Here is a 144,179-nt window from a genome sequence, read left to right as displayed (position 1 = left end):
AAATAGTGGATGGAGACAGAACTCGCTTAAATCTTCAAATACGTATGTCCAATTTTGATGAAATGTGAATCATATGTATAAGACACTAATTCCGAATTTTATAACATTTTAGCTTCTCCTGACTTTGTTAGGGTGTAAAACAGGAAGAGGCAGTAAAACTAAGGTAGTAAGGTGTTATGAGCATAGTGAAAAGTACATAGTACTGATCCTTTTTTTTTTTTTCTTTTTTACATAGGCGTCACCACTTATCAAGGCCGATAGGCCACTCAAGGATAAGGGTTAAAGAGTGTACAGTAGTCAAAAGGACAATATAGTAATCGATAGTAATGGAAGTTCGGTAAATTTGTTAACTTATATAGAACGGCTGATCAGAAACTTGTTTACGTTGGACTTGAAGACAACCATATTATAGACAGCTGGAAAGCAGGAAAACGGAAGACAATTACACAGGCGTGCAGTTCTAAGAAAGAAGCTTTGATCATGGAATCTATGTTTAGGTTTAGGCACAGATAAAGAGTGGGGAAAATTATTGATAATGTTTTCAGCTAGTCGAGTGTTTCTTGTGAAAGTTTGGCGAGGGGGGACCATAGATTGAAGCTCAGTCGAACACTTCCCATGAAAATAACGATCAAGCAAACTCGCAACATCTCTTCTGTGAGATAGAGGTTGCAGCGAAGAGAAAAGGACATCTCCCACCAGGCCACGAAGTCTATTTTGAACCCTATCAAGGCAGGACAAGTCTTTTCTAGCAGCTCCTGCCCATATGTGACAACAGTATTCCATCCTTGGACGTATCTGGCTCTTATATAGATAGAGAATTGCATCAGCAGTGAGATATCTACTGGATCGATAGAAGGATCCGACCATTTTTCCAGCGGCCTTCGCAACAGATTTGATGTACGTATTCCATTTAAGATCAGGAGTAAAGGTCAAGCCCAGAAGCTTGTCAAAACTTGAGGCCTCCCCAAGACGAGAGCCATTCATTTTGATTGATGCCAGATGGGGATCAGAACGTTGATGATGTAAAGATAGAAGCTTGGTTTTAGATGCATTAAAAGTAACCAGCCACTCCTTTCCCCATTGTACAACGTGATCAAGATCAGAGGAGAGAGAATCTGAGAGAACTTGGTCGTTTACTGTCTTAGATGTGCTACCATAGATGGTAGTGTCGTCAGCAAAAATGTCTACGAATGATGTAAGGATGTGATTTGGAAAATCATTACTGTAGATCAGGAAAAGAGTTGGGCCCAGGATGGACCCCTGAGGGACTCCAGCATTTATACTGTGAGCTTCTGATTTTTGCCCATCAATTACTACACTTATGAACCTATCAGAGAGAAATGATTTAATAATTGAGAAGACATTTCCAGCTATACCATAGCTGGAGATCTTGTGAAGTAAATGGGGGTCCTGGATATGCCCTTAAACTATATCCAGTGGTGAGGCCCCAGCTTGTGGGCTTTGGGGAGTGTGGAGCCACCCTTTAATTACCATTGCTCCCAGGTCCACTCTGACCTGGATTGGTAGTACCTGTTAGGGTCCCAACTATGGGTTAAATAGAAACCGACGTGAAAACAACAAATATACTCTATTAAAAAAAATTTTCTTCAAAATCTTTGGATTCGGCATTAAATAACCCGAAAAGGGTTGATATGCCGTAAAACAAAAACAACCAAACAACCAATCTACCATATTGTTTTTCATAATTTTTGGATATATTCATTACTGTTATATAACAATTAAGTAGAGACCATTGGTTTGTCTTGAAATTCAATATTTAAAATTGCAAATTTTGCTATTATAATGTAGTTGAACTGTAATTTTTTTACTGTAACTAATTCAAAACTTTTACTTATGCCCTTTATAAAAGCTACATAATAATTCATGAATTAATCCACAAAGATGGAACATTATTTATTAAAAACAATTCTAATTAATAATTTTGATAGACTCTGACTTAATTTGAAATATTCTTTCTTAAACAAGGCGAACCAAATTGAATGCCACCCATATATAGTTGTGTCTGATCTTCATATATGAAGAGCTAATTAGCATATATGGAGACCAACTGAGATAAAAGAAAGGATGGAAAGAAGGAAGTTGATTTGCATAGAAAAAGTGATAGTGCTGGAAATCCATTAGAAAGTTGGATTGCCTTTGTAACTTTTTTGTTTTCCTTCCAGTTAACCGACACAAGGTAAGCATTGACTGAAGTTTATTAGTACATAATATGGTTGGATTGCACAAAAAAATTATGAATTTCATAAGTGGAATTTTTTGATAGTCCCTGTATATATTAAATGTAGTTGCGATTGAATTTCAATTATTTTCCTTTTTTTTTTTCTTTTTTTTTTTTTTTTTAGTCTTTTTGCTGAAAAATTACTGTCGCATCCCTGCATTGTATTGCGTAGACAATGTCAGGTAAGTTTATGATCGATTATAAATAACCAACATATTTTTCATTACGATTTTGAAAACCAGTTCTTTGTGTTGGGTGAAAATATCATACAAACAGTATTAGAAAGCCAAACTGATATTTTTTATTATGTTGTAAAAAAACAATGCTGGTTCAAACTTTCAAGATAGGCAAAATTTCTTTTCAGTCATCACTGTCATCAATCCTTTCATTATCATTTTATTCTACCTCAGTGCAAACGATTGCTTGTATGTCAGAATCACCATGCAAATTAGTCTACTTATACTTGAACCAGTCTTCATCTGAAGTGGGTTCCGCCAGCTTTATCATTCTCACCACTGCATCTCTCGTGAAACTGACTAAGCTTGACAATTTTAGGTCAATAGTTGGATGATCTCTAGCTACTTGCTGTTCAACGAAGCTGAGGCAATTGTTTTGTGGATGAACTCTCCCGGTTGATGCAGCCAGTGCAAACATCTCATGAGGATGACGAGTCTGAAGGAGTTAATTTTGCAGTGCGAACATACTGTGGTTTTTCTTGCTTGACACAGAGCATGCAACGCAAACATTGGTAATCAAAAGTTTCCAATCGCCTTGTGTTTCCATTCTCATTGGTCAGGACTTCCTGTCATAAAGGAGGATCATTAGCACCCTTGAATGGATCTTTACTTTGATGTTGCACCTTATCTCAGATCTTGACCAGAGCCAGGAATTGAGTTTATGCAAAGTTATAACGTGCAAAGTCAATTTATGCTTTTATTTTCAGCTCCGCCTTCATCTGTGATTCTAATGATTGATGACATAAAGATATTTGAAAAACTCAAATTCTTCAAGAACGTCACCATTTAGGATAATGAGTGTTTTATCTGTTGAAATAAAATACTCTCTGCTGGTTAAATTACCCTTCCCACACATCTCATGACATTCAGAGCCTCTGTGCAAAGCACAGATGATCCTATGTCGCTTACAGTGCAGGAGGTAAGATCTATCTATTACATGTGTCCTTCATTCTATATTTGTTGGCCTGTGTCTGAGCTCAAACCAACAGCAATGATAATAAGCTTTTGAAATTAGCTTTAGATATAATTTACTGTGTGTATCCAGATTCATCTGACGTCTGATTGTTTGGTTTAATCGTGCAAGTTAGAAAGATTTAAAGTGAGGGATCAGTTGCTGAAGATAGCTTTGATGAGGACACGCATGTAAAGTCTGGATAGAGAGAGGAACTTGTACCCCTCTATGGAAATGATCTGGCCAGACGCAACTCATAATAAAGGAAGTACAAGTATTTTAATAGTATATGCTCTGACGAACTACAAGCTCTTGTATCCTTTAATGTAAATACCCCCGACAAACCCAAACAAGCAGCAAAATCCCACCCCTAAACAGTAGAGATCCCCCAGATGCCAGAAAGCCTTTTACTCTAATAGTTTCTTCCCTAGAACTGCTAAACTTTGGAATTCCCTACCAGGTTCCTGCTTTCCCGACTGTACTTACATGCAGGAGATAAATAATTTCAATGGAAAAGTGTAGATGATGTTTGCCTTTCTTTCTCATGGGCTAATGTTGCGATGGATATGTTTCTCATAAAGAATAGGATGACAACCATTCTTGTGTGAAATATATTTAATTCAACTTAACTATTTCGATATTTCTTTAGTTATAAATTGATTCTGGCTAGATCATTCCACTACAATGATATAAATGCCTTTATCTAATCAAATACCACATTACACAATTCCACTCTACAAAATCTGTCAGCAACTGAAATCTAACTTTAAATCCTTGATTAAGCAAGCTAATTAGAGATCTACCTGCAAATAAGGTGAAACGCAATAAACTATGGTCAAAATCTATAAATCACACCTATTGAATGATCAATTCATATTTAACTGTAACTTCAAATGTGTGTTACCAATAACTAATATGTGATATGAAATCATTCACTTTACTCACATTCTATTAATGAGTGAAAATGCTTTTGATATCAAACCTTGCTTTGTGAACATCTTGGATCTGGAAGGATTTCATACAGGAAATTAAAGTATGATATGGCTCTGATTTTCTGACTGAATTTGATTCCCAAATTATGCTGACAGCAAGTAAAGTATATCGATTGATTAAACATTAACAGGTATGTGCAGGGTTGTCACTCCTGAGTTTTTAAATCCAGATCTGGGGTTTTATTAAAAAAAATTTTTTTTTTTGTCTTTAAACCTATATTTTTAAATACTTGCTAAAATTAATAAAAAAGAATTACAAAATGTGTAGTATAATAGTTAAAACATGCACTAGAAATAGTTTTAATTCATAAAATGTTCACTGAATATAGTTTTATAAAATAAGGCTTTATATTATTTTATATTAAAAGCCATAACTGATACTCAATAATTTTGCATTTTGACCCATTAAATACCTGAAAAAAATAAGTCTATATGAATATCGAATTAACTAATTTGTGTTTATTTCACAGGCAATTTTTTTTTTTAATTAAAAGTGGCAACACTGGTTTAGTGGAGTTAAGGGACCATAAAAAAAATTTGGGTAAATATGCATCTGGTGCTTTGGAACAAAGTAATCTCTTTAACATGATTTTTTAAATGGGAACATGTGATTCGGTTTTCAAACAGCTATTCAGAACAAATTATGTTCAAAAACCAAAGTTCCACTGTATTTAAAATGAGATAAATAACAAGTTTTGTTTGTGAAAGCCGTCATTTGGATTTTTATTTTCAGGTTCATTATAATGCGAAATCTTATCATTTGACTCCATTCACCATGTTTCAAATTATTATGAATCTTCAACAAAAGCAGGTAAGAAATTTCTTTCTAAAAAGCATAAAATAAATAAAATATCTAGTAGAAATGTTTTTCTGAATGGGAATGCTTCTTTCTTGTATGCCATATTAAATAGTGGTATTATTTTTTTATTTATTTTTTTTAATAATAAAATGATGTGCTTTAATATCATATTGGCATTTGTCATTGAACAGATTAGCCAGTAAGTCCACACTTGTAAAGTTAGTTTTTTTATTGACTTGCCTTCTCCCTCCTTTTTTTTTTTTTTTTTTTTAACTGTATTGGAAATAAATGGACACTAGAAATGTAGACTTTCTTAGATTACATAATGCAAAATGCTTTTGTTCTTGTATCTTTGATTATTTTTTTAACCATGTCCAGGGATTTGCTGCCTTATGGAAAGGAGTTGGTAGTACATTTGTTGTTAAAGGATTGTTGCTAGGCACGGAAACTATCATCGATGAGACAACATGGCTGCCAAAGTAAGTTCTCATTCTTTCACTTTATATTTACCAAAATAAATTTCAACCAAGAGGATTCTGTTGTTGGCACAATCCATCCAGTTTTCTTTCTCTTTATCTTGCTTTACTTGTGAATTCCAATCAAACCTGTTATGTGCACTGTCTTCTGTTTAGCAAACAATACAATTATAGGATTTTCAAGATTTGTTTTGAATCTAAGAATTGCAATGTTTGAAATTGTCAATTGTCCTAAGTCGTATTTTTTGTATATTGTGTCTGTCATGGGAAATAAGTATCATGGGAATTTATATAAGAGAAGAATCTTCAGTTCTATTCAATTTAGATACTTCCGTGTGCCGTAGATTATTAAACAGACACGGGAAAAGAAAAACAAAAAATAATCATTTGTTTCTGGTACAGATGCTGTTTGGAATTTTCCTCTATGTTCTCTTTCCCAAGGCTTCTGTTTGTCAATGATCTCCACAAGAACTATAATGATTGTAAAGGGAGATTTTTATCAAAGTTTAACTCTTCTATATCTGCCATGTCTATGCCCATGCTCACTAACAGGGTTATCTCATGAAAGTTAGAACACTTTGTCATTCACTATAGAGAGGCTAACTACAGCCTGTAGCTGCAGAAGAGTGCTTTAAGATGCATCATATAGTGCTATGTGCATGAGGATCGATCAAAGGTGCCCTAGAAGCTCATCTTTGTCGTCAGCGACAGCCAATTTCTCGTATCCGAGATTTTCAGTTTCCTCTTTCCTCAGTGCTTGGATCGCAGATGGCTTCTCAGACCAATCTTTGTATGGACTCCCTTAACTGCTATGCATGAACAGCCATGATTCAAGATATAGTGCAAGCGAGAAGAAACTGGATCAACTCTGTCTGGGTGAACGCTCTTGCAACAGATACAATATATTTAAAGTTGGTTAGTTTTAAAGTCTTAAAATATAATGATCGGACACTTGTTCATTAGCCATTGTGACTCGCTTTACTGGTCACGGCTATAGTTCTCGGATATCATCAAAGTAACTTGCATTTATACATTGCCCTTGCATATATCTTTTTGTTTACCCTGGCAATGCATGTTCTTTTCTGATTTTTTTTTGAGACATTTAATATAGCTTTTCAAGAGTATTTACATATTTTCACTTCCTTTTACGTATAAAGTTCCTTACATCCTTCTTATATTTGTTTTTGACTAACCATTTCTACAAGAATATATATATATATATATATATACTGTTTCTTAACTTTTTGTTTTGTTTATTTCTAACCTTCACGTGTACACAAGAAAACACAACAAAATGTCAACCGTCTGTTTTGAAAAGAAATCCAAACACACTATAAAAACGTAAAAATAGAATATGAAATATTCCTATTTTCACAATTTTAAACAAAATTCTTTTGCAGAGAGATATCTGCCCACTGTTCACTAAAGAAGTATCTTGAACACCTTCTCTTGAAAAGGTGAGTGTCAATCCAATAAAATTGTATGAAACTTTCTCTTTCAAAATACAAGCAGATATATCTTTTTATTTTTTTAAATTAATTTTCACATGTATTTCATTATATATATATATATATATATATATTATTTTTTGATGAATATACAGAAATACTTTAACTGAAAACACCCTATATATATATATATATATATATATATATATATATATATATAAAAAAGGCAAAAGTGGCGCGCACGTTTTTTGTATGTCCAAGAAAGGCTTGGGGACAGGGGCTCTCGACCACGTTACTATTTTGTAGAATTTTTTATATACTCCCTAGATTATAATATCTACTATTTGCGAACGCACGTTATATCTACATTTATTTACATCGACTTTTAAAAAATTCCCTCTATTCCATCCTTTCGCGTGTTTGTTTGGCTTTTTCATATAAATAAAGTGAACCTAATTGGAGCGAGGTACGGCGCCTGGCCTTTCATGCTGGGACGTCTTGAAAGCAATTAGCTTTGATAAATGTCAGGGAAACCCTTTATATCAGACAATTGCTATTCATTTTGATGCTGTCAGAATTACCCCTTTTCTGGGGGAATGACTTTGTGTGGAAACAAATACCACGATAAAGTGGAAAGCTTGACTGGTCCCAGGCCAGGTTTAAAAGCCACTTTCATTTCTGCGCCAACTCCTATGATTCTCAACTTAATTATCACTGAGTTGACAACTTTTTGATTGACATTGCTAAATTTGAATGCTTTTCAATTCCTGTGGCATTATAGCGTAGTGGTAAGAGTTCAGGTTTTCTTTTACTTTCTTTTCCACCTTCGTGTCACGGGTTTGAGCCTGCCTGTCTACTAACACTTTTTTTTTTTTTCTCAACTCACACCTGCAAACACTCAGGCAATACCGGGCACTCACACTAGTTTATAAATAAAAAGAAAAAATATCACTAGGAATTTTTATAATAAACAACTTTTCTTCTGTTGATATTTTGCATTCAATTAGTCTTGTTCATTATCAATTCAAAGAGGTTCTTTTCTTTTTTTTGTTATAAAACAGTAAAAATAATTTTTTTTTTTTTTTTTAAGCAAAGTTGAATTTTATCAGCCTTTCTAAAATCTCGATTTAGATTTCTCTCCTTTTTTCCTTCAGACTAATTTCAAGATGGTGTTGTAAGATTGTTGCTCATAGTTTAGCCATAAAATTTGATTTTCTTATTTCAAAATAAAACTACTTGATCAATTTACATGATTTTTGGTGCACACTATTTTTTTTACATCCCAAGTATATACCTCATGCAGACATTTTTTTCTCGTTGAAATTTTGTGTAGATTCCTGGGTTAGATAGATTCTAGTATTTGACAAGATGCAACTTAAGAAGGTTGCAGATTACATTGGCTAAAATATTGTGAGAATAACGTTCAAGATAAGAATAGTAATCTAAAGTATCAGTTTGTTTGTATTAAGGAATCCGAATAATATTTATTTTAAGGTTTTCTGCTTTTTGTGTTTTCAGCATTTCTTTTGCAGTCAACACACCTTTCTTGGCTGCAGTTCTTATTGAAACTGTACAGGTAAGTAAAATCTTTTTTCAAAGACCATACTCATAAATGAGTTAAACAACGAGGTGATGAGAACCAGTGCTTTTGTGACACCATCTCTAGCAGGGCTAAGGAGCATTTCACCTGCATTTACATGGGTGTTTATATGTAGTTAACTACTATATTAATTAGGTTTTATGATTATATCGCATACTCACACTGACATGCTCATTTTCTTTAGATCACTGAAGTTAAGCAACATTGAGATTGATCGGTATTAAATGGGTAACCATTTGGGAATACCAGGTGCTGTATGTGCTGACTGATTATTTCAGCATTATCTCCAGTTGTTCTGGACTTCTCTTGCCACTAGGATCAAGCAGTGCCAATTCAGGAGAGGTGCTGTTGAGGATTGTGAAACCCTTGTTTCACCATTACATGTGTAAACCCCACTCTTACAGGGAGTATGCATTTACTCTCAAGACTGAACTATGAAGATTCTGATTTAAGTAGGTTATTTGTAAACTCATGACATGATATATAAATATTATTTTTTACCGTTTTACATTATGTTTTAAAATTTATGTTTATGAAATAGTTTTCATTTTAAAACTTAAAACAAAAATTATAAAAGAAAAAAAGTGTCTATAATTCGTTGAATATAATCGGTATTGACTGAAATATTTTATTAATCTAATTCATTGAAAAAAAAAAATCTTTTGATACCAAAGTTGGCTTCATAAATGTTTTCTAATTTTTTTAAAGTCTCAGGTGTCTTTAAGGTGCAGGATTATTAATTTGTGGTCTTAAAATGCTACCAAAGGCAAGATAAGTTAGTCTTCTATGATTAAACGCCTTTTAAAATTGATAAAACTTGTTTTTGTGTAGCCTATAGGTTATTGTGCAGACAAAAAGAATGAAGAAAAAAAATTACTGCCTTTTTCTCTTTCTATGCTTGCGATATTGTCACCTAATATGACAAATGAGATGCTTCCAGTTTGAAATAAAGACTGATTTTTCAGAGATTAGGTCAATTTTGGATTTGGATATTGGAGTAGTGAGTTTTGACAACAGAAAAACCTTGGAAATTGTTACTTGGAAATGCATCTATCAGGGCAAATGTAGAACAGTTAACACTTGACTGTTTTAACCACATAATTATAACATGTATCAGTGTGATATCTGCACTTGGAATAGACATTTATATATATAGTCTCTATTTAACAAGAGAACTTGTGGTTGTTTGTTGTCAGCATTTGTCATTATCAATTGACTATGAAAAGAAAAAAAAATATGTAGTTTAATCACCTTCATGATTTCACCACAATAAAACAATACGAGTACTTGATGTAAATCAGTTTAGCTCTAGGTGTGTGTGTGTGTGTGTGTGATACCATCGTGTAGCATTGTCTGTTGATAGCTGTTTGGTTGTGTCAGTCCCCAACAAATTTCTTCTCAGCCTAATCTACTTACTCTCATTTGGCTTCAAGTCCAATCTTGCTGATCTCTTTCTGGGGACCTCCTAGCCACCAACTGCCTTCAACTGAGTTTTAACTGTGTCCCACTGGTAACTGCCGTCAGTTTGACTGTTGTTAAACTCCTTGCCAATCCTAAATATATCCCAGATTCTTTTGTTCCTGCCATCTGTTACAATTTAATTACAACTGCACTTAAAAACTGCCTACACACTAACTTTAAAATATATTGACTGATCCTCTGTCCAGTCCTTTATCCTAAAATAATTGACTGATCTTGCTTGCTATTTCAATTGCTTTTTGTGTATATTGATGAACAAATTACTATCTAATGTCTTTCCACAAATCCCAGCTTCCACATCTTTGTGTCCGTGATAAACCTATTTCGTTTTCTTTTGTTATTTTTCTTTTGTTTTTCTCTCACCTCCCAACACCCAGGTTGGGGTTTCAATAATATCACACAATAATTCACTGAAGATGGTAGGTATCAACTTAAGTATTTGATTTATGTTTGATTTATTGAAAAAATCTTTTGGCACCAAAATAGGTTTTATTAACATTTTCAACTCTTCTGTGTTTTTAAAATGTAAACATATGTGGAAATATGATTTTTTTTCAATTATATTTCACCTTTTTTTTTTTTTTTTTTAATACTAATCCTTAATTTATGAAGCTCAATGTAAATACAGAGCATATTACAAACAAATGACAAAAGCCTATATTCCAAATTTCATGATGTTGATAATCTTACAATTTATTCCTTTAATTACATTGGCATTCACAATTCTTGACAACAGATGCAATTACTTAATAGAATATATTTTTTATTAGTGTATATCAAAATTACTACAATTTATTCATACAGGAATCTAAATTTTAGTGACTTTTAAATTCAAAATGGCATAATAAAAGGTAATTGTAACTTCTCTTCCAATTTTTGGATTTTGTAATTATGCCCAAATATATTTTATTTTATTTTGATGGACTTCTGCGGAATAAAGGGTAGAATAGATTCATTGATTGATATAATGATTAAATGAATGATTTTGTGTGACGAAACAGTTGCTGTCAAGAATTGTGAATGTCAACATAATTAAAGGAATAAATTGTAAGATGGTCAACATCATGAAATTTGGAATAAGACTTTTGTTGTTTAATATATATATATGTATTCTATTTAATTTTCTATTTGAATTCATTTTAATATATTCATATAAATAAAATAATTTAACAAAAAAGAAAAAATGATATTGTAAAATTTCCTAGATTGAGAGTCAATCTAGTAATGTGAACAGCCATCTCGCAGCTCAATTCCCTAGATAGTATCCATGTAAATTTGGTAACAAATAGCATCCTCTTATTTAAAAATGGCACTGTACCTTGTTTCGGATGAAATCACAGTTAAAAAAAAGACATCATTGTTCTAATCTTGTCAGCTTTTCCAAAATTAATGTTTGTAATGGATATTATTCAGTGATAATCTATATATAACCATTTTTAGTGTCACAGTGGATTTAATAGATCTATTTTTATAGCCCTCTATCTTCTACTGCCATCACATAGAAATGAAATTGTTTGTCTTCCCTTTGTTTCCTGATAACTACTTTAACAATTATAATACCATTTTTTTTTTTTCAAGAGTGACATTGGTGGTGAGAAACCCGGTTTGTTCGACTGTGTAAAAGAAGGTGTTACAAGAGTGATGGGCATTGGAATGCCCCAGACCACACGTTTACTTCCGATCTACAAACTAATGCTACCGACTGCAACATATTGGTTACTTGATTACATAATAACTTCCATTGCTCAGTATACAGTCATGTCTGCTGTTCATTCAGAACAACAAGACCAAGTAAGTAGAAACAAAAATTATTGCATTTTTTTATTTCAGAAAGTAGAAACATTTACATCTTGTGTATAAAATAATGCAAATGATTTTTAGATGTTAAGTAATCAAAATCGTTCAAGCTTAATATTTAATTCTGCTTTGCCATAATCAACTGTTGCAGATAGGGCCATGTTTTAAGAATTAAAAATATAATTTAAATCAATTTTATCAAAAACATATTTTATCTAGTTCTTCATTTTTTTTTTTTTTTTTTTGGCACTTGTACAGTTTAATCAAGACATAAAAAAATGAAAATATTGAAAAAAGGTTATATTGTACGTATCCGTTTTGAACTGAAGACCCCCCCCAAAAAAAATTTCACCTGATTTTATTGAGTAGTTTTTGTTTTACAGCGGAAAAAACATGTTTTTATGAGAACACGTTGAAGTCAGCCATTGTGGAAATTTTTAACATGCTACGGGGAGATAACTCCATGTAAAGTGCCGACATTCCCTCCCCATCTTTAATACTAGCTTTTCTTCCTAAAAATCAAACCTTTTGCTCGGTATCATAACAAATTTTTTTTTGCTGTAAAAAAAAAAAACTACTTGATGAAATTAAGTGAAATTTTTTTTCGGAGAACTTTGTTCCATAACGGATACGTATAATTAAAAATTTTTTTTCGGTATTTTCATGTTTTAATGTCTTGATTAAACTATACAAGTACTTTTTTTTTTTTAATTAGGAATAGAGGAGTTAATATTTCTTAATACAAATAAGTACCCGTCCTGCTATTCTTTAAAATAATTCATTGTTAAAACACTAAGAAAAAAAAAAACAGTTACTTTTGGATGAAATTAGATAAATCTGAATATTTTTTAGGTGATATATTGATTTTTTTTTCAAATATTTGAAAACAATGTCAAATTTAAAACAAAAACACCTTGTAAACAAAAATATTTTAATATAAAAAGAAAAAAAACATTTAAATAATTTTTAATCTTATTTAATTCTAAACAAAAATAAATTTCGATGTATAAAATTAAAAATGACTTTTAAAAAATATATATATGAAGTATTTTTCATTTTCTAAAATCAGTATAATTTCAAATAAAAAATCTAAAAAAAAAATAGTAAAAAAGAAGAACGAATAAAACACTATTACCTTTAGTTTGAACTATAATAAAAAGATTCCTATGGGAAATATGCATTAAATGTTGTATTCTGTTTGGAATGCTTACCATATTTCTTTTATGGAATCAAAAAGTTAACAAAATATCTGAGTTATAGAGAGGAAAATTATATGAATGGCAAAAAAAAATTTTTTTTTTTTTTTTTCCAAAATATTTTATTCAACTTTTGGGATATAAAATACTTAAAAACAAAATTTAATAAAATAAATATGTTTCAAATTTTGTTTAAATATCAATTAAAGTCTTTAATTTCTTAGCTCCATTTTTTATCATCTATATCATATCTAAATAGTTTTTTTTTTTTTTTTTTTTTCCATTGGATTATCTCTACAATTATATTTAAGAAACTTTGTGTGTGAGTTCGTTCCCTATGGAGTCCAAAATGACTGCCTATTTTTATGAAATTTCACACAAAGGTGCTTTATGTACCTGGCAGTGTTCCTAGATAGGTTTTGTATCGGAATGTCTTCAATAAGTATCAATAATCAAAATGATGCAATGAAAGAAAGAACAAGCGATTTCGATCGAAGCTAAAACCTTAGACAGCTTAGCATCATGAGTGCATTTGAGAAGTTTTATTACCTCACAAGCCGAAAGGCCTGGCATATAAAGTCAACAATAGGTTCTTTGATATGACAGGTGCATTCAAAAAGGGAAAGAACTGATTTACCTTGTCACTGCTTCTGGTAGCACTATGCCTAAAGTTGGGAAGTACATTAGCTGACTATAACTAAATTTTTTTCTTTCTTTGTAGGAAATGTCTGGTGTGAGCATGCAACAAACGTGTTTTCCAGAGCTTTTGGCTCAGTACACTGGAGGCCTCCTTTCAAATGTGTTACTTTTTCCAATGGAGACGGTCCTTCATCGCCTCTATCTTCAAGGCACACGTACAATCATTGACAATACAGATACTGGGCTTGGTGTCATCCCAATCAACACTAAATATGAAGGAGTTATAGATTGCTTCAAAAGTATTTTCATAGAAGAAGGAGTCTTTGGATTTTATAAAGGAATCGGTTCCTTAATCTTACAGTATGCTCTTCATGCCCTCGTCTTAAAAGGGGCATTCTTTTTATTTAATGCTTTCACTCGTGATATGAATTCCGCTCGTAATAAGTCGACGCCAACTACAATGGTAAATATATTTTTATATTACAGGGTGACCCAAATTAAATGCCACCCACCCATGAAATGAGTGACAAAATTTCTAATCCAACCATATTTGGTACAAATAAACTCAGTATATACTAAGTATAATGCTGGGACGAGGAATCAGAAATCAAGAAACTTGGAACATTTTAAGATATCGAAATCAGAGAAAATTGTGCCTACTTTCCGATGCCAGAAATGATTCTTGTAATTCTTTATTATTTGGTTTGCTTTTTATTTAAAACTTACTTTTCCATTTCTGCTACTAAAGATAAAATGGTAAATGTGTATTGGTTTTAATCTACAAACAAAATTAAAATTTATAGATCACCCACACAAGTGTATTTTTACGTTCATGAAAATATATCACATGAGTTTTTACGATAATCTAAAGAGAAACAACTCCGTAAATATATATTTAGTGATTTTAAGGAATTGGTAATTGTATCAGAATTGGAAAAAATTTTGGAATAGTCTCATCATTAATACTAAGGTTAAATGATCAAGTGTTTATTATGCCGCAATTCCAACTAACAATTTCCGTGATTTAAATTCAACATCTTGCTCTCAAGACTTGCTACGCCAAAATTCAACTCCCAGATCAACACAGTTTCTGAAAGATCAAGTTCTTTTATATTTAAACCGTAGTCATCTCATTTGCATATGAGATGACAAGATCGCCAGTATATAAAGAAAAGCAGCAGCCATGTTTTATTTCTTTTCTTTATTCTCTTTTGTTTGCAACAGACACTTTGGATGGGACGTATTACTGATCAGGCTATCACCAAAGTGTCCCTGCATTTTGTATGGCAATAAAACAATGACTGTTAAACATGCCAAGATCAGAGTGTAGTATCTGTTCTTCAGATGCTGCACTTCCATTTCTTGTTCTCTTTCAGTGAAGGAGCAGTCCTTCACGACTGAGACAATTTTTTATTTTTGTACCTTTTCTCCACGTTAAAAACAACCCTGGTGTCTAACTCTGTCCCTTGGGGAGGCATTGTAAATAGGTACAACCACCATCAACAGCCCCCCCCTCCCTCCACTCCTCCTTCTGTGCCTAAACCTAAGTACAAATTCAATGAACAAAGCATCTTTCCTAGAACTGCTTACCTGTAGAACTCTGTTCCGCTGGCCTGCTTTCCTGCTGACTACAATATGGTTATCTTCAAGTCCAATGTAAGTAAGTTCTTGTTTAGCCGTTCCCTTAAATATTCAAATTATACTCAATTTCTACCATTAACGATTACTATGCTGTTATCCTGGCAACCACTGTATACTTATTAACTCTTATTGTTGAGTGGCCTTTGGGCCTTGATAATTGGTGACTCCCTATTAAAAAAAACAAAAAATATCTGAAGTTTATCTGTACCAAAGATGATTTATTGTATAAAGTATTGTGAATTTTATTAATGATTCTGTAGGTGGCAGTTTTTGTGGGTCACTCTATGTTTGATATTTTTACTGTTACTTTTATTTTGTACTTTTTTAGAAATATTTATTGGATTGAATTATGCAATCACTATACACATAGATGCAATTCAAATACTTTTGGAGTTATGGTTCACTTATTTTTTGTGTATGTATTTCTCTTTTCTTTTCTTTTTAAATTACAATATAGGAACTAAATACTTAGAAAATATATTAAAAAACAGCTTACCTGCACGTAGTTGATCTAAGCAGTTCAACATGATGTAGCATTGTATGGAGCATTTTTCAATCCTCACAATTTTCTCATCTTTATCAACAGAAATAGCTGACATGTAAATAGTTGCTCAGTGGAAAGTGATGTCTCTCAGCAGTGGTAACAGTATCTCATCAGCAGAACTGAATTGCTTGCTTTCTCTGATGGATAACAAATTGTAAAAAAATGCCAACTATATTCTTGCTGTATTATTTGGACTATTGTTCTTATCTTGATTAAATGCTGTGAAGGAATGAAACAATTGAGTTAGAATATTATGTCTCTGAATTTTTGAGATGATGCTTGATAATTTGGATTGTTCGAACTACTGTTCTCATTTTGGATGTTATTTTCATGACCTTTCGACTCATGTAACCTCTGCCCTTCTTCAGATCCATCTTGTCAAACTCGGGAATCTATATGGAATTTTGAACAGAACTCTATTTAATTCGTCCTTAACTTTTTGCTTACACTTAGTCTATTCTATTTTTAGTCACAGAAGAAGTCTTTCTAGACTGAGTCAATTTTTTTTTTTTTATTCCAATCGAAATTTTTTTTAAAGAGCTGGATTTTCCACACATTGAAAACCAACCTCGTGTCTAACTTTGGTCTTGTAGGGAGATTGTAACTGAGCTGATAGTGCTGGTAGCAGCAGCAGCAGTTGCATAAGACACATATGCAAATGACCATGCCAGTGCAATGTAATGTTATAGCAGAGGAAGAGAGAAAAAAGAAAGCGATAAAAAATGCACCACATGGTGAGGGCCATGAACGTTTTGTCTGTGGTGGTGAGAGACTTTTAACTACATGGCAGACGACATAAACTGAGAGACTTTTAGGACAATATGCAATGCATTGCTGGAAAAACCATGAATAAATGCATTTTTCAACTGGAAAAGTTGAGTGGAATTTCTTTCCTTTTTGTTTTCCTTTGTTACTGTCTTGGATACAGCATGTGGGTTTGAGTGTTCAAATGTAACAACACTGTTGAAAAAGAATAACTACATTGCATAAGTAAATAGGAACTCTTAATCTAATCCACTAAGGTAGATTGCTTTTGTTCTGTCAACCAGCACTGGGTAGAAATCATAAGTAATTTGTAATTATTGATATCACCCCGCACTGAAGATTGAACCTTCAACCTCCAGAAGATTCTCATTTATAACTGAGTATTACTTGGCATTTGTATTCATTATGTGACAGGGTCGCAATGTTGTGAGAATGGTAGTGTGAATAATACACATAAAAGTTGTATTTTTTATCTATACAGTAGAACCCCGGGATATGGCATTAATCCATTCCAGGGTTGAGATCGTAAGGTGAAATCGCCATATAGCGGGGCCTAAGCAAAATTTTATACAGTACATATTAAAAATTAATAACAAAGTACAGTACATAATACACATGTATATAATCAAATAACATAAATAATACCGTAAGGCAGGGCAAATACCGTAACCAGTGATCAGATAAACATTGTATTCCACATAACCTGAAAAAACTGTATCCCAGGGCCACTGTATCCTGAGATTATACTGTACATCAAATCTTATCTGAGGAAGAGCTGCTCAGAGCACGCTTTCCTTTGACAGGATACAAAACGGGTTTTGAAGCCTCTTGCTCGCAGAAGAGACATTGTGAGTCTGTCACTGCTCTATCATTAGTTCCATGGCAGATGTTCGACTGAGCTTCAATCTATGACCTCCTGTGAAACATTCACAACAAACACTTGTCTAGTTATAACCACTGCCAACAATTTCCCCATCTCTTTATCTGTGCTTAAAACTAAACGAAAATTCCATGAGCAAATTTTTTTCTTCTAGAACTCTTCGTCTGTTGATCACAATACTGTGGGGCTGCTTCCCAGCCGACTGTAACATGTTCACTTTCAAGTGCAATGTAACCAAGTTCTTGTTGAGTTGTCCTCTTAAATAATCAAATTCTCCCAAATTTCCATCACTACCGATTAGTGTTGTCTTGCCTTGTTAAGTTTTGAGACATTATGTTGAACAAAGATGGTGGCGTAGTTCAGATCAGTAATTGGCAGTAACCAAGATGGCGGCTAAGAATCAAATGCGGTTGGCAGTAACAAAGATGGCAGATTGAATCCAAAACTTGACAATTTTTATAATAATTTTGAAAGGGTTTTTGAATAATTTTGAATTGGTTGTTTAGCACAGCCGGTGATTATAAAAATGATTGGCGAATCCATTTGTCACATACCCCCCTTAGGAGTCAAAAACATTTTACACTTGTTAACCTTTATTCTAAAGTTACATTCGACCTTGATAAGCAATGACTCCCTTTGTAAAATCAAAAAATTTTGTCTATTAGGTCTCAACATATAAATGTTAAGTTATTTCCCTTGATAAAGACTATTAAGCAAAACAGATAACCAGAAGTTTAGAAGTGTTCTGTGATTTAAAAATATATTTTAGTCGTTTTATGTATAATAGATATGTTCTACATACTATTAAGTACTTTTATAATTTAATTTCCTTCATGAATTTTTAAAAGATTTCATTTTTCTTTTATTTGCAGCCTTTAGAAGATTTTGATCCATTCCAGCCACGCTATAAGTGATGAATTGCTTTAAATATGCAGATGTACAGAGTTCTTGGGTGAAGTAAAGTGTACAAAGATGCTCACAAGAATATAGACAATTTAGACGGTCTCATGTTGGTTGAATATCCTTTTTTTTTTTTCTCTTAGATTGTCAAACAGAAATAAAGAAAGAAAAGATGCAAAAATATATAGAAACTTGACGCTATTCTGTTCCTGAGTAAATTAGCTTACTCTAGCAGTATTCTAGAAGGAAAACATGATTTCTCTCTCTCTCTCTGTCTTTCTCTCTCTCTATCTCACACACAATCGCATTTTTAGGTTCTTCTTTAGAATTCAATCTCATAAAAAAAAAAAAAATTATGGAAAATAGACAAATCTTTATGGTGTATGTGCCCATTGCGGAATGAAGATGTCATAGTACAAAAATTATATAAATTGATCAAGTAGTTTTATTTTTAACTAAGAATCAAATTTTATGAATATTTGAGAAGTAACTGTTTCGCCTGCCATTATGAAAAAAATATCAAGAAACGAAGGGAGATAACTCAACAATAATTCATGTAACTAGATTTATGTTATAATGGCAACAAATTTTCATTAATCACTTAAAAATGATTTTATTTATAAAAATAAAACTACTTGATCAACTTGTGTGATTTTTGGAATATCACATTTCTGTTCCATGATGGGTACGTGCATCATAAAAATTTTTCGGTATTTTTTTTTTTTTTTTTTTTTAATAAGGTAAAATTCTAAGTAAGAACCCATTTTTATGTTAACTGGCAATTTCATACACATTGCTCGAACATGGTTGTGAAATTTAAAATTACCATGAAATCTATCTACAATTATTCTTTTTTATATTAGACACTCAAATTTGCTTTTATGTGGTAAATAATATCTATTGAATCAAAAAGTGCTCAGTTTTATACAAAGTAGAGCAGTCATAATAATAATAATAATATACTCTTCAGAGCTAAATTTGGGTAAAAAAGAAAACATCATTAGGTCAAAACCTTGTGGATTTAAATCATCTATTGCATTCCTTTATGATTTCTCCTGGAATTATCAAAGATATCACACCGTCCCGGGTTTGTTCTCGTTTACACTTTCTTTCATCATTCTGATTTTTCTGCATTGTTATTAGCCTTCATAAATACCAACATATTCATTTACCAGCAATGCTTTAAAAAACTACCTTTCTTTTCTCTCTCTTTTTCTCTTATATATATATATATGTATATATAATTAAATAAAAGTTACATAGAACTTTATATCATCGGATCAATAAGGAAAGAAAAGAATCAAATGGATTGTCCTCTTCTTTTCTTATTGATCTGATGATATAAAGTTCTATGTAACTTTTATTCCTCATCTTTTATTTAATATATTAATTGCTCCTCTTAACTGTGTTGAGCTCTTTCTATCTTGGTAAGTTTGGTTTGTTAAAGATATATTCTTTATTAGCTTCATTTAATATATAATGATAAAAACGGAGGTGGAAAGACCTAAAAATTCTACAATGTTTTGCCCGTTTAGTGCAGGCTTTTTCAAGAGTAAAATTGTAATATGCTCACTGGCACTGTGCTCACTATATATATATATATATATATATCTCAATTTTTGGAGAAATAAAAACGGTGCCTAATTATGTTTGTAAGCGCATAATATATTTATTACATATAATACTATACAGCAATATTTGGATTAGACATTGATACCCACAGTTTAAGGAAGGATGAGAAATACTGCCTGTTGTGTTAAGGAATACTATAATCTCTCCATTCATCAGTCAGTAGTTTAATGATTAAAAATCATTTTAATCATTAGACGACTGACTGAGGAACAAAGTGCGTTTTTAACACAACACCCAAGATTTCATATCCTTCTCAAAACCATCATATCAATGTCTAATAAAATATTATTACATCTAATAGATATTGCTCTATCCCTATCTAAGCATACTTCCTAAAATTAACATAACTGATTAATAAACAGATGTACACATACACACACATTATGAATATATACATGTGTGTGTGTGTGTGTATATATATATATATATATATATATATATATTGTGTGTGCGCTGTATAGACATTATTTTGCTGTATCACGGTTTTTCAATGTGGTTAGATTAGCACCTTTCCCAAGCCAAGGATTGAACTTTCAACCATCTAGTTAAGTTGACAGCTCTTGCAATGAGGCTACAGGACAAGTGTTCATAAATGATTCAATGTCAATTTACATAAACCTTTGATCACTGCTTCCACCATGGGCTTGGTTTATTTATTTACAAATTACATTATGCTAAGAAGCAGGAGGAGAAATCCACCAATGACTGTACTTGATCATGGAAGAGAAAGGGGCTTATATAGTCAACCTCAGACACTATTTTGCTGTATTACAGCTCTTCAATGTGGCTAAACTAGCACTATTTCCAAGCCAGATATATATATATATATATATATATATATATATATATGTATATATATAATTAAATATTTCTGTTAGTCTGTCTGTTCCACTTTTTCTCTGAAACTACTGGTCCAATCCGACTGAAATTTTGTATAGACATTTGTTATGATAAGGTTCAGTGAACTGGTATCCATTTGATCACAGTTAGAAATTGATAGAGATTAGTCACCATAATACCACATTTACTCTAGAAGTTTTCTTGAAAGCTACTAGGCCAATCTGGCTGATATTTTTTTATGGACTTTTCTTATGAGAAGGTGCAACGATCTAAGTATTATAATATTCATTCAATCCAGAGTTAGGGGTTAATAGGTATTAATAGATCAGTATTTAATGCAAAAATGAGCACAAATTTAACCATATTCAACCATCAATTTGGCTTAAAGCACTCATTCTAAGTCAATTGGCTACAACTTTTGCTTGTTTTTATTGGACTAAAAAAATTTAGTATGTATGCATGTGTGTTTGTGTGATATATATTAGAGAGAGAGAGAGAGATTTTAGGTTACAAGGAATTTATCGAAATATACACACACCAAACACTCAAAAGTATCCAATGGATTCTACAAAAGTGGATCACAGTGAAAACACAAGTATTGTTTCCCCCATGAATAGTTTCATTTGTAAAAACCAATTTCCATAATGAAAACAACCTGTTTTAAAATGTTAATCCTGTACATTTAATCTTCAAAGAATGATTTCTTATAACTGATGATCGACTTAAGCAGAATCAACTACATCCAACATTTACCATAAAGTATATAAAAACTTATGAATTAATATATTTCATATTAGTTTTATATACATAACGGTTTGCATCAATGTGAAAACATATGCATGATGATTGCAGCATGTAATCTATATTGCCATTTTATCATTTTACATTTTTGAACTAATTTAGAAACAAACATGGTCTCTCAGGTGACTTTTGAAGCCTGTAAGAGATTTGCATGGTTTGATGAATATAAAAATACTATTTTGACAGGATATATTGGTTCAAGTTGAAGAATATCGTCTTAATAAAGCTTTGTAGGTCTTTTCAGGCCTGCATGTGATCTGCAAATTTTGATACGCAGCAGCAAATCAGGGTCAACTAAGGGTAATACATTCTTAGCTTTGTTACTGCATGCAATTTCAGTGTCTCTTGATGGAACTACAAAATTTTGTGAGTATTGCCATTTAATTTAATGTACAAAGACACTTATGTACATGTTTTCTGTACATTTTTATTTATACAAACATTTTGACTACATATGTGCAGACATGGTTTGTTTATAGCTTTATTTTAGCTTAGACTTATCAGGCCAAGATGAAAATAAGAAAAAAAAGGAATGTTTTCAATCTAACAATTTCATTTTGTGAGGCTAAGCCTGGAGGTGAAACATGTCTGCATATGTGTAATCAAAATACTTATAGCAATAAAAATTTACACTAACTATATAGCCCTATTTATTGAGCTCTGTTATATAAACATAGTAAAGATTAACTCCTATGCATGAAGCATTACTGGAATTATAAAATACAAATTTAAGACTAAATAATATTTTCCATGAATTATATATATAGATATATAATGCTAGCGGGAGGGGGGTGCTCAGCTTTGTCCGGTAGTAAAATACGCTTAAATATATTTTAATTCATGCAGATTTTGTATTTGTTATTACAGGGTTAATTCTCTATTGAATATTATATTGTACCTAATATATAGTACTGATTTCCAAAGTTTCTAAAAAAAAATAAAAACAATGATTTGGGTACCATCAGCTAAAATTGAAACCAAAACATTTAGTGCTCCAGCCGTGTTCCCTACCGATGCAGCTATTGAGAGATGGATGTAGAGATGGGTAAGAAAAATTTAATATTAAACGACTTGAAGAAATACATTGAATTTGGGCATGTGCAGAAAGATAGAAATATGTTGGCAAGTTGAAATGAACAGTTTGCATTTCAACCTGCCGATATATGTCTGTACCTGTTATTTATCCATCCAAACAAAGATTATACTTGTTATAAACCATCTTTTGTGTATGTTTACAATTTCCTGTTAATTTCAGTGTTATGGGACCAGTAGTTTAAGAGTTTATCAGTTAAATATTTACACACAAACAAACACACACGCATACATCTATTGTTTTAAAATATGAGGAATAAAAGTTACATATAACTTTATTGTATCATTAGGTCAATAAGGAAAGAATAAGAGAAAAAAATCTTTTAGGCCATGGTATTTTGAAGCTAAATGCTTCTCATCAGAAGAGAAGGGTTAGTAATAAACAATATACAATATAGATGAAAGCTGGCTTAAGAACATTAAGATTGGAAATGAAAAAAAATATATATATTAAGACATAGTAAATAGAAAAGTAAAAAACATTGAGATATAACTAGAAAGAAGTAATTACGCATATGTGAATAGGAAAGAAAAAAAAATTGTAACACTAAAATAAAATTAATTATAAATATAAAAAGTAAAAAAATGGAAGGGTTGTATATAAGTAAGTATATAAGTATGTAATAGTAAAAAGAAAATAAGTATCCCTAAGAAATAATGGGAATGATTAAAAAAAGAATAGATGATGAAAGAGGGAAAGTAAAGAAAATAGGAATGGGGAATAGAAAAAGTAAATACGGGATCTGGAAATATATATATTGAGGAAAAATTATACATAACACAAGACGTGAAGGAAGGAAAATTCAAACTTTAAGTAATCCACAGTATTATATAAACATTGTAAGGAGTCTACATGGATGGATCAACGTTTCTACATTTTCATATTTCGTCAGAACTCCAAATGAATTTTGCAGTCAGAAAATAAAATAAACCTTTCCCAGAATTCCATTGAAAACACAGAAAGAACAACCTCTCCCCCTCTTTTCTCCTTTACTCATTTATATACTTTGGTAGGCACTAACCTCCTCTACCGCCGTCGGTCATCTTGATCAACTGCATACATCTAAGGTTCAATTAATTTAGTTGCACCCCTCTCTCACCTTTGAGCAATCAGGGTTTTTTTCAGCTGACCGGCCGAAGAATAATTTAAAACTGCATTATCTAATTCTAGTTATTAAAATGGCAGATAAAAAATAAAAACTACAAAAGTGCTTATTTTTATTTTTTTTCTGGTGGAATTAGTTTGAATATCGTATCCATTCCTGCTCCATTCCTTAATTTAATGAAACTATTTATAAACCTACAAATATACATGCGTGTATATAAATGTATCATCATACACGCGCACATCTATATATATACCGATATGTACATGAGTAAACCGAATCGGATATAAGACTTATATAAATTAAATTTAAAAAAGCAATAAAATAGATTTATAAATCAAATTAAAAGCTGCATAAATGTAAATACCTGCTTGCACATGCTCAGCCATAAGCATGCATATATATATATATATATATATGGGAAAGAAAAAAATTAAAACTGTAAATAAAAATTTACAATTAAATTTATTATTCAACAGAATACTCCAAAAACAGTTTTCAAAAATCCTTATTCTGCAGAGTTTCAAAGAATGCTATTCTTCTCATGTGTACGCATATTCAAGAATGTGCATATGTATATACGTATACGCATATTCAAGAATGTGCATGTGTATATACGTATATGCATATTCAAGAATGTGTATATACGTATACGCATATTCAAGAATGTGTATATACGTATACGCATATTCAAGAATGTGCATGTGTATATACGTATATGCATATTCAAGAATGTGCATGTGTATATACGTATATGCATATTCAAGAATATGCATATGTATATACGTATACGCATATTCAAGAATGTGCATGTGTATATACGTATACGCATATTCAAGAATGTGCATGTGTATATACATATACACATGTTCAAGAATGTGTGTGTGTGTATATGTATACGCATATTTAAGAAAAATGAAATTAGCAAATTATTATAGCAGAGCTAAAATTTGCTGGTTAAGGCATTAAATGAAACGGCAATTTATGATGGTTAATCATAAATTGTTGCTTATGTGTAACCGACTGAAAATCAAATTTGCGATTTTGGGACTTTTTCACCAACTGCAAGAGCAATTTTATATTCATTTAAACCGGAATATATAAATATATATATATATATATATATATATATATATATACATACACACACATTACAGATCAAATATGATTGAAGAAAGCCAGTAATTTATAATTAAAATGTAAGAAAAGCCTGATGTTTTTGACTGGGTCCATATTTTCAGCTTAAAACCTATGGTACCATGTTGATCAAAACTTCTGTAATATTATGAATATTTCACTCTATTTATTTAAAAATTAAGCAATCTCTTGGGTTTCTACTAAATGAAATCAAGAATATTATTATTATTATTATTACACACACACACACACACACACACACACCCACACATATTGAAATAGTGCATAATGTGATCAGGTGGCAATTATCACAAAATCAGTTTGTTCAATTTTTTTTTAAATTTAAAATAATCAATTTATTATGTACTATTATATCAGTTTATTATACATTTTATTTAGGAATTATTTGAAAATAATTTAAATAAAATCAGTATTTAATATAGAGTTTATTTCTTATTTAAAAAATTGTTTATAACAATAAATTTAATTGATGTCTATTTTTATATTATCTGTTATTAACTTCTCATCAATTAAAAAAAAACTGAATGAAAACACACACACACACACACACACACACACACACACACACACACACATATATATATGGCGATTAAGCTACACTGAATATTCGGCGTTTCATCCACTCTAGGATTCGTCAGGCTTATGCGTGAATTCTGTGGTTGTTTCTCGTTTTTATGGTCCTCTTCTGTTGAGGATTTTAGTTAGCCAATCAGCTTTCTAGTATCTAAACTAAAATCCTCAACAGAAGAGGACGATAAAAACGAGAAACAACCACAGAATTTGTGCATAAGCCTGACGAATCCTAGAGTGGATGAAACGCCGAATATTCAGTGTAGCTTAATCGCCATATATATTTTATAAATTACTAACTAGCTCTACCTATGTACTGAGCACTTTTGAAGTAAATACTTAAAGTTTATGCATAAATCTATACTTTCGTATATTAATTTTATGTGAGTAAATGAAGTAGTTATATATATATATCTGTATACAAAAGACCTAATATCTTTATAATAAATAATTTGACTTCCAACATTTTGCTGCAGTTTAATTATATATTCATTAGAAGCGTTTTTTTTTCAGTTTCTTCTACAATATATAATACATTTGAATAAACATTTTCTTTTATATTCAAATGTATCATAGCATACATGAATATCAAAAACACTTTCGATGAATGTATAGTTATGAAAATGCAGTAAAAATATTGATAACTCAAATTATTTATTGTTATATGTACATATTTTTAGACACAAAATTAGCTTCTCATGGTTTTACAAAGGACTGCTGTCTAAACTGATGGTTTAGGTAATAAAATAAAATTTAGGTAATAATAAAATAACAGTTGAACTCCAAATAAAGTATTTGCATTTTGTTAATTTAAATGTTTGACATGATTTTATTGCATAGCTAGATTTTATAATTTCTAATTACATATTTCTATTGCAAAATTCATAATTTATTTGAATTTTTATATTTTAAATAAATTATAATATATATATCGATGTATAATACTAACTACTACACTGATAAAAAAAAAAGTTTGTAAATTTTCAAATGTTAGGGTTGCAGACTCCAACTTTCTAATTTCATATTAGGGTCCATGTAATTATAATTAAAAGAACAAATTATTTAATAATCAGGCCTTTTTATTTTACCTCATGTTCTCCGTAGCCTAAATAGATATTCTTTTTATGAAAAGTTAAATTTGATATTGCTAAATCTACTTCTGTTTTTGTTTCTGTTTTTTATCCAATATATTGAACTTTAGAAATAGCAATTGATTTTCCAAGTTTATTTATTTACTAGTCTACCAAAGATAGGTATAAAAAGTTGTTTTTATTTAATTATTTTACAGGGAAACACAAATGTGTTTCCATTTACATATTAGTCCCCTTTGCCTGTTTACTTTGGTGGTTGCAGAATAAAAAAAAAATGTGTGTGTGCTGAAAAGGTTAATGTGTATCTGCATCTTGAACGTGTATGACTAACTTGCTAATCTGTATACGTAATTCAGTTTCTTTGCCAACTGATTTTCTCAACGGTTTTGTGAATGGTTTCTAAATTTTTGAGATGAGGATTGATTATTCGTATTATTTGGATTATTCAGACTACTGTTCTCATCTGGAGTGTTATTTTCATAACATTTTGGTTGTAACCTCTGACCTTTTCAGGTGTCTGGAATCTTTCTGTCCAACTTGGGAATCTGCATGAAATTTCGAATGGAACCTGACCTTTTATTTAATCCACTAGAGTAGCAGCCATGACCTAGTAGAAGTCCTAAGTAATTCATGATTGTATTTTAAGTGTCACCCACACTGAGGACTGAACCTTCAACTTCCAGAAGAGTGTGACTTTACAACTAAATCTTACCAAGTATTCTATCTATTATGCCATGATTCCTGAGTTTGACAGAAAGATTCCTGAGTTCAATAAGATATACCTAAAGAAGGTTGGAGGTTACATCAACGAAAATGTCGTGAAATAGCGCTCAAGATGAGAACAGTAGTCCGAAGAATCCAAATAATTTGTGAATTGTATCTATCCGTTTTGATCTACATACCTCTGAAGTCGATTTTTTTTTTTTTTTGTTCATTCACATTTGTTTTTTTTTTTTTTAAAAAGAAATATTTTACTTACAAGTTCGAAAGTAATTTTAATTGTGAATGTGAGAATACAAATCATCCGATGTATATTAAAAGGATAGAAAAGTTTATTTGTGAGTTTTTGAGGAATAAATATTTTCTAATGTAAGGGTCGAGAGTGATAAAACTTTCCAAACAATTGTATCGTTTTTCGGTCGGGGAGTTACGATCTGGGGAGATCTTAGATGACATTTTATTGCAAATGAGATCGCTTGTTTATTAAATGGTTTGATCACAATATCATAATAATCTGATTGCCTAAATTAGAATTTAACCTATTTATTTATTTGAATAAATAGATATATAGATATTATTAACAAGCTTGTGGTTTTATACTCAGAGCATTGGTAATTCTCAATGTCCAGGTAGAAGTTGTAAAATGACCAAGTGTTATGGCTTCTGGCTGAATATTGAGAATTATTAATGCTCCAAATATGAAATTGTATTGTTCATAATATCTATTTAAATATGTTGGACGAGTATTCTGATCAAATTTTCCCTTTTAAATATTTAAATGTGATGTCTTAGAAAGATACCAAACGATCGTTTCTGAGACAAAGATTTTTATTGAATCTCTTTTTCATCATAAACTAGATGGAGAAAAAAAAATGTCATTTCACCAATAGTTCAGTCTGACATATTATGATAAATATACATCCACATTATATTACAGATCTGCAATGCAGCCAGACTAAGATCTACCTCAAACCAGGATTGAACCTACAACCATCTAATTGATAGTCAGCAATTCTAACTTGGTCACAAAGCAGATGCTGTTGGCAAGTTATCTCTGCGATATGAGAGAGAGAGAGAGTTTCATATAACTTGGATTTTGTTCAAGTATGCTGTGAATTTTCTTCAGAAACATTTTTGTTCTGAAATTCACATTAAATCACAGTATGATATAAGGCTTTCCTGTATTTTTGCTGTAATTTTCTCATCATTTTGTTATTCACTGGGATAGGGCATCCGGTAGGATACCAGACATTCACCCACAACTTCACTCACTTCAACCGAGAGATCTTTTTAAGATTTTAAGTGTTCCTTTGAGTGCGGTTGTTTGTATTTCTCTTGCACTTGGTTCACCAGGTACATTCAACAGGTATTTTTTGAAATTCTGTTTTATGAGTCCTGTTGCTCCTATAATTACTAGAATGATTGTGTGTGTGTGTGCGTGTGTATATATGTATGTATGTATATGTGTGTGTTAACAAACAAGAAAATTGATTATGAAAAGAGAAGATAAATTTTATTCAGTTTTTATCAAATTTTCTTATTAATTGCTCAATCTAGTATATTGAGCTTTCTATTATCTCAATAGGTTCTAATATAAAGATAATTATTTTTGGAATTTTATTTGTGTGTGTGTTCTACTCCTAATGTAAATCTTTGCTTAATAGCAAATTGTATTAAACTATAAATATATATTAAAAGTACATGTTCGAATGGAGGGTTCAATGCATATAGAATACAGAGCAATTTTTATAACTACAGGATAACAAAATGATAATAAATTTATTTGAACCTAATTTTCTCTCTTCAGATCAGTATTTAATTTATTATCTCGTATGCACTGAGTTTGTTATCCTGTATTTATTTCCGGTGAAATTTTGTTAATAGAAATTGGATAAACAACCTTGTGAATCCTTACTGTGTTTATAGGATAGTTCTCAACAAGTAGAGCAGTATATTTAACAATTTGGCTTGATGAAGTTTGGTCTAATAAATAAGGCTACAGCTGAACGAGAAAATAGAAAGTGACTTCTATTGAAGACAAATATGACTTGTGCTTCTGAACAAATGAAAAGCAAATTTTAATGTGCCCCTGTCGTATCAAAGAGCCATATTTTCATTTAATCATACAGTAATACTGGGTGATCCCACCTTCTGCAAAAAAAAGAAGAAAAAAAAATATATGGAGGGGGAAATTTTTAATAAGCTTCATTTCTTAATTTTCTGCAAGAATTAAACAGAACATTGATAACTGTTTTAAAAAAGATCATATCAAAAATATAAGAATCTCTGAACTACTTTTTTTGCTTTATCCTGGAGCATGTGTTTGAGATGAGCTTTGTGCATTTCTTAAAAGTGCAGCGCAAAATTGGCCACAGCAAATTGACCAGAGAATAACCCTGGCCTTGAATTCCGTCTTTGAACTAACCACAAAGAAAGAAATTGGGAGGGAGGGAAGCTAACATTAGAACTGAATTTTCCACTCAAAAATCACTTTTTAAATTTATCATGTGGCCTCTAAAGTTCTCTTTCAACTGGCTGTGAGGTCAGATTTGAAACTTACATCTTACTAGACCCAGACCTATACAATAAGTAGCAGGTATGAGGTTTACAACCCATCCTTGCACATTTTATTTCAAACTCTGCTAAACTGTAAGCTTCTTGGGGCATGTTGAATGATTCAGACAGTTGTCACTTGTTGCGTTCAGGTTCTTGATTGTCTTATAGTTCTGGAAATGATCTACTCTGTCATGAATGCAGCATTTGGATATATATATATATATATATATATATATATATATTTTTTTTTTTGATACTTGAACTGATCTACAAGTTTGTCATGTAATAACATTTAACGCAGTATATTCTTTAATGGAGCTCCTATTAAAATATTGTTTCTGTCATGTTTTGCAAAATAGCGGTGATTCTTGAATTAATGAAATATATACAGCAAAACATGTGCAAGAAGTATTTTGGGTTAGAGCTCACTCTGTACCAAATATGGTCCTTTCATGAACCTAAATAACAAAATACAAAGTGATTCCATTCTATTTATAATCTATTTAAATACTCTTTTTTACCACATTTTATTACATTTCAGTATACAATTGTTCTACAAAAACATCTACAATCATATCCGTGTTAAGTGTAGGTGTTCTACAGATATTTTACATAACAAATTTCACAAGTATTTTAATTTTGTATTGTTTTAAATCATAATATTGTGATCATGATTTGAATGAATTTTCTTGGTAATCATTACTATTAACAACAAATTTTTTTCAAAGAAAATACTGTTAAAATAATATTCGGATGATTAATTGGAACTTTTGGAGGTATCAGAATTGGTATCTGAATCATAAAAATTTTAATTTAATTTCAGACTCTAATTGTTTAAAACAAAAATTTCCATTGCTGGTACTAATCATAAATATCCATTGATTTAAAAAAAAATTTTTTTATTAACTACTAGTAGAAATAAAATTCATAGATCAACCCCCTATAAATGTAATTTGCATTTGTGTGAAAATACATGCACATATTACATAAGATTTTTTTTTTTTTTTTTTTACAGTAATAAAAAAATCAAAGGCAACTCTATAACTAAATATTTACAAGTTTTAACATAATCAGGAATTTAGAACAGAACCAGCAATTGTATCAGAATCAGAAAAAATATTGGAATCATTCCATCACTAGAAATTAGTTAAAAACAATTTCAAATCAAAGTAAATTAAAATTTATTCAGCAAAAAAAAACAAAAAAAACAAGGCATGCTGAAATGAACATTTTGCATTTCAACTTTTAGACATATTTCTGTATGTGTTACATTTACTCATTATAAGCCATACTTGGTGTATGATTTCTATTTCCTGTTAATTTCAGTGCTACGTGACCGATAGTTTAAGAGTTTATCAGTTAAATAGTCACACATACACACATCTACTGTTTTATTTATATACATTTTGAAGATATTTATAATTTACTTTACCATAAATAGTGACTGTCCATGTTCAGCCATTTTGATTACTGGGTTATTTTATTCACAATCACTATATGTGGAGTAAAATAAAGATCTTTCAATCTCAAATATGCAAAGACCACAAATGAGTGGGTAAAGTAAAATAAATTATTTTTAATTGTATATTTTTTTAAAAAATAATTTATGTTGGTAATAGCAATGATTACCATTTTTCTTTGTAAAAATTTTTTTTTTTTTTGCTCTGCCTTCCTTAGCAAAGCATATTTATGAGTGAGAATGAATTGTCAAACTGTGGGTTAAGTTTTAATTTATAAAAAATATATGTACAGCACTTTTTAACTAATGCAAATCTTCCAATGTGATAGTTTGGAATTGTTTTATTTAAAATGTAAAAAAAAAAAAAAAAAAAAAACACATCAGGATGACCATAAAAATTGTGCTTTCTGAATAATTTGAAATTGTTAATAAATGTTACTTTCTTTGTTTTTACGCTTGTCAGCTTTCGTTTTTTTGTGCAAGGAAGTCATCACTTATCAAGGTCTAAAGGCCACTCGAAGATAAGGGTTAAGAAATGTAAGATGATTGTGTAGTAATCACTAATGATGGAAATTGAGTAAAAGTTGATTATTTAAGGGGACAGCTCAACAAGAGCTTGCTTACATTGGATTTGAAGACTACTATATTGTAGTTAGCTGTAAAGCAGGCCAGCGGAACAGAGTTCCACAGGTGGGCAGTTCTAAGAAAAAAGCTTTGTTCATGGAGTCTGTGTTTAGATTTAGGCACAGATAGATAGTGGGGAAAATTGTTGATAGTGATTGTAGCTAGTTGAATGTTTTTGTAAAAGTTTCACAAGGGGATAGATTGGAGCTCAGATGAACATTTGTCATGAAAATAACAGTAGAAAATGAAAAAAACATTTTCAACAACGTGTCTAACACACATTATCAAATGAAATGTTTTAAAACTAGTATTTAATAGCAAGTCTCAATTTTAATTTTCTATTTACAAATGAGTATCCATTTATCAAGGCTAAAAGCCATTTAAGGATAATTCAGGGCATGATCAATATCAGATTGAAAATGTGAATTAACACTTCTCAAGCCATTACTCTGCTTGAATATTATTCCCCCCCCCCCGATCAGAAAATAAATAAATGGCACCACTTATAAAAAGTACTTTTTATAAAATACTAACCTTCAAATGGCACCTGTTAACATTTTAGCCAACTCTGATTGTTAGTTTACAAAATTAGTTATTTAAGTGAAGTTACAATTGAAAATGTAAGTTTTGGATATTGATAAAACATTGCTTTCTGATGGAGAAAATACTGTTCAAGCAAAGCAATGACAAGTATTATTTGGCCTTTACTCTCTTGGAAACAGTGGTTGTATATTGACTTTAAACACTATCGTATAGATAAATGATCTTGAAGATTCAGAAATTTGGCAATTATCTTGAAAAATATTTTTAAAAGAAAGTCTACGAACTCATTTTTGGCCAATTGTAAATTAAAGTTGCGTGAGGTAGCAGAGGAATTGAAGATATAAGAAGGCAGTGCATTCAGCATTTTGCATGAACATTTGTTAATAAGAAAGTTTCTTTTTTGCTAGTCGATCAAAAGCATCACTGATTCAGCGCATTGTTTGCAACTATTTCAACACAACAAAGGAGGGTTTGTTTGTTTGTTTGTTTGTTTTTTTTTTTTATTAAGAAGAGACAATGGATGAAATATGGACCACCATTTCAGAGTTGAATCTGCAGTCAGCTGAGTGGGCAGCAGTAGATAGAAGCCGTCCACAATGACTAAAGATGCAAACATCAGCAGACAAAGTTTTAGCCTCTGTATTTTAAGAAAGGAAGACCTATCAACAGAATATAGCATAGTTGGTGTCTGTGTACGATGAAATTGGAAAAAAAAAAAATAAAAAAAATGCTCTTTTTCCAATACAATGCTTTGTGTCACAAGACAATCGCAAAACTACATGAATCTTTGAATTACTTCTGCAGCCACTTTATTTTCCAGATATGGAGGAACGAAAAATTGAATGAATTAAACTTCAAATAAAAATAATTAATTTTTTACAGAATAACCAATTATGTATATTTTTACATTAATGAATTTCATTAACCAAATTTGATCACTGAAATGTGGAGCTTTTTCACTCTTTTGCAAAACCAAACAAGAAAAAGAAGATATAATGTAACAAAACCGCTGACACGCATCTAGCAGCAGCATCTCATGAGATGACGTAGCAATGGTGGAAGAAAAAAATAAGCCAGTAAAGAAAAAAAAAAAACGTGGTGGCAACAGCCACTTGGAAGCATGCACCAGTGATAAACTTTTAACCACATAGCAGACAACAGGAATTTTTAAACAAGATGCGAGACGGTCAATCATGAACCAATCAACCAACTACACACCTAAATTCAATGCAAGTAATCAAACCACATGTGACGAAACAATAATAAAAGGTGTTAACTGTGGACTGGAGAAACTTAATGAATACCTGAAAGGAAAAGCAGGGGGTGCCCATATTATCGCTGGCTTGGCCAATTATCTGTCAGTGGTCTGGTCATAAATTACCATTAATAAATGCCTTTTCTTTCAACTGAAAAAAAAGCCCTCAAAAACTTGTGTTGCTGTTGTTTCTTTTATTTCTTTACAAAACTTTGATATATAACGTCGGGTCAGTGTTAAAATGTAATGACCACGTTATAGTAAAACTAAAGCGATTACTGATCATCTTGCCATGGCATGTTACTGGCTCAGGGATGTGCCCATCATAATATTTATGAATATGATACCGTTTTCTTCTATTTAATAACCCTAACTGAACTATTTGTCATCATGGTTAGAGTGTTTATTAATAAGTAAGAAAATCTGAGTTCAATTCTCAGTTGAAACATACCAAATGGACTCCCGATTGAAACAAAATACCATTTTTTTTTTTTCAAAACATTTAGATGAAGATCATAGGTAACTAGAATAATGAAGCACTTGTCATAATTCATTGATGTACAGATGTCTTCTGATCTCAATCTCTCACCTTAAATTTGAAAGTATGTTTACATTTGTAATACAAGCCATGCAGATTTACAGCTGGTTTGAAAAGCCACCTACAAAGTCAGACAATGAAAATATGACAAATAAATGTAATGAGATAGCAATACTTTGTGAAGATGAACTGAATTATTATCACTAATCATGTAAAACTGTTTTTCCCCACCTCGGCAACAAAACCAACAGTGTAAACCATTTTTGAAATAGCTTTTTCCCTATTACTTGTGGTACGATGCTGGTCATGTGCAGTTCTAGGAGATCTACCCACCCAGGCTTTGCCTTATTCCTTTGAGAAGAAGGGGATTACTTGATTGCTAATCAGAGACACCCTTGCTGGGGAATGTTGACGGGGTTGCCCAGGCATTTTTTGCAGACCAGAGTGCTCCCCTCCTAGGGTGCTAGTTCTTCAATTTCACTTTCCAACCCTGTCACATTTTCCTGCCATGGGAGGGAGATAAATAATCTTCACATAAAACTTTTCACACAAATAAGGTCATCGAACACTATTTTGTAGGTTTATAACAATTTTAATCATCATCATCAAATGTAGTTTTCTTCCCTTGAAAAGCAGAGATGCTGGCTGCTTGCTCTTTCCGTTTGCGGCTGGCTTCCCATGATGGATGCAGTTTCTCTTCATTAAGATCTTTAACAAAAAGAAAAGAAAATGAGATTTAAAAAAGCAAAATAAAAATCTAATAGTTTCATTATTTTTGCGGATGTTATTTGCCAAATTAAGATTGAATATATATATATATATATATATATATATTTTTTTTTTTATGACAAATAAAATTGATTTTATCCATTACAAAAAAACAAAAACAACTGATCCATCTGGGCAAGGATCATCATAATATTTATGAATATGACACAGCTTTCTTCTATTTAATAACTATAACTGGACTATTTGGTATAATGGTTAGAGTGTTTGTTATTGAGTAAGAAAATCTGAGTTCAATCCTCAGTTGAAACCTACCAAAGAGAAAATAAAAAATGGTATTTGATGATGTCTTGGGATTTGAACTATGCAACCCTTTCGTTAATACAGTCATTAATAAGGTCTTCTAGATAACAATTGTTAATAAATATTTCTCTGATCTTATCAAGTTTAAAGTCCAGTCTGCTAGAATAAATCATGAGAGCTCTATGTACCAAAGTATAAATTAAGGCGTTCTTTTGTGATTTTCGCACAAAAAAAAGATCCGTGCTTATACAGACCAATAAGTCAGCTTCCTGTAAACGATAGTGAGAAACCCACCTCTTGAATGCTCAACAAGAACATCCACCAAGAGAGGTTATCCTTCTCACTTTCCATAGTGAACTGTAGAGCCCCATGAAGAGAATTCAACCTATTAAAGAATGTTGAGGCTTTATTTTACGATGCAAACATAGCAAGAGTTATTATTACACCTAACATACATAGTGGGTGTAGTTCCACCAGAACTAAAAAGAATGGTATATATATGATCTGATTGGAATTCATTTAGATGAGTTTTATTTATTAATTTTATGAATTCCAAGCAAATCATATATATATATATATATACCATTCGGTATGAACCCGACCATGGAAGATCAGATAATAAATAAACTTGGATTTATAAGACCAAAAAATAACCTCCATCGCTCTATGGGGCCCGTGGATAGAGATGTTGAATCTCTACGGTTCCAGGTGAGAATTGTCTGAAGATAGCGGTTTCAATCCGACCCAAAGCCGGCCAGAGGCTTACTTGGCCAGAACATGGTGAGACGACAACAACTATGGATGGCAGTAATTGCTGAGAATGCAGTTAGGAGATTCGGAGTTCCTATCCTGTCGTGGGTACCATCAGATGAAGGCCTGAGGAATAGTTGGCCGAAATGTTGTGAAACAACAACAACTAAGAAAAGTGAGGATAATAGTCCTCAATAAATAAAATGGAAAAGAATGGATTCTTTATAAGCAACAAAGATATCAGCTAAAGTTGGGATCAATGGACTTCCCATTGAAACCGTGTCAAGCTGACTTTATGTAATATCAGCAAAGCTAAACTTCACAGATTTAGTACACATTAGTTTTATAAATATCTCTTTAACAAAACAAAGAGATCAGATGACCATCAGAAAGTATGTTGGTACAAATATGTATAGTCTCATCTAGTAGTATTGCTAAAGAGACATCAAATGAACACATAAAGGATGCCTCAGAAGACGAATCTAACCAATAAACCGACTTGAATCAGGTATACAATGTGTAGTGTACAACTCTTGCACAGGTTGTAAGATTCCTAAAAGCCACTGAGCCAAAGAATGTTGGGCAAGGCCTATGATAGATAAAATGGGTCTCAGTGGAACATCTTCATTATGTATTTTAGGGAAACCATAAAATCTGAGGCATAGTGACCCAGAGGGTCTAATCCTGTCATAAACCTCTTTGGAAAATTTTTTCTTTTTAAATAATCCAAGTTGATGTTTTTGCATTTGGATTTCATTCTTGGAAGTTAATACTTCCAAGAATGAAATCCAAATGCAAAAACATCTGCCAATGCAACAGGGCCAAGTTTACGGAATTTAGATATTTTGTTGAGAATAGATAACGTTTTCTTAACGTAATTCAATCAATCCATTTGTTAAATTTTATTTTTCGAGTCAAAATCAAATGATTTCTACCGGAAAGGTATTGAAAATCATCTTGTTGAATGTTGGGAAAAAGTTGTGAACACGAATGGAGAATACACTATTGATTAAATAGTTGTTAATTCTTATTTTACTTTAAAAAAATGTAGATTTAAAAAAAGTGCCAAGAACTTAGTTGACAACCTTATATATATACACACAAACACACACACTATATGGTGTGTTCAGTATTGTCCAGAAAATAAGGAGCGCCATATAACCATTTTCATCTATCAAGCAATTACTAAAATTAATTTTAATATTAAGAAAAATATATTATACAACAACTAATTGATTTTGGATTAATATTATTGAACTAATAAGTGAAATTTAACAAAATTATCCCCCCCCCAAAAAAAAAAAAAGTTAAAAAAAAAAAAGAAGAAACTTACTGCTTTTGTCTGAGAGTTTTTGTTTGGCCATGTTATTTGAGGGTGTGTATTTTGATTCTTTAAATGTCTTTGTAGGAGGATATGTTTTCTCTCTTCCTCCCCTATTTGAAAATTTTCCACGGCCAATATTATTCCGATAACCAGAATTCCGGTAACCTTGAGAGTTTGTTCTTTTGAAATCGGAATGCGGGGAATTGAAATCCATTCTTCCTCTTTTCCCCCTAAAAATAATAAAAAAACAAAAAATAAAATAATTAAAGCAATTATTTACAATGATTATATCACCCACCATCCAATAATGAAAAAAGGTTATAGTCAGCCTATGTACTTCCTAACTTTTAGTGTGTCTGCTACCGGAAGCGGTGACAAGACAAATCAGCTCCTCCACTTTTCTCTCTCATGCGTATATCTCCTCTGTATATGTACTCTTTTTTATTATGTTTTTTTTCGAGCATTCTTCTTTTTCTTTTTTTATTTAATAATCATTGAAAAGTTTTTATGGTCTTATTTTAATTAAGAATTATTGAAATTAGTTTTATTTTTTTTAAAAGAATTATTGAAATTAGTTTTATATATATTTTTTTAACTATTGAAAACACTTTAAAATCTTTTAAAATCATTTTAGGAATATTATGTATTGGATATGTTTTTTTATGAAGTTTTAAATTTTGTTATTTTGATTTCAATAATTTTATTTTTATACTTTCATACACATATATTTATTATATAAATTAAATAAAATATCTTTTTTGTTAAAATTATATAAAAAAAACAAACTATCTTTATAATTTCATAAACATATTTCTTATAAAATTTCAAATAAAATAAAAACTTGCTTTGTTATTATTTTGTTAAGGCAAATAAATACTAATTGCATTATTTTTATCTTTTTATAATTTTGTTAATTCTTATTGTATACTTTGCAATAATATTTTCTTGTATTTTATTTCAATAAATCACTTCACAATAGAAATACTGAAGAACAATAAAAGTTAAGAAACTGATCTGCCTTGTCACCGCTTCCAGTAGCAGTCATTCATGAAGTTAAGAAGTACGTTAGCTGACTATAACAAAAAAAAAAAATGATCATCTTTTGGTTTAATGTGTTTCTTTTTACATGTTACAAATATTGGGCGTTTTGATAGACTTTTTCAAGGCATCTTTCAAAGAATCCAGCTGGGATTGTAAATCAAAACCTCACAGAATTATCAATTACATCTTCCAAAATTTTCTGCAGGTACTTTTTCCCTATTCTAAGGGCTTCTTCACAGAGAGACTTATTTTGATGGTGATAAAAGAGGGATCCGAGCATTAGTTGTGATAAGAGAGAAGCTTTGCTTTAGTCGTGTTAAATGTAAAAACTACCCTTTTTTCCGCAGTCCGTTACATGCTCCAGGTTTGAAGATAATCAGCAAGATCTTGATCACCAGTGCCGTTTGAGATGCAGCCATAGTAAAACAATTCCTAGGTTGTTCCTTACTATTCTACCAGGATTCACAATGCTAATACAGTGATCCACCCCACATTGCCTATATATGATGGTGATCAAATTTGTATACAAACTATCATTTAGTAATAACATGCTTTTTTAGTGCACATTTGTCAGGTGCATCAAGTTATTAGGTATGATTGACAGGGTTTCGCCTTGGGATCAGCTTAAGCCAAAAATGAAAGAAATTGATAAATAATCAGTTAGTTTGAGCATGAGATAGATAAGGTGACCCACCAAAAATGTCACAAATGAAATCTATAATATAAATCTCACCTGTCTGTTTAAATGTATGCATGCCTAAAACTTTCGACAGAGGTGACAGATTTTCATGAGATTGATATCGTTTTGAAGCTAGACCCTTCAGACAACAAATATCGAAAAATTGGCTAAAAACATTAATTTATTCACCCTCAACTGGGCAGTTTTCTACAAGGAGGGGTCGCTTTTTCACCAATATTTTCGAAAGTCATCCTCTCTTTTCAATTGACTAACCTTAATTCAAACCTTTGCCACTTCCGGTTTGGCAATGGACACAATGGCAAAGATGTCACATTTTTTTTTTTCACATTCTTTTCCTCCTTCACAGTATGGGTTCGAGCCTGCCTGCCTGCCTACTACTATTTTTTTTTTTTTGCTCAACACACACCTCCAAACACCTGGGCAACGCTGGGCATCCAGGCTAGTCATTAATAAAATTCACAATCGTTTCTGCAATCCAATCATATTTGGTACATACAAAAATAAGTCTATGTCTGACCTGTCCACTACGTTTTAGTCATGAATATTCAATAGTTTTTGTTTTATTCCTCTGGCCTGACTGCACTCACTGCAATTACTGCCTTCCGTAGTTGTTGTCTCACCACATTTTTTCCGCAATAAATAAATTAATAAATAATACTCATCTCAATAATGAATTCCAATTAAATAATATACATACCATTCATTACGGATCTGACCATGGAAGATCAATAAATAAACATGAATTTATAAGACCAAAAAATTCAACCTTGATCGCCCTTCGGGGCCGTGGCGCAGTTGATAGAGACGCTGAATCTCTACGGTTCTAGGTGAGAATTGTCTGAAGATAGCAGTTTCAATCCTACCCAAAGTTGGCCAGAGGCTTACTTGGCCAAAAACGTGGTGAGACAACAACTATGGAAGGCAGTAATTGCAGTGGATGCAGTCAGGAGATTCAGAGTTGCTATCCTGTCACGGTTATCACCTGACGAAGGCCAGAGGACTAGTTGGCCGAAAAAAAATTCAGAAACGTCAAAACTAAAGTCAGATTTTAAAATTTTAATTGACACCAACTCCTTAAAATTGCTAACTCCACTGCACCTCTACAATGAGTACATGTTATCCCCAAGAACTATATAGAAAAAAAAACAAAAAACTTGAGTGTTAGAGGATGCCAGTGTGTAAACCTTTACAACGTAAATGTGGCGAAGACAAACTGGTTAAAGCATAACACCCCTTTCCTCAGCACCTGATATCCCCAAATGGTCACTCATTTTAGTACGGACTTGCTTAACACGGTGTTGCTTAACAAGATTATGTATCTGATACAGTATGTAGAGTGCATTGTGAATTACTCACCTTCCACCTTTAAAAGATTCCGTCTCTTTGCCTGACAGAGACAAAAACATGGAGTGATTGCCAGACACAATGAAATCATCATCATCATCTTTCTTCTGATCGTAATTTTCCGTTTCATTTTCTTCTATTTCCATTACAGACGAGTCTTGACTGGTGAAAAAAAGAGATTCACTTTGATTTTCTCTGTTATTTTCAACTCCAAATAAATTTGCTGTCATCGTATCCTTTGTTTTATCAATTAAAATATCATCACCATCATCAAAATTCATTAGGTTTATTTTTTTTACAACCATTGCGGCATTCTGAGTAGAATGTTGTGTGGGCTCTTTCTTAACAGCCAATTTGGTATTCAAATTCTTTGATTCATTATTTGGAGAATTCTGTAATTTTTTGGTATCCTGGATTTTTTTGTTGGAGTTTTTTTCAGCAGAATCTGACTTTTTTTGATTGGCATCAACTTTTGCATCACTTGAGTCATGATGAAGGTCTTTGTTTATAAGTTTTTGATTTTTATTTGAATCACTGGATTTTACGTTCAGTAAAGGTTTTGCATTTGTTGCATCAGAGGTCATATCGTTGATAGTAGAGTTCATATTATCCACTTTGCCATGAACGAAATTGGAGACCATTATCTGCTTGGCTTTTATGTTAGTTTTTGTCTCATGTTTTTCTGTTTTTTTATTCTTGTTTTTATTTTTTTTCTTGATATGCCGACCTGAACTCTGCGTCTGCACAAAGGCAGCCAAAGATTTCCAATCAGAATGTTCGGCACGGAATTTCTTCACTACATCTTTTAGAAGCGGTTCATCTGCAAAACGGGCAAGAGCACGAGCCTCTGTTGATTGAAAACCCTGAAAATAAAAACAAAAAACAAATGACAATTATATAAAATATAAAAACATACAATAAAGACTATAAATTGATAAATAAATTTGAAAGAATGCAACTTACTTCAGAATCGATTTAAACATAAATAAATAAGAATATAAAAAAGTACAAAAACGTCCTTTTTGAAAATGAAATGGAAAATTCAGATCAGAAGAAAGATGATGATGATGATTTGATTGTATCTGGCAATCACTCTATGTTTTTGTCTCTGGTGAGCAAAGAGGCGGAATCTTTTTTTGACAATTGCTATTCATTTGAGAGTTCCCCTTTTTTTGGGGGGGGGGAGGAACTTGGTTTCCCCAACATTGTGGGGAAACAAATAAATGAAATGGTGGAAAGCTGAACTGGCGTTCGGCCAACGTTCATCTCTGCACCTGCGTGAACTCATTCACTTAGCAAGTCAACTTTTTGATTGACATCGTTAAATTTAAACGCTTTTCACTTACTATGGCTTCATAGCGTAGCGGTAAGGTGTCACACCTTCTTTTCCACCTTCGGGTCACGGGTTCGAGACTGCCTGCCTATTAACACTTTTTTTTATTTTATTCACACACCTCCAAACACCCGGGTAACCCCGCTAGCAATATAGAAATACAGAAACAGTTAAAAAAAACAACATGCACTATTAAGTACTTACCTTGTTATTAAGTTCTTCGAATGTACATGTATTACCCAATACAAATCTTGATACAGTATCAGCTTTTAAAGCCTACAAGAGAATTAAAGATAAATATAGAGTTTATCAATTCTACAAAATTGCATGATTTTTGGAGGATTTTGAATGGAACATAATCTAAGCATAGCTATTATAACGGTCAAAGGGGAAATAACTTAATAAAGAAAGTAAGAATTATTGCCCTCTATAGATCCTACAAAAAAACTGGAGAGTTCTATAAGGAAACCCGAAGACAATATGGCGGTCTCGCTGACACATGAATATTGTTCTGTAAATAATTTAAGGTTTCTGCCGTGAATAAATTGTATTTAAATTATAATGAACTGGTTTACAGATTATTCAAGTATCCAATAATCCTGATATCCCATTTCTCCGAACCCAACACAAACCAAAGAAATAAAATCAATTTTTTGAAAACAGTTATGAGAAATCATATTCATATTCAATGTAATGTCGATTTTACATGCTGGCATGAACTTCAAAACTAACTGATTTCTGGACAAGGTTATATTTTTTTTCTTTCTCTCAAATCCTTTCTTATTGCTTCCTGCCATGTTCTCTTTGACCGTCTCTTACCAACTGACTTGCTATCTGGACTATTTTACATCTACTAATCCAAGAACACTCATCCATTTTTTTAGAAGTCATCTATAATATAAATCTCACCTGTCTGTTTAAATGTATGTATGTATGTATGTATGTATGTATGTATGTCTGCAACTTTTGACAGAGGCGACGGATTTTCACAAGATCGGTATCGTTTTGAAGGTCAACCCTTCGGACGACGAATATTAAAAAAATTGGCTAAAACATTAATTCCTTCACCCTCAACTGAGCACTTTTCTACAAGGAGAGGTCGCTTTTTTCACCAATATTTTCTAAAGCCATCCTCCCTTTTTGATTGACTAGCCTTAATTTAAAACTTTGTCACTTCTGGTTTGGCGATGGACGCAACAGCAAAGAAGTCACGTTTTTTTTTTTTTTGCTTAACACACCTCTAAACACCCGGGCAACGCCGGGCACCCAGGCTAGTCATTTAGAGGATTTAATTTTTAAAACCAAATGAAAGAAAGAAAAAAAAACAACAGTAAAATTAATTTTTCATAAATCTTTTTTCCTCTTATAAACCTTCCAAATGTGGGATGTATTTCTACCGCAGTCTGTATCAGATATATGAAAAACAACCATCTATCAACTATAATTTAAGAAATTCAAATCAATGACAGAATTGGCTCACAAAGTAATAAATAGGCAATTCTAACCTCTACTTCTATTCTGGATGTAACTCCTTAGTCTAAGATCAGAGTGTAGAACCTGTGTAACCTTAATAAGTACATTTTATAAAACAAACACATTCTTATCAAACAGCTAAATTGTAGAGTTGGTGAAATGATCATTCAGGAATTGATAAACCAAGTTCAAATTCTTCACAATCTTTTTAGTTCACTAATCTCTTTGGGAAAGGATTAGATTTCAAATTTCCCCAGTTGAATCAGCGGGTTGATCAGCTTCCTACAAAGGAGCAAGTGGCAAGGAAATATTAAATTCACAGGCGATCCCTAGACGCCTGTAATGTTTGGTGCATTTTTGTTCAGGAAGCCAGTACCTTCAGGCAGCCTGATCTGATAGCAGCAGATGTCCTAACAAGTGTTACCACTTTGGGTCAAAGTGGACCTGAGAGCAATGGTAACTAAAGGGGCAACTCCACACTCCCCCCACAGCACCCAAATGGGACCTCAACACTGGATTCTTTTAAAGTCATACTCAGGACCAATTAGTATTGATTTATGTACAAATTTATTTAGATAACACACTTGTATACAAAAGTCATCTTCTATGATATAAATCTCACCTAAATTAAATGTATGTATGTATGTATGTATGTATGTATGTATGTCTCACAAAAACTTTCGACAGAGGCAACAGATCCTTACAAGATTGGTATCATTTTGAAGCTCGGCGTCTCAGACGACAAATATCGAAAAATTGGCCAAAAACGTTAATTCTTTCACCCTCAACTCGGCCGTTTTATACAAGGAGGGGTTGATTTTTTTTGCCGACATTTTAGCAAGTCGTCGTCACCATTGGATTGACTTTGGTTAATTTCAATGCTTTTGACTTTTGGTCGCGCCATGGAGACATCAGCTAAGACGTCAGATTTTCTTTCACTTCCTTTCCGCCTTCGTGTCACGGGTTCGAGCCTGCCTGCCTACTACCACTCTTTTTTTTTTTTAACAGTTCTTTTCACCCTGGCTGCCTACTGTTGTTTTGATTCCCTCCCCATGCTACTGCCATTTTTTTTTTTAACACTTCTCTCCATATTCATGGGTTCGAGCCTGCACACCTCCAAACACCCGGGCTAGTCTATAATATAAATCTTACCTGTCTGTTTAAATGTATGTATGTATGTTTGTATGTCTGCCAAAAACTTTCAACAGAGGTGACGGACTTTCACGTGATCGGTATCGTTTTGAAGCTAGACCCTTCAGACAACAAATATCGAAAAAATTGGCTAAAAACATTAATTCCTTCACCCTCAACTGGGCACTTTTCTACAAGGAGGGGGTCGCTTTTTTCCCCAATATTTTTGAAAGTCATCCCCTCTATTCGATTGACTAGGCTTCCGGTTTGGTGATAGACACAACGACAAAGATGTCACTTTTTTTTTATGTTCTTTTCCTCCTTTGCAATACGGGTTTGAGCCTGCCTGCCTGCCTACTACCATATTTTTTTTTTTTTTTGCTCAACACACACACCTCGAAACAACACCAGACACCCAGGCTAGTCTATAATATAAATCTCAATCGTTGGTTTGTGTGAATGTATGTATGTATGTATGTCTGCCAAAAACTTTCAACATGAATCCTGACGAGATAGATATCATTTTGAAGCTTGATGTCTCGGGCGACAAATATAAAAAAATTGGCCTGAACATTAATTCCTTCACCCTTAACTCACCAGTTTTCTACAAGGAGTGGTCGGTTTTTGCATCGCCATTTTTGCAAGTCATTGTACTGGTTGGATTGAATACACTGAATTTCAACGTTCGGAACTTCCAGTTGGGCGATGGAGACATCGGCTAAGATGTCATATTTTTTTTAACCTTTTTTTTTCCTTCGCGTTACGGGTTCGAGCCTGCCTGCCTACTACCAATTTTTTTTTTTTTTAAGATCTCTGCCTCCTGTTTTTGATTTCCCTCTGCCCGCTATTACCACTTTTTTACCCCACCCCCCACTTCCCCGGTTCCTTACTACACAACCTAGACACACCCGAGTACCCCACTACTGTGGTTTTGACCCCCCCCCCCTCTCTCACAAATCTTCAACAAAAAAAAAAAAAAAAAAAAAAAAACAGAAAACAAAAACAAAATCTTAACATTTTGTAATATTAGCATCAATAACAAAACAAAAAAAAGAAACTGTGTTTCTATATTATACAAACAAAACAAATATTGAATTCCAAGTGAAACAAATGGTCCCTGTGTAATTGTCAGGTCTCAAATAGTAACATATCAAAAAAAATTACGAAAAACAATAACATAGAAAATTAATTATTCATGAAAAAAGAAATTTGTAAAATAAAGCAAAATCACTATATTATGCTTACTAAAAAAAAAAAGATGTTGACAAGGGAGATAATTAAGTTCTATTGTTTATGTCACGTGACAAACGTAATTTAAAATGTCAGACAAAATTTATTTCCCATCTAAACTTTATCGAGAAAAGATTTTCATTAATTATTTTTCTACCTTATCGTTTTCCATAACTTTTGAATGTGTTACTATTTTCGACATGACAATTACATAGGTACCATTTGTTTCACTTGAAATTCAATTTTTTTTTTTTTTTTTTTTACAAAGGAGTAACCGCTTATCAAGGCCTAGAGGCCACTCAAGGATAAGGGTTCATGAGTGTATGGTAGTCAATGGGACAATATCGTAATAATCGGCAGAAGTGGAAATTTGGTAAATTGGATTACTTAAGGAGATGGCTCATCAAGAATTTGTCTACATTGGACTTGAAGATGATCACATTGTAGTCAGTTTAAAAGCAGGAAAACAGAACAGATTTCTAGAGGCGTGCAGTTCTATGAAAGAAGCTTTGTTCATGGAATCTACATTTAGGTTTAGACACAGATAAAGAGTGGAGGAAATTATTGATAGTGGTTTTAGCTAGATGAGTGTTTTTCCATGAAAGTTTGGAGCTCAGCCGAGAACTTGATATGAAAATAACGATAAAGCAGAGACAGGCTCGCGATGTTTCTTCTGTGTATTAAAATAAAAATAAAGCAGAGAAAGGCTCACAACGTCTCTTCTTTGAATCATCAGTTCTAGGAAGGTTGTCATCTAGGACTGAAGAGGCCTCCCTCCTCTAGGTTTAGATTCAGAGTTTTCCTTCTCCTAGATGGATGACCTGGGAAGATCTATGGCAAGAGGTTGAAGAGAAGAGGAAAGGGCATCCCCTACTAGGTAATAAGTCTATTTTTAACTCTGTCAAGGCAGGATAAGGTGCTTCTAACAGCTCCTGTAAGATGTGGCAACAATACTCTATCCCAGAACATGCTTGGCTCTTAGAGAATTGCATCGGCAGTGAGATATTCTATATTATAATATAGAAACACCTAAAAAGCTTACCTTTATTGTTTTCATTTCTTCAACAAGATTTGCATGTTTTCTTTTTTTCTTTTGGACATTAGCAGATTTTTCATTGCTAAAAGTACAAATTTAAATAAAAAGCTACATAAAAAACAAAACGACAATTGATTTCATGTTGTAATATTTTTGTGTCAATAAAGGCGTTATATTGTCTTCTTTAAAACAGAATGAGCTGTTAAATATCATTTTCTATTTTTGTTGAGACTAAATGAACATCTGAACAAAGTATTAGAAGAAAAATAAAAACGATTCTAAACTCATTTTATCCTAAAATATTTTAGCTGAAGGATTCAGGGGCAGATAACTCATACTAATCAGGAGATTAGCAAAACAGATTTTTTGGTAGATGAAATCATCTCTACAGATGGTAAAAAAATATTTAGGGTTTCTAGTGTTCTCCTGGTGAGTAATCCTTTTCGATTCTCTTTAATGCACAATGCTGATGTAAACTTTGTCGGAACTAACAAAAGAGAGGCAGACATGATTAGAGAGTGGTCCGTGAAGCAATTTACTGATACAGACAAGGTGACTAGTTTACTAAAAGTGTCAATCAAGAGAAAAGAAGTATGGTCAGCTGTCAAAATCGGGCAAAATAGACATCCAAAAAGACCAGATGATATCGACAACAAAGTGTTCAAGTTTGCCAGTGATGTTGTAACACAATCATGATATTTCTGAATTTTTGAGATGAGGGTTAGTTATTCATATTATTTGGATTCTTCGAACTACTGTTCTCATCTTGAGTCTGATTCATTACTTAGAACCTCTATCTAGTCATGGTTAATGGAACAAGAGCATGCTACCCCCGTGAAGTAAATAAAAGGTTCCGTTTGAAATTCCGTCCAAATTCCAAAATTCGACAGAAACATTCCTGAATTCGACAAGATATACCTGAAGAAGGTCGGAGGTTACATCGACCAAAATCAAACTCAAGATAAGAACAGTAGTCCGATGAATCAAAATAATACACATAATCACCATATTTAATTTAACATCCATTTTACATGTTGGCATATCTTGGACAGCTTTAAGAGATTGACTTCTAAACTAACCTATATCTGGCCAAGTCATTATCTATCCCTCCTTTCTCATTTTTATCACTTATAATTAATCAGAAGAAACAAACAACAACAACAAAAAAAAATTATACACAAAGGTCTTTTCACTATGTGTGCATCTCTGAACAAGATGTAGACTCAAAAGTCGACAGATTACATTTCAGATTATATTGAATGCAACATCACATCTAAAAGAATGAAGGTTTTATTGAGCTACATAACACCAATCATGTTACAATTTATTACATCATCACTAATTACAAGTTATAATAATCTTGTACTGGTGTTGAAACTCAACTGAACACATGGAAATAAATAACTACAACACAAACGTAAAGTAGAACAGATATATTGAGAGCAAGAATATATACAATATTTACATAGATTCCATTGGTATACTCATAGAAGGACCGTTCCTGGAGAAGGTGTCGGCTGGGTAGTCGTCGACTCTTGCTCTCGTTGGGTCTCTCCCGTATTTACGGTACCAGCCATATTTATATGGTTGACACTCCACACATGCTAATTAAGTGGATCCTACCACAACAAGTGACAATCTTCATGGAGAGAAAGAGAGAGAGAGTCGATTTGTAAAGTGCATAGCTTTTTAGATTATAATTTCGTTAGACCACATGTCTGCTCATTTCTTGCAAAAACTGAAGCATCACTCACCGCAGAATTCTGTCATCCTCAAATATATGATGTCACATTTACTCACCTTTCTGTTACCATGGTCTGATCCATCATAATCCTCCTGATCCAATCGTGACCCTTGTCTGGAACTTTCTAGGTCTTCAAATATAACTACTAAGATATGTAACAGCTAACACATCTACAAGTTAACCTACCCACACTAATATTTAATTTAACAAAAATAAAAAAAAAAGGTCAGGATAAATTGGGGAATGCTGATAAATCTATCAAATAACAACAAAACTGTCGAGACTCATCTTCACTTACACCGTGATTCACACAAACAACAAATCTCAGTTCTGATGTTTCCTTCCAGTTGTCAAACAATCTGATAATTAAACTTATCTAAAGTGATGTTCACCTTTTTATTTTGATGGAAAAAGTTCACTACAAGCTGTTTTTGTTACATTTACTTTACTCTTTGAAAGAAAATCTAAGTTCAAATAACTAAAAAAGTTCAAATACCTAAAAAAATCCAAGTTAAAATACGAAAAAACAAAAATGTATATTTTTAGTTAATAAATCAAATTGCAGAGTTTTCATTTATACCTATTTACTTATTGAATCATTTTTGTTGGTGTGGATAAATGAAAGTTAATGGTTTCTTGAAACAATCCTGTTGTTAAAATGAGTTAAATTTCACTTTTACCCTTGAACACACTTTGTTGGTGTTGCAAATCGAAAGTTGCTGGTTCCTGGAAGCAATCCTTCAGAATCTTGTAGGGTTCAGTGCAAACTTTAAGATAGTGGATAAGGCAGGAAGAAAGTGGATTCAAAATCTGTTTTCCTCAATTCATCCTTCTATTCCCCGTATATGCAAATTAACACCACAAATAAAAGAACCCAGCTAAAAAAACAAAAACAAATTCTTTACTCCCCCACCCCACAATTTCCACACCTAATAGGCCAAACAGATATGTTACTGCTTATGTGAGTATCTTCTATTACAAAAACCATACACTGAAATCTTGCTCATAGGTCCAGCAGACAATGGTAGTATCAATTCAGCTTTTAGCATTAACATTTTTTTAAAATATAGTGTATAAAAAAAAATACCCCAAAACTAAAGTGGACTAACAAAAAATAAAAAAAATAAAATAACATTTCATTTAAATCATGACAAAGAAACCTGTCACACATTTTTAAACAAGCAAGCAGTTTGTGTTCAGATCATCACGACTGCCAAATTTATTGCTCAAGCAAAGGAATAAAAAAAAAAAGTAATTATACAGTTTTCTGTATTAAAAATTACATTTGTGTTCCTATAACTTCCAAAGTCATAGCAAAACAACAGCTGTGTAAAATGGTATTTCATAAATTTTCCTCACAAATTCTTTTGTCCTTAGGTATAACCTAACATATAAAGTCATCTTGTCTGATTTTTCATGTTAGACATAAATAGCAATGCATTTACAAATCAATATTTCATTCTGACTAACCAGTCATTTTAAATCAATTATCAATCTGTGTCATTTGCAAACTAAAACCGAAAATTGGGTTTGTTTTATAATACCCAGAGATTCAAAAAAGTAGTAATAAAAAAAAAAAGAAGAATAAAGACGAAATATATAACAAATAAATGTTACCAAAGGCAAGATAAATTACTCTTTTACTTAGTTGGAGATGTTTTTAGTGTTTTTACTTAATGTAAAATGTTTATTTGGTTTGAAAAACAAGTAATGTCAACCGATACATGAGAACAAGAAAAAAATGTATTTGTTACACAGCCATTTCTTTCGTGTGTTCGTGTACCGGTTAACATTACTGTTTTTTTCAAAACGAATAAACATTTTACATAAAGTAAAAACACTAAAACCCTATCCAGATAGACAGAAGAGTAAGTTATCTTGCCTTTGGTAACTTTTATTTGTTATATATTTGATTTTTTTTCACCACTTTTCCAAATCTCTCTGGATTGTAAAACAAACCCTGAAAATCTAATATATTTCATTGATTGTATACTATATCTGCTTCAACATTTTCTGTAGTAAGAGAAACTTCCTGATATACACAAAATTCTTTTCTATTCCAGCATATCTAGTATATACAGTAATGTCAGTCGTGTAATCTAATATACAAAATAAAGTCATTTTTTTTTTTCATCATTTCTTTATCATCAATAACTTTCTTCTAACAAAATCAATATTTGATTCTGGTTGTTCAGTTTTTATTCGTCGCAACATGTTGTTAAGAATAATAAAATATAATTCGGTTGAATTGCTTTCAGAAAATACTTTGTTCAAGTAAGGATTATTTTCAAATCATTTGAAAATAATCCCGACTTTTAATGACCGGCAATTTAGCAAAGGGACATAACTATGTATTCACCCATACGGAGTTACATTGGAAGGAAAAATTAATATTATGTTTCTGAATTTTTGAGATGAGGATTGATTATTCATATTATTGGGATTATTCTGACTACTGTTCTCATCTTGATATAACAGTATGCATATGAGCACATGGGAAAATAGCAGCAGCAGCTGTAAGATAGCTGGCTTGTAAGGATATTAGCAGCAGTAGCCAGAAAAAATGCACATATGCAAATTAGGAAGTGTGCACGAAGTGATGCGACTAGAAAAAGAAGAAAAAAAAAGACTCCATGTGGTCGTGAGGAAAACAGTGCAGTTGATAAAGATGGACGTGTAAAGTCAAAGACAAGAAAAATCAGTCTACAGCCGCCATGTAGTGGATCAAAAAGAAAAATGCGTCCAAGGAAGATGGACATGTGGCCCTGCAGTGGCAGAGAGAGAGAGAGAGAGAGAGAGAGAGTCTTTAAGCTGGTATTGAGATGGGGAGAAAGAAACACGGTAATAAACGACTTGTATTAAAAAAGAAAGAAAAGCCGAGTCAAATTTATTTTATTTGTTTGTCTATTTGCAACATTACATAGTGTTGTTCTCATGTTTCGACCTTCAGGTGTATTTTTTAAATTCAGGAATCTTTGTGAAAGTCACGAATCTGCACATAATTTCAAATGGAACTTTTTATTTAATCCATGGGGTAGCATGCTCTCATTCCATCAGTCATGACCGGATAGAAGTCCTAAGTAATTCGTATTTGTATTCTTTGTATCGCCTACACCATTTGAACCTTCAATCTCTAAAAAAGTAACTTTACAACTGAAATTTACCTCGTACTTTGCCTGTTAAACCCTGGGTTCTTGCAAGATAATTGCAAAATGAGAACAGTAGTCTGAATAATTCAAATGACAGAAAAAAAAAAAAAATTAGTGATGGGACGAGTCCAATATTTTTCCTGATTCCGATACAATTACGAATTTCGCACTAAATTTCCAATTCCGATTCTTTATAAATCTCTAAATATTTAACTATATAGTTGTTATTCTTTCCTGATTACCATAAAAAGCATGTGGTAAATGTGCACATATTTTCTCAAATGTATAAAGACACTTATGGGGGGGGGGTGATCTATAGATTTTAGCTTCACTGATAGTTTAAAAATCAATAAATATTTATTATTTTAGTATTACTACCAGCAATGGAAGGTTTTGTTTTAAACAGAATCAAAGAAAAAAAAAGATAATTACAACAATCGTTTTGGCATTGGAAAATTGGTAAAAATTTTTCCGATTCTGATACCCCCAAAAGTTTTGCATTTTCAAATTCCAGATTCCAATTAATCATCCCGCCACTAGTAGGTATAGCTACTTTAGCTATATATATATATTTAATAATGTATTATGGCATAAACAAAACAAACCGTAAAAGCCAAAATTTTGCAGCTTAAATCATTATATTAAAATGCATTGATCAAAAAGATTTCTAAAAATACAATTTCATTTGGGAGTCTTTTTTCTTCATACAAACAACTATACTTTATAAAATATTAAAATTATCAAACAAGATTAAAAATGATCACGCTAGGATTTTTCATTTTTTTTTTTTTAACTCCTAAGTTAAGCATTTATAAAAATATGTGTAGAGGCTGTTTAATTCTTTTATCTCTAAATTATGTCAATCATATATTCTGAGCCCAACCAAACTGAGGTCAATTATAGAAAATTAAAAAGAGGTTTAGGGTTAATTCATTCAAAACAAATAAAAAAAAATCTTTCAATTTTTTTTATTACATAAATATTGAAAATTTTATTAAAAATCAAAATGTATTTTTGGTAAAATTTGAAAAGTTTCTTTTACAACATTTCAGCCGATATAAAATTTGACTTTCTTCAGGTTTGTTCTGTTGACTTTAGAAATCTGTACAAAATTTTGAATGGAACTCTTATTTAATTTACTGGTGTAGCTTGCTCTCGTTCCTTTCGCCATGACTGGGTAGAAGTTTTAAGTAATTTATAATTGTATGCTTAGTATTGCTCACACTGAGGATTGAACCTTGAATCTCTAGAAGACTTATTTAGAATTGATTATACTTAGCACTTATATCCGTTATGCTACAGGTCGTGGTGTGAATTAAATGCTGTGATCAAAGTTGTGTACAGATTCCAAAGTTCAGCATAAAAATTCCTGAGTTTGACAAGCTACACCTGAAAAAGGTTGGAGATTACATTAGCTAAAACCATGTGAGAATAACATCCAAAATGAAAACAGTTGTCCAAATAATTAAAATAATACATATTTCATGCTTGTTTCACTTTTCTGCTGCACTTCCAGTGTTTATTGTTAATTATGAACTAAAGGGAAATAACTCTGATTTTTTTACATGAAGGAGTTACTTTCCTCATGTCGATTCATTCTTTGAGCCCATTACATCGATCACAGAGACATTATGGGCAGATCGCATGGTATTGAAAAAAAAAAAAAGAAAACCTTGACACTACCAAACTTCCAGAACCTCGTGGCAGAGCTGTAAACACAAAACACAAAAGCAGTTATATGTGCAGCCTGACAATACATGCTAGATAAAACAAATTGGCAATGGTCTGTCAGAGTTTGACAAATGCTTTAAAGTCTTTGCTAACTGCTACATTTATGTGCTGTCCTTTCTAAGAAGATGATGAGGTTATTTCGCTCATATCCAAAATTGTAACACTGTTGCACCTAAACTCTTCTGGACTGAGGGATGAGATTCTGACACTATAAGCTGACACTCAGCTGATGGAGAGCTCATGGACAGAGGACCCCAACATCAGAAAATGTGCTACCTTCTTAACTTCATTATTTGGGTGTACTTATTTATATAGCTTTTTCTTACATGAAGATCATTAAGTCCAAATACTGCTCCACCATAACCGATGAGCGTGTAGAAGTCTGCTTGAGACTGTCTATTAGCAGCTACTGTCCAGACTATGCATTCCTGACTGATTCCATCTAATGCAAGTCATCAGGGTAAGGTAATGACAAAAGATGTACAGAGTGGGCGGATCTGAATGAAAATCACCCCCTTCTACTAATAACGGCTTTTAGAATAAACACCTCCAACCTCCCCATTTAAAAACGGCTTTCGTTTTTTTTGCAATTTTTTCAGTGGATTATCATTGATTGGACTAATATATAGGAGGGGAGGGATTCTTGTTCAGGTCCACCAGAGCTGTACTTTGCAATATAGGTCGATACAGTAATGCAACTTTCACCTGAATATTCTGCACTTATAAAAATAATTTACAATATATTTATAAATAATGTGCTTTGCATTTTTTGGTAAGTGGTAGATCATTTAGGCATGTCATAAGTAGCTCTCATGCTGAAAATGTGTGCGCACCCCCTGATCTATAAAAACGAGTTGTGAATGTGTGTGTCAAGAGAGAGGAAGAGGAATGATGAGAGGAAAGAGGGGTTGGAAAGAGAGTGGAAGAAAACTGAAGTAGAAAGATAGGATGATTGAGAGATACAAGTTTAAATAGAAGTATCTTACATTTTCACCCCAGGAAACACCAGGTAGCCTTGCTAGTCATAAGTACATTTTGCCTCTCTGTGTTTTCAGGTTAATTATGAAGTGAAAATAAACCCTATAAACTTATTACAGTTAATTTGTGCATTTCTATAAAGTTTTCACCACAAATGTGCATTAAAAGACAAATGCAACAATAAATCATAAAATTTACTTACATTTTACGATTTAAATCTTTAATATGACGAATTAATTTGGTAAGAATCCGTATTTTGGATTTCTTTATAGTAGAACGCATGGATATGATCTACAAAAATAAAAATGTTTTTATATTAGTTCAATTACATGAAAAGCTGAACAAATAAAAAAAAAAAGGCATTAAAAAAATAAGTAAATTGTTCCTAAAACATTTCAAATTGATGCTTTTTTTTTTTTTAAAATGATTTGAATTAATTTAGATTTCAAATTGATGCTTTTTTTTTTTAAAGTGATTTGAACTAATTTAGATTTCAAATTGATACTTTTTTTAAAGTGATTTGAACAAATTTAGATTTCAAATTGATGTTTTTTTTTTTTAAAGTGATTTGAACTAATTTTACCTTCAAATGCATCAGATATTACTTTAAAAAAAAATGTTTAGTTTAATTTTTATATAGAGTAGGGAGAAATTTGAGTTTGCTGTTTGTATTTAACTTGTGACTAGGTAAGTGACTCATGCCAACTGGAGATATTTGATCATCACTATGTTGTATCCTCCATGTCCGCTGGCAACAGTTTGTCCTCAACAGTACAATTCACACTTGCTGCAAGATCAACTCCCTCCAAAAATCTCTCCTTACCAGATGCCTTGGTTCGGTTATGCCCTTTGATGATAACCAGGTGACTTCATCCATGAAATCATGGATCAAGCTCCACCACCAGGTTAACAGAAATGTTGCGGTAGTCAACTCAAAACCTGGCTCAGGACACTGAGGCAGAATGTTCAACTGATTCTGGGCCTTCACCTTTACAAAGTCCATTGCTAGAACTGAAAATGGGTTGCACTCATAAGAAAAGAAGCCTTGAATCACTATGCCTAAGATGTTAACTTGTTGGAAAAATCCGGCTCAACCGACTCAGAGTGAATGCTACAACCATGACCATTTAACTTGTAATGATCACCCAATTTTGGACCAGCTAGTATTTTTTTCACATAGATTTAATATTACTTTCATGTGTATAAGTTGATATGCAACTCATTTCTCTTAACAGTTTATAAGAGTTGTGATGGTGCTTGTGTTAGATTGGTGATCTTTTAAACCAATGCATTTCAGGTGAAAACATTACATACTTACGTGTCATGTAGAAATTATTATAAATGACAAAAATTATGAAAAATGATTACAAATAAAAATGGAATTTATTGAATTATCAAGTTTTATTGTATGCTTTAATGTGAAAGTGTTGTGCAACCCATTCAGTATGATAAATTAACTTATCTTTCTTATATTAAATTAAGGGCTCGCTATTTTGTAAACATGAAATCACGGAATGTAATTGTGAATGATTTTTTGTGAAAAATAAATCTTGCACATCTATTGGATTTGATTAATTTTTATAATCTATATATCTATAAAAGTGAACGTGTCTGTGTGTCTGTCTGTCTGTGTACATTTCCCTATGCAATAACTCTGTCAATTTTAAGTCTACAGACTCGAAATTTGATATAAAGGGTACTGAGATTTGGGAAAATCTATGTGATCGGTTTTCAGCCATAAATTTGGCTGTTAAGGGATCAAAGTTCAACGATTTGACCTTTGAGAACTCTACCAAACTCTGACAATTTTGGGTCTAAACACTTGAAATTTTAGATATAAGTTCCTTGGACATGGATCTAACTTAACTTGATTTGAACCCAAAACAATAAATTTTAAGGGGTCATAATAGGGGTCTAAGTTAAAAAAAAATCGACCGCCTTTTTTTATTTTTTATTTTTTTGTTGCTTAACATAAACCTCCAAACACCCAGGCAACGCCGAGCTGAAATGCTAGTTTATACTAATTTTGACATGCCATGTAAGTATGTAATAATATTTTTCACTTGAAATGCATTAGTTTGAAAAATCACTAATCTACACAAGCACCATTTTGACTGCATTATCAACAGTATTCAAAATAAGCCTCCTGCTTCAGACATCATAAAAGTGAATCGAAATTTTTCATTATTCTGCAATTTAATCAAACGTGGTTTTCATTAATCTTGTAAGATATTATTCTCACATGTCTTAAATATAAGACAAAGTACAAGAAGGCCTACCTTAAAATTCAATACAAATTTTATTAGTTCCTCGTTGAAAAAAAAGGAATGCCCGTTTTGCCTCTGAAAAAGAGTGGTTAACAACCTTGAAAAGTATTAGTCCTTTATCTTCAACAGAAACTGGATGCAGGTTCATCTGTCTTTGAAGATCAGTGATTATAGCCGTTTGGAGGGGGTTGGTACGATGCCTTCTGATGAAAGGATTCAATTCTTGTCTTGAGTCGGCATAACAGAAGTTCATTATTTTCATTTGAAGGAAAAGTCAGTAATATCAGGTCGACAATTCAACTTTAAAAAGTCTCTGGGAGACACATAATAATAATTTAGCCTAATTATTCAAGCTTAATAAAGTCTCTGGGAGACATAACTTAGTGTAATCATTTAGGCTTAAAATTAAAGTCTCAAGGAGATGAAGGGTAAAGGAACCCAATGCCTCTTATCCATAGAGTTGAGTTCCCTAGATGTTTTCTTCTTGGCTGCATGCAAAAAACCCCGTCAAAGCGAATCACTCCGCAGTAAATTAATCAACCAATTTGATTGGTCTAAAACAAAAAGAGTGGAAGGCATGCTGTAATTGTAGAATTTCTGACAATCTAAACACTAATCCTAACTCTGTTTTTTATTCTTTTTTTTTTTATAAGGGAATTACCACTTACCAAGGCCCAGAGGCCACTCGAGGATAAGGGTTAAAGAGTGTACAGTGGTCAAAACGACAATATCATAGTAATCGTTATAAGTGTAAATTTGGTAAAATTGGATTACTTAAGGGGAACAGCTCATCAAGAACTTGTTCACATTGGATTTGAAGGCTGCCATATTGTAGTCAGCTGGAAGGCAGGCAAACAGGTGTGCAGTTCTAAGAAAGAAGCTTTGTTCATGGAATCTATGTTTAGGTTTAGGCACAGATAAAGAGTGGGGGAAATTATTGATAGTGTTTTCAGCCAAACGAGTTTCTCGTGAATGTTTGGCAAGGGAGGACCATAGATTGGAGCTCAGACAGCACTTGCCATGAAAATAACGATAAAACAGAGACATGCTCGCAACGTCTCTCCTGTGAGAAAGAGGTTGTAGGGAAGAGAAAAGGGCATCCCCCACTAGGTTATCAAGTCTATTTTGAACTCTGTCAAGGCAAGATAAGGTCTTTATAACAGCTCCTGCCCACCAGATGTGACAGCAATACTCCATTCTTGGATGTACCTAGCTCTTATATAGATAGAGTATTGCATCAGCAGGTAAATATCTACTGGATTGATAGAAGGATCGCACCATTTTCCTAGCAACCTTGGCAACAGATTTGGTGTATGTATTCCATTTTAGATCGGGAGTAAAGGTCAAACCTAGAAGCTTGTAAAAACATGAAGCCTCCTCAAGGCGAGAACCATTCATTTTAATTGATGCCAGATGGGGATCAGAACATTGATGATGTAAAGTACCTCATGCTCAAGATCAGAGGAGAGAGAATTAGAGAGAACTTGGTTGTTTACAGCCTTTGATGTGCTGCCATAGATGGTAGTGTCGTCAGCAAAAATGTCTACGAATGATCTAAGATGTGATTTGAAAGATCGTTAATGTAGATCAGGAAGAGAGTTGGACCCAGGATGGACCCCCTGAGGAACTCCAGCATTAATACTGTGAGCTTCTGATATCTGCCCATCAACCACTACTCTTATGAATCTATCAGAGAGAAATGATTTAATAATTGAAAAAACATTTCCAGCTATACCATAGCTGGAGAGATGGGTTAACCAAAAATGTTGGGAGCATGACACTAAATTCAGTTTTGCCAGTTACAGTTGAGAATGACAGAATCAAAGTTGAGGCTCTTGCAATAAGTGATAGAGACAAGACCCTGAATACATGCTGGGGAATCGCATAAGAATGCACAATTACAATCATAACATTTTTACAGGTATAGGGATGCAAGATTGCCGCGATGGGACATATGGTTACGATGTATCAAATTTAATGAGATGGCATTATTGTCAGCCGATAGATGGGGAACATTTGATCAAAGGTAGAATTGCGTTTGATTATTTATGGGGTACTTGATTTTGACTCAGAAAATGACCATGTACTAATCAACAGGGAAGCAGTCCACCAGTAATGTGTTCCACGGGCGGGGAGCCCTTGCAAATAAGATTTGTTGGGTTTTCTTTGCCATTGTACTGAAATTCGAAAATTGAAATATTGTATTTCAAGTGAAACCAATAGTATCTATTGAACTGTCATGTCACAGTAATGAACATAGCAAAAAATTACGAAAAACGATAAGGTAGAAAATTAATTATTAATGAAAACGGTTTTGAGGACAATTAAGGAAAATTAAGTTTTGCTAAATTGGCCAAAGATTTTCAGTTTTCAGAAAATATTTACGTCCCCTTTTGTCACAAATAGAACTCTCCGTTTTCTTTTTTATGTAAAACTCAATTTTCGCTAATTGTCTTCGAAAACTATTTTCATTGATAATTTTCTATCTTATCGTTTTTCGTAATTTTTGGATATGTTCATTAGTGTGATATGACAATTCAGTAGATGACATTGGTTTCACTTGAAATCCAATATTTCAAATTTCGCTACAATAACGAAGAACCGATATGTGCATGGAAAATTCGCTAGGCACTTGTAGAAGAAAAAAAAATTACTTTCCGTTGTGCTAGCAAGGCGAGATCTTGCTGTGAATACCTTACAAGGAGGATCTGTCGAGCACTTTCCATAGAAATAACGATTTAAAATTAATTTAAACTTAAAATCATAAAAACACCATAATTACATAATTAACCCTCAGTCCGAATGGCAATACAAAAAATAGATAATTACAAAATATACAGGGCACGAATATGACAGGACTGTTAAAAAATCATTTTATAATCTACCCATCTCTTAAATAAAAGTATGTGTTCATAAAAAACAAATGAACGCGAAATTATTTTGGAACAATATGAGTTGAATGACACTGATCCAAACAAACACGTGGGTATAAAACACTTACCTTATTATTTAAATTGACTTTATCAATCGAGGAAGCTTCCCCAAACTGATTCTCGGCTTTAGACTGTGACCCGTCATTTAAAGACTTTACTGTTTCCTTAATACCTGCCTTTTTATCCAATGCCATGATTAAAAATGGTTTGAAAAGTAAAGTGTTGATTTTTTGCTAGGTAGCGGTGGCCATTTTTGTAAGTACGAATGAGTGGCCTTTGAATAATAGACTAAATATTTGCTTATTGTATTAAAAATTCTAGTAACTAAATATGATTTGTGCATAAAAATTAAACAATTTAAATTTCATTGTTTCGTGGAACAAATTATGGTTAAAATTTATTTTAAAAAATTTATTAGTTTTAGTTTCGTATTTAAAAATAATAACAAATAATAATTATCAAATCCATTTATTTTTAGCAACAAAACCATTTCTATTATACAATATTATTACTGCAAATATGGCTTTATAGTGCTGATTTCTCGAATTATCGGAGATAATTTTAATTGGATCTTATTCTGAAATTTTACTTGCATTTCCTTAAATTTTCTATAAAAAAAAAATAAAAATAAAAAGGAAGAATTCTCTTCACAAGGGAAATAACTCTCGATTACTCCGTGTCAAATAATAAAGATGGCGGCTACAATTGACATTCTCGAGAAACGTGTAGGAAATTTGGAAAATTTGGTTTTTGGATCTTCTGATAAGGATGTAGAATACCCTAAGGTATGAGATGTCTGTATTTTCACTTATAACTTAAATGTTCCTTCAACAATATGACTTTTCACTAGCGTTTCATTATTGTATATATATATATATATATATATATATATATATATATATATATATATATATATATATATATATATATATTTTAATGAAAAAGTAAAGGAAAGCTTATGTCCGATATTTATAAATAGAATGACATTTTAGAAACATTTTCAAATCATATGGTTTGTTTTTATACTGAATAAGAGAAAAACATATTACCATAATGCAGAATGTGTTTCTGATGCTGTTAGGAAGTCAATTGTTCATAACTTAGATTGAATTCTGTTTTATTATTATTATTATTATTATTATTATTATTATTATTATTATTATATCTTTTTTTTAGTTGATTAAAACAAAAGTCGTTTCGGAATTGTTTTAGCTGAAAATTGATATTTTTTATTTGTCTAACTATAAATAGATTTGAACGCCAATGATAATGATATATATTTATTATTTTATATGAGATAAATCAATGTATTGTATGATGTACGCTCCAAGAATTCAACATAAACAACAATTTTGATCGTTTCGTTGGATTTTTTTTTTTTTTTTTGATATTGCGTCCCATCATATTTAGTCATAGTTATGAATTTTCCCAATTCCACATAAAATGATTAACAATCCTCTTTCCTTGGCCTATTCTGATGCTTCTTCACTTAATCCTTGATCAAAGAAGTCCTTCTAGACTGAGGCAATTTTTATTTTGATACGTCTTACGGACCGTGCTATTTTTTTTCCAGTAAGGATTTTTAAGCTAAGTCCAACTTTTGGAGTATCTTTTTTTGGTACTAGTGCAGAGAGTGATCCGGACGTAAATAATAACGTTATTATTTAAAAAGCCGTTCTTAATATGGGGAGGGGAGGGTGTTTTGTACCTATTCTATACTTCAACCTTACAATTGAATAAAAAAAAGTATATAATAAAACTTTAATTAAACTTGGAAATACGATTTAAAAAATAGCGCGGATCACTCTCTGCACTAGCACCCTTTTGTTTATTAAATCGTTAAATGAAAGTAAAAAGTAGTTAACAAAGCCCCCTCCCCCCAGCAGGTTTCTAAATAATGAGGTTATTATTTTGACACGGTCCATAAACTGCATTTGTATTTGTATTTTTTCAAATTCAGTGCCCCTTTTGGAAGAGCTGGACCCCTCCCTCCCCATATTAAAAATCGAATGTGTTTAACTTTGCCCTCATGGGGAGGCAAGTAAGTAGAAATAATCGGTTCTAAGTGACGATCTTCTGCAGATTGAAGACTATACTAACTAAACATAATTAGGCAGAACCGACCTATTACTTCCACGCAGTCATAGATGACAGAATGAGAAGAATCTATTCACGTGAGTTAAAGGATTCAAATCAAAATTTATTTAGGAAGCACAGTCTCCACAAGTCGAGGGCAGCAAGCACCTTAGCGACAACTAAACCCAATCAATATATATATATATATATATATATATATATATTTTGTATAATATATACAGGAATTTACATTTATATCGGTAGTCGGGACCGACGGTTTCAAGCCCGGTAGTTGAGGACTGCTCTTAATGTCCGCCTCAGGCTCTCTTCAAATAAATAAAAATTATGGTATGCATATATAGAGTTCCGGTTCCAGTTAAAGACAGATGAGAGTCGGCTGAAGAGAGCCTGAGGCGGACATTAAGAGCAGTCCTCAACTACCGGGCTTGAAACCGTCGGTACCGACTACCGATATAAATGTAAATTCCTGTATATATTATACAAAAAATATATTGCTCTTATTTAGAGAAAGGTTTTTTTTTCTCTAATAATAGAGCACTGTATGGGATTTCTTTTTCTACAAAAAAGTACAAGTATATATATATATGTATAAATGAGAATGTATGTGTGAGGACAACTCTCAACCTATATACTCAACGAATTTTTGATCTACAAACTTGAAATTTGTTATATGGAGTATTCAGACATGTGGAAGACTTTTTAATCAGTTTTCATCCGAAAAAAAGGTCTAAGGGGTCAAAATAGAAAAATTAGTACTTGGGGTCATCAGAGTTTTATCAGTTTGTCAACTGTTTCATGGCTGTGCAGCCGCGAATCATTCATATGACAGCTTTTTTGTTAAGAATAAGTAGGTTTGAAAACACTTTTTAAAGAACGTGGCAAGCTGGCCTAATAGTTATCATACTTTACTTGCTGTCCTTAGGTTTTGGCTTCGATCTCGGCTTGAGTATTTTTTTTTTACTTACAAGAATTGAACTGTTTAGAAAAAACATAATACTCACATGCACATGTCTCAGTTCCTTTACGTTTTTTTTTTTTTTTTTTACTTCATTTTTCTTTTTAAAGGAATTTAACGTTATGTTTAATACCAGGCAATGCCGGGTACATCTGCTAATAAATAAATATAAGTGATTTTGTCTGTGAGGAATGGTCTCTACCACACTACTGTCAACTTTTGGTCTACAGACTTAAAATTTGATATAGAATTTGGACCCATGAAACAAATTTAATTTAGTAAAATAGCTGCCAAAGGATCGAAATTGAAAAAAATTTTGAATTTGGCACGCATAATCGACTAAATGTGTTATTTTTATGCATGCGCAAATATACATTTATATTTTTAACGTTATTTTTAAGTATTCATCTGCATATGAACTTAAACATTCAATTTTATGTTCATTTTTCTTTTTATCACTCCAGTCGAAAGCAAAACGTTGCTTAGACTCTGTGTTTTGCTTTTAAGAGTTTATAATAAACCAGCGGGGGGGGGGGTCGTAAAATACGCATAAATATATTTTATCTCTGAATATCATATTGAACCTAATATATACTACTGATTTCAAAAGATTAAAAATATAATGACTTGGATGCCATCAGCTAGAATCGAAACTAAAACATTTAGTGTTCCAGTTGCGTTTGCCACCACTTGAGCTATCGACAGATAAGAAAAATTTTAAATTAAACCACGTCAAGCTATGAATGAATTTGCACATGTGCAAAAGTAATAGAAATATTCCGGCAAGTTGAACATTTTGCATTTCAACTTGCTGACATATTTCTGTATGCGTTATTCATCCATCCAAACAAAGATTTTACTTGTTATAAACCATCCTTAGTGTATGATTATTTCCGGTTAATTTCAGTGTTTAATAGTTTATTGATTAAATATTTACACACACCTCTGTTTATATAGATTATGCCTAGATATATTTTTTTTTCTTTCATTAAAATGTTCATATTTGGCCAAAAAATAAAATAAAACGCATAACGATATTCACACATAAGAGACTAATTAGCGACGAAATTTTGGAAATTGTAAAACTGAATTTCACATGAAAACAATGGTATCTACATATTCCTCATATTTTTAAGATGATTATATCCAAAAATTATGAAAATCGATAAGGTAGAAAATTATTTATTAAAAAAAAAAAAATGAAAAGAATTTGATGAAAATAATAAGACACAGGAGAGTTCAAAAGGGAGGTCATTTTCCGTTTCGATTTAAACAAGATCTTTCACCTGTTAGCACGATTAAAGTTTTTTTTTTTTTTTTTTTTTTAATAATTTAGTAATATCCAATTTCGACTGCATAATGTGGAAGCTACCATTGTAATTTATTAGAATTGATAAAAAATGAGTAGAAACCATTTTTTTAAATCTGAAACCTTCATTTATCGACTACAAGATTTATTAATGACCTCCGCGACAAAACTGCCTCTGAGATGGGTATATATGCTGATGACACCACACTCTATAACAGGCATGATAGGAAAACAAATGAACACATAACTAAAGAAATGGCAAAAACACTAGAGGATGACCTTCAATCTGTAGTGGAACAGGGACATAAATGGATGGTCACATTCAATGCTGCCAAGACTAAACTGGTTTCCTTCAATAATTACAAGAAACCTTTTCTGCCACCAATAGAAATGGCCAGTGACTCCCTGTCTGAGAGTACATCTTTCAAACTGCTTGGCCTAACGTTCACAGGAAACATGAGTTGGAACAATTATATTGAAAACATTGCCAGGGCCGCTGCGAAAAAAGTAGGCTCTCTCTCTACCGTGCTAGAAAACTACTGACACCTGAAAGTATCTTGTACCTCTATAAGGCCACCATTCGCCCATGTATGGAGTATTGTTGTCACGTTTGGACTGGTGCATCTGCTGCTAGTTTCTCGCTCCTAGACAAGGTTCAAAAGAGAGTCGCCAATCTGATAGGCCCTGAACTGGCATCTAAGCTTCAGCCTCTGTCCCATCGACGAAACGTTGCATCCCTCTGCCTGTTCTACAAGTATTTTAATGGTGAACGCTCTGACGAACTGCAGACACTTGTGCCCCCACGACGTAGACGCCCTCGACAAACCCGACAGGCAGCTAAATCACACCCCCACACAGTAGAGATCCCTAGATGTAAAAGATCTTTCTACTCCAGTAGTTTCTTCCCCAGAATCGCTAGACTCTGGAATTCCATTCCAGGTCCCTGCTTCCCTAACTGTACTGACATGCAGAAGTTCAAGTGTAACGTGAACCGACATCTTGCTGCCCAAATCCCAACATAGTGCCCTAGTAGTTGCTGCCCCTGATAGTAACCCCCTACACCAAAGTGGCAATGTGCCTTGTTTGGGGTGAAAAGGTAATAAAAAAAAAAAAACAAGATTTTGTCCTAATAGTGTAGAAGTGCCGAATAATTAATTCACACTAACCATTATTCTTCTTATTCTAGGCTTTTTTTCTTTTCTTTGTTTTTCATTTCGACTCCTTATTATTTTTTATCTTTCTCTTAAGGAGTAGAAATCTATCATGATGATGAATGGCGATATGATAGATGTCCAATTTTTATATTTATAACAGATTGAATCAAATCTTTACTCCATTTCTTTTAATCAAATCTCAACTGCGTTTGTCTCACATTCCATGTTCGTCATATTTCAGCTGTCGACACAAGATATCCCCTCACTGATTGTAAGTACTTTGTTATAAGAGCGTTTGTTGCTGCAGAACAGGAACAGTGATCTACTCTCATAAAAATCAAGGATTCCAGTTAAATTTTCACAAAATATGACTTGCTATGATATACACCTGGTGCAACTGAATTAGTATTTACTTCCTGGAATAACTGAATGAGGACACGTTTATAATACGGGTACAACTGTTTGCACCCTTTCGTGTATTCAAGGGGCTTGATCTTCAAATACTTTAAAGGTATCAAAAAGGATTTTTTGGGGGGTGCTTATTTTGAATTAAACCTATTTTTATAACAAAAATACAGAAAAACCTTTAAGAAACTTTGATGTACATATGTCATGGAATGAAGATGTTATAGTCCAAAAATCATGTAAATTGACCAAGTTTTTTTTTTTAACTAAGAAAATCAAATTTTATGATCAGTGGGACATTATATTTTGAACCACCATATTTAATAAATAAGGAGGAGACAACTCAATTTGTACTATCAAGATCAAAATCAGCCTTGTAATGGCTACAGTTTCATATTAAAATTGCTAAAAATTGTAAAAAATGATTTTTTAGATAAAAACCAGCTACTTTGTGATTTTGGGAATATGATATTTTCCTTCTATAATTGGTATCATAAAGATTTTTGTTCAGTTAAGGTTTTAAAATAGGTTAATTCTAAATAAGCACATTTTTTTTTTTGCTAATTAGTAATCATTTACCAAGACTTAAAAACAATTCAAGGATAAGAGTTAATGAGATGGATAGATTCACAGATGAATGGTGATGAATAATATGAGAAGATTGAAATGCAAAAACAACAGCCAACCCAGAAAACAGCGATTCTTCCTTTTATTAGAAACATTGCTCATTAGAATGTGAGGGCTAAAAGACAATACAGAAACGGGGAGGGATTAAAACGTAGAGTAGAGTACCTCCCACCCATTCACACACACACACCCCAAAAAAATGGCAATGCTGAAATCTTAATAAAATAGCCAATCTTTGCTGAAATTTAATCAATTTTGGTATAAATAAACTTTAGTCTATATCTGACTTGTCCATCAAAGTTCAGTATATCTAACAATTGTTTTTTTTAATTGTCATTCAATGATATGTGGAGACACTTTGGTGATAGTCTTATCGGTTGAAGATCTGGTCATCAATGGGCTTCATTTTCATTGGACCTTAATATTGGAAATTTGCCAATGTTAGTTGGGTTTTTAATGCTGTGAAAGTTGTAGGAGTTGTCTCTCTTTTGACAACTCCCGATTTCTGCTTATTTTTCAGTGATGTAAGGATTTATGTAACTTGGAGTTGCATCCCTTTTTCTCGTTACTATATAAAATTGAGATTGCGTGTACTTTGTCTCTGTGTCTTCTCATGTAAATAAAAGCAGATGTGCTTCTCTTCTGTGTCTGTAAAACTAAAACATGTTACATGTTGATTTGTCTTTTTTGTCAACCATTGATATGACTTCCAATATGAATTTTATTTGAAACAAATAAGGTATGTTTTTTTATTTAATTCATAAATAATTATCGAAGGTTATTAATTAACCAATTAATTAATCTATATTTAATCCCTCCGATTTTTATTTGTGATTATTTCAAAGATAATGTCTATCAAAACAACATGCAGACTATTTCTGAACTAAAGAGGGCCACCATTGCAATACTCATTCATATCTAAGTGTACTTGTAATGCAAAGGTGCATATATTTGGAGCATAACATGATAAAAAGCAAAGACTGTTCAACATTCGTAATTGAAACTCGGTGGACAAGTCAGACACAAACTGAAGTATATGTGCACCAAATATGATTGTATTGCAGAAAGGATTATGAATTTTATTAAAAATTCTATGTACATCTTGCACAACAGAACTCCTGGGCTTAAAAAAATTTTTTAATTTTGTGGTATTTAGTTGCTGTGAGTTTTGAAATTTTTAGAATCTGCATAATTTTGTATCATTTGCTTAATGGTATTAAAATCAAAGGTTACTGAAAATATTAGAAGTGTTTCAGGTACACTTTTTATATATAAAAACTGACTACCTTACAAAATATAGTATTGTTCTCAGCAAATTTTGCATTCGCTGTGGGTTTTCAAATTTTTAGAATCTGCATAATACTGAAAATATTAGAATTGTTTCAGGTACACTTTTTATATAAAAAAACAAAATTACTACCTTACAAAATATAGTATTGTTCTCAGCAAATTTTGCATTTCTAAATCTAATAGTTTAAAAGTAGTTACATCAAATAATCATCATCCTGGGCTTAAAAAAAGGTTTAATTTTGTGTCATTAAGTTGCTGTGTTCTAAAATGTGTTAAAATATTTAGAATCTGTATAATTTTGCATCATTTACATATGATTTACTAGCAGTTCAGCCTGCCTTTGCTCGGGTTTTATGTACTGTTCATAACTTTATGTGCATATGTACATATATATTAAAAAGTTTGACTAATGTCCAGGTAACATACATCTAAAATTTCAAGTATTTAGACCAAAAATTGGCGGAGGAGTTTGGTAGAGTACAAAGATCAACTATGACCTCTTGGCAGCCAAATTTTCATCCCAAAACTGATTAACAACCTTGCTGCATGTCTGAATACCCTTTACGTAAAATTTCAAATGTTTAGATCCAAAATTGACTTAGTTTGCTAGAGACCACAAAGGTGAAATCTTTTGAACTTTGACCAAATTTTTAGCCAAAAGACGATTAAAAAGCTTGCCTTATGTCTGAATACACTTTATGTAAAATTTCAAATGTTTAGACTAAAAATTGGCTGAGTAATTTGGTAGAGACTGCAGAGGTCAATATTTTTTTAACTTTGACCCCAATTTTGACCCCTTAACATTTATTGTTTTGGGCTCAAATCAAATTAAAAAGTTTGATCCATGTCCAAGTAACCTACATGTAAAATTTCAAGTGTTTAGACCAAAAATCGCCGGAGAAGTTTGGTAGCGTTTTCAAAGGTCAAATCGTTGAACTTGGACCCCTTGACAGCCAAATTTCTGGCCATAAACCGATTAAAAAGATTTTCCCAAATCTCAATACCTCTTTTGTCAAATCTTGAGTCTGTAGACTGATAATTGAAAGAGTAATTTAGTAGGGAAATGCACACACACACACACACATACATACAGACAATTTCACTTTTATAGATATATAGATATGACACTAGAGTGGGGAATGCTTGTGAATTTGATATTTCTATGAAACGTCCTCCTTTGGGGTTGTCTAGTTTAACCCACCTAGGTAAAATCCTCACATCCCATGAGCCATTTTTTTGACAAAAGAGTAAGAATTGGTGATTTCTGGGTTGGAATATATCTAACACTTATTATTGGCTAGTTTTTGACCATGAAGTGGTATTTTTATTTTTATTTTTATTTTTTTAGTTCCTTACATCAAGTGGCTTTATGCCTTGTCTGGGGGGCGATTTTTATACAAAAAATGTGTTCACATAGTTTTTAGGTGTCTTATTTCAACATAATATATGAAACATATATTTTTCTAAACTCTGCCCTCATGGGGGAGACAAAATAAATAAGAACATTTTATTCTTGTATATTTTGATGAAAACAATTAAACAAATACTGCAAATGAATCAGTCTTTTTTGACACTTATTCAGCTAAAGAGTTTTTTATGCTTAACTGCTTAGTAGCTTCACAGCATGTTTATATTTGTCAAAATACCCAGATCCTTTGTTCTATTGAAAATTTTATTGTGTGTTTTTGTGTGTGTGTATACCTTAGAGAAAGACCTCCTGTCTGTAGTTGAATGGGGACAAAAATGAATGCTAACATTCAATGCTGCCAAGACTAAGCTTGTTTCCTTTAATAATTACAAGAAACCTTCTCAACCACCAATAGCCATAGCTAATGATACATTACCTGAAAGTACTTTGTTTAAACTTCTTAGCTTAACATTCACAGAGAACATGAGTCGGAACAGATATATTGAGGGCATTGCCATAGCTGCTGCAAAGAAGGTTGGCTCTCTCTCTACCGTGCTAGAAAGTTACTTACGCCTGAAAGTATCCTGTACCTCTACAAGGCCACAATTTGTCCATGTATGATGGGGTATTATTGTTACATTTGGGTTGGTGCATCTGCTACTAGTCTCTCGCTCCTGGACAGTGTTCAAAAGAGTCGCCAACCTAATAGGTCTTGAACTGTCAGCTAGGCTTCAGTCTCTCTCCCATAGACAAAATGTTGCATCCCTCTGCCTGTTTTACAAGTATTTTAATGATAGATGCTCCGATGAACTACAAACCCTTGTACCCCCTCAACGTAAATACCTCCGACAAACCCGAGAAGCAGTAAAATCCCACCCCTATACAGTAGAGATCCCCAGATGCCAGAAAGCCTCCTACTTTAATAAGTTTCTTCCTCAGAACTGCTAGTCTTTGGAATTCCCTTCTGGGTTCTTGCTTCCCTGGCTGTACTGACATGCAGAAGTTCAGGTGTAATATAAACAAACATCATGCTGCTCAACTCCCTACATAGTATCCCCGCAATTATGTTCCAGATAGTAGCCCCCTACATTAAAGTGGCACTGTGCCTTGTTTGGGATGAAAATGCAAAAATAAAAAAAATATTTAAAGAAAAGATGGGGAGATAGTTACATTAAAACTTTATTATATCATCATGTCAATAAGGATGAGGGTGATTACAATACAATTGCTTTTATACCCCATTTTGTTTTTTAATATCTTTACTCCCTATTTTTATTTCCTATGTTTTATTCCCTATCTCTATTCCTTATTTTCTTTGGCTATAATCTGCACCTTTCCTCTTAAATACTAGTGAGGGTGCCCGGCATTGCTCGGGTGTTTGAAAAACAAAAATAGTGTTAGTTGGTAGGAAGACCCGAACACACAATGTGAAGGCGGAAAAGAAAGTGAAAGAAAGCATTACATGTTACCGCAACGCCAAGACGGGAGCAGAAGTGTAAAGCGTTGAAATTTAGCAATGTTAACCATCATGCTATAGAGGGTAGCGAAATGCTGAAAGCTAAATTGGCCTACAGCCAGTTAAGCTTTCAGCTTTCTGCCATATTTGCTTCACCACGATGTTAAGGAAAATCAGCTCCCCATCTTGGGGGGAGCTCTGGCAGTGTCTTCATGAATAGCAATTTTCTGATATGAAGGGTATTCCCCACAGTGATGAAAGCTGATTGCCTTCAAGACATGCTGGCCATGAAGGCTAGCGAGCTGATTTGATTCAATTCAGTTTTGCTTTATTTATATGAAAAAGACAAACCAGGTTTTTTCTGGAAACCAGGTTTTAAAAAAAAAAAAAAAAAAAACTCTCTCAAAATAAATGTGAAGATGACGACTGTTCGCAAATCGTAGATATTATAATCTATGGAGTATATAAAAAGTTCTCCAAAATAGTACCCCCCCCCCCTCCGAGAAAAGCCTTTGCTGGATGTATAGATTCTTATTACTCAGTCCCCGTCCTACTCCTCTTCTTTTCCCTTTGAAATTATTTCAAATATTCTAACTCCCCTCCATTGTCATTACTTCTCCTCCTGAACTTAATTGTATTTAAAATCGGTCTTGTCTTCTTTACTCTTACTCTTGTACAATACTGTCTTTTTTGCTCCTCTTCTGATGAGAAGCATTTAGCTTCGAAATGCTATGACCTAAAGAGCTTTCCCCCCCCTTCATTTCCCTTTCACTTATTATAATCACCCTCATCCTTATTGATATGATAATGTAATAAAGTTCTAATGTAACTTTAATTATTATCTCCCTATCTTTTCTTAATCAGGTAGAGCTACAACTAGACAGATTAGCCCCTTCTCTCCATAAAAAATCTATTTTTTCAAGTTAACTATATGTGTGTGTGTGTGTGTTTGTGTGTATATATATATATATTATATATGTGTGTGTATATGTATGTATATATATATATATGTTTGTGTGTATATATATATATATATATATATATATATATATATATATATATATATATATATTAGTGTTGGGATGATTAATCGGAATTGGAAAAATCAGAATTTTGGCGGGTATCGGAATCGGAAAAAATTGTGCCTATTTTCCGATGCCCAAAACTATTCTTTTAATTGTCTTTTTTAATTAATATTGTTGAATGCAAAACCTTCCACTGTTGGTAGTAATGATAAAATAATAAATGTTCATTGATTTTTAAACTAATACCAGAAAAACTAAGATCTATAGATCCTCCCATACATGTGTATTTCTACATTTGAGAAAATGTCTTCACATTTAACGTGCATCTTTACACCAGTAGAGAATAAATAACAACTTTATTGTTAAATATTTAGAGATATTTAACGAATTGGTAATTTAGTATGGAATTTGTAATTTTGTAATTGTATTGGAATCACCCCAAAGAGGATCTTAATGAAATATATTATCTGTTTGGTAAGTAGTCTATGATTTATCTCCTTGCTGACAGAACAAGGACATGTTAACTCCATGGATTAAATAAAAGGTTTTGAAATTCTGTATAAATTCTCAAGTTTGACAAAAAGATTCAAGAGTTTGTCAAGATACATCTAAAAAAGTTTGGAGGTTACATCAGCCGAAACATGAGAATTTCACTTAAAATGAAAACAGTAGCCAAAATGATAGAAATTAAGGTAATGAATATATAGAATTTCGTATATTGAATAAGATAGCTTCTTTCTCACAGAAGAGATGTTGCTCCTCTTAATCGGGTAGAGCTTTATCCAGATAGGTTAGCCCCTTCTCTTTGTAAAAAAATCTATTTTTTCAAGTTATATATAGCTAACTTGAAAAAATAAATATATATATATATATATATATATATTAGTGTTGAGACGATTAATCGGAATTGGTTGTTGTGAGCCTGACTCTGCTTTATCATTATTTTCATGGCAAATGCTCTTCTGAGCTCCAATGTATGCCCCCCCCTCACCAAACTTACACGAGAAACACTGTCAATAATTTCCTCCACTCTTTATCCGTGCCTAAACTTAAACATAGATTTCATGAACAAAGCTTCTTTCTTAGAACTGCACACCTGTGGAACTCTTTTCCATTTGCCTGCTTTCCGGCTGACTATAATATGGTCATCTTCAAGTCCAATGTAAACAAGTTCTTGATGAGCTGTTTCCCTTAAGTAATCCGATTTACCAAATTTCCACTAACAATTACTACGACATTGTCCCATTGCATTTTGTACACACTTTAACCCTTATCCTCGAGTGGCCTCTGGCCTTGATAAGTGGTAACTCCTTAAAAAAAAAAAAAAAAAAATTCTGCTTCTGGGAAAGTTAGTAAAAATGTTTTAAACAGTTGATATCTTCAGTCTGTTTTAAAGGACAACGTCGCATTGTTACATTGTAATTTTTCTGATGTCTTTCCCCGAGTTTCTTCCACGTCCGTTCAAGTTGATGACGTTATCCCTTTGTAGTGTCATCCATTATGGACAGAGACAAAATAACAATATCCACAGATTTTATGGCATATACAGTCAAATCTCGCTACTATGCCACCCGTCGGAACTGACCAAAAACGACATAGTAACGAGGGTTTGTAAAAATGGCCTTATTTTCTCAAATAAAGACCTGTGGACTAAATCTGAAAAATGAATGAATAAAGAAAATTGAATTCAAAAACACAATAACGACATAGTTACAAGATTATGGGGTCAATTTATTTTGTATTAAATTGAGCAAAATTGGCATAATAGCAAGATTTGACTGTAAATAAATCGCTGATGTTATGCGTGTGAGTATAGATATCCTATATTTTATTTTAAAAAATTTTCAGTTAAAAAAAATATATTTATTTAGTATTTAATTTGCTTCTCGCAATGTTCAACGAACCTGCTTCATGTCTATCCTGTTATCAATATGAAAAATTTTGGATATTTAAATTTTCTAGATTTTTCCTTTTTCTTTTTTAAAATCTCTGTATTTTACATTTGTACAATTTTTAAATTATCTCCAACTTGAAAAAAATATTTTTTATAAACATAATTGGAAATTCTGTCTTTATTCTAACAGTATCAATTCTTCATTAAAACTAAATCTCTTTCCCTGTAGCATCCTTTTGAAATTGCAAATAGTCAATAGTCACTGGAAGGCAGATCTGGAGAATAGGGTGGGTGTATAAGCAATTCAAAGTGCAATTCGTTTAGTTTTGCCATTTTTGCTATAAATTTATGACACAATGCATTGCACTGTCTGGATAATTCATTCTACCCATCCAGGACTGGTATTATAGTGTGTGTATGTATATATATATATATATATATATATATATATATATATATATATATGATTATTATTCCCAAACCAGAATATGTATTTGATTCACACTCATAAGTTTTTAATTCCTTTTTTATGAAGTAAATCTTACACATGTTTCATTGAATAGTGGAAGATCAGTAAACAATTCCTCAGAGACATGTATGTTCCTCAAAAAATTGTTGAAGAGTTTTTATATACGGAATGAAAAAAGGTTTGAAAAAAAAAAGGAAGTAGAAATATGTATGTAAAATTTACAAAAAAAAAATCACTTATTGTACTGGTTATAGCCCCTCCTCTAAAAAAAAAAAAATGAATTAAAAATACACACGATAAAAATGTCTTACGACACTATATATATATATATATATATATATATATAATGTTAAATGGCATTAATTGAAATAGTAAATTATGTTGATTATCATATTTAAAACTTTTTCAATAATTTAAAAATACTGTTCTTCTGTTTGATTTTAAAATTATTCATTGCCAAATTGTATTTGTGTATGTAATATGTACATTTTTTTTTCTTTGTTATCCTATTTTGTCCAGGTTCTCTTTATTCTGAATTATTTTTGCTATTTTATTTCTTTTCATCTTGTTCAAATAAGCATGAATTGTTAAAGCATATTAACATGATTTAAGTTGGTGTGTCAATTAATTTTGTTATCCATGTAGGTGGGGAGTAAAAAGAAAAAAAAACAACTAAAAAAAATCGCAAATTTGATTCTTCAAAGATTTTTAATTGTAGACTCCCGTTCTGAAAGGTGGGAGTTGGAAAAAAAAATAAAATAAAATAAATACTCTGAAGTTTGTAAAAAGAAAATTTGGTTATACTCATCTAATGTACTTCCTAACTTCTGGCATGGATACTAGTGGAAGCAGTGACAAGGTAAATCGGTTCCTTCACTTTTATTGTTCTTCAGTATTTCTATTTTGAAGTGATTTATTGAAGTAAAATAGAAGAAAGGACATTATTGAAAAATATACAATAAAAATTAACACAATTATACAGATAAAAAATAATATAATTTTTATATGCACTTTTAATAACAATTAAAAAGTTTTTATTTTATTTGAAATTTTATAAGAAATATATATTTATGAAATTATAAAAATAAGTTTTTGTTTTTTTTAAATATAAGTTTTTTTAAGAAAGTCCAAAACTAAAATTATTGAATCAAAATAACAAATGAAAAAAGTAAAGGAACTGACTTGCCTTGTCACTACTTTTGGTAGCGCTATGCCGGAAATTAGAAAGTGTGTTAGCTGACTATAACCAAAAATTTATTTCACATTTCAAAGATTTTTGACTCTTGCCTTCAGAGATGAGTGTTTGCTGAAAAATGACTTTGACTGGTTTAAAAAAAAAGAAAAAAAAAAAGGGAACTCTTACTTTCCACTTGAGATTTCTAAAAACAAAATCGTTGACAGCATGTCCAATATAATTTTCATGTTGGCTTCTTAACCATATTTGTTGCTTTTTATATTTTTGAATGTGATTGCCCACGTTGGCATGTTCATGTGATATAACCCACACTTTCCTGCTTCCTTTCCAGGGCAAACCTGCCAATGTCAAGGTAATCATTTCACGCAAATAGCAGCTTCACAACTAACTCCCAGGAAAAATGCACATTGTTCTAAATTTAAGGATTAAATATACCAACCTGATAAGTCATTGGAATCCAAAATAATACGATAAAAATCTTGTCAGCCTTAGTCAATGTAAAATAGCTGTTTATGCACATTTTAAGGCTGTCACTTTAGAGATCTATATTGTTTATAAATCTTTTATTTATCATGAAAGTATATAATAATATTTACCATAATATTTACCCTTTTATTAATTATTCTAAAACGTAACTATTTGATGCAAGTGCCTACTTACCCACTCCCCATGGAAAAACAAAAATTCCAAAAATAAATTTTTTTATAGTGTCTGTACCTAATGATGGAAAAAATATTGTACACCAAAAATCACACAAACTGATTGAGTAGTTTATTTAAAAAAAAACGAAAAGCAAATCAAATTTTATGACTAAATAACAATCAATGATTTTTCAATGCCATTTTGCAAGACAAGGGAGATAATTTCACATAATTCAAATTGTAAGATTTTAGAAAGTTATTTGGGAAAAACTCAAATTTGCTTAAAAAATTATTTTGTTTATAAAAATAAATTACTAATCAATTTAGATAATTTTTGGTGTGTAATATTTTCTTTCAATCACGGGTATATACATCATGATTTAAAAAAAATTTTGTTTTTTCTTGGGTGGAAAGATATGAACTAGCATAAAATATTTTTCTAATTTTTAACTTTTTACTCAAATCTTACAGCCATATTTCTTAAAAATGTATTTTATTTATTAATCATGTCTACTAATTTTATTAACCTGCAAATAATTAATAATTTTTATACAATTAAAATATATAACCTGATTAAAAATTATTTTACAAATGTTAATAACGTTAATTGACCTCATGTTTCATTTCTTTTTACATATATATATCTATATATATACAGAATGATTGGAACTTACCTCCCTATTATTAAATGCACATAATTTATAACTGAAATGTAATTCCTATAAGAAATGATACAAAGAAGGACAACATGAGCGTTTTATTTAAAATTTAATGGGGATGTCAGCATTCACCACCAGCTTTTAAACCTGCCTACGAACACAGCATTATTCATTGAAAAATTATTCTAAATTGTTTTTGCTATTTGATTTCTTGTCATTTTTTTTTTTTTTTTCAAATAATCATGAATTGTTATAGCATAATAACATGATTTAAATTAGTGTGTCAATTAATTTTGTTACCTGTGTAGGAAGGGGAGTAAAAAAACAACAACAACAACAACAAAAAATATTGCAAATTTTACTCTTCAAAAGATTCCCTCTCTTCTAACGTAGGAGTTGGAAAAAAACAAAAAGAAAACAAAAACAAACAAAATAAAAATACAAGAGTCCGTTAAAAGAACAAAAAATGATTCAAGTAATTCAATTTTTTTTTTTTTTTTTTTTTGCCACTTAAGGTTAAATAACAATGGAGGATGATGCTTAACAATTGAATGATGATGAATACAACGAGAGGATTGAATCTCCATATATTATCCACTCGAAACAGGCACCTCCAGAAAACAGCAATTTTTCCCTCCTTTGTCAGAAAAATTACTCATGGATTGTGAAAACTAATGGGGAAAAAATAGGGAGAAATGAAATAAAGAGACTGCTTACTATTTTGTCAATCTCATTAATCCATATCCTTCAATGTTTTTTAGCTTTGATAAGTTGATGCATTAAACACAAAAAAAAAAAAAGAAAAGTAAAATCAGTTGATACAGTTCCCAGGCAGCTCCAAAATCTGGTGATGATTATTGAATTCTAAATCGAACTATGAATTATACATTTTTCTTTTATATTTGTTTCTTGTAATAAATTACAAGCACTTAATAATTGGAAGTTACTTTCCAATCCACTGTGAGAATATATAATGAAAAACTATGCATGTGAAAAATAGCTACCATTCCTGCTTGTTGCAAAGTATATTTTATATGCTTTGTCTATCTGTATGACAAATGTCAGTGCTTTATTATGATTGTAATAGCGAAAAAATATTTAATTTAAAGTAAAACAAATGGTACTTACTAAATTGTCAGGTTTCAAATAGTAACATATCTCAGAATTATGAAAAACAATAAGATAGAAAATTAATTAGCAGCTTGGTTTCAAAATCTACCGATTTGAATTAGAGAGTTAATAGAGGTGGTAATTAAGTTTTCAATTTCTCAGAAATCTTATGCCATTTTCAGAAAAGTAATTTCGATAAGTTTTGAAAATAGTTAAAAAAAATTTTTTTTTTTTTTTTTTAAATTCACAAATTATGTATATATATGTTATGTTTATTTTTGTTTTCTGAATAAATTCTGTCTGATACAAATTGTTTCAACTGAGTTACTCCCCCCCCTTTTGCTTACACCATGTGACCCAATATGTCCGACCCGGCATATAACTTTATCAAACTGTTTTTAACCTTATGGGAATTGTTTTCCATGAATTTTTCATGGAAAACAATTCCAATTTATTGATCTCTTATCGTTTTTTATAATTTTTGGTTATGTTACTATTTGAGACCTGACAATTATGTAGGTACCATTTGTTTCACTTGAAATTCAATATTTTTTCGTTATTATAATATAGAAGCACCCAAATGTCAATGGAAGGATATGTAAGAAACTATTAACATGAACCCACTTCTTTTAGTTATTTCAAAGTATTGTACTCATCAAAATTTAATCATTAAATCATTTTTTTCTTATCTGTATTTTGTGAATGTATTGTAAATGGTTATAAGAATGCATTTATGTGAATGTTTATTTATAATTAAACTTAGATTAGAGAATGTTGTAGTTTGCTTGAAGCATTGTGTGTAGTTTATAGACATATGTCACAATTACACAAAACGTTTATGCACATATTTAATATCCCATAATACCCACACACATAACTTTATTGAAAAAAAAAAAAAAAAATTTAAACATAATTAAAAAAGGAATCCATAAAATATAAAAAAGTATTACATATACTATAATCCTCCATCTACAAACAATATCTAAATATGATAAACAGATGTACAAAGAATACATGAAGTTTAAAGAGAGCAATGGATTCAAAGCAAAATTAAAAAAATACTTTTTAGCTTAATTTCAAATCTATTTCGATTTTTGACTAATAATTCTTACTAACAATGACCTCCATATGCACATTTGAATTAAAGTTGAACACACATCTGACGAAGTGATATGTTTCCGAAATATCATATATTAAACTTCAATCAGACCACACTGATGTAAGTAAGAGTATATAAAAAACATGTATATTAATAAAAAGGTAGCATCTGCATAACTCGTACCACCGTTACGGCTTACTTCTGTCTTTTCATTACAGTACACCTGTGTAGTGTACTGCCTTCTATTAATTATCTTTATGATAAACAGATTTAAAAAGTTAAATATTTGAAAAAATACTTTAAAAAAATATACAAATTAATGCCTAATACTATAAACACATAAAATAAAGTCAGTCAACTATGGTAATGCTACTGGGGACATTTTTAACATTCGCAAACAAAATAAACAAGGGTTGAAAAAAAAAAAAATATGCACCTAATAAATATTGTAAAAAGCGAGATAAGTTACTCTTCTATCTACCTGAATAGGGTTTTCTGTGTTTTAACTTATTTTAAAGCGTTTTTTGGCTTAAAAAGAGAAGTATATTGTCAAGTTTGAGTTAAAATGAGGAAAAAAAAAAAAATGTTGGTTTTATTAACTCCTGTGAAAACTCGATATTTGCTAAAAAAAAAAAAAAATCAAAAATTAAGCAAAATAATGGAAGAATATAACAATCTGTTATCTTCCTTTCATACAATATTTCAACTCAAATAAAATCTGAACACAGTTCATGCTAACTAGAGAATAAACTTGGATTGTAATATTTGCATTTTTTTTTATAAAAAATGCACTTATTTTTGTAGACTGTAAGTAAAATCCTCACGCTGAAGATTGAACCTTTAACCTCCAGAATTTTACGTAGTACTTCAACCATTATGCCATAAGTCCTTGCGGACAATACTAAATTTTGGAAGCATAAAACCAATTCTTGTTTTTAGATATACAATCTTCTACTATGAATCAGTAATTATATACACTCAAGTTTGACGAGATACACCTGGAGAAGGTTGGAGGTTACATTGGCCGAAACATTGTGAAAATAGTACTCTTGATAAAAGCAATAATTTGAATAATAAAAATAATCATCTCCAAAAATACAGAAACTTAATATCAAACTTGTTGATATTACAAAGCCGTATTGATATCAATATTTTTTACTTTTATTCTGTTATTCTTTGTTTTTGTTTTGTTAGTTTTAATATTGGTGGTAGTAGTAATTTTTTTATTGTGAAATCTCTATAGTATTATTTGGATTATCTCTGTATACTGAATGAATTTGTTTGTTTCATTGCACAATGTTACACTAGTCAAATTGAATATCTTAATTATGTTGAAAATATTTATATATTACTCAGTAACCTATTTGAAAAAAGAATTACAAATTTTATATACGTTTACTGATGTGAAAATATTGAAAATAACATAAGACTAATAAAATATGTTTGGAAAATGTAATTTCGTTTAAATTGGACCGATTATTAAAAACATTTTTGTTAAAGAAAAATATTGAGAGAAATGCTAAAATGCTAGTAAAAAAATCAGTTTCGAAAAAGTAATAAAGTAACAATGATTGGTAGCATTATTTCTACAAGAAAAATTAATTGTCGAAGAACCATTTTTGGTTAAAATGAATTAATAATTTGAAATTAAGTGCCAAAAGATAGAGGAATTCTTGCTAGTTACAGAAATGCATGAGTTTGGTTTATATTTTTGTTTAAAATGTGTTTAAATAGTAAAAATAGGCAGATGTTTACTTTAAGCAAAAAAAAAAAGGGGGGAGAGCTGTAACTGTTACATGACTGGAGGGGACATTAAAAGAGATCACACCATTTTTTAAATTTTTTTCACTTCATGTTAACAAACAATTACTGAAGTTAATAAGTATTTTATTTTTAAACAGTACAGAACTTTATAAAATAAACTTTTTAAATAACTGTTTTATATTTTAAACAAAAAAGAAATTTAAATAACTATTTTATTTATAAACAATGCAGACAGTGCAGCAGAACTTTAAACTTTATTAAAGGAAATTTTTAAATAATGTTAATAAAATAAATTTTTTAAAGTTTATTTTATAAAGTTCTGTATTGTTTAAAAATAAGACACTTATTAACTTCAGTAATTGTTTGTTAGCATTAAGTGAAAGAAAAAACAAACCCCAATGTGATCCCTTTTAATATTCCCTCCAGTCATGTAAGAGTTACAGCCCCTTTTTTTGCTTAAAGTAAATATCTGCCAAAAAATAACTAGCTGTATTTAGACGGCACTACTTAGGATGCAGTGAAAACATTTTGGTCATAGGATGCATTTCCTGTCGAATTATTCGATTTCTGCTTGTATATTGATGCATAATGAATTCAAAGGTTTTTTTTCAACTGATATCTAACAATAAAAAAAACCAACTCTTTGTGAAATCTATGGTGAAAGTGTTGCACTTTAAAATAAACAGTGAAACCAAACCACCAAAATACTTGCAAAGATGTAGAAAATTCAAAAAGTACTTTGCTCATAGATGAAAATTATTGTAATGCAAATAAATTTTTGATAATCAAATAAATTATTTGCCAGTCCGTTTGCCTCCAACTCCACACTAGATCCTGCTAACCACCCACTCCCTGACTCTTCCTTTGCGGGCAGACACCATGCTAGACGATCTGAAAATCACCCCTTCTCAGGTGCATGCTATCATAAAAAACCTTGACACTTCAAAAACATGTGGACCTGATCTCATTCCGGCTGTGCTATTAAAAAAAATGCTCCGCCGAAATAGCTCCAATTCTCTCCAAACTTTACAACAAATGCCTTCATGAATCTTGCTTTCCAGACTGCTGGAAAACTGCTTCTGTGGTACCAGTTTTCAAGAATTCTGGTGAAAGAACTGACCCATTAAATTATCGCCCAATTAGCCTCCTCCCACTTTTCGCCAAAATATTTGATTCTATAATTAACCAAGCTCTAGTTCATCACCTTACAGATGCTAAAACTTCTGACCGACCAACAATATGGATTTAGGCAAGCCCGTTCCACAGCAGATGTCCTAACTGTAATCTCTGAACGTATATACCATTCACTGGACAAAGCAGAGGAGGGTAGAGCGGTAGCTGTAGATATATCTAAGGCTTTTGACAGGGTATGGCATAACGATCTTCTCAGGAAAATCAGATCATATGGTATCACTGGAAGAATACTTAACATAATTAAATCCTTCTTAGATAAGAGAAAAATCCAGGTTGTCCTTGATGGTCATACATCTAAACAATATGATATAAATGTGAGAGTGCCTCAGGGGTCTATCCTTGGACCTCTATTATTCCTAATATTCATAAATTACCTCCCAGACAAAATTGCCTCTGAGATGAGTGTATATGCTGATGACACCACACTCTATAACAGACACGACAGGAAAACAAATGAACACATATCTAAGAAAATGGCAGACACACTAGAGGATGACCTCCAATCTGTAGTGGAATGGGGACAAAAATGGATGGTCACATTTAATGCTGCCAAGACTAAACTTGTTTCCTTCAATAATTACAAGAAACCTTCTCTACCACCAATAGCAATGGCCAAAGATTCATTATCTGAAAGTACTTCTTTTAAACCCCTTGGCCTAACGTTCACAGGAAACAGGAGTTGGAACAATTACATTGAGAGCATTGCTAAGACCGCTGCGAAGAAGGTAGGCTCTCTCTACCGTGCTAGAAAGCTACTAATGCCTGAAAGTATCCTGTACCTGTATAAGGTCACCATTCACCCATGTATGGAGTATTGTTGTCATATTTGAGCTGGTGCGTCTGCTACTAGTCTCTCGCTCCTAGACACGGTCCAAAAGAGTCTCCAACCTGATATGTCCTGAACTGTCATCTAAGCTTTAGCCACTGTCTCACCGACGAAATGTAGCATCCCTCTGCCTGTTTTACAAGTATTTTAATGGTGAGAGCTCTGATAAACTGCAAGCACTTGTGCCCCCACAACGTAAATACCCTCGACAAACCCGACAAGCAGCTAAATCCCACCCCTACACAGTAGAGATCCCTAGATGTAAGAGAGCTTTCTGCTCCAGTAGTTTCTTCCCCAGAACTGCTAGACTTTGGAATTCCATTCCGGGTCCCTGCTTCCTCAACTGTACTGACATGCAGAAGTTCAAGTATAACGTGAACCGACTTGCTGCTCAACTCTCTACATAGTACCCCAGTAGCTTATGTCTCTGATAGTAGCCCCCTATACCAAAGTGGCAATATGCCTTGTTTGGGGTGAAAATGTAATAAAAAAAAAAAAAGAACAAAAAAACATTTGCATCTATTGACAGTTTCATTAAAGTCATGTTGAGCCTCAATATTCACTAAAAATCGAAAATTAAGCAAAATACTGGTAGAACGTTACAAGCTCAATTATCTCCCTTTCATACAAGAGTTCAACTCTAAAAAAATCTGAAAACGGTTCATACTAAATAAAGATTGCACTATTTAGGACTTTTTATAAAAAATACATATAATTTTGTAGACTGTAAATAAAATCCTGTACCTTTTTCTTTCTTTTATAATAGTGAGGGGTACCCGGCGTTGCCCGGGTGTTTTTCAGGGTATGTGAAAAAAACCCGAAGCGTTGACGACGTGCAGTTGGAAAATAGTAAATTGTTAAAAAAACAAACAGGTGCGCGTTTTTGATTGACGGCGATAGGTATTCAGCAGTTACGATTTTGTGCGGGACAGTTTTGAATAAATCGGTTTGTTTGTTTTTAAAAACCCGCTCCCTGTTTATTAGGAGGAGCGAAATGAAAGCGACATTGAACAAACGTTACTACGCTCTCTTGAGACAACTGGCTTTCGGCCTGTGATTAGAGTCGAGTTTTGCTTTTTTTAATACCGAAAACCGAATGTAACGCGTGCCGATGCGGGAAATGTGGAATAATTAACATTTGAAAGTCAATAAAATTAAATAGATAGGCGAGCTCCGTGGGTAACTCTGAGATATTACAATTTATAGATGATATAAAAAGTTTTAAGAAGTTGTGAAGCGAGTAAGCGCTTCTTTGAAAGAAGCCTTTCGTGGACATCGAGGAAAAGCGAACATACATACACACATACATTTTCGCTTTTATATATATAGATTATAAATAGACCATGCATTATGAGTCAAATATTTAAATAACAAATACGCAATTTTATTCATTCAATAATTCAAAGGCAAATGTCTTTTCTCAACTGATGTCCAACAAAATAACACCACTTTTTGTGAAACATATGGTGATGGTGCTGCACTGTATGCTTTCATGATAAACATTGAAACCAACGTTCAATATATACTTGGAAAAATATACTTAGCACATAGATTAGATGAAAATTATTTTAATGCAAGTAAATTTTTGATAAATCATTATTTCCATTCTTCATGTATTCCAACCTTCTGCTTCCTGACTTAAAATGAACCAAACATTACTGTTGTTTTTTTCTTTCCCTTTGCAAAGCTCAATCATGTTCTGCAATGCCAAAAACAAAATATTTTCCTCTAAAAAGCAACCAAACTAAACACCATGAATAAATATTTGAAGATATTAAGAATTTGAAGCATACAAACTTTTACCAAAATTATTAAATTCAGCATTAGATAAGCTAAAAAAGGGTTGATATGCTGTAAGACAATCAACCAACTAAATCAACTTCAAAGGTGTTGACAGGTTTTGTCTATTAACAGGTTTTTACACTTTCGTATGAAGCCTCGATGGTTACTCATCTCAATTCACATTTCTTTAAAACTAATACCAGGGATGAGAAGTCTTTTATTTTATTTTTATTTTTTTAATCCAGAAAAAACAGATTTCCACTTCAATCTTTAATCTTTCATGGATGTGAATTCTCAAATTTATGATTGAAGTTTTTTTCTTTTTATTTTTTTATTTAATAAGAAAAAGCTGATTTTTCTCTGACAGAATGACAGTTTTTCCTGCAAATTGAACCTGTTAATTTTGTCATGAAAACTAAGACTTCAATCAAGCACTCCTTTAGTTACAACCACTATCAACAATTTCCCCCACTCTCTGTGTCTAAATCTAAATGTAAATTCTATGAACAAAGCTTCTTTTCTAGAACTGCTTACCTTTGGAGCTCTGTTCTGCTAGCCCGCTTTCCAGCTAACTACAACAGGATGGTTTTTAAGCAAGTTCTTGTTAAGCAGTTTCCTAAAATAGTCAACTTCTACTCAATTTTCTTCACTAACGATTATGTTATTGTCTCAATGACCACTGTATACTCACTAATCCTTATCCTCAAGTGGCCTTTTGGCCTTGATAAGTGGTGACTCTTGTAAAAAAAAAAAATTCATTAAGTAGAAAAGGGAGTTAGATGACGAGTCTTTCATCAAAGAATAAGTTCCTATCTCTTACTTCTACCACGTATTGTAATATTGCCATCTGTATAATTTATCTTCGTACTTTTACAAAATGTGTGCCATAGTATGTACACATTGATAATAGTGGTTTTTGTAATTAACAAAGTTTTATTTATATTACAGTGATAATATGACAAGTGAGAGAGTTCGATTTAGTATGACATGGTGGGGAGTGGTGACACAAGTGTATCAGCTGGTTTCTCTCTCTTTTGTCTGACTCTTTGTTTTGACTTGTATTTACATCGCCCCACGTTCCTTGATTAGAATCTAATTGTTTGCTTATTATAACCTTCGATTCAAAATTCTGTTTATTGTTCTGCTTTTTAGCAATCCCAATCCAATTAAAATATTTTCTCTCATGGATCTTGATTCTTTGATCGGAATGTAGAGTTAATGTCATCGCCAACAATCCGATTTACATCTAATTTTTCCCTGGATATGATATTCCCACATTGTTTGTCACTTATGCAATGATATCCACTCAGTGTCTTTCTCTTAGTTTTGACTGACTTTTTAGTTAAAACTGAAGTTGTCTAGGAAAAAGTGCTACCCTGATTAAACATTTTGATACTTCTGAAAAATAAGGATCGTGTTATTGTCGGTATATTCCAGGTAGGTTACAAAAACTGGCAGAAGGTGCTGAACAAAACTTTTTTACCTGAAAAATTGGGCCAATTGTTATAATGCTATTAAACAGTTTACAATTAAGGAAAAAACACCATAATTCTAACTAAAAGCAATCATTGTATGGTAAAAAAAAATAAAAAAGATGTACTTGTGCAGTTTATGAACCATACTGAGATAAAAACGTTATTTAGAAATCTATTTTTAACATGAAGAGGACGTTTTTTTTTTTTTTTTTTTTATAACTATTTTGTACCTTCACCTAACCATTTAATAAACAAGATACCGTAAAAATATTTTAATAAATATCATTTGCCAGTTGCTTTAATTTCATTGGCTAAGTATTTTGGTACCTTCTAATGGTTTACATAACATACCCAGAACATGCCGACAATAAACATTGTCACTATTCTGCATAAGTACCAAAGTCTTATGTCGATTACAGCTTTTTTGTTATCAACAACTCGCATCCCTGTCATATAGTAATAAAAATAATTATTTAAAAAATATATCCCTCTCATGACTCTTAGCAATATATCTACAAGATTATGTCTTGTCAGTAAGTCTGTAGAATATATATAGAGAATAGATATTTTTTAATTTCAATCAGGACTTTACGTTGCAAGCGAAACAGTTGCATTTGTGAGTGATTTTTCAAAATGGCGACTAGAAATGAAATGCTTATTTTTAGTGATTGTGTTTTTTTTTTTGTTTTTTTTCCACCGATAATCTTTCAAAGCTCATTGCTGAGTGAAAAATGCCTTTTCAACCTTTATTTATTATTTATTTATTTATTTTTTTATTTTAATGAAATGGGCAAAGTCAAATTAAATAATAAAAGTTTAATAGAACAATATACTTTAACAAAAGCTGTTTACAAAACACCTGAAGAATTTCGAATGTTTATGTCTCAACATAAGATTTAGTGCATATTTAGAATTTACATTTATTTTAATTAAAAAAAAAAAAAAACAGAACAATTTTTATGATGTACGTACTCATCATGGAACGAAGATGCCACCTTTCAAAAATCATGTGGGTTTGGCTAGTGACTTTTCTAATTGGCTAGTAAATGAAAATATTTAGTTGTCAAAGATCAACTAAAGATAAATTTGTCCAAAGAGCTCTGATTTCAATAAATAGATTAATAATTAATAATAATTATAATAAAAATAATATAAAAATCATGTACAACTGAGAAACACAAGTAGCCATTGCACAATTTTATTAATCTAGAGATTGCCACATTAATTTTATTTTCTTTGCTGAAATACTTCACAACAGTAGAATAAAGTGTTTTTGTTTTAATTTTTTTTTCTTGTGGGTTATTTGTTTTTTATCAGCTTTTAAATTGGTTAAATTATCAGGTATTAAATGCTAATCATTTGTAATGGCTTACACATTAAGTGATAATGAACAATATTTAAATGCTGTTGGGTTGTTTAACTTAAAATATGCATTCGCTTAAATAATGCTTATTCTCAAGAATTTCTAACAACGACAATGTATCTAGCTTGTTTTTTTTTTATTTTTATTATATTTTTTTTGTTTTCAAACTTGTGGTATATATGCTGGACGTGGGCAATATTTGTTTGCAAGATTACTGTCTATGAAAGACAGTTGTTTAGCTTTTATTTTTTTTATTATTCATCAAACTTGGATCACTTTGTCTTCATAATTTGTTGTGGATTTTACTAAATGAACCCACCTTTGGCTTTGATGCCAGTGCCATGCTTACATTGGACTGCCTACAAGTTTTTTGTAAGTCCTCCAACTTAAACCTCCAAAGACTTTTTGTTCAATTATGTTTCCAAATTGCTGTACATTTTTGAAGAGTCAGAAATGAATTAAAAAAAAAATATATCAAAATGGCTGACTTGTTTACAAAGAAATTCAAATGCATTGCTTTTGATAATTTATGCTGTTCCAGTTTTTTATGTAAATAAATAATGTATTGTTACTAAATAACAACAACAAAAAAAAAAAGCAAATGTCAAGACCTGTGATTGAAACTGAGACCTTTAGATATTCAGTTTGATACCCTCCTCCACCGAGTAAACAATTTTGGTTGGATTTATCTCGTAATTCTGAGCATTTAATATTTGTACTAGTTGCTACTGCTACCTAGGAATTATTTAATGTTTTCTTGTAAAATTTTATTTGATGTAAATAAATTATTTTTAAAAGAAATTAAATCTAAATATATTTTCGTTGTTAACATCGACCCACGTTCAAGAAAAAAAAATTGGCATACCAGAATCAGATGTCCTTTTTTTTTTTTTTTTTTTTTTTTTTTATTGGAAGAAAGCTATTAACCACATAGATTGGAGAAACAGACTTGCTTTACTTTATATATTAGATAATACATAACTTGCAAGATATTGGCATGCTTACTCATATTTTAAAAGACTAATTTTTATTTTCAGAAAAATACCCCCCAAAATTTTTTTGCATTTTACTAATATTGTTATCCAGTATATGTTTGTTAAGAAATGAGTTCTGTTATTCCTATTACAGGTTGACTACAATCTTATGTTTTCTTTTAAACTTTATCATTAGAATGTGGATCAATAATTTAGTATGACATTTTTCTTTTTCATGTTTGCTTATCAAAAAAATTATTTTCCATTTTTTTTTTTTTAATTAATTTATTTATTTTTTTATTTTTTATATAAAAAAAACAAAACAAAAAACTAGTGTGTTGAATCTCTTCACAATGTCCACTCCAAAATGATGGTGTCTGTTGCGGGTCACAAAAGTATTGCTGAATCTTTCAGTAAATGTAAGTTATCCATTAATTATTATCATTATTTCTTCAGCTTGTGTGACGTTAAACCAGAGATGGATATTTGGACTGCTATTCCCATCTTGATTGTTATTTTCACATCATTTTGACGAAATATAACATCCGATTTATTTAGGTACTGCATTTCAAGCTCTGGGAATCTTTATGTCTAACTCAAGAACTTATATAAAATTTTGAACTAAACTCTTTGTTTAATCCATGGGAGTAGATTATTCTCGTTTCATCAGCCATGATGGAATAGTAATGTTAATTTACTATGTTATTCTTACTTATTATTGCCTATGGTAATGATTGAATCTTCAATCTCCAAACGCAGTCATTTATAACTAATTGTTAATCAGCACCTTTTATCCATTACACTATGCATCCATAGATTCCCAAATTTGGCATAAAGATTCTCAAGCTTGAAAAGATGTGCCTGAGGAGGATCAGAGGTTACACTTTCGATGGATATGGGGTTGCACCCTTATTAACGGAGTCATATACATAATCCTTCCATTTCCCAATACAAAAATAATAAATTCTCCCTTTTCATATTCTGCTAAATCTCATTGGCTGAAACTGACTATTTGTTCATTCCAGAATCTAATTCTTTTTACAAAAACAAACGCTTCAGAAATTTACCAATATGGCTTCACTCTATACAAGAGGCAATCGTTTTATATAAAATACACCTAATACAAACATTAAACAACTGTGGCACATAGAGACAATGTTCCTATTTACAGCCAAGAATGCTTTTATTTATATATTAAGTATACCGTACATATTATTTTTTATCAAACAATTATGCTACCGACAGATTGGCACTCATAAGGATTATTTCTTTATTTTATTAAAGCTAAATAAACCTTTTTTTCTTTTAAGTACAATTGATGAAAATTCTTTATACGCTAAATAAAAAAAAAAAGAAAAGAAACGGATTAATCGATTAATACAGCTGAAACCCATACAGTCTATTCCTGACTACCGTACTAAATCTTTTCTGTGTACATACATCATACATACTGTTTTTCGACACATCGGCATGGATAACCATTATTTCTTCTTTTATAACAGGCGGAAATTCTTTATTTATACGCTAAATAAAAAAACAAAAAACAAAACAGATTAAGCAATTCTTATAGCCAAGATCCGTGTTCATAACCAGTATTTTGCAGTCTATATATTAATACTTAAAAATCTCATTATGTGTGATTTGGAAGCCTTTAAACTGTCTACAATTTACAGTTTATATATTTAAAAATCTTGTTATGTGTAATTTGGAAGTCTTTAAACTGTCTATTCCTGAAAATTTGCAAAGTTTGTGTGTATGATGGTGTTTGTGTATTTTTGTGTTTGCACATGTGTGTGTGTTTGCGTGTATGTGTGTGCATGTTTGTTGCATCAATGAGACTGCCATGGCAACGTGTGGTTTGGCGGGTACAACTAATGTTTAATAAAGTGAATGGCATTTTAATACCCGAACAGAATTGAAATATGCTCGTAAACATTTCTGGAGTTCATTTTGTTTTGCAGTGGGACAAATACAAAATTATTTGGACCCTGAATACGCTGATGAGCTCACAATAACACAACCTGCAAAATTGGAAATGATTCTTGCCGGTAAGTAAATACGATCACATCTTGTGTACACAATGTGTAACTTTGTGTTGGGAAATTAATAAGAATGCCTCAGTCTAAAAGGATTTCTCCTTCACTGAGAACAGAAAATATAAAGTGTAGTAACCAAAATATCAAAAAATGAGAAAATAGTTTACTTCTTGACTCTAAAAGTCGATGCTTTTTTTAACAGTAGTTATAAATGATATTCTTATAAAATTACAATTCTTATAAAATTACAATCACATAAAATTACAATTCTTATAAAATTACAATCTTATAAAATTACAATCTCATAAAATTACAATTCTTATAAAATTACAATCTTAAAGACTGTTAAATGTTAATGTCAATTAACTTTTATTTAAAAAATTTTTATTTTTATTTCATTTAATTTTCACTCCAAACAAGGCACAGTGCCACTTTGAAGTAGGGGTCTACTATCGGGGACATAAGTTGCAGGGGTATTATGAAGGGAGATGAGTAGCAAGATGTCTGTTCACATTACACTTGAAAGCGTTTTGATGTCCATCTTTTGGTGGCTCAGATGGTAATGAATAATGCTAGAGTGCTGGATGTTGATGTTTTGGTTTCGATTCTAGTTGATGGGACCCAAGTTATTTTTTTTTTTTTTGTGTTTTAACTTCTGAAATCACTACTATATATTGGGTACAATATAATAATCAATAAGCTCTATATTAATAAATATGAAATCTACATGAATGAAAATATATTTAAGTGCATTTGATGACTGGACCATGCGGGTGACCACTACTATATATCGGGTACAATATAATAATAAATAACAGATTCTATAATAATAAATGCAAAATCTGCATAAATTAAAATATCATATTTAAGCATATTTTTCAAACAGGCAATGCTGGGCGGCCTGCTAATATACCTATTTAGAATGCCTCCCCATGGGACAGAGTTAGACACCAGGGTTGTTTTTTAACGGAGAAAAGGTACAAAAATAAAAAATTGTTTCAGTCGTGAAAGATTGTTCCGCCACTATATATGTAAAAGTGACTGTGCCTATCTACGAAACGGTTTCTACCAAACTATTTTCTCAATTTTTAATCTACAGACTTGAAACCTAATATATAAGGGATTTGAACCTGTGGAACAAATTCGATTTGGTTTTTAGTTTACCACAATTATGAAGGGAAGATTATTTTTATAGTATACATGATTAAAAGAGAAACATATCAGCTGACCGATTTCACCTTCACTACTCAAGAGCTGAATTGAGGGATTTTTTTTGTATTATTAAAAAGAAAAAAAAAACATGGGAGAAATTATATATACTTAAAAGGTTAATCAGAATTTTAACTCCTTGTTCTAAAGGAGATTAAGAATGGCTTTCTAAACATCGTGATTCTTTCTGCTTGGTCCATAAACTGCAGGAAAAAAAAAAAAAAGAAGCTATTCCTGATATGGTGATTGGTCATAGTTAACTATTCTGTACTTTCACCTAACAATTTAATAAGGATTATTCGGGATTTTAATCTATTGATCTAAGGGAAGTAACTCTATTCTATTAAAGTAGTTGAAAAAAAAAACTTTTTTCTTACAATTACTCAAATGTGTAAGAAAACTTACAATATCGTCACATTTTACATTTTTTTTGTTATTAATGTTATAAAACTTTATTACATTAAACGAAGTGGTTGAAAAAAAATTTTTCTTACAATTTTTAGTAAAATAGTTACCTCCCTTAGAACAATGGTTTAAGATTCCAAATATCCACTTGAAATAAAGCAGTGTTAGGATTTATTAAAGGTCAAAAAAAAAAAATGGGAGTGGGACTATATGTATATATTTAAAACAGCGTTATGATGTATTTGCAATATTGGAATATCTTAGAGGTTAATCACATTGAAACCGAAGAGACATTCCTTCTGTTTATAATGAGAAGGTTTCTTTAAATTCTTCAAATGATGTTTTGAATGAACAGTAAACTCAGAATGGAAGATGAGTCAATGCTAAAATTCATTGTGTATGACAGGTTTTTTAATAAATGGTTCGTTATAGTAGACACACATGTATTACTTAAAATGTCTGATTTTGCTAGGTATTTGTTGTTGGCCTCTACTATCCAATCTATACGTTGTTCAACCCATGTACTCTGCATCTACATTTAAATTGATAAATTATATTATGAGTGGGGAGAGAATATCATTTCGAGAGGGCACCATTAACGGTTTCATAGAGAACACATTTACATTGGAAGTAAAATAGTATTTTTCAACAGTTGAGCTTCCTATATCATCAAATTCTTTCTGTATATGCCATTATCGAGATGTTTTAAGCAATTTCAATTTTTTTCACAACTTGCTCGATGCTTCCGTTCACTCTCGAAAAATGAAGGATATCTCGTGTAGGGGCAGCTGCGCATATAATTGTGTGACAAGTGTTCCACAGTTCCTAACCACACCTCTCTTGAATCGGCACTGTCTGAGTCAAGAAGTCCAAGATGACTGGAAACAGTGCTGAGATAAGCGGAGAAGATATGCAGCACCTGGAAGTCCCAAATAGTCACCCATCTGGTCCTGGCTAGACTCATCATTGCTTAACTTCGGTGATCTGACAAGAACCGGTGTGTCAAACGTGATTATGCTGTATTGACTATTGTCAATATAATATATGATACTAAACCTTTAATAATCTTGCTTGTTTGCTTGCACATTGAATGCTTTAGATGGTGAGAGGAAAGACGAATGAGAAATGTTGGGTGAAAGTAGTGCGAGGAGAGGAATAGTCTAACATTGTTATAATTTTATTAAAACGCGTTTTCTGTTTCAGAGGAAGACCTAATCAAACAAACCGCATCTTCCATGGAAATGCTTAAAAACCTTGAAGACGTCATCAGTAGTGAACATATAAAAGGTTTGCTTTTATTAACCTTTTTTTCATATTTGTTTTTTGTTTTTCGCGTAAACGTCACACTTTATCAGATCCATGCAAAAGTTTTTGCCAGTTTGTAAAAGTGACATTTTAAACCATTGTAATCTATTCTACGCATATTGTTATTACTGAAACGTATCGCCAAGATTAATTCATAACTTTTTCATTCAAATTATTTAAAGCATCATTCTTATTTTTCTGCAATATTCTCACTTATGTTGACGCGAAAACTACTTTCCTTAGTCAACAGAAAGGGAATCATCTTGATAATGCACGTCCTCACACAGCACTACTGACCAAAGATCTATAAGAATTTGGTTGTGAAATTTTGCCCAATCCTGCATATTCTTCTGACCTACCTCTCTCAGATTATCACTTATTTCAAGGATTACAAAACCATTTCTTAGGTCGACAAGAAAGTTCTTGCTGAATTTTTAATTTTGATTTCAAATGATGTATTTTCAAGTTTTCGTTGTAATATCTTTATTTTATGTATCATTTTAAAGAACGTTTTTTTTCTCGATCTAATCGTCTGAATTACAATCATGTCTTTTCACAACGTTAAAAAAAAGCAAACTCCCACAATTTTCTTATTTCAATTCAAGCTAGGCCGAAAAGCTGCTGAAACAGCTTGCAACATCAATAAAGCGTTTGGCCCAGGAACCACTACTTAATGCATATCACGATGGTGGTTTAAGAAATTTTGTGACAGCGATGAGTCTTAAAGATGATGAGCATAGTGGTCGGCCATTGGATGCTGACAATAATCAGTTAAGAGCCTTAATCAAAGCCAATCCATGCACAATTATTCAAGAACTTGTTTCTGAATTAGATGTAATGTATACGATGATTTCCAACCACTTGAGAGAGATTGGAAAAACAAAAAACTTGATAAATGGATGCCTCAAAAATTGAACGACAACCAAAATAAACGCTTTTATGAAGTGTCATCTTCTCTTCTTTTACACAACAAGAACGACCCGTTGCACAACCGGGTTGTGACTTGTGATAAAAAGTGGGTTCTTTACAACAACCACTGACGCTTAGCTCGGTGGTTAGATGCCAACGAAGCTCCATGACACTTCCCAAAGCTAGAGTTGCATCAAAAGAAGGCCATGTTGACTCTTTGGTGGTCTGCGATCAGTCTCGTCCACTACAGTTTTTTGAATGCATGCAAAACCATTACAGCGGAGAAGTACTGTCAACAAATGGGTGAAATGGATCATAAACTTTGACAACATCTAGCATTAGTCAACAGAAAAGGCCTAATTCTCCTCCACAACAAGGCCTGACCGCACATTGCTAAACCGACCCTGCAGAATTTGAACAAATTGGGCTAGGGAACTCTGCCTCATTCGCCATACTCTTCACACCTACCGACTACCACTTTTTAAAGCATCTCAACAACTTTCTGCATGAGAAATGCTTCAAAAACCTAAGCGATATCAAAGATGTCTTCAGCGCCACCAGAATGTAAGATTTTTATTGTGTTACTGGCATAAATACACTTGTTTTGTGTAGGTAAAAGTGTGTTGATTTCGATGGTACTTCGATCAATAAATTTTTGTCTGAATCGACATGTTCATCTGAATTTAAAAGTTAAAAACTGCAAGAACTTTCTAGTCTACCTGATAGACAGTCTTCAGTTTATACCACAAGAGGAGATTGAACACGGGTTAGATTCATATTCATGTCAAAACCTAAAGAATTTTACAAGCAAGGCATTTATAAACTCATTGGAATTAAGTTATGGAGAGCAAAGGTCGTTATTGTTTGAATAAAGACTTTTTAAAAGCACACAGCTTTTCATTTTTAAGATGAGATTTTAAATCGGCAAAAACTTTGGACCTGATAACTTTTGATAAATCTTAGTATTATATAAAAAAAATACTAAAATTCTTGTCTCTTGTTAAAGTGCAGAAACAAATTAAAAATTGAAGCCTTGTCTATCCATGTGTGATAAATGGTAAATATAAGAACATACAATTATAGAGAAAGGAACAATAATATTATAAGACGAGAACAAAGAAATTACTGTGCTATCCATAGTCTACATTTACTCCTTTCATAGCGTGCTTGGTTTGTTTGGCTAATACAATAATTAGCATAGCTAGGCGTTATCACATATATGTAACCCGTATTCAATAATTTGGCAGCTCATTAGCACATCTGCATAGTGAACCACATACTTTGAATCCCATAAACGGCATTGTTGATAGGACCTTTGTTTAATATGGAAGTACCTTAAACGGTAGAAAAGAGAAGTCATTGATTCGTACAGGGCATGAAACCTGGGATATGTAATGTACTTGGTTTTGCTAATGCAGTTATTAGTATAGCCAGGCTTTATCACCTATAAGTAGTCCATTAGTGTATCTGAATGTAATTCTAATAATACCTTTTTATATCTTTTTATAGCGGTATATGTATCTATGTGTGACAAATGGCTCGTGCTGATTCTCTATTTATGTGATATTTAGGCATGACGGATGACTCTTGCTGTTATTTTGTTATATTTGCTAAAAATCTTTGTAAAAAAAAAATTTTTTTTTTTTTCTGACTTTGGTTCTACCAAATCAGGCTGACTGAAGATATTGACTTCCTGATTCAAATGTACATCAAAGTTTTTGTCATTGCAAAGCTTAATCATGTTCTGCAAAGCAAAAAAAAACAAAACAACATTCCCCCTATACCCCCTCCATCCTTACCCTCACCCTTTTACTCCCTGCTTTTCTGACCCAGACAGTAGGGCATTAAAATATGCCGACTGTCCCTCATCAGAGTAAAAGTCCCTCAATGTCGATTAAGCAGCAAAAGAGTCACTTCAACAAAACCTAAAACACACATGCATATATAAAAAGAAAATGGCAAGAACGCATAGAGAATAAACTCTCCAAAGTAATACCAAACATTGGAATAAGAGATACAAATAAGAGATGTCAAGAAAAGATGTAGTAATAAGACTCTGAGTGCCTATTTTTATAATGTGTCAGGAGCCCTACACAATACATCATATACTGATGGCTGTGTGGACTTTAAACAGGCCCAAATAAAGCATTACCAAGAGAATAGTTGAAAGGAGATGTTTAATAAAATCGACCCAGAAAAAAAAATTATTGAATTCCTGAAAGAGATAAAAATATACAATAAAATATAACAAAAGATTCCACAAGAAAAACCAAAAACAACTAACCAACATCTAACACATTGCAATTAATGTTTTGGCATTAAATGACCCAAAAGTGGTTGATATGCTGTTAAGCAAAACAAACAAACAGACTTATGGGAATATTTAAAAAACAAAAAAAAAAAAAAAAAAAAAAAAAAAACAAGTCAAACATAAGAAAACATTTTTTTTTCTTTTTAAGTTAAAATAAAAACATTTGTTTACTTTTGTAAAATCATAAATGTTTTTTTTATAGTATTTATTTTTTTTGTGTGTGATATTTTATTAGTAAATGCTTACCAAAAAAAATGACAGTGAAAAGTGAATATATCAACAATTTATTTAATTCTTCCAAATTTCGGTCTGTCAATTTGAAAAAATAAACAAAAAAAAACTTGTTTTTATTTTTTTTACAAAGAATTTTAGTGTCGGGGGGGGAATAGCATGCCAGTTCGTCTAAATTAAAATAGGATGCTTCTTGTTCTTGACATAAGAATCCCAGGTTGTTTGAATGGCGTGCCTAAATATCGCACAAGTAGGAAATAAGCAGTTGCTGTCCCTAAATTTGTTGTACCTAAATAATAAAACCAATTTTTATATTTATAGACATTTGTCCTAATATTTTAGGAATAACGTGGATAAAAAAACATGGAATTACTGGTTTGGTATTTTTTTAAATTCATCCAAAATTTGTATACAACCACGGAACAGCACATCGATCATGTTCATTGCTGTTGGGATTTATACAACACTAAAATAAGTCAGTGTGGTTGTGGTCTTTTTTAAAGTCACATGAGTTATTCAAAAGCTACACTCAATCCCTTTGGGTTCACATGAGCAAAATGTCATACACCGGCCACTATGACTATGCGGTTCCTACTGAGCTATTAAACCGGACATGGTGATATGAAAAAAGATGGAGAATGCAGCCACTTTTAGTTGAAGTAATTGTCCCTCATGATGCTAGCTTTAATAGAAGATAACGAAGTACCAAGATCTTGCGTATAATATGAAAAGAAACTGGAATCATAGGAAGATTCATTCTTCCAGTAATTATAAAAGCAACCAGATTCATGAAAAAGAATTTCAAAAACTATCTGACAAATATACCAGGTGAACCGAGTACAAAAGAAATACAAATAGTTGCACTTAAAGGGATGGTTAGAATCTTAAAAAAGATCTCTGAGTCTCTGAAATAGCAGGTGAATGTCTGGCATCCAGTTGAATGCCCCATTCTCAGCAAAAATAAAATAAAAACTTAAGATCTCTGGTTTCAATTATTTATGGTCAACATCAGTTAACTGTTGACTGAATTACAATTTAAGCCTCCAGACTGATAGGGCCAGGAACTGTTGTGAGTGAAGTGTACACATCTTTTTAAAATAAGTTCAGCAAAGGTACATGTTTGCAAACTTTAATTCTGTATATTTACTTCCTCTTTTTTTTAATTTTTTTTATTTCATTCCAAACAATACAGTGCCAATTTACAGGGATACTATGTAGGAAGTTGAGCAACAAAATATCTGTTCACATTACACTTGAACTTCTGCATGTCAGTACAGTCAGGGAAGCAAGGACCCAGGAGGGAATTCCAAAGTCTAACAGTTTGAGGGAAGAAACTATTTGAGTAGAAAGTTATCTGCTATCTACGGATATCTACAGTGTAGGGGTAGGATTTTACTGCTTGTTGAGTTAGTTGGGAGTATATTTACATTGAGGGGGTACACATTGAGGGAGTATTTACATTGAGGGGATACACATGCTGTGAGTTCATCAGAGCACATTCCATTTAAATACTTGCAAAACAGGCATATTCATATATCAAAGAGTTTTTACTTGGAATACGATTTTCACTTGTGACCAATACTATATAAGCACCAAATTGTTCAATTAATATACATGGTTGTTGTTCCTTTTCTTTCAAAGCTGGTGCTCTGATACAACTTTCACAGTTTTCTTTGAGTATAATTCTTATTTTTTTTGTTCTTGTACAAAAAATGAACTTTTTTATGGGAATAGAAATCTCATATTACTTTAGACATTTTATCACAAATGATTGCAACGTTTGTTCCTTTCTCGTTCTTTGCTTTGCTTTATGTTGTTTTGTAAAAAATTATTATTTTTTTTTTTATATTTGCAGCTTCTGTTTTTAGCATAATTGTAAGGCTTGTGCTAATTAAGTAATTATAACTTGAAATATAAATGATTATTTAATTTATAGGTTTTATTATGATATTGTGTGTTGATCTGGTAATTAGGTTTCTGGTGAGTCAATAACCCAACAAGATACTTGTTTTGCTTGTGCTAGGAGGTATGGATCACAGACCAAATCATAAACTGAACTGTATAGCTGTATGAGGATTTATTTATGACTGAGTAATTCCTATCATCATGATCATCAAATGCAACGAGCAACTAACTACTAATGAATTATGGGAAAAAATCTGTATGCGCATTCTAATCTGTTATTGATTTGTAAGTTGAGTTGTTATCATAAATATAAGGTACCCCCCTCCCCAAAATGATACCTACGAATGGAATCATTAATACAATTCACAATCCTTTCAGTAATCTAAACATATTTAATACAAATAAACTTAACTATATGTCTGACTTGTCCACAAAGTTCCAGTTGTGAATGTCCGACAGTCTTTATTTATCGTCTTTTAATGATATGTTATCAATGTGCATCTTTACACTGCAGGCACATCTGGATATGATCGATTTGGGCTGTGGTAACATTCTTCAGTTCAGGAATAGTTTGAAAATTGTTTTGGTAGACATTGTCTTTGAGATAACTCTACAGATAAAAATCTGAGCGTGGGTGGGGAGGCAGTGAATGTTAAGCTTGTTTAAGATCAGACCTCCTAGTTATGAGACAATCACTAAAGTGTCCTCATATATTATTGAATGAAGATGAAATGGTGAATCTTGGAGATTTATGTCTGAAACTGAGTAGATAAATTGTGCATTGACTAAAGTTTATTTCTACCAAAAGTGGTTTGATTGCTGAAAGGATTGTGAATTTTGTTAACGATTCTGTGGGTGAATTTCTGTATCTTTCGGCACTTACAAGCTGCCCCCCCCCCCTCAGCTTATACGATATCAACCATACCTATTAATCAGCTGCAGCTGGCAAATCCTATGTAAACTTGTAAAGTATATATTGCTGCTAATATATATTTAACAGAATATTCGGGAATACTAATTTTGTCTGAAAAGTAAATTACAGGAGAACCCCGGGATATGGTATTAAAAATTAGTAAAAACATACAGTATGATATATAATACACATGTATATAATCCAATAATATTATAAATAACGCTGTAAGGGGAAGCAAATACCGTAAGCAGGGTCTGGAAAAACATTGTATTCCACATCGTAACCTGAAAAAAACTGCATATCAAAGTTTAATGCCATTGAAGTCAAAGTGCTTGTTGGGAGAGAAACAACAGATGTGTTTTTTTTTTTTAAATATGTCATTTTAAGCAAAAACAATATTACTTAATTGTCATGTTGAAAATAGTAATATATCCAAAAATTATGAAAATTCAAGTTGAAAAACTGCTATTGTGTTTTTAGTAAAAAAAAATCTTTTAAAAAGTTTATCAATGCAATGTAAAATATGTGTTTTCTGAGTTATGTGAAATCTTCACTGTCTACTCTCAAACATCTACAAAAGAAAATGTAATTTTCCCCCAATTTTCCATTGAAAAGTTAAAAGTAATTTTTGTTACTTTTAACTATAACTTTCTACTCTATGAATTTTTGTAATTTTTGGATATATTGCTATTTTCGACATGAAAAGTAATATTGTTTTTTTTTTTTTTTTTTTTTTTCTTAAAATGACATATTTAAAAAAATTGATCTGTCGTCTCTCTCTCTCTCTCAACAAGTACTATAGTTAATGTTTGTCTAAGACAAGTTTGATCGACAGACTATGGATTTTAGGTCATCAAGAATGCTCCTATTAAAGGTACATCTTCATTATTTAAAACGATCATATAATTAAAAAATACAGTTAAAAATCAAGTGAATGTGTTTTGAATATGTATTCATACCACTGTTCGAGCTGACCAGAGCCACTTTTCTCGGATGCAGCTTTATTTCCTTCGTGTTACGATAAGACAGATGGAAATGTAAAACAAGACGGAACTGTGAAATCAAATTCTATATTTTTCACAAGTAATTGACTCTTTTTCTACCAATGAAAATGTTTGAAGTTGCTTGATAACAAGATGCAAATATATTAAAGATCTCTCTATAATATATATTCAAATGTCTATGCAATGTTTTCAGTAAATTTTTACAATTTGTAAAGCACATTTTATAATTATAATTTGGTGTTTCTTTGCTATAATAATGAAATTCGAAGATCGAAATGTTGAATTTCAAGTAAAACCAATGGTATCTACTTAATTGTCATGTTGCAATAATGAACACATCCAAAAATTATGAAAAACAATAAGGTAAAAAATTATTAATAAAAATAGTTTTCAAAGACATTAAGCAAAAAAATTTTTTTTTTTTTTTTTGTGTTAAAAAAAGAAATCGGAGAGTTCAATTTGGAACAAGGGAAGTAAATATTTTCTAAAAACTTTGAAAATCTTAGCAAAACACAATTTTTGCTAATTGTCTCCAAGAACTGTATTCGTTAATAATTAATTTTCTACTTAATCATTTTTCCATAATTTTTGAATATGTTCATTACTGTGACACAACAAGTAAGTAGATGCCATTGGTTTCACTTGAAATTCAATATTTTAACTTTTGAATTTTGCTATTATAACGAAGAAGTGCCTATAATTTTGAAAAGTACAGGGCAGAACGAGAAGTGTTTCCCTATAAAAAAAACAATACTACAGCTTTATTTTAAAACTTTTATTGAAAAAATCAATTCAGGTAAGTTGATTATGTACTAGAGCTGACATCTATTCAATGTAGCCGCCTTCAGCCTCAATCACTGCTTCAATACAGGTTTGAAACAGGGAGCATGTATTTTCCACCAGCACCAGCCAGAGCTTGGCGGATAGCAGCGATCAGGCTGGCTTTGATGTTGTGGGAGGTCATGGTGGTGATATTCTTGATGTATGACCAAACGAAGTAGTCCAGCGTGTTCAGGTCAAGGAAGGAGGGGAGGCAGTGAGAGTAGGTACAAAGTTGTAGCCCTCCTTTTGAAGCCAAGCCTGGGTCATTTTGGACTTGTGGGCCGGTGTCAAGTCTTGCTGCCACACTCAGGTCTGTCAGCGGTCAGGTGTTTGCACCAGGGGATCACCACACTCTTTAGCACATCCAGATACACTTTGGTGTTGACTTTCAAGCAAACTTTGAAGATGTGAGGTGGCATGATGTGGCCCTTACTTGAAACCACATCAAAGACTATAACCATGGTCGGAAACTTTGTTTTCATCACCCTGGGCATGTCCTTCCAGCATTGAACCATCCGGATTTGCATTTTGAGGGTGCTGGCAATGGTCCTGTTGTCATAACTTGGATCGGTAGAGAGCATAAGTTATACAGCGGCGCATCTCCAATCTTGTTCGTTGAACATTATGTCGCTTTCAGACATGATAAAAGGCTCTTACTGCTGTTGGGATTTGTACACAACTGGCCAGCTAGTAGATGGTCTGCAACAAAAAAAAAAAAAAAAATCAGTTTTCATAAAACGGAAATGGAATCATGTTGTCTTTTCTGAAGCAACAAGTTTATTGTTCCACCCTGTACATTATCCATATACTTGTTGATATTTAGACAAATTATGCCATCGTAAAAAATCACGGGTTTAATCTCAAATTGTTGCAGGTTTTAATCAACCTTAATTATGCTCATAGTTTCAATTCTTATCTAAAATCCCCCTATATTGAACAAAAAAAAGAAAAATCTGTATGATATACAAATTCGTAATGAAATAAGAATACTGTATTCCAAAAATCATGTAAGTTGATCAAGCGGTTTTATTTTTTTAAATCATTTAATTGGAATTTGTAGGCATTAGAACATAAACCTCGCGAATTTGAATTATTGTTGATTATCTCCTCTTGTTTCTTGACTTTGTCTTGTCTGCCATTTTAAAAACAGTCTCTTCAGTTACTTGTAATTTTTTTTTTTTTAAATAAAAACTACTTGATCGATTTACATGATTTTGAAATATGATATTTTTGTTTCATCATGGGTATGTGCATCATATAGAATTTTTCAGTTTTGTTTTTATATGGAGTGTACACGTTATTTCATATCTAGAACTCAAAGGGTTCTGATATTTGATATGTATGTATGTAGATTTGTAATGGTGATGAACCTTAAAAAAATGAACACCTAAATTATTATTGTGCTAAAACAATCATTGATATGCTATTTGGATATACTTAAGTATATATAGAAATTTTTTTATCTTGGATGTCAAATTAAAGGTTAACTTGGTATATCATTGCACTTTTTTTTTTTTAATTTAATAAAATCTTTTGGCATAATTTTTACAAAATTTTGAGGTTGTAAATTAAAAAAAAATTAATGAACTGTTTTTCGTTTAATTTTAAAGAATTTAAGTGCAGATTCAAGAATTTTTTCAATTTAAGTTTTTGTTAAAATTTGGTTCTTCGTTATTGTAGCAAAATTCGAAAATGAAATATTGAATTGCAAGTAAAACCAATGGTATCTATTGAATTGTCATGTTGCAGTAATGAACATATCCAAAAATCACGAAAAACGATAAAGTCGAAAATTAATTATTAATGAAAAGTTTTCAAAATTAGCAAAAATTAAGTTTTGCTAAATTGACCAAAGATTTTCAGTTTTCAGAAAATAGTCACCCCCCCCTTTTGTTACAATTCAAACTTTTTTTTTTTTTGCAAACTCAATTTTCGCTAATTGTCTTCGAAAACTGTTTTCATTAATAATTCATTTTCTACCTCATTTGTTATTTTTGGATATGTTCATTACTGTGACATGACACTTCAGTAGATATCATTGGTTTCACTTGAAATTCAATATTTCAAATTTCACTAAAATAACAAAGAAGAACCAAAATGTTTTGATTATTATCAGTTATCTCCCTTGCTGGTTCATCAAAATGAACTTTGACTCAATTTTCAATGCCATTAATGTGATGTGTATTCTTTTCTGTTTTAATATTAGCTTTACAAATTTTTTCTTTCTAATTTTTCCCCCAGTCAATGTCATAAATATAACAAAGTCAATTTGAAAAGATTTCTTTGTTTTTTTTTTGTTATTATTATTCATATTTACAAAAATGTCTTGACAGAAAATTTCAATCCAATAACAAATAATTTCCAAGAAAATAATTTAATTTTTCAGATGTAATTTTGTTTCGATTTTTTTTGTTGTTTTCAGTTGTTTTTTTTTTTTTTTTTTCATGTTTCATGTTTCTTTCATTAAGTTTTTTCTTTGCATGTCTAGGAACACCATTTTTTTCATGTAAGTTAAAAAATAAAAATAAAAACACCCTTCATCTCCGCTGCAACTTTGTGATTTTATTTACACTGACTCTCTCAGCATGAAAGGAATTTTTCCTAATGATTGCATGTGATTACCTCAAGACTCATTTTGCAAATATCAGTTCTCTGTGGTGTGTACATATCCTTTTTGAACTCACAGATTAATATATGTATACACTAAGCATACAGCAAATTTGTGAAATTGCTTTTAGAGTAAATAGCTGTAAATTCCCTTTGTAAAATATCTCTAAAACAAATGTAACTTTGTCTTTTTGCTTTTTGATATTCTGTGCTTCTGTTTGCCATGCAAATTTCATATCTGTTTTCACTTCTACTTTCATCTCAAATGCATAACAGAATATACACCATGTATACAAATGATTTCTAACCTAACTCAGGTTAGAAATTAACTTAATTTCTAACCTGACTTCCAGGAATTCTTACAGTCATCTCTGAAAAGGTTTTAAACTATAATTGGTTCAGATTATTTGGTTTTCTTTCCCCAAAATGAAAATAATTCTCGACCAGGAAAAATACAGTGTTATTTAGTTGATAAAACAAAGTTGAAACATGTATATTTGTTTGTACATTAAGTAAAACCCCAGAAGAGAACCCCATGATTTCTGAGAACTTGCTAAATAAAATTAAAACAAAAGAAAATTCATTGAATGATGAAAAGCTTATTATTTAATGCAATAAAAATATAAAGATCAATTGTAAAAAACAAACAAACAAAAAAACATAAAAGCTTAGTACTGCTTAGCTAAACTGCTGTATACTTTAAAGCTTTATACTCGTTGATATCAGCTTGTACTGAACCGTTAATAAACTAAAGCTTTTGTTTACTTTAATATTCCTGATGCAGAACAAGCTTTATGACATCGCATTACAGCTGTAACAAAAGAATAACTGTTTTCATATTTAATGTTTTAAATATATTTGATAAAACATTAAAGCTTGTTTAGTTTGAATTGTGTATTTTTGAAATTCACACACACACACACACACACACAAAAAAAAATGAAGTATATACAAGTTTTCAACTCATTTATTTTGCAAATTCCCTCCAACTTTATTATTTTTTTGGATAACTTCTTTTTTTTATATATATAATTCTTTTTGGTTTCAGTTGCATATTTTTGTATTTTATTTCTTAGAAAACTGATGTGTACCATTTTATTATTTAAGATAATAAACTTCCTCTTTTTTTTATTATTTAAGTTAAACTTTTTCTTTTATGATTATAAAAATAAGATCTGAATGTTGTAGTTTTGGAATCTATTTGGATTTGATATAATCTATTTACACATACTTTTATAGATAAAAGCATTAGTGAAAGTAATTTTACCAGCTGACAGAACTTGAATACGCAAGTAATATGGATTTCATCCTGCAAGTTTAAATGCTGATATGTTGACTGTAATATCGTCTAAAATCAGTAAGTCTCTTGATAGGTCTTTGTTTCTAGGGCAATAGGTCTTGACATAGGAAAGGCCTTTAATAGGGTTTGGCACAAAGAGTCGCTTCACAATTTTATGAACTATGGAAGATATGTCAACAGTTTCACAATCATTAATTCTTTTCTCTACGATAGGTTTATAAAAGTAGTTGTTGCTCGGCAGAAGTCTAAAGTGCATAGCATCAACGCCGGCATGCTTCAAGGACCTATTCTGTGTCCAACCTTCTTCCTAGTTTTCATTAATAATCTTCTAAATTATATTGGCCAAAATTTTTTTGAGAATGTAGAACATGTTGATATGTGGCTGCTTTCTTAGTGACTGCAACAGGGCCGTCAACAAATACTTGATATAAACTGTCCTATCTCCATGGGTGATCAAATTTTGTTAATTTCATGCATCTCTTTTAGTTTCCTCATAATACTCGTCATCATTTAACTGACAATCCATCCATTTTATTAATCCTTAATCTTGAATAGCTTTTAGCCTTAATATACTCATTAGTATAGAAAGAAATAGATATTGCATTTTTTTTTCTCTGTGATGAGTTATAAGCACTGGAAGATGTGTTAATCGATAACACTGTGCGACACTCCAAAAAAAGTACAGAACATTTGTGGCCATTTTTATATGCACAATGGCATGGAAAATCCATTTCTAGCTTTCTTTTTGTCGAATTAGTTACAAATTTTTTTTTTTTTTTCAAAATTGTCACTTTTGAAAATTTTGTGGATAATCTTAATGATGGGAGTGATGAACATGAGGCATCCCATCAGGATATTTTAGTGATGGCAAAACATTTTAAAGGAAAATAGAACCCTGGCATGTTGGCAGACTACTACTGGCCACTACCAGATGGGTATTCATCTGAGAAGGCGAGGCGCTATATGTACTGTGAGGTAAAATACCAGGTTGGTAAACTACCGCAGTCTTTCCTTTTCTCAAGGGTAGATGGGCCTCTCTTAAGCCGTGGTAGGTAACCCATTTAGTGATGGCGTCACGATAAAAAATACCCTTGATAGCCCTGGTGAAGTATCAAGTATTCAGCTACGGACAAGATTTGAATTACGCTATAAACTTGTGTAGTGAGTTCAATCTTGGCTGCGGCCGCATGTTGCGTTTTACTACTGGAATATAAGAAGGGAGGATGATATTAAACACATGAGTTAAGAGAACAAATGTTTAAATTGACAATTTTGTGTTTTTCATTCACAACCAATAATAAAATGATTTATAGTACATGAAAACCGAATCTAAGGAAATAATGGTCAGATTAAGTGTCAGAATATTTTGTTTACACCGAAACAGGTCTTATGTGGCATGTACTTTTTTTTTTACCCAAAATTTGCTGCACTGTGTAATTGAATTTTTTTAATATATATATATATATATATATATATATATATATATATATTATTATTATTATTATTTTTAAAACAGTAATCTACGTACACATGTGTTTCAAGGTATAACTATCTCTCATCAGCGTAGCTTGACTGTTTCTAGGAATCAAACTCCAGACCATGTTTCCGGAGTTCGATTCCTAGAAATAGTCAAGCTACGCTGATGAGAGGTAGTTACCTTGAAACACACATGTACGTAGATTACTGTTTTAAAAATAATAAAAAAATGAATAAAAATGTTATATACGTCAAAATAAATTATGGGCGACTTTCTAAGTAAATTAAAAAAAATGAGCTTTGAGGTGAGGTCACTATTTAACCGTATTTATCGTTTAAAAAAAAAACAACAAATATATATATATATATATATATTTATTTTAAATATATTAAATCCCCAAAACAATGTTTCATGTTAAACAACTGATGATTCCTATTGTTTGTTCATGTAAGTCAAACTATTCAGCAATTGATTGAGATTGATTGACTTACTGACAAAATAATATTCCAACGATGGACTTTTTCTTTTTATCTTTTTTGTTTTAATTCATTTTTATTTTTTTTATAGTTTTAAAGGTTTTAAGGAACTTCCAAGACTAATATATAATGTTACACCTTAATGACATCTAGGGAAATAATATTGGAAAAGGGAAAATGATCCCCAACTAAAAATAAAGTAACTCTTAAACATATCTGAGTACATATATAACTATGCATTGTTTAAATATACAACAACTTCATTCAACACAGTTCTTTTTATAAGTGCAGACATTTGTGTTCTAACTTTATTAAATACTTATATTTATGCACCATGCTGTACATTATCTATATACAGCTTCCTCTTTGTGTTTTTTGCTTAATGTGTGCTAAAGTCCATAAATGTATTTAAAGCTGCTTTAAAAGTAAATGCATTTCATATAATTGTTATTCTCCCTTGTATATAATTGTGTGATTTTTAATAGTTTTAAAATTTCTTCTGATATATTTTGTATACATACATTTCCCCCATGTACAAATTTGCTATTGTTTAGTACTCATCTTATCATAATTTGGTGACTTATTCTTTTAGAAGATCTTAATTTATCATCTAACAATGTAATCTTTTTTCCCATGTTAACGATGTTGTATGATTTCATAATTAAGATTAACAAGAATCAGTTTTCGTTTTGTTTCAATTGTTTCACTAAATTTTAACGTATTATTATAAAATATTGCTTTTAATTAAACACATTTAATACTTTCTTTATATTTTTATGTCTTTGCTTTCAATGTTTGTTTTACTAGTATTAATTGATAAGAGTGTTTGAAGTTTTTGCTAACATCTCTAAACAATTTTTCATATCATTTCTAAATAATTTGAATTTTCATTTAAATGCCACCCATAGAATCATTAATAAAATTCACAATACTCTCTGCAATCCAACTATATGTGGTGTGCTTGATTTGGCCACCAAGTTTCAACCATGAATATCCAACAGTTTTTTTTTTTTTGTATTATTTAGATTATAAGGACTACTGCTCTCTTCTCTTGAGTTTTATTCTCATAAAGGTTTCAGCTGATGTAATCTCTGATCTTCTTCAGATGTTTCTTGTTGAACTTCTCCACAAGGACCTGTATCGTAATGGATAACGTATTAGGCAAAATTCAGTTGTAAGTGACGCTCTTCTGGAGGTTGAAGGTTCAATCCTCGGTGCAGGAAATACTCTGAGTACAATTGTGAATAACTTGGTCATGGCTAACAGGATGCTACCCCCATGAATTGAATAAAGTGCTGTTAGAAATTCTGTGCAAATTCCCGTGTTGGACAGAAAGATTTCTGAGTTCGACAAGAAACACCTGAAGAAGTTTGGGGGTCACCTGAGCTGAAATGTTGTAAATCCAACAGTCAAGATGAAAGCAGTAATCCAAATATGCAAATTATCAATTCTCATCTAAAAAGAAATTTGGAAGCTTTGTTTTATTGCTATTCAATAAACACATCTAGATATGGCATGCAAAATTTTCAATAACTCTGACATGTTCCTTTATGGTACTGCCCTTATTTAGGCTGTTATAGCTCTCTACATTTTAGGGATAGTGTAGAAAATTGTTTATCAAAACTTAAAGATGAAAAATGAGGGGAGGAGGGGATATAAGGTCCAGTTAGTTTCAAGCTCGTTCAAAGTCACACTTTCTCCTGATTACCAAAGTGTTCTCACATATCACTAAGAAGCAATTCAATAAAGATTGTAGGACACTCTTGACTGAAATTTGGTGGACAAACTAGACATAGACTGAAGTTTAATTGTACCAAATAATTAAAGAAAGGATTGTGATTAATGGTGATTTCTTTTTAAGTTAGATTCACATAGTGTACAGTAATAAAATTAATAAGCAGGTTATTACTGATTGGATATTCATTAGTTTTCTTTAAAAATCCCAAATTTTCTTGACCCACACCAATCGTCATTTATGTCTCATTGTAGATTCTAGGCAAAGATTTATACAAGTTACATTCTACTACATAGATCACAGACGGCTATTGTAATTCATTGAATTATGACTGAGCTTCAGATATAAACAAGATATCAAAAGGAAAAATTTTCAACACGATCATAATATCGCATTCAATCAGTTTACATTCAGAATATTGAAGACCATCTATACTGTGAGTGCGCTAAAAATTCTATCCTACTTTTGTCATTGAATATTAGATTGTTTTTTCAATTGATAAACAGTCGGTTTTTGGAGTAGCAAGTTCACTCTTGCCATGACTTGGGTTCATGGCTGAAGATATTTTATATTTGTGAACCTTTTTATAATGCTGTCGGTCTAGGCAACAACGTTTTGGGAACTGATAACACTGGTAAGTTTTTTCATTTTGATAATGAAAACAAAATGGATGAATATAAAATCTCTCCAGAAATAGATTGTTTTGTTTCCAATTAGAATCGGATTGTATATAAATTTTTGATTTTATACTCTTAATTTTTCTCATGTAAAAAAAAAAATAAAATGAAATGATTTTTCTGACATTCTGATTATAAAACAAAAAGCGATGCAATTATAAAAAAAAAAAATAGGAAGCATTACCTTTGGAATGCCCGTCAAATTTCAGAATCTTTTTATCATCAATCTAAAAATTTAAAACTGGAAATAACCAAATAAACTGTTAAAAATGCATGAGTTATCAAAATTAATTAAACTATATTCGTGTAGAAAAAAAAATCTATATTTATGGATTATTTTTTTTTTTGTTAATGTCAATTTTTGAAAAACAAAATTGCATTGGTAATTTGAATGCTTCTTTTTCAACTTGAACATTTCTTCTTTTTGATCTTTTCAATTCTGATTATTATTTTTGTTTTCTGTTTTTCTGTTCAGTCTTTTGATCTATTTTTTTTTTTTTTTTACATAAGAAAGGCATGATAAAATATTGGAACATTTTGATATTAGAGTTTTACTCTAAACTAAATAGTTGTTTTCTGATATGCAAATCTTTTAATGAATTTAACAGTCACTAATGTTAAGTTAAAAGAACTGGATTTTCTCACTGTCTGTTTGACTGATTCTCAATTTTTTCACAAAATCTTGTATGAAGTTGTATCTTTATGAATTTAGAAAACCAATCACTGTGCCAGATGACAGATAAATTAACTACAACATCTCAATCATTCACATTTTTTAATTTTTGAGATGAGGATTGGTTATTCACATTATTCGGACTTTTCGGACTACTGTTCTCATTTTGAGTGTCATTTTCATAATGTTTTGGTCAATGTAACTTCCAAACTTCTTTAGGTGTATCTTGTCAAAATCTGGAATGTTTCTGCCGAATTTGGTAATTTTGACGGAATTTTGACCGAAATCGTTTATTTACTTCACAAGAGTAGCACGCAACAGCTATGACTGGATAGATATCCTAAGTAATTTGCAATTATATTTTCTGAATGCCCACACTGAGCATTGAACCTTCAGGAGAATTTTACAATTGATTTTTCCAAGTACTCTAACTACTGTAGCATGAGTCCTTAGAAAGATTCCAGAGTTCAAGAAGATACAACTGAAGAAGGTTGGAGGTTACATTGACCAAAATGTGAAAATGACACTCAAGATGAGAATAGTAGTTTGAAGATTCCAAATAATACGAATAATCAATCATTCAATTTTGAACTCTGTTAACGCAAGTGAAAAGTGCTTTCAGCAGCACCTCCCTCAATGTGGAGCAGTACTCCATCTTAGGATATATCTAACTCTTTAAGATAGAGTACTGCTGCCACATCTGTGGAGGTACTGCTTCGAGCACGTTTCTCTTATCTTAACAAAATCGTATAAAATCGACTTGGCAATCTAGTGAGAATAAGCACTTCTATTCTCTACATCCTTTTTCTTATAGAAGAAATGTTGCTAGCATTTCTCTATTTCATAATTATTTCCATGGAAGATGCCTGAATCACTATTTTGGCTTCCTCCTTATAAAACCTTCACAGCAAGAACGCTTCTTCCTAATACAGCTGAAGAAAACGTTCGTGTTTTTCTGTAACGTTGCAAGATCCACACATTGTATGCAATCTACAACACAAGGAACATAGGGCAAGTAGTAACTTGAATCCTTTTTTTTTTTTTTTTTTTTTTTGTAATATTTACTTCCTAATTCTGCCACACATGACTTCTCATGACAGCCGTGACGTCACCCGCGTCTAACGTGATTGTCTTCTCAAATATCCTCTGTCCTTTTCATAGTCTTTTTCGTTGCACACAGCTTGGCATTTGCATATGTGCATGTGTCTCACATGAAATGCAATTTCCTTGAACAGAGTTTCTTTCCAAAAATGTGATACAGAAGAAAAAAGACTGCGTTATTACCCCCCCCCCACCACCATCTTTCCTGACAAAAGAATTAAATGGATTAGAAATAAAGAGTCGTTGAATATGTTGATGACAAGTGTTTAAGCGTTGTCTTAAGGAGAATTGTTTCCCAACACTCTGGAAAACCTCATCAGTATGCCCTGTATTTAAAAATTCAGGTGATAGATCACCTCCCTCTCAGTACGGGCTAATAAGTCTCCTGTGCATCATAAAGTAAGTTACTGGAGTCAATATTAAATAAGGAAGTAGTCGACCACCTCAGCAGAAATAACCTTTTTAGTGACATGCAATATGGTTTCTGTTCCGCTAGATCTACAGCAGATATGCTAACGGTTTTATCTTATAGGATTAGTGAATCTCTCAACAAAGGCTTCCTTTCTAGGGCAATTGCGCTTGACATATCAAAAGCCCTTGATAGGGTATAGTATAAAGGCCTACTTCACAAGATTTCCGGCTACGGTATAGCTGGAAATGTCTTCTCAATTATTAAATTGTTTCTCTCTAATAGGTTCATAAGAGTAGTGGTTGATGGGCAGAAATCAGAAGCTCACCGTATTAATGCTGGAGTCCCTCAGGGGTCAATCCTGGCCCAACTCTCTTCTTGATCTACATCAATGATCTCCCAAAACACATACTTAGATTATTCGTTGACATTTATGCTGACGACACTACCATCTATGGCAACACATTAATGGCCGTAAATGACAATGTTCTCTTTGATTCTCTCTCCTCTGATCTTGAGCGCGTGGTGCAATGAGGAAGAGGTGGCTGGTTACTTTTAATGCATCTAAAACCAAGCTCCTATCTTTACATTATCAACGCTCTGATCGCCATCTGATATCAATTGAAATTGAGGACTCTCGTCTTGGAGAAGCTTCATGTTTTGACAAGCTTCTGGGCTTGACCTTTACTCCTGATATGAAATGGAACACGTACATCAAATTTGTTACCAAAGTCGCTGGAAGAATGGTGGGATCTTTTTACCGCTTCAGTAGATATCTCACTGCTGATGCAATTCTCTATCAATATAAAAGCCAAGTACATCCAAGGATGGAGTATTGTTGCCACATCTGGGCAGGAGCTGCTAGAAGCAGCTTAGCCTGCCTTGACAGAGTAAAAAATAGACTTTGTAGCTTAGTGGGGGATGCTGTTTTCTTTTCCCTGCAACCTCTTTCCCACAGCTCCTGCCCAGATGTGGCTACAGTACTCCATCGTTGGCCATACCTGGCTTTTATATAGGTAGAGAATTGCATCAGGAGTGAGATTTCTACTGGAGCAGTAGAAGGATCCTACCATTTTTACAGCGACCTTGGCAATGGATTTGATATAAGTGTTCCATTTCAGATCGGGAGTAAAGGTCAAGCCCAGAAGCTTGTCAAAACATGAAGCCTCCTCAAGACGAGAGCCATTCATTTCAATTGATGACAGCTGGGCATCAGAGCATTGATGATGTAAAGATAGAAGCTTGGTCTTTAGTAAATTACAATTTCCAAATGATTTTTTGTCAGGACATGTTCCTGTAACCCTTCGTCTTTGTTTTCAGTAGTCTGAATACTCCAATACTGTTCTTGCTGACGACTAATCCAAATTGGAAACTGCCACTGTTTTTATTTTGTTGTTTGTGTAGATTGGTGACCTTTTAAACCTACACATTTCAGGTGAAAACATTATTACGTACTTACGTGTCATGTCAGAATTAGTATAAATTCCAAAAAAAATGATCCAGTAGAAAAATATTTACAAGTAAAACTTGAATTATTGAATTTTATTGTATTTGTTAATGTGGAAGAGTTGTGCGACCAATTCAGTATGACAAAGAGTTCCGTCTGCCTGCTTCCCACCTGACTACAACTTGGATGTGTTCAAGTCCAACGTTAACAAATTCCTAATGAACCGTCCTCTTAAGTAAACACTTCATCAAATCTCCACACTAACGTAATGTACTTGCAATAGCCCTTATCCCTGAGTGGCTTCCGGGCCTTGATAAGTGGTGACCACTGTGTAAAAAAAGAAAAAAGATAACTCTTAAAAGTCTGCCATTTTCAAACAGAAAATCTCAGAACGTAATTATAGGTGATTTTTTTTTTTTTTTTTTTTTTGTTAAAAATACATCTAGCACATCTACTGGATCATTTTTCATACTTTTTGTAATTTATACTAATTTTGACATGGCAGGTTAGTACATAATGTTTTCATCTGAAATGCATTGGTTTAAAAGATCACCAATCTAACACAAACACCTTTGTTTTTTCATAACAATCTTGACCTCTAATTTAGAGGATCTTATCTCCTTTCCTCCTTAAAATAAATATAATTTTATTCTTGTATTTTGTCAATCATAAATCAATTGGAATTAATATTTGGCTATAACTTGGAAACTTTTTGAATCATAAATTTGTCTGTGATGTTAGTTTTTAGGGTGATATCTTGTATTCAGTTACATATGCTAGCCAAATGAATTGAGCCTAGAAAATTGCCAACATTGATCATCTATTGCTTTGTCTCTTAAACTATTTTTATAGAAGCTTTAAAATTTCTGCTTTTTGTTCAGGATTACTTGAATCACCATCATAAAACATTAATTGATTTATACATTTTGTGTTGTATTTTAGTTATTTAAATATTTTAGAAATTTAATTGATTCATTAATCATTAGATTAGAAACTGAATTTTTTTATTTATTTTTTTCAAATATTTGAATGATTTATGTTTCTGTCTTTTCTTGCAGCTGCTGCTTCTAGCCATCAGAAGATGCAAGCACTGAGTCAAGTTCATTTGAAGCAACAAGTCAGTCTGTTGTTGGATTTTTTATCTATTTTATTTTTTTTGTGTTCCCTGATTTTTGGCTGTAAATGAAACTTGCATCTTAAACCTAACAAAATATTTTAACTTTACATTAATATTTATAATCTTCGATATTGCTTGTTTATTTGTGAATTTATTAAAAAGTATTTTATTTTTATTTATTTATTTTTTTTTTTGCGTTCATCAAATAAACAAACACTATATGAAATTGTGATCATAGAACAAAGCGTGCTATATCAAAAAAAATGCTGTAAGATAATGGTGACAGGAAGAAAATATGGTTTTTGTTTTAAAAAAAAAACTTTTATGATAATACAATAATTAATCTCTCAACACAATTTTGCAAGACAAGGGACATAATACTAAATAATTCAAAGTTTTTCAAGAATTTAGAAAGCCCTTTTTAACATACGGAGGCTGGGGAAACATTGGAAAAATTAAAATTCGCTTAAAAATGATTTTCTTTATAAAAATCAAGCCACTTGTGCAATTTACATGATTTTTGGTGTACAATATTTTCTTTCTGCCATAAAGAAAAATCTTTATAATATACAATATTATGAAAATATTTCTTCAGTTTTTTTTGTTTTTTTATATATATTGAGGAATTTCATATTCAAAAGTTTTCCTAATCTAGTTGTAAATAGTAAAACGTCAGTTTAATAAGAAAAAAACTTAATTATGATTTGGGCTAGGACAACAGCATATTATTTTCATTATTTTGACTCTGAAGTGTGTATCTGTTGGTATCTTATGTTTTTATACAGTGATGTGGTTCTTGGTTGATTAACTGTGTCAGATATATATTTGAGAGTCAAAACAATGATAAGAATAATCTGTTCTCGTATCCCTAATTATGATTAAGACTTAAAATTAAGAGTTTTTTTTTGTTTGCTTTTTATCAGATCAACAAAAGGAACGAGATGGAATCATGAACATAGGAAAGAACGTACTATTTTAAAAAAAATGTTTTTCTTTTAATGCATTTTTCTTATCTTTAAAAATTTCTCATAATTACTAAAGCAAAACCCGCCTGCCCCAGCTATTGTCGTTGAACATCACACATTCATTCATTTCAAATGAATCTGGGCTATATGGAGGTTGCCAACATTCATAAATAAAAATGTTTCTGTGGAGCAAACTGGATTCGAACTTAGTCCACCAAGTTTGTGTCACAGAAAATACTTTCACTTCGAGATGTTGGCAACCTTCATGTAGTCAGTGTTGTTAACTACTAAACCACCGTCACTATTGTTGTCAAGCATCATCCATTTATTTTGTATGAATTGGATGATTATTGTCAGCATTCGTTTTATCAATATCTTTCTAGTCAGAATTCTTTCTAGAAATATGTTGAGTACTTATGGGAGCGACTGTGAAGGTTGCCAACATCCTTAAGTGAAAGTATTTCCTGTGACACAAACTCAATTTGAATTTGGCACTCCCAGATTGTCAGTCCATGTTGTTAACTACTTAACCACTCATCACTTTACACAGAGCTATTACTTACATCTTACGTATATATTTTGTTTATTAGAAAAAAAAGTTTTTAATTTTTTTAATACATTATTTTTGTCTTTTTATTTTTAGGATGAAGCTGCCCGGTTGACAGAGAATGTGAGCAAACTGTTGAGCAGTTATAATAGCATTGTATCCTTTATTATGAGAATTCATGCACAGTCAAACTGACTGCTCTTTCTCTCTTTCCTGAAAGTTAAAAGCAATACTTATTCAAGGCCAGAAACTAGCAAATATCGAGTGCTAGGTAGATTCCAACTCATAAAACAGCAATTCTTCCCCTTTTATCAGAAACATTATTTATGGAATGTGAGGAATAAGGGAAAGAAGAGTTATGAGGCTTCTAAAAGTCAACTCGAGTCCATTTTCTACTCTCCTCATTTATTGATTACTAGCGGGGGGGGGGGGGGTACCCGGCGTTGCCCGGGTGTCTGGAGGTGTGTATGTAGGAGGGGGGGGGCTGTTTTAATATTATAAAAAAAAATATGATGTTATAAAAAATTGGAAAAACCAAAACAAAGCAAAACCGTGAACAAATGTAAAAAAAAAAGGGAAAAAAATGGTGTAAAAGAGGAAAAAAGGTTTAGGTAGGAAGACAGGCTCGAACCTGGAGCATCGAGGCTAAGGCAAAAAAATAATGCCTGACACGTTACCTCTATACCAAAGAGACACAAAATTGAGAACGGATAAAATTAACCCTTTAAAAACACTTGCAGATGGTTGAAACTAACGTCAACGTTTTCTAGGTCAAACATTTAATATGGCATAATAAATTACACTTGTATTAGGTTGGTGCAAAAAATGTTTTGACGTTCAACTAAATATATAAAAACGACATTATTTTTGCACCAACCTAATAATAATAATGCGTGTATTATTATTAGTTTTCCTTAATTTATTTCTTCAGATAACTTTATTGTCCAAGCAGTTTGTTCTCTGGGATAAACTGGTCACAGAACTTGAAGTCAAGGCAAAACCGGTGAAAAAAATTGAATAAGGTGATGCACTACTTATTTCCAGCCAATCAAATTTATCATGCAGAAATTAATTATTCATTTGTAAACAGTTGCTTGAGACTTTCCTTCTTCACGAAGGTATTTATTTCACAATGTTCGTTTTTCACGAGTAATAAATGTTATGAATTTTGTTTTTCAATATCAACACCATTTTTATTGTTTGTTTTTTCTTTTGTTTTCTTTTGTTTTTTTTAACAATTAACTGCTTTCATTGCAATTTAAGAGTCACTTTCTTGTTGCTTATTCTAACTTGCACTTATTTAGGAAAATAAAAATAAAGAAAAACCTTTATGGTGTACCTGCTTGTCATGGCATGAAGTTATAATCCAAAAATCATCAAAATTGATCAAGTAGTTTTTTAAAGAAACTCAAATTATAAAATTTTTATCAGTACTTGTACAGTTTAGTCAAGGCATTCAAAAATGAAAATATCGAAAAAAGGTTATATTGTACATATCCGTTTTGGAAAATTTCATTTAAATATAATCGAGCATTGTTTTTTTTTTTGTTGTTTTTTTTTACAGCAGAAAAACACATTCTTATGAGAGCACATTGAAGTCAGCCATTATCAAATTTGCTGAACATGCCATGGGGAGATAACTCTGTGTAAAGCGTCGATACTCCATCCCCATCTTTAATTCTAGCTTTTCTTCCAAAAAATCAAACATTTTGCTCAGTATCATAACAAATTGTTTTTTCACTGTAAAAAAAAAAAAAACAAAAAAATAAAAAAAATAAAAACTACTTGATGAAATTAAGTGAAATTTTTTTTTTGGAGAACTTCGTTCCATAACGGATACATGCAATATAACCTTTTTTTCGATATTTTCATTTGTTTAATGTCTTGATTATATTGTACAAGTACCTATTTATCAGCCATTGATGAGCTGTTGCTTCTGGAGATATTAAAGGGGAGGTAAGCAGTGATGAATTTTGAATTCAACCAAATATTGCAACTGGTTTGTTTCTCTTGCATTGAGCACAGTATAAAATTTTTTTTTTTTTTTTTTTTAATAAAAAGAAAACTATTTGATCAAATTACATGATTTTTGGTATATACTATCTTTGTTCTGTAACGGGTATGCACATCATATACTTTTCTGCATTTTCTTTACTTGAAATTTTCATAATAAGGTGCAAATCTAAATAAGCACTTTTTCTATTTCTCCCCTTTGGAAATATTTGAATCGTGAAGCAAATCTGTAATAAATTAATAAATGAAATTAAACTTCAAAATGGCTTTATTTCTCTCAACTTTGAATGAAAGAATTGTTCTCAAGTTATGAGTTTTAAAATTATACAATGGCTATCACTCAACTAAAAAGTAAACTTTTGTTCTATGTTCAGATAAAGCTGTTGTTTTTTTTATCCTTGGTTAGTGAAGAAGAAATACTTCTAAACTGAGGAAAAAATTTTTTTTCTCAATCTAGAGTACTTCTTTTAAGGCAGCTGTTTTTTCCCTTGATTAAAAACTGACCTGCATGAAGAGGCAAGTAAATAGGGATTATAGACAAGAAAAAAAATTGTTGGATACGTTATGTTCATTTACAAACTTTGCTTCTTGAGGGAAAAGGTATAAACCCATTTTTCTTTACATCTTTGGATCAAATAACAGCAGATATTTTTTTATAGTGAAATCAATTATTCATTTGTGAACAGTTTCTTGAAATCTTCTTCCTTCAAAAGGGTATTTATTTCATAATGTTCGTTTTCTACAAGTAATAAATGTTATGTATTTTGTTTTCAATATCTACACTATTTTTATTGTTTTGGTTTTTAAAACTTTTTTCAACTGTTTTCATTGCAGTTTAAGAGAATTTTTTTTCTATTTCTTCTCCTCTCTCAAAAATATTCCATCACTGGCCTTTTTGTTGAATTAGGTACAGTATTTTTTATTTATTTATTTTTTTTTTTTAAATTATCATTTTCAAGAAACTTGTGGAGAATCTTAGTGATGTGAGTGATGAACATGTCGAGCGATTTCATCAGGATATTTCAATGAAGGAAAATAGAACCCTGGCATATTGGCAGACTACTGCTGGAATATAAAAAGGGAGGATAAAAAGGGTTAAGAAGACAAATTTTGTTTAAACTGACCATTCTATGTTTTTCATTCAAAACCAATAATAATAAAATATGATTTATAGTACATAAAAACGGTGCCTAATCGATAAATAAAAGTCAGGTTTTGTATCAGGATAATTTCCTTACATCAAAACAGGTATTATATGGCATGTACTTTTTTTTAACCTGAAATTTGTTGCACATTTGTTGCATGCGCAACAATTGATTATAATCAATTGTTGAGAGAAATAACTATAACTGATATCAACACCCAGATTTATGGTCTTCGAATTCATGAAACTTTGTGCAACATTAGGGAAAACATTTTGTTAGTTTTTTGTTTTTTTGTTTTTTGGGGTTTTTTTTTTGGTTTTTTTTGTGTCTTTTGGACGAGGGTTCCTATCGAATTTTAGTCCACCATTGACATTTTACCGTTTCACAAAAGACAATTTAAAAAAAAAAAAAATCATAGAATACTTGTTTGTTGCACTTTATATGAATAACATTAACACAGAAATGAAGAATTTATTATTCATATTATATGAAAATCATATTTAAAAAAAAATAAATAAATAAAATAACAGAATGCGGACTAATCATTAGCTTTTTTTTTTCTTCAACTTAACATCATGGCGTTGAAAAAAAGGAAAAAAATATAAAATTCTGACGAAGGAGTATAGCTCCGAAATATATTAATTTGAAACAAGTAAATACTTGTTATTTTATTTTTATTTTTTACAGTTTTCAAACATATTTCATATGCATTTCAATTTAACATTCAAATTCAATCAATGCTTCTAACACGGAAAACATTACCTGAATAAAAAAACATACTTTTATCATTTCTTAAAATCTATAAATTTTAAATACATTATAAGACAAAGCACTTTCGATCTGTGAATATCAACACGTTTTCATTAGACATTCCTTTTTTGGTTGTTTTTTTTTCTTGTTCTTTATAAAAAAAAAAAAAAAGTCTAGATGAGATTTATTATTGTCTTATGACAATAAATATACATGTTTTACGTTCAACAATCACTTATTCCGGCTGCAAGTTTTGTCATATGGATATATTCATCTGTGATCAGTAGGGCTAGGACAACAGCATATTCTTTTCATTATTTTGACTCTTGAGTGTGTATCTGTTGATTATATATATGCTTTTATATAGAGTGATGTGGTTCTCGGTTGATTAACTGTGTTTGTGTCGGATATTTACTTGAAAGTCAAAACAATGATAAGAATATGCTGTTGTCATAGCCCTAATGATAACTAAAATAAACAAAAACAAATTTATTCATAAGAACATTAATATAAAAAAAAAATTCACATTTTACACAAACTCATTTTGCTGTCTATTACATGTTAACATTAAATATAACTACGAGGGAGGGGGTAAATTATTTGTCAAGCATCTGACTGTCTTTTTTTTTTACCATGATTTGAATATTGCAAGATAATTCTTATTTTTTTTTTACCATGATTTGAATATTGCAAGATAATTCTTATTTTTTTTTTACCATGATTTGAATATTGCAAGATAATTCTTATTTTTTTTTTACCATGATTTGAATATTGCAAGATAATTCTTATTTTTTTTTACCATGATTTGAATATTGCAAGATAATTCTTATTTTTTTTTACCATGATTTGAATATTGCAAGATAATTCTTATTTTTTTTTACCATGATTTGAATATTGCAAGATAATTCTTATTTTTTTTTTACCATGATTTGAATATTGCAAGATAATTCTTATTTTTTTTTTACCATGATTTGAATATTGCAAGATAATTCTTATTTTTTTTTACCATGATTTGAATATTGCAAGATAATTCTTATTTTTTTTTACCATGATTTGAATATTGCAAGATAATTCTTATTTTTTTTACCATGATTTGAATATTGCAAGATAATTCTTATTTTTTTTACCATGATTTGAATATTGCAAGATAATTCTTATTTTTTTTTTTTTACCATGATTTGAATATTGCAAGATAATTCTTATTTCCTTAAAATACATTGATATAACCAGCATTAGCTGCACACATTTAAATATCATTTGGTCCATGAAATTGCATAAAAAACATTTTACTTTTAAAAATTGTATATTGAACGATATACAGAATTAGAAAAAATTATTGGACAAAAAGAATAATAAAATTTCAATAAAATAAAATATGTATTACATACATTTGAAGCCAAAACAATGCATTATTACAAAATAAACAGACATTTATTTTGTTTAAAATTCATATTGAAATTCATAAATATATTTTGAAGCAAACCTTCATCTTAAGTATGTCTTCTTTTTTTTTTTTGCCATGTTGTTGTTTGAGCAGAGAATCAGCAAGTAGAAATCCGTTGTTGTTTTTACGGTATTTTTTAAAAATCTCTAAATGGTGCATTTGGTCACGTGGAATTCACGTTAAGATTTTTGTTCCTTAGAAGCGCTAGTTGAGTTTGAATAAAATAAAATAGGTATTATATACGTTTGAAGCCAAAACAACGCATTATTACGAAATAAACAGATATTTATTTTGTTTGAAATTCATATTGAAATTCATAAATATATTTCGAAGGAAACCTTCATCTTCAGTATGTCTTTCTTTCTTTTTTTTTTTTTTTTTCTATTGTTGTTGGAGCAGAAAATAAGCAAGTAGAAGTCCGTTGGTGTTTTTATGGTAGTTTTTTAAAATTTCAGTTACCCCCTCCCCACTCCACGCCCCAAATTATCATTGTCACATTCTTTATTAGATTTACATGTTTACTAAAAGCCACAGCTGGATGGTGATTTTTTTTTTTTTTTTAATTTGAACACATTTTGCATGATTTAATCAAACTAGATCAAATCATGCAACTTTCATTTGCTCATATTTTTCATAGGTTTCTATTACCTTCTGTGCAAAGTTTGTTTTATTTTTAAGATAGTCATGTAAGTTTTTTGCACGAACCAGCAATCTATAAAAAATTCTTTAACCATTTCTTAGTGAAGAAAAAAGACAAATGTTTGAAACTCCACGGAATAAGGAAATAATTCAGTTTATCTTGTATTCCTTGTTTATGAGCAATAAATTTTGTAAATAATAATTTGTACAATTTTAAATCCCCTCAGCTATATTGATACTCAATCTCGAATATTGAGCATTTTTTTTTTTTTTTCAGGGTAGTATGAATCTATATTATTATTTCCATTAATTTTAAATCCTGAATATATATATATATATTGTATCCACTCCATAAAAATCATGGGAAAATAATTCTGTTCAGTGCTTGTACTAAAATCATAGAACATACATTCGTACATAAATTATCATTTTTGATGACTTGAAGAAAAATAAAGCACCTACCATTGATTTTTTTTTTTTTTTTTTTTTTTTTAATTTTTATTTAGAGTACAGGATTTTTCTTTCCAGATTAATTTCAGATACAGGTGTTGTCTGAAATTGCTATTTGCTGTCTCGCCTTCTCCCTCCTCACCGCTTGAAATGGTTTTGTTTTAAGGCCAGAAATCTCTAATCTTTTTACTCTCATTTTTGTATGATGGTATGGATTTATTATATTTGTTTATATAAAAATCACATTGGTCTTTAAACTCTTCTGAAGGTTGTAGGTTCAATCTTCAGTGCAAGCAACAGTTAAAATGCAATTGCAGATTACGTATGACTTTTACCCCATCATGTCAGATGAATTATATAAAAGGTTTTCTTAGGAATTCCCAGCTTTCATTCATCTATCATATAAATCTTAGCTGCCTGTTTGTGTGTCCGCTAAAAACGTTCTCCGCAGCAAAGTGGCATAAACATAGTATCGTTAGAAAGCGCAATCTCTCGGACACATGATATCGAAAAATTAGAAAAAAATCGTCAATTATTTAATGTAGAGATGTTTTGTTTGAAGGGGGGGGTCAGGTAAAAAATGTTGGTTTCGACACTGTTTGCAAATAGCACATGCATGAACGGTTGTTTTGTTCTTTCGTTTTAAAAAGATACATTTGCAATGTCATAACATCTGTGTCATCATGGTCCAATCGATAGTGTTCTCTTATAAACTTAATTTTTGCAAGTTCTTGTCCACCACACAGCAGTTTTTTTTTTGTTTTTTTTGCCTGGCTGATAGCACCCACGTCCTGCTAGTCTATTATATAAAGGACAGTCTTTTTTTGTTTTATTTTATTTCAGTCAAAGTTCTCAGAAATCAAGAGGCCCTTTCCTAGGAACTAACACTTGATCTCTATATGAGATACGTAGATATTCGAATATTCCATTAAAGTTCCCCTTTACCTGTCAAACACTGAGTTAGTAAAGAAGTTGAGAACATACTTTTCCTCTCCCCAATTGACCATATATATGTTATAGTATACCTTTATGGGGGAGTCTCTTGGCCTTACTGGATTCCAGGACATGAATTCATCTAGTCTGGTGGAGTAGCTAACGTCGTGTTAGTTAACATCACTTGGAGAAGATGCACCATTCATCATAAAAGCCAGCATTGGTTAGCAATACCGGGGAGATTTTATTTGGGTCACGAACACTGTGATTTTTTAATATTTAGTCAAGATTTACTTCTAGGAAAAGTATTCTCATGCCAGGTTCTCTGATAAACCCCTGTATGTCCAGCTAAAAGTAAAAAAAAACTACAAAACAAACCCCACAAATTCTTGATCATTATTGTCCAGGATAAATAAAAAATATTCATTGTTTGACCCTAACCCTAAATTGGTAGAGATTTTATCGGGGGGGGGGGGGCAGCCATTTAATGCACTAACTAACGGGAAGTAATTCTGATTTTTTTATCAAGAAGTTAATTCCCTTATGCCGACTCATTCTTTGAGTAATCTATAAAAAAATTAGTTATGTGTGTGCGTATGTTCAGAAAGAGGAATGGAAGGTTGAAAACGAGAAAAGAGGGAGAGATAGAAGTTTTAATGGAAATATGTCACGCTTTTGCTCAGGCAACACCAGGTAATCTTGTTAGTTTGGAATATTATATTTTTTTAACTCTCTATATTTTCACTAATCATAACTAGTCTGCCACAAGGTCAAATGGTGTGAATACAAATTGTGTTTTACTCCAAATGTTTGACTATTAAAATTATAAAAGGCCCAACTCTGACTAAGAATTTTTTTTTTATTATAGAAATTGCTTCAGACAAAATGTGAAACCACTTGATGTAAGGAACTAACAATATGATTATCATAAAGATAGGAGATGCCTTTTGACGATATCTTACCTTTTGGGCTTTGTCGGAGAGTGAGTGTTAAGATAAAAACACTGGATTATCTATTATTATTCTTAAGCTCAATTAATCAACGTTTGTTTCCATGAAGCTTTTTTGCATTATATTTTAATCGCGCAAAATACATGCTAAAATATTCCTCAGATTTTGAGTTATATTGAAACAAAACTTGTCTTAGTTTTTTTTACTCCTGTCCGCCCCCAAACAAAGCATTTTGCCACTTGCATGTAAGGCGCTACTATTTGGGACCATGTTTACAAGGACACTATGTAAGGAGATCAGCGAGATGTCGGTTTACATAACATTTAAACTTCTGCATGTCAGTACAGTTAGGGAAGCCGGTAACAAGGAGAGAATTCTAAAGTCCAGCAGTCCGAGGGAAGCAATAGTTAGAGTAATAGGTTCTCCAGCATATAACGACCTCTACAGTGAAGGGATGGGATTTTGCTGTTAATTGAGCTTGTCAGAGGCATATACATCGAGGGGGAGGGGTTCAAGCGTGATGAGTTTATTAGAGCACATTTCATTGAAATATTTGTAAAATAAGCACAGGGATGCAAAATTGTAGTGATGGGACAGAGGTTGGAGCTTGGTTGACAGTGCGGGACCTATTAGTTTGGAGACTCGTTTTTGGACTCTGTCCAAGAAAGAGAGACTAGTGGTAGATGCACCAGTCCAGATGTGGCGAAAATACTCTGTCTGGGTGAATGGTAGCTTTGTAGAGGTACAGGATACTGTAAAGTATGAGTAATTTTCTAGCATGGTAAAGGGAACCCACCTTGTTTGCAGCAGCCTTTGCAATGTTTTCAATGTATTTGTTCCAATTCATGTTGCCTGTGAATGTGAATCTGAGGAGTTTGAAGGAAGAACTATCAGGTGGGATGCTATTAGTCATGCCTATCCATGCTTAAGAAAGCTTCCTGTAATTGTTGAAGGAAAGCAGCTTAGTCTTAGTAGCATTAAATGTTAGCATTCATTTACGACTCAATTCCACTAGAGACTGGAGGTTGTTTTCTAAGGATTCTGCCATTGCCTTAGATAGGTGTACATCCGTTTTCCCTCTTGCCTACTCCATGCATGAGCGAATGGTGGCTTTGTAGATACAGGATACTCTCAAGTGTACTCATTAGTTGTTCTAATTAGTCAAAATTTGCAATGATATCATCATGCGAACTATCTTTTATTAATTTTCTATCTATCACTTTCATCCTCTCTCATTCTGTTGTTGGATCCCCAACCCCACTCTTATATGCTGGTGTTATCAGATCAGACTGTCTGAAGATACCGGCTTTCTCATCTAAAATGCATCAAACATTGATATTTTTTTTCTTTTCCTTTTGCAAAACTCAATCATGTTCTGCAAAGTAAAAAAAAAAACAAAAAAAAAAACAATAATCTTCCTCTACAAAGCAACCAAACCAAACCAAACACCATAAATAAATATTTGAAGATATAAAGAACTTGAAGCATGAAAACTTTTTCCAGAGTTTTTATTTTTATTTTTTGTTTACTTACCTCCCCATGAGGGCAGAGTTAGACACAAGATCGGTTTTTAATGTGGGTGGGGGGATCAACTCTCCATAAAGGGGCACTCTGGTTAGTTTAAGAAAAAAAAATGTATCAGTCATGAAGGATTTCTCCTCCACTAACCGAGACCAAAAAAGGGAAGTGCAGCATCAAAACAGATACTACACTTTGAGCTATATATTTTTATTCACTCTCCAAAGGCCAAGAACTCTTTTTTCTATTTCCAGAGTTACTCTATTTCACATAAAGTTGATATGTCGTGAAACAAAACAGCTAAACCCATCTGCTCCTATATGTTGCCTATCACTCTGTTTATTATTATCGAAAGTTAATAAAGTAAAGAATAAAAAGATTAGAATAGTCTATTATAGACAAAGAGAATATCACTACCAGCAGTAATACTATTTAGAGAGAAAAAGGAAGATGTAGTAAGCAATTTTTTTTTTTTTTTTTGTAATATTTGACTTCAAAAATTCATTTTTTCCTAATTCAAACTATTAAGCTCAGGTGACCAAACAGATTACTTTTTTAAATTTTTTTTAATGATTTATATCTATCTATCTTTTTCTTTTTTTCTCTATTATATAAAAACCACTTTGTGTGTGTGAGAGAGAGAAAGTTCCTTATGGGCTCTGAAACAGCTGATTTTCATGAAATTTCACAAAAATGTACTTTATGTATCTCGCAGTGTTCTTGGATAGTTATTTTTTTTTTATTCGAATATCTTCAATAAGTATCGATAATCGAAAAAATCCAATGAAAGAAGGCGCAGACGATTTTGACCAAAGTTAACTCATAGAGCCTAACATCACAAATGCATTTGAAAGTTTTATTGCCACACAAGCAGAAAGCCCAGGCATATAAAATCAACAGTAAGTTCTTTGATATGACAGGGACGTGTTCAAAATGAATGTTTAGCGCACAATTGAACCATAATACTTGACTTTTGCATTTTAAACTTAAAAGTCAAACCATTATATATAAAATAATTTTATAAAAACAGTAGGTTCTCTACAGTGCAATGTAGACTATAATGTATTGTGATCATTGTTCAATCTTGGTAAAGTAGGGTTTACCTACTATTATGTTATATATTATTTAAAGTGTTGGAATTTTAAAGATGCCTGGCATCCTTTTCAAGGTTGTGTGATTGCAACGTTTTTCTGTTTTTATTTGTTTTTAATAAAAAAAACAATTGGTATTTCATTATAATCGTGAATATTGAAATATTGAATTTCAAGTAAAACCAGTGATATCTACTTAACTGTCATGTCACAGTAATGAACATATCCAAAAATTATGCCAAACAATAAGGTAGAAAATTAATTATCAATGAAAACAGTTTTCAAAAATTGAGTTTTGCAAAAAATGAAACCGGAGAGCTCAAATTGTAACAAAAGAGGAGGTAACTATTTTCTGAAAATCTTTGGCCGATTTAGCAAAACTTAATTTTCGCTAATTGTCTTCAAAACTGTTCACATTAATAATCAGTTTTCTGGCTCATCGTTTTTCATAATTTTTGGATGTGTTAATTGCTGCAACATGACATGACAATTAAATAGATACCGTTAGTTTTATTTGAAATTCAATATTTCGATTTTCAAATTTTGGTATTATAACAAAGAAGAACCCAAAAATCTAAGGAATTTGATTGAAAAATGAAAAGAGGGCAGTGTAATTGATATCTGGAATTTTCAGAGCTCTGACTTTTAAAACAATAAATTTTTCTCGGCTCAGACTCTGCAACTTTTGTTAGATTAATCGTTTAGATAGAAAGAATTGTCTTGAAAATCGGCATCTGAAATTTTATGGTTTACCTGAATTTGAAAACACAGAGCCCGTGAGAAAAATTTAACTTCCCCCCCTGCCACCAAATATCATTTGTATTGTTTGAAAGAATACAAAAAGGAATTTTTTCATTTTTTACTAGAATTTATATTTTTCTTTTTGTTTATTTGCTGTTTGGAAGGGGGGGGGGTTCTTTTGTTTTTGTTTTCTCTATTTTTCATTTTTTTTTCTCATCCCAAGGGATTTCAAATTGTTTGTTGCAAACAAGTATGAATCAAAACATCTTGTAATTAAGGAATGTTGGATCACCCCCCCCCCCCCAAAAAAAAGAGCCAGAAACATTTTGTTTCTTTTTTAATTTGGGTTGGATTCAAACTAAGAAACCTTCACAACCATCAAAATGACTCACATATTGGAAATGGGCAAAAAGAAATGAGTAACATTGTCAAAAGAAATAAAAAAAAAAAGTGACTTTTTTTTAATTTTTTATTTTTTAATTTTTTTTTTTTTAATAAATGCATTTAATCTGACAAACTCATTTTCTTATGCGACTCTATTTTATTTTATTTATTTAAATTATTTTTTTCCAATGTTTTTCAGCTTTTGGTTACTATCTAAAAAAATTTTTTTTTAAGGTTAACAAATCATTTTCAAATGATTTTGCTTTCTGGATTTTCTTTAGTTATTAGAACTTATTTGACTTTCAAAGACACCGCAAATTGCACTTTTCTTCTTTTTATTGTTATTTTTTTAAGCACTTATTTTTTTATGAGTAAGGAGGCACTGGTTGCAAAACAACATGGTGGATTTTGAGAAAGAGACGGAGACAGTTAACCTGAAAACTTGGAGTTTATGTACGATTATGAATAAATGAAGCTATCCACTAATCATTTTATCCAGAATTCAGGCTAGGATCAAAGTGTAGTATCTATTATATTCTTTTCAATGAAATTATATATTTACCTCCTTTCCAAGAGATTAAACGCAAAGTCAAGTGTGGTTTTGAAAAGCCAGCGCATTAGGATAAGCATACTCTGACCTACAAAAAATGCCTGAGCATCCCCATCAGAATTCCCTGGGAAGGACGCCTTAGGTGATTAACAATAACTAAACTGTTCTAAGAGAGAAGATGAAGCCTTGTAATGTCGACCTCCTATGACTGAAAAGAACCATACATCTGCTAGACAGCAACAAAACTACTGTCGCACACACACACACACACACACACACACATATACATCCGCCAACAAATCTGCCAACAAAGAGTTATTCACATCAATACTGCCATCAAAACATCCAAACACAGATCGGCAGGGCACAACATGACAACAGATGGTCCATCAGGGCAACAGAATGGACACCTCGTGAACATAAGCGGCCAAAGGGAAGACCAGGAACGAGATGGAGGAACAACCTGATACATGAGTCCCATATGGCAGCGGTCAGCTCGGGACAGAATTAGATGGCTAAAGTCCAGGAAGGGGTTCCTCATTGAGTGATAAAACCCTTATTGCTGGCTATATGTATATTATATATATATATATATATATATATATATATAGGGTGATTGAAAAGTAATTCTCTATTTTAAAATACGTGAAAATAATTTTTGAAACAATGAATATGAGAAGAAAATATAACGAAATGGCGACAAGAATTTGTTCATGCATGGACTTTTATTTAAAATTCAATATGGACGCCTCCATTTGCCACCAGCTTTTCAAGTCCACCAGGAATCGCATCAACTGATTTCACAAGAAACTCTTGTGGAATGGTAGTCATAATTTCACATATTCGCCCTTCAAGTTCTTCTAAATTTCTTGGTTTGGTTGAGTATATTTGCTCTTTCATCCAACCCCAGAGAAAATGTCGTAGGGCGTTCAGAACTTTTGGCCGTCTATTCATGTGAATAGTGACGACCCATCCGTCTTCCAAGGAATTTCGCATGCAGCCATTCAGGGACAACAACAGTAAAGTGTGGAGGTACTTCACTATGTATTAAATTTGGCTAATTATTAGTGATTGAGACAATATTAAAGATTTGATTTTTATGCAAGATGGGGCTCCTCTACAAGAGTGAATACATCAAATTATGACTAGGGTTATGACAACAGCATATTCTTTTGATTGTTTTGACTCTTGAGTGTGTATCCGTTGATATCTTATATGCTTATATATAGAGTGATGTGGTTCTTGATTGATTAACTGTGTCGGATATATCCTCGAGAGTCAAAACAATGAAAAGAATATGCTGTTGTCATAGCCTTAGTTATTAGTAAGAGTTTCTTGTGAAATCAGTTAATACAATTCCTAGTCGACTTGAAAAGTTACTGGCAAATGAAGGCACCTATATTGAATTTTCAATAAAATTTCATGTATTTCTTTCTCATATTTATTAATTGTTTACATTATATTTCAAAAATAAATTGTATGTATTTTAAAATAGGGAGTAACTTTTCAATCACCCTGTATGTATTTTTTGTAAGTTAAATTCAATTAAAATCATTGGGAATATTTTAAGTATGATAGTCTGAAGAGTAAATATGGTATTTTGGTGATTGCTGAAGTGAACGTGATGGTGAAAGAAAGAGAGAAAGCAATAATACTTGGATGAATGGGTCAGAATGCGTCTAAGTATAGGCGAGGCTGAGGATGATCACAAGCGTCCCAGTCCCCACACTTTTGATGGCCTTGTGTCTAATTTTAAAATGAATTATACCTTTTTATTTGTGAATAAATATTTAATATTTAAATTGTAATATCTTATTTTGAAGAGCTGAATATCTATCACATTTAAAATCGACCTTGTGTCTAACTTTAACCTTGTGGGGAGGCAATCACAGGAACAAATAATCTGGAAAAGGTAATGTGTAGTATATGTGTAATGTTATGACCCTTTAGGCTGTGATCATAGTGTAGTATCTGTTAACTGTGACAAGCGGGGTCAATGGTCAAAATATTATTATTATTGTTATTGTATTATTAATTGATTTGAGCGACGGATGGTCGCTGCATCAGTTATTATGATTAGAAGAATAAACAATTAAATTGCGGAAGAAATGATTGATGTGTGAATCGCAAAAGGAATGTGAAAATAGAAAATATATGTAAACATTATTTTGGGGTTTTGAATAAACAAATAACTAGCTGTGGATTAGGTTGGTCTGAGGCACGTAATTAGGTGATGTAAGAGAACACGTGATGTAGATAGTTTTGGAGAGATTCAGAAAGTTGAGGATTGACCACCAGAGCAGACAGACGTCTAGACAGGGGTGGACAGATAGCTAGGAGCGGGCTGTATGAACAGAAAATGTAGACTAACTGCAGATCCTGTGAAAACCATTTGAGACAACTGTAATAAATTTATAATATAAAAATATAAAGAGTTGTTTTATGGTTTTCACAAATAAGAACAGATTCTCAATTGAATGATGCTGATCGTTTCATGTTCATCACGGAGCAGCAGGAAAATACAGAAGAACTCTTCAAGTAAAAAGGTATGAAGCATATATTATTCTTCTTACATATGAACTGTAAAAATATCCCGTGTGATAAGTCTGATACAACATGATTCAGTTTACACGTCAATATCATGTCCTCCTAGCTAAACAACATACACACGATTTATACGTTTATTATCTGTCTGTTAAAAGAACAATATCTTACATCCACTAGATAACACATGACACGTTTTAACATATCATCTCCTCCAATATAAACCAAAATCAATATACAACATATGGACGATTTTGATATTATAACGGATTTGGAAATTCAAAAGTTTAATTCATTGTTCTAAGGGAGGTAATTCTATTTTACTAAAGTAGTTTGAAAAAAAAAATCAATTTTTCTTAAAATTACTCAAATGTTTTATTTAATAAAAGTTACAATATCGTCGCATTTTACATTTTTTTTTATTAATGTTATAAAACTTGGTGGAAAAAAATTTCGGTACTTGTACAGCTTAATCAAGACATTAAAAAATGAAAATATCGAAAAAAAGGTTATATTGTACGTATCCGTTTTGAACTGAAGATCTCCGAAAAAAAATTTCACTTAATTTGATCGAGTAGTTTTTTTTTTTTTTTTTTTTTTTTTTTTACTGCGGAAAAACACGTTTTTATGAGAGCAAGTTGAAGGCAGACATTTTTTTTTTTTTAATTATTGTTTGGAGTTTATAAACGCCACGGGGAGATAACTCCATGTAAAGCGCCGACACTCCCTCCCCATCTTTAATACTAGCTTTTCTTCCTAAAAATCGAACCTTTTTCTCAGTATCATAACAAACTGTTTTTTCTCTTTAAAACAAAAACTACTTGATGAAATTAAGTGAATTTTTTTTTTGGAGAACTTCATTCCATAACAGATATGTACAATTTAAACTTTTTTCGATATTTTCATTTTTTAATAACTTGATTAAACTGTACAAGTACCAAAATTTCTTTCTTACAATTCTTAGTAAAATAGAGTTACCTGCCTTAGAACAATGACTTAAGCTTCTGAGTTGCCACGGAGTCTATATATACATTCAATGTGTGCATATCGAATCAAAGGTACTGATGTTTAGCAGTTCCAAATTCATGGACTCGGAAAATTTAGGCCACATGATATTTTTGTACGTGATGTAATCTTACAGAACGTAATCAAATGCTATTTTATCAATAATTTTTTTAAACAACAGAACAATTAAATCCAAATTATATTAAAAGATTTTAATATACAAAAAATTTAAAGTTATATTTTTAAAAAAATATTTTTTAAATTGTTCGTTGAAAAAAATAATTCTATTTATTTATTATTTTTTATAATATATTTATTTATCCCTATATCTATCTATCTTCTTCTATCTATCTTCTTCTATCTATCTATCTATCTATCTATCTTCTTCTATTCTTCTATCTATCTATCTATCTATCTGTCTATCTATCTTCTATCTATTCTTCTATTCTATTCTATCTATCTTCTATCTATCTATCCATCTATCTTCTTCTATATATATAAAATGAACTCATTTTTCCCCTTTGATTTTGAACTTAATAGGATTAATTCAAGACATTTAATGCAAATGTAATATGCACAAACTGCAGCAGAATATCTGAGGTGTTTTATAGGCCTATTACCTCTCCACTTCCTCGATAATCGTGGATTCCTATATTTTTTCTGTTGAGAGTCCATGGTCAAAATCGGTTACAATCAATGGAAGTGGTAGAATCTCTTCTCTCTAATAAATTTCTTCTTTCCCCACCACCACGTAACACCGTTGCGGAATCGTTCACAAGGAACAGTTTTGAAGGAACACCGGTTTGAGTTTTCTTTACTTTGTAGTTGCTTCAAAAAACTGGAATTAACCGAATTGAAAGGTTACTTATGCCATTTTTTTTTTTCGCTTTTTGCTGTGTTTTCTTGTATTATATATATATATATATATATATATATATATATATATATATATAAAATGAACTCATTTTTCCCCTCTGATTTTGACCTTAATAGGATTGAAAATCAAGACATTCCATGCAATATGTAGGATTATTTATGCCATTTTTTTTTTCGCTTTTTGCTTTGTGCTATGTTTTTTTTTTATTTTCGTTTTTCATAACACGTCCATCATCTTTTCCCCTGATTTATGCTTTCTATTTTTCCGATTTCTTTTTTAAAGAAATTTTACGTTTGTTCGCTGTTTTTTTTTTGTTTTGGCTTTGCTGATTTTTTACAGAAATTTAACATCGTTTTTATTTTTACTTTGGTATTCAAACAGGGTTATTTCTTCGCTTTATTCTTTACTTTACCCCCCCCCCCCTCCATGTACACACCTCCAAACAACCGGGCAACGCCGGGTGCCCCCGCTAGTTTATTATAAATTGAATTGTTTTTTTTTATTGCTTTTTTTACATAGGCATCACCACTTATCAAGGCAAAGAGGCCACTTGAGGATAAGGGTTAAAGAGTGTACAGTAGAAATTGGACAATATAGTAATCATTAGTAATGGAAATTCGGTAAATTTGATAACTTATATGGAACGGCTCATCAAAAACTTGTTTACGTTAGACTTGAACACAACCATATTGTAGTCAGACGGAAAGCAGGGAAACGGAAGACAATTCCACAGGCGTGCAGTTCTAAGAACGAAGCTTTGTTTTGTTTTGTTTTTTTTTAACCTCAAACAAGGCATAGTGTCACTCCAATGTAGGGGGCTACTATTTCGGACTATCTATCTATCTATAAAAGTGAGAATGTGTGTGAGAACAATACTCAACAAATTTTTGATCTACAGACGTGAAATTTGGTAAATAGGGTATTCAGACGTGAAAGACTTTTAATTGGTTTTCATCCGGAAAAAATGTCTGCTAAAGGGTCAAAATTGAAAAATTGGTATGTTGGGGATAGTCAAATTTTTCTCTGTTTGCTAACTGTTTCATGGATGCACATGCATGAATTGTTCAGATTACTTACGCTAAGAATAAGTATGTTTGAAAACACTTTTCAAAGATCGTGTCAAGCTGGCCTAATGGTTATCGTACTTGACTCACTGTCTTTAGGTTTTGGTTTTGATCTCAGCTCGAGTATTTTTTTTTTGTTTTGTTTGTGGTGGTGGAACAATAAGGTTGTTGCCCTAAAGAAAACACCACTACAGTTTTATTTTAAAACATTTATTGAAAAAAAATCAATTCAGGTAACTTGATTATGTAGTAGAGCTGACATCTATTCAAGGTAGTCGCCTTCAGCCTCAATTACTGCCTTGATACGGGTCCAGAACTGGAAGCATGCTTATTCCACAAGTGCTGGCAGGAGCTTTGTGAATACTCGGTGGATGATGGCGATCAGGCTGGCTTTGGTGTTGTAAGAGGTCATGTTGGTGATGTTCTCGACGTATGACCAAATGAAGTAGTCCAGTGGGTTCAGGTCAAGGTAGGAGGGAGGGGCAGTGAGAGAAGCGTACAAAGTCATAGCACTCCTTCTGAAGCCAAGTCTACATCTCTTTGGACTTGTGGGCCAGCGATGAGTTTTGCTGCTACACTCATGGTCTGCCAGCAGCCATCTGATTACATCAGGGGATCACCACACTCTTCAGCACATCCAAGTATACTTTGGTGTTGACTTTCAAACTGACTTTGAAGATGTGAGATGGCATAATGTGGCCCTCACTTGAAACTACACTAAAGACCGTAACCGTGGCCGGAAACTTTGTTTTCTTCACCCTAGGAACGTCCCTGTTATTTATGGCAATCTAGTGATGCATTCTGAGGATGCTGGCAATGGTCCTGTTGTCATAATTTGGATCGGTGGAGAGCATCTTGTAAAGTGACACATCGCCAATCTCGTTCATTGAACAATGTGTCACTTTCAGACATGATAGTAGGCTGCTATCGCTCTTGAGATTTGTACACAACTGGCCAACTAGTAGATGGTCTGCAACAAAAAAAAGAAAACCGGGTTTTCATCAAACGAAAATGGAATCATGTCGTCTTTTCTAGGGCGATAATTTTATCATTCCACCTTGTACAAGAAGTGAACTGTTTATAAAAAACATAATACTCAAATGCACATGTCTTAGTTTCTGTACAAATTGAAATATAATATTTATGCAGATTTTGTGACCGGGCAACAACGCCGGGTGGCCTGCTAGTATGCAATAATTGAATTGTTTTCTATTCTTTTTAAAATGTAATTTTTTTTTTTTTTACAAATTTATTTTTCTTTTATTTCATTTTGTTTATCCAAAATAATTTGAATTTAATTGTTTTCTGTTCTTTTTAAAAATCTATTGATAAAATAGCACTTGGTAATTTCAGACGAGCTTACGTTTTTTTGAGATTATACTGTCTACAAAATTATCACGTGACAAATATTTCAAGACAAGAAATTTGGGACTCTTCAAATGCATCAGTACCGAATCAATTATTGTGTGCGTTTATGTCTCAGCTTATATGCCTAACACACTCATTGGTAAGTTCTTAGAACTGACGTTCACTCCAAATCTAAAATGGGAAACATATATCCGTTACTTAGGTTACTGGAAGAATGGTTGGATTATAGTACGACTCCAGAATGTATCTGACTCCAAATGCAACCATCCACCTATATAAAAGCCATTTTTTTTTTTTTTTACTGTTATTTCATCTCAAACAGGGCATAGTGCCACTTTGATGTAAGGGGCTACTAATTGAGACTAAATTTATAGGGGATACTATGTAGGGAGTTGAGCAGCGAGATATCTGTTCATGTTACAGTTGAACTTCTACATATCAGTACAGTCAGGGAAGCAGGGATCCGGGAGCGAATTCCAAAGTCTAGCAGTTAGAGAAAAGAAACTATTTGAATAGATACGTCCCAAGATGGAGTACTGCTCGGACATCTGGGGAGATACCACACCAAGCAATCTTTATTGCCTTGACAGATCAAAAAATCAACTATGCGAGGATGTGATCTCCCTACAAACCTTTTCTTACAGAAGGGACATTATTAGTCTCTCACTAATTTAATCTTATTTCTATGGAAGGTGCTCGACTGAGCTCTAATCTATGGTTCCTGCTTGTTAGACATTCACAGCAAGAACACGTCTTGCTATAAAAATAGAAAAAACTTTACTTTTTCCCTCCATGTGCCTTGTGACATGGACAGAGTTTCCTTGTAAATACATTTTACCTATGGAACATGCTATTGTGGGATTGCTTTCCTACTGATACAACTTGGTCGTCTTCAAATTCACTCGCAAACCGTCTGATAAGTAATCACAGTTCATACCATTGACTAATATTAGTAATCCCATAATGTTCCTCATTTTTTAGCTGATAATCATTTAATCTCATTAACACTTTTCCTCGAGATGTTTTTAGCCTTCATAAGTGGGAACCCAATAGAAAAAAAAGCGAATCATTCTCTCTGAAAACATGCATATTTTTTAGTTTTGAGTTGACAAATCATTCTTTCCTTTCTCTCTCACACTCTTCCTTCCATTCCATCTCCTTTTCTCTCTCTTTCTCTCTCTCTCTCGTTCTATTCTCCCCCCCCCACTCCCGCTTTCTCTCTGATACTGATATTAACAATCAACCTTCTCCCTCCTACACCCTCTTCCTTATTAACAAATCATTTTTCCTTTCTACCTCCAACTTCTATTTTACATTTATTTTTTTAAATAGTGAATAAAAAATTTTTTTTCTGCAACAGCTGGGTATCTTCAACTTTCATTGACAAATATTCTTTAGTGATTTCCTAATTTGACGCCATTCAAACGAGATGGTCTGTATTTCGAACCTTTGTTGAAATTTTACTAAAAATGCATGAAAAAAATTATAATCTAAAAATTTGGGTTTTAATCGATGATAATCCGAAGAATGTTTGAGGAGTTGCGCTGTTGCTCTATTACAAACGAAGCGATGACTATTTTGAAAATTCGTTGAAAGTAAAAAAAATAACTTATATTATATTAGAAAGGTTATCGGATCTTTTAATGGAATTAGTCATTAAACATTCGATCGACAGTGGCACTTGCCAAACGAGGCGATCACTAGGTCTTTATTCCCCTTTCTGTCGGATCCATCCTTCTGATTACCTTCTACATTTTCCTTGGTCTTCTGCTAACCTGCCTTGCTACCTCAACTGTTCTACATTTCTAATTCAAGCACTTCTACCTGTAATTTCAATGTGATCAAGCCAACAACGTCTCCTGTTTTGTACAATTCTCCTTATACTATCCAGCTTTAATCTTCCTTTGATGTTGTCAAATCTAAACCTGTCTCTAAGATTCTCACTATACATCTATCGTATCATTCTTATATCACTTCTCTCCATGCAACGCATGTCCTCAACTCTCACTGGCAGGTTTTGAATTTCATATATTGCCACACTCGGTACATATGCCCATTAGACTCTTTTTTTTTTTTTTTTTTTTTTTTACAAAGGCATCACCACATTATCAAGGCCCAAAGGCCACTCAAGGATAAGGGTTAAAGAGTGTACAGTAGAAATTTGTCAATATAGTAATCATTAGTAATGAAAATTTGGTAAATTTAATAACTTATATGGAACGGCTCATCAAGAACTTATTTACTTTAGACTTGAACACAACCATATTGTAGTCAGCCGGAAAGCAGGAAAACTTGGTAAAAACGCACATCAACTTATTCAAGCATCGCCAACATAAATAGAAAGCCCTTTGATTAAAGTCACATGACCTGCTGACATCACAGAATAAAGTATAAAAGCCATGGTTAAGCGATAGGTGGCTATTATAAGAATTATTTTTAAATCAATAATTAATTATGCTTTTAAAATCTATAACGTTACTATAGAACTTTCGAGTAAAAAACAATATTCCTTTTTAGTTGCACGTGTCCAAATGTAAAATAATTCTTAATCTTTTGGAAAATAAAATACTGTCAAATTTGAATCAGTTTGATAACTCCATCACTTCTAACTTGCTATCGCACCAACACTAGTTCCTACCTGTATTCCAATAGTATCACCAAGGTCACAAAACTTCTGAACAACCTCCATGGCCTTGCCATCTAAATATTCTTTCTTCACATCGGAATTCAAATCCATCTCCATCATCTTAAACGTCTTGCGTACAAAAATTATCTTCTTGTGTACGTAATGCTTCCAAGTGGGTTTTACTTTTTGTTTTTTATGGAAATCATTCCAGACAGGGCATGAAGCCACTTAATGTAAGGAGCTAACAAAAACAAAAGATGATTATTGCAAAAACAGGAGATACTTATTAACCTAAGTCTCCAGAAAACTAAGGTTATAGCTAGGAGGAAAACAGTCAGCGGGAAGAGAGTTCCACAAGCCTGTGGTTCTTAGCAAGAAGCTACTTGAATCGGAAGCTGTATTACAATTAGATATCAAAACAGTAAATTGATGGAGACCACTAGACCAATGAGTCGAACAAACTGGAACAAAGGAAGCAGAGAATAGATCAGACAATTCTGAGGAACGCATGCCATAATAATGTTTATAAAAAGAGACTGAGATAAGCAACATCACGTCTGTGATACAGAAATTGCAGAGAAGAATAAAGGGTGGAGGCCAATCAAATTACAGATACGTTTCTGCACCTTATGAAGAACCCTAAAGTAGGATATAGATGATTATTATTATCTTGCAAACTGCATACTACTTTTAGATTGGACTAATTTCACTGTAGTTTAATACACAAGTTTTCTTTTCTTTTCTTTTTTTTTAAGACGAATACATAAAAAATAATAATAATAAAGGTTACAAACTTGTGTGTCAATAAAAACTGTTATTCTCATCACGGTTGCTATATACACAATGTTTCAACTTGTGTACCCTCTGTAACAACACACTTGCCAATTCCCTATACACTTACCATCCTGCCAAGCAACAGAGCAAACCTCAAGGGATTTTTTTTTTTTTTATAACTTCCAACAAGCCTCACTTTGGGATATTGGCAATATACGTAAACACCTTGTAATCACGTGAGTTCAAATGAAATATATAAACAAATACTTTGCTATGTAATAACTGATTACAAGGTGAAACCAGTGTATTTATCACCTTACCCATGTGACATTCGTGTAGCAACACTTGTAGTCACCTTTGAAAATATAATGTGTAGTGAATATAAAGTGAGCCCTTACTACTTAGTCAATAAAACTACCACCTTTGACAACATTATGGTGGTTTGCATAAATGCGTCTTTAATTTAACATGCGTTGCTAAGATCACTGGGAATATTGTATTGTATCTTAGACAGGGTTCAAAAAAGAGTCTCAAATCTAATAAGCCCCACACTGTCGACCAAGCTCCAATCTCTGTTAAAAATAAAAAAAAATACACACATACAGAAAATCAGTGAAATTGAGGTTTGATGGTCCCAAGCAAAATGCCAGACTGACAACATTAACAGACAGTTTTTTTATTTATTTTTTGTCTTGCCACTCAGACTTAGGGTCAATGAAAGAAAGGGCATGTGTTATTTTTATAACTTTTAATACTGATATTTTTGATACTAGACGAAAATTAATTATACAATAAATTGTTCATCAACATGGCAGGTTAAAATTTGATTGTGGAAGCAAAAATAAAATTTAATTTTAACCTAAAAATCATTAAAAAAACATGCCATTCCTTAACAGTTTCACTGGCAATAGAAAAAAATAATTAAAAAAAAACAAAACAAAGCAAACTGGGAATGTCTGTGCGATATGAGTATAGCAGAAGTATTAAATGTCAATTTAAATTATATGGAACTGTTAAAGCTTAATTTTGTTTGGAAAAATAAACCAAAACTGCAGTCGATTTGACCTTGTGGAGCATCAATTGGAAGATTGATATTGACGATAAGAATGAATTTGAGGCACTGGGGGAATTTATTTTCAGACTTTGCCTGCGGCTGCTCATTAATGTTTTCGAAAAACAAAGACAAAGTAAAATAAGCTTGATGAAGAACTCATCATAGAAAGAATTATTACTGGAACAATCAAATCAGAAAGGCAAAGGATAAAGTATTCACGCATCCACTTTCAAAACTACCAAACAATTCAGTGAATAAGATACTGTTACATATTAGGGACCCCACATTGGTGGCGATTAAATTAGCTAGTGTGAATTTTAGCAAGGGTCACACCTAGTGTATGTCATGATAACCCTACTCTGTAAAACAGAGATGTTTCCAGAAACGGGTTATGTGAGGTTGGGGCAGAGGGCAGCAGGTCAAACACTGTAAACAAAACAGTGATGTGATTAATGACGTCACATTTTTAGAGCTGGGAGAAACAAAGGTTTTCAGATCAGTCTTTCTGTGAAAGCCAATCAAATAATGCAAGTCTGCCACGGGTTGTGTATTAGCCAATAATGTAGAAAACTTGATACTCTAAACAGATGTTGCCTTGATGTCTCTGTCCATGTGTGTCATTTCAGTTAAGTTAAGAGGTTAGCTAAGAAAACATTAGTCTCTCTCATGAGTCAATTCTCTCCAAATAATAAAAAAAAACTTTGAAGAAAACTCAGAGAAAACGTCTCCTTGTATTACTTTCTGTATAAAAAAAAGAGCAGCTCATTGTACAGCAACCACTAGACGGAATGGCAATGTTGGAAATAAGCGACTATACAAGAAGTGAGGAAAAAGAGGCCATGTATAAACACTCCACACGCATGTGTAACGACTTGTATTTTGTTATTGAAAATTTTACAACTGGAGTTTGTATAGCACAAAGAAATTCAGAAAACTGAAAGATGAATCCAAGAATGACCAGGCGATATCATCCCTTAGAGAACAAATATTGATCGTTTATATTATTTGGAGTAATGGAACAATTGTTCTCATCGAGTGCTATTGGCATAATGTTTCGATTGATGTAACCTCCAACCTTCTTTGAGTGTAAAAGTCACCATATTTGGCAAGGTCTTTTTTTTTTTTTTTTTTTTTACAGAGGAGGCACCACTTATCAAGGCCAAAGGCCACTCGAGGATAAGGGCTAAAGAGTGTACAGTAGTCAATGGGACAATATCGTGGCAATCATTAGTAGTGGAAATTCGGTAAAGTGGATTACTTAAGGGGAACGACTCATTAAAAGAACTTGTTGACGACCATATCATAGTCAACTGGAAAGCAGGAAAATGGAACAGAATTCCACAGGTGTGCAAGAAAGAAGCTTTGTTCATGGAATGTACGTTTAGGTTTAGGCACAGATAAAGAGTGGGGGAAATTATTGATAGTGTTTTCAGCTAGACGAGTATTTCCTGTGAAAGTTTGGCAAGGGTGGACCATAGATTGGAACTCAGACAAGCACTTGCCATGAAAATAACGACTTGACTTTCAATCTTTTGTGCCTTCCTGGAGTTGACTGGAAATGTCATGGTTAAGCCTGGTGGCACTAGTTTAAGATCACGGCATTCGCAGAGGAATGTGAAGTGGTTAATTATTCTTGCTAGTTTTCCATAGAGGTTTTCGAGTCTTTTCCAGTTTTGTATTATTTTAGGCAGTGATATGCAGAGAGATTTTTCAGGGCAGGTACTCAAGTGATAAAAAACTGCATAAAATATAGTAATCGTTGGGCACAGGCCTCTGACCAGGACACTTTTAAAACAGGAGTAAAAGGGGCAGCTGCTTGCACCCCTAGAACTCCTTCTCCCCTGGTCTGCATGTCCCTGATTTCGAGTCAGTACCAAGTTGATATTGCAATTTGGAGATGAAGTATGATTGTATTATTTGGATTGATGGCAACTTTTACACCTGAAAAAGTGGGGGAAATTATTGATAGTGGTTTCAGTTAGACGAGTTTTTTCTGTGAAAGTCAGGCCAAGTGTGGGAACATAGATTGGAGCTCAGACAAGCACTTGCCATGAAACTAACTTTTAAATAAAACATATAATTGACCCATTGCAATAAGATAACACACATATTGCAGATTCAAGAATTAGAGAAATGTGCAAATATACATTTTACTTACATTAAATTTCAACAGCAGTGACACAATATTCAAAGAATAATTTACAACAACATTGCCTGGTTCTTTGACCAGTGTCTGAGAATTGGATGATTCCATCATGATTAATAACCTAACAAACAAAACTGTTAGAGTTTAAAAAGACCTCTCAAATATCAGAACTGATTTGGATCAATATTAAAAGGTCACATTTAAAAGGAGGCAGATTTTAATTTTGAATTTATTACCATGTGGGCATAATAATATTATAAATCCTCATGCCAGAAGCTCCCTTTCACGGTAAAAACAAAATAGGTGTCTCCAAGGAAGATAACTCTGGCTCATTAGTGAACTCACCTTATATTGAATAAAATATATAACAGAAATGCTTTGGTTGATTGCTGTGTTGTATAGCTTATCAACGCTTCATTGACTTTTTTTTCATATATATTTGAAAAAAAAACAACATTTTTTTAAAATATATTTGAAAAAAATGTTTTTTTTTTTCATATATATTTGGAAAAAAAAAACATTTTTTTCATATATATTTGAAAAAAAAACATTTTTTTCATATATATTTGAAAAAAAAAACAACATTTTTTTCATATATATTTGAAAAAAAAACATTCATTTTCTAGATTTTAATTTTTGTGATTGATTATGGTTTATTGTAAATTGCCTTTCAAAATTAATTACATTTTATTTTTCCTATATCATAAAATGATTAATTCAGAGAGGATTTAGTACAGAATGTGACCTAAATTGGAAGCAGTAATTTTACAATCAATACAATTCTGATTAAACCAGTAAGACCAAATTATATGGAATGTTTTTTTTTTTTTTGTACATTTTGTACAGATTGTGTGTAAAGTATCATGGATTGATTTGCATCTATTAAGACAGAAATCCTCAATAATTAAAACAGTATTTTCTTTGAAAATTTAATGTGTGTCCCCCAAAAAATCAAAACTCAATTTTATTTACAAGTAGCCAGGGCACCCGGCGTTTGGAGGTGTAAAGTAGCCAGGGCACCCGGCGTTTGGAGGTGTAAAAGAAAAAAAAGTGTTAGTAGTCAGGCAGGCTCGAACCCGTGACATGGTGACGCGAAGGCGGAAAAGAAAGTGAAAGAAAACGTGAGATCTTACAGCTATGCTCCGAGGCCAAAGGAAGTGAAAAGCATTCAAATTTAGCGATGTCAATCAAAAAGTTGACTTGCTCACAGGTGCAGAAATGAAGGTTGGCTGAAGGCCAGTTCAGCGTTCCGATGTTTCATTTATTTGTTTCCCCACGATGTTGGGGAAAACCAACTCCCCACAAAAAGGGAGTGTCCAAATGACTAGCAATTGTCTGATATGAGGGGTTCCCCCCACACTGATCAAAGCTGATTGCTTTCTGGATGTCCTGGAACGAAAGGCCAGCTAGGTTCCTTTGCTTTTGATTTAGTTTTGCTTTTATATGAAAAAGCCAAATAAACATGCAAGAGGAAGAAATAGCATGAATTTTTTAAAAGTCATTGTAAATAAATGTAGATACAACGTGCATTCACAAATCGTAGATATTATAATCTAGAGACTATATAAAAAGTTTGAAAACATAGTACTGCCCCCCTCGAGAACCCCAGCAAAAAAAGCCTTTTCTGGACATACAAAAACACGTGCACCACTTTTGCCTTTTCTATATCTAGAAGAAGAAAAATGGAAAATGAATGAAAAATTAATGTTGTCTAAAATATGTATCATTTTGAGTATTCAAACTACTGTTTTCATCATGGATATTATTTTAACAACGTTTTGGCTGCTATAACTGTCCTACCGACCTTTATTAGGTGGGTCTTGTTGAATATTGGAATCTTTATAGAATTTCAAACGCCACCCTTTATTTGATCTCCTGGGGAGGGGGGAGAGTAGCTTGCTCTTGTTCCATCAGCCATGATTGGGTAAAGGTCTTAAGTAATTCATAATTGTATCATAAGTATTGCCTACACTGAGAATTGAACCTTCAACCTCCAGAAAACTTAGAACTGATTATCACTTAGCACTCATACACATTTCGTCATAGGTCCTCGCGGATTTAATTCAGAATTCTGTAATTCCAAAATCCAACAAGATGCACTTGAAGAAGGTCAAATATAAGATTGCCCAACAACTTTATACGAATAAAATCCAAGATGAGAAGTTTCTGAAAAATCCAAATAATACAAATTATTGATCATCATCTAAATTATTCAAATCATATCGTCTAAAATATTCAAAACATATCGTCTAAGATAGTCAAAACATATCGTCTTAAATATTCAAAACATATCGTCTTAAATATTCAAAACATATCGTCTAAAATATTCAAAACATATCGTCTAAATTATTCAAAACATATTGTCTAAGATATTCAAAACATATCGTCTAAAATATTCAAAACATATCGTCTAAAATATTCAAAATATATTGTCTAAAATATTCAAAACATATTTTCTAAATTATTCAAAACATATTGTCTAAAATATTCAAAACATATTGTCTAAAATATTCAAAACATATCGTCTAAAATATTCAAAACATATTATCTAAAATATTCAAAACCTATTTTCTAAATTATTCAAAACATATTGTCTAAGA

At 31.8% G+C, this 144,179-nt stretch overlaps 3 protein-coding genes across 8 annotated transcripts in view; 2 read left to right on the top strand and 1 right to left on the bottom strand.

Annotated features, from left to right (window-relative positions):
* Positions 1–18,766, top strand: part of LOC145267086 (mitochondrial outer membrane protein SLC25A46-like) — a 36,834-nt gene extending 18,068 nt beyond the window's left edge. Inside the window, exons 3-10 of the mRNA XM_080123071.1 lie at positions 2,364–2,421; positions 5,153–5,230; positions 5,597–5,697; positions 7,095–7,151; positions 8,661–8,718; positions 11,800–12,012; positions 13,936–14,316; positions 18,556–18,766. Of these exons, the coding sequence (XP_079979197.1) occupies positions 2,364–2,421; positions 5,153–5,230; positions 5,597–5,697; positions 7,095–7,151; positions 8,661–8,718; positions 11,800–12,012; positions 13,936–14,316; positions 18,556–18,597 (988 nt within the window). The 3' untranslated portion in view covers positions 18,598–18,766. The remainder of the gene's footprint in view (positions 1–2,363; positions 2,422–5,152; positions 5,231–5,596; positions 5,698–7,094; positions 7,152–8,660; positions 8,719–11,799; positions 12,013–13,935; positions 14,317–18,555) is intronic.
* Positions 18,767–35,139: 16,373 nt separating this feature from the next.
* On the bottom strand, positions 35,140–60,045 carry LOC145267053 (serum response factor-binding protein 1-like). The gene is made up of 7 exons (XM_080123002.1): positions 59,830–60,045; positions 54,764–54,852; positions 46,966–47,041; positions 42,294–42,365; positions 40,769–41,619; positions 37,681–37,901; positions 35,140–35,276 (listed from the first exon to the last, which is right to left on the bottom strand). The coding sequence occupies exons 1-7, from the start codon at positions 59,953–59,955 to the stop codon at positions 35,161–35,163; spliced, it is 1,551 nt and encodes a 516-aa protein (XP_079979128.1). The 5' UTR covers positions 59,956–60,045; the 3' UTR covers positions 35,140–35,160.
* A 162-nt stretch (positions 60,046–60,207) lies between these two features.
* Positions 60,208–116,703, top strand: LOC145267060 (dynactin subunit 3-like). 6 transcript variants are annotated; one of them, XM_080123024.1, is made up of 9 exons: positions 60,390–60,546; positions 75,377–75,397; positions 88,267–88,351; positions 89,894–89,980; positions 92,786–92,869; positions 103,471–103,488; positions 113,943–114,001; positions 115,610–115,669; positions 116,445–116,703. In XM_080123024.1, the coding sequence occupies exons 1-9, from the start codon at positions 60,454–60,456 to the stop codon at positions 116,532–116,534; spliced, it is 597 nt and encodes a 198-aa protein (XP_079979150.1). In that variant the 5' UTR covers positions 60,390–60,453; the 3' UTR covers positions 116,535–116,703. The 6 variants fall into 6 exon arrangements, with proteins under 6 accessions (XP_079979185.1, XP_079979177.1, XP_079979150.1 ...); XM_080123017.1 differs by lacking the exon at positions 75,377–75,397 and adding an exon at positions 65,518–65,547; XM_080123051.1 differs by lacking the exon at positions 75,377–75,397 and having other exon boundaries at positions 60,386–60,546.
* The last annotated feature ends 27,476 nt before the right edge of the window (positions 116,704–144,179 follow it).

Source organism: Euprymna scolopes, chromosome 4 (assembly GCF_053919585.1).
Source record: "Euprymna scolopes isolate OS-2025 chromosome 4, ASM5391958v1, whole genome shotgun sequence".
Taxonomy (NCBI): Eukaryota; Metazoa; Mollusca; class Cephalopoda; order Sepiida; family Sepiolidae; genus Euprymna; species Euprymna scolopes.
This window is presented reverse-complemented; position numbering and strand designations above follow the sequence as displayed.

Coding starts and splice junctions, on each gene's coding strand:
- LOC145267053 (XM_080123002.1), bottom strand. CDS start 59,955: ATGGCATTGGATAAAAAGGCAGGTATTAAGGAAACAGTAAAGTCTTTA. Junction 42,366..46,965: donor AAGAAATGAAAACAATAAAG/GTAAGCTTTTTA, acceptor ATTCTCTTGTAG/GCTTTAAAAGCTGATACTGT. Junction 35,277..37,680: donor AAAACTCTCAGACAAAAGCA/GTAAGTTTCTTC, acceptor TTTTTGTTAAAG/ATCTTAATGAAGAGAAACTG.
- LOC145267060 (XM_080123017.1), top strand. CDS start 60,454: ATGGCGGCTACAATTGACATTCTCGAGAAACGTGTAGGAAATTTGGAA. Junction 65,548..88,266: donor AAGATATCCCCTCACTGATT/GTAAGTACTTTG, acceptor ACAAAAAACTAG/TGTGTTGAATCTCTTCACAA. Junction 115,670..116,444: donor TGAGCAGTTATAATAGCATT/GTATCCTTTATT, acceptor TTATTTCTTCAG/ATAACTTTATTGTCCAAGCA.